Source organism: Lonchura striata, chromosome 1 (assembly GCF_046129695.1).
Source record: "Lonchura striata isolate bLonStr1 chromosome 1, bLonStr1.mat, whole genome shotgun sequence".
Taxonomy (NCBI): Eukaryota; Metazoa; Chordata; class Aves; order Passeriformes; family Estrildidae; genus Lonchura; species Lonchura striata.
In genome coordinates, this window is record NC_134603.1 from 152,356,685 (window position 1) to 152,478,580 (window position 121,896).

General features: G+C 44.4%; 4 protein-coding genes across 6 annotated transcripts in view; 2 read left to right on the forward strand and 2 right to left on the reverse strand.

Annotated features, from left to right (window-relative positions):
- XIRP1 (xin actin binding repeat containing 1) overlaps positions 1 to 77 on the forward strand; it is a 21,013-nt gene extending 20,936 nt beyond the window's left edge. Inside the window, exon 3 of one of the 2 annotated variants that reach the window (XM_021555282.2) lies at positions 1 to 77. This exon is cut by the window's left edge and continues 8,186 nt beyond it. The gene's annotated coding sequence lies outside the window, so the exon portion shown is untranslated. The other variant, XM_021555281.1, reaches the window with a different exon arrangement.
- A 13,352-nt stretch (positions 78 to 13,429) lies between these two features.
- LOC110484544 (solute carrier family 22 member 13) lies at positions 13,430 to 20,431 on the forward strand. Its single transcript, XM_077782969.1, has 12 exons — positions 13,430 to 13,801; positions 15,106 to 15,209; positions 15,649 to 15,803; positions 15,913 to 16,081; positions 16,507 to 16,627; positions 17,199 to 17,293; positions 17,792 to 18,006; positions 18,759 to 18,867; positions 18,987 to 19,197; positions 19,536 to 19,653; positions 19,907 to 19,959; positions 20,378 to 20,431. Exons 1-12 carry the CDS (start codon positions 13,430 to 13,432, stop codon positions 20,429 to 20,431), a joined length of 1,776 nt encoding a protein of 591 aa, XP_077639095.1.
- Positions 20,432 to 26,923: 6,492 nt separating this feature from the next.
- LOC110484537 (solute carrier family 22 member 13) lies at positions 26,924 to 33,019 on the reverse strand. Its single transcript, XM_021555269.1, has 10 exons — positions 32,593 to 33,019; positions 31,525 to 31,628; positions 31,033 to 31,187; positions 30,530 to 30,698; positions 29,985 to 30,105; positions 29,319 to 29,413; positions 28,794 to 29,008; positions 28,219 to 28,327; positions 27,892 to 28,102; positions 26,924 to 27,422 (listed from the first exon to the last, which is right to left on the reverse strand). Exons 1-10 carry the CDS (start codon positions 32,962 to 32,964, stop codon positions 27,327 to 27,329), a joined length of 1,647 nt encoding a protein of 548 aa, XP_021410944.1. The 5' UTR covers positions 32,965 to 33,019; the 3' UTR covers positions 26,924 to 27,326.
- Positions 33,020 to 34,335: 1,316 nt separating this feature from the next.
- Positions 34,336 to 121,661, reverse strand: OXSR1 (oxidative stress responsive kinase 1). Of its 2 annotated transcripts, XM_021555329.3 has the most exons (18): positions 121,392 to 121,661; positions 102,428 to 102,540; positions 93,262 to 93,370; positions 82,505 to 82,646; positions 68,238 to 68,293; positions 59,042 to 59,151; positions 55,606 to 55,707; positions 52,823 to 52,956; positions 50,920 to 50,968; positions 48,262 to 48,327; positions 47,899 to 48,021; positions 43,409 to 43,444; positions 41,644 to 41,817; positions 40,101 to 40,177; positions 39,167 to 39,219; positions 38,780 to 38,848; positions 37,844 to 37,908; positions 34,336 to 37,008 (listed from the first exon to the last, which is right to left on the reverse strand). In XM_021555329.3, the coding sequence occupies exons 1-18, from the start codon at positions 121,459 to 121,461 to the stop codon at positions 36,934 to 36,936; spliced, it is 1,623 nt and encodes a 540-aa protein (XP_021411004.1). In that variant the 5' UTR covers positions 121,462 to 121,661; the 3' UTR covers positions 34,336 to 36,933. The 2 variants fall into 2 exon arrangements, with proteins under 2 accessions (XP_021411004.1, XP_077645647.1); XM_077789521.1 differs by lacking the exon at positions 102,428 to 102,540.
- Positions 121,662 to 121,896: the final 235 nt, after the last annotated feature.

The following is a 121,896-nucleotide window of genomic DNA, read 5'->3' on the forward strand; positions in this document are numbered from 1 at the left end:
TAGGTTTTCTCTTAGCCAGTAAGAAAAGAAAAGGAAAAAAAAAAATCTTGAGTTGTTGTCACTCTTGGACTTGGGGGAGTTATTTATCAGTTTGTTTTTCAGTTCCTAGAAAGTGTTTGATGATACTGGAAATTGTAAAGGCAAGACCTACAGCTACTATCAATGCCATTCCCCCAAAGAAAGAGGCTATAAAAGATTCTCAAGTCAGAATGGTTACTGCTTTCTTTTATTTCTTTCTAGAATTGTAATTTATTACTCAGTATACACAAAACCCTTAGTTTAGATTTTCCATGCTTTCCTACGTGTTTACTGTTTAAATTCATTTGGAGACTTTGTAAAGCAATTTTTCTTATTACGACTTTGTTTTGTACATTCTCAACTCAAGATTTTAGATCTTTTGTGGTTTTTTTTTAACTTCTATTGCTGCGTTCTGATGGTAAACTTTACCTTTAAAAATAATTTGGTTTGGTTGAGTTTCTTTTGTTCAGTGCTTGTTTCCTCTGAAAATACCTAAAAATCATCTCTTGATGGACATCACTGGAGGGACTTGGTCTACATCTGCTTTACACCGTGGGTGGATCATCAGCCCTGCAGCAAAGTGTTCATACTCTTATCTGAAAAATGAGTCCAGGGTGATACAGACCCCCCACTCCAGGACTCTGGGTAGGATCAGGAAAGGTCTGGTCCATGTCCCTAACCCCCATGGGAGAAGGCAGCTAAGGTGTTGGACCCCCACAAGCTTTACAAGGAGGAGCAGCTGATGACCAGCCCTTCCTCACTGCCATGCCTCAACTTACCTCACACTGAGCTCAGAGGTGGGAGGGTGGCAAGGAGTTCACTCCAGGCGTGGGGGAATGTGAGGAGCCCATGGAGAGACTGGACTGTTTCTCACAGAATCACAGCATATTCAGAGTTGGAGGGTATCCTCAAGGACCATTGAGTCCAGTTCCAGGCCCTGCACAAGAAATCCCCAAAAATCCCACCATGTGGCTGACAGCATTGTCCAAACACTTCTTGAGCTCAGGCTGGTGCTGTGACCACTCCCCTGGGCACCTTCTCCAGTGCCCAACCACCCTCTGGGGAAAGAACATTTTCCTGACATCCAACATAAATCTCCCCTGACACAATTTCAGGGCATTCCCTCAGTTCCTGTCACTGGTCACACAGGGGGGAGATCAGTGTCTGCCCCTCCTCCTCACGAGGAAGTTGTAAATGCAATGAATCTCCCTTCAGTCTCCTCTTCTTCAGGCTGAACAGACCAAGTGTCCTCAGCTGTTCCTCCCACAGCTTCTCCTCAAGGCCCTTCACCTTCTTTGCTGCCCTCCCTTGTCCCTCTTGTATTGTGGTGACCAAAACTGCCCACAGGACTCGCAGTCACTGAGTGACTCTGGCTCACACTTAGACTGCCAACCTCTGGGTCTGACTGTACCTCTTCTGATTGACCTACAGGCAGACATCTGATTGCTCAGTCCATAAGTTTATCTGAGAATGGGACAGTAATTTCATTTAAAAAAAATAAGTAAGTTATCACAGTTAATGTTTGCATTTTTTGCTCTGAGGAGAAAGAGCCCACACTAAGGAATTAGGAGCAGGACACTGGAGAGGAAGGGACAGTTCAGAGTCTACCACTCCATGTCCCTAAGCCCATAGTTAGGTTTTAAATAGCAGCTGTCATCTTGCCTTATAAGCACCTTGTTCAAGGTGTTCTAGACCATGCTGGAGTTCTGCTTCCTCCCCAGAAAAGAGGTACATTACCAGAGTGCATTGATTTGTATCTCAAAACCCCATGAATTTGAAAGACATGCCAAAAGAAGAATAGGGACATCATTTTCAATTCCACAGTGAAGGCTGAACTGGAACAGCAGATCATAATAAAGTGAGCAGATCTATTTTCAGGCAATCAGAAAAAAAAAAAAAAACCTACTTAGACCTTCCCAATTCCTTTAGTAGGACCAGTCACAAAAATTAGGGAGACTTAGTTATCTGGAGATCATCTTCAAAATTTTTTCAACACTCCTTTCTTCTCCCTGTCTGTTTCTATCTCAGCTTCCATCACACGTTTGTTTTATTTCTCTTGAAGGACTGTGAAACAATTTTAGTAAGCTGCATCCAGGTTATTTGGGCAATGAAAATTATTCCACATAAACTCAAATAAACCCAAATATCCTGCACTGCCACTGCTTTAAAATGCCAATCTTATTGTTTGTGTTTCTGGTTTTACAGAATTTTTAAATGTCTCAAAGAGCCATTTATGAGGCTACGATCATTTAAGACATGTTTCTTTCATGGTATTACCATCAGCTAGAAACTGAAATATGATGAGGAGACAGATGCTGCATTATTTCAGCACCATACATGGCTCCTTGAGACACCGAAAGAGCTGGAGAGAAAAAACAAATGCAAAAATTTGAAACTCAAACACAAGCTGAAGGATCAGTTCACATTCCCCGCACTTCAGACTTTGCAATAATAAACCAGCAATAATAAAACATACAAACTTTCAGATCCCAAATGAGCTGTCACAGATTTTCTGTGATTTTGGGGTACAAGACATGACATTGTTCACTGTTCTTTGCCCTGGTGGGTCTCTGCATTCTCACACAGCAGATGTTTTCAAAAGTAAGCAGGATGGGAGAGTTATCTGGACCAGGAGGCAGAGGACAGGAGGTTTTGTCAGAACTTTACCTCCTTGAGGGATCAAAGGACAAGTCCAGCTACAGGTTTGGTTCTTTTGCAGCAGTGAACAGGAAACAGGCTTCATTTGAAGTGCCCACAAACAGTACTGCCCTTCCCAGCTCTGTCAGTCCCTGGCCTCCCTGAGGACACAGTCTTCAGTTTGAAAGATTCATGCTCACCACGGAATCACAGAATCATCAAGGTTGGGAAAGCTAAGACCATCAAATCCAGCCATCAACCCAGCACTACCAACATGCAACCAAACCCTGTCCCCAGGTGCCACATCTACACAACTTCTAAATCCCTCCAGGCATGGTGACTCCACCACTGCCCTGGACAGCCTGCTCCAAAGCCTGACAAACCCTTCTGTGAGGAAATATTTTCCAACACCAAATCAAAACCTCCCCTGGCACAACTTGAGGCCATTTCCTTTGGTCCTATAACTTTCTACGTGGGAGAAGAGACAACCCCCACTGGGCTGCACCCTCCTGTCAGGGAGCTGAAGAGAATGAGAAGGTGCCCCTTGAGCCTCCCCAGCTCCCTCAGCTGCTCCTCACAAACCCTGTGCTCCTCACCCTTCCCCAGCTTCTCTGCTTATCAATAACACAGGCATTTTCAGGCTGACCTCCCCTGCTATATAAAGGTTTTCATTCACACAAGGGAAAAAAGGCAGCACCTGATAAGCCATAATCCAGCTGCAGCTTTCAGCACTGCAGTAATCAGCAGTGTGCTGGAAGAGCCTTCCAGGAACACCCTGTAACTGCTTTCCACAGAAGCCTTAGGATAATTTCCTTGCCCACGGTGCCATTCAATTGCTTCTAATCACCTCTCTATCTTCCAGACCATTGACAGCTACACCTCTGAAGAGCAGGAGTGTTTGTCATGTGCCAGACAAGGATCATTGAAAATAAATCCCCTATGAAAGAGACCAATATCACCTATAAAAGGTTACCCCGCACTCCAGGAGTTCAGACATTCATTCCCAGCTCAGAGGAGAGATCCTGCTTGTTTGCTAAACAGCTCTTCTTCCTTCTTTGCTCATGATTAAAGGAAATAATTTTTTTTCTTATATAACACAGACATGTTAAGTTACTCTCTTCTCTGCCAGGACACAGACCTCTGTGCTGGGTGAGAGCTCTTCACCATCAGAGGAAGTTCTGCAGTCACACTGGTGAAACCTTGCAGACAGATTGATTTTGTACAACTACACGGGCCTGTTTCAGAGTAGATGTTTTAGATTCTTTAGAACCTTTAGACTGCCTTAACAGGACCTCCACTGAAAATACTGGGAGTTTAGATACACATTACTGCTGTAGTCACAGACCTATGGTTTGCTCTCTGCAAAGGACTGGAAGAGCAGAGGGGTGCTGGGATCATTTCAGACTGAATGAAAGACAGGGATTTTGCTTACATGCTTCCCTCTAGAAAGAAAGAAAGAAACCTCAAGATGTTAAACTCATCTTCTTGAAAGTCTTCACAGGAAAACAGAGATGACTTGGCCTTAATGGTATGTTCAGAAAAATGGAAGTTAAAAGTTAAAAAGTTAAGAAGTTAAAAATTGGTTCCCCCAGTGTCTGTTGCAAGCAAAAGACAAGGTTTCATTCCCTGTCTTGTTCTTGTTCATGTCCGCTCATCTCTTGAGATACAGAAACATCTTTTCTGTTTCATTGAAACACAGCCAGAGAATGTTTTGGTTTGGAAGGGACCTTAAAGATCATCTAATTTCAAAGCCATGGGCAGGGACACCTTCCACTAGATCAGGTTGCTCAGGCTCCACCCAATCTGGTCTTGAACATTTCCAGGGAAGGGGCATCCACAGCTTCTCTGGATGCCAACTTGTTTACTCTGGTCACAGCTAAAATCTGGCCATCAGCCTCTCCACATAAAAGCAGAAAGTGAACTTGCCTTTTCTTTGAGCTGAAAATGCTGCAAACCAGCGTAGGAACATATGGGGGAAAGCCAGAGGGATCAGAGAGCCCCAGCAAAACTGTGGCAAATAAGCTCCATACAAAGAGGCAGAGTTGCCCTGATGTGAGGGTGAGCACTGATCTGTCAGAGTTGGGCTGGGCCCAGCTGTGCTGGTTCTGGGGCTTTGGAAAGACCTGCATTTCAGCTGAACTCACCAGCTGAGCCCCTGCTTTGCACCACAGGGAGGGGAGCACAGAGACATCCTCGCTGCCACCTGCATGCTCTGGGTCACTTGGCCATGCAGAATACCTGCAGCTATTTCTACAGCTCGGCTGATAGCCAAGATTCTTTCCCCCACTGCTCTCTCCACTACTGTGGCTGGTGCTGGCAATGAGTTCCAGAGAGATTCTCTGGGCTTTCCACACAAAGAGATGTTTGGGGAATCAGGTTGTGGCACACAGCACAATCCAGAGAGTAAAGACAGTGGAGTAAACTACCAGATCCATGAAGCTGTGGAAGCTTTACGCTGATATGAGCTGCCTTTCCAGGGTTTGGACTATATCTGTGTGAGCAGCCATAAGATACCAGTGATTCCAGGAGTTTTTGAGTCAGAGCAACATTTCTCACCTCACTGAATTCAACTGAATGAATCATTTACTCTCAGTCAAATGAACATTATTTTTCTCATCAGAGATCCAAGGGTGTTCTGTCTTTCTATGCTGACTAAAAATTAACACTGACCCATCCAAGATGACAGGCAATTTGAGTCAGACAGGAATCTGAACTCTCCCAATAGATCTGCAAGAGAACAACAAGAAAAAGCAACGCAAGCAGGAGATTCAGTAAACTACCTTGCAGATGTGCTTCCAGGTGGTGATGGTTCAGTTATTTAACCTCAGTCTCTCCTTCTTCAGCCCATGTTGGAAGAAATGTGTGCCTCCTGCCTGAAGCCTGTCTACCCCATGGAGCGTGTGGCCACTGACAAGGTCTGCATGCACCGCTCGTGTTTCTGCTGCCGGGTCTGCGGGAGGAAGCTGAGGTGAGTGGTCAGGCTCAGGTGCATTTATTTTTAAGGGATGCCCAAGTATTTTCCATCAGATTTGTCCAAGGGTAATTCTGACAGAGCAGGACCCAAGAAATGAGAGAAAGGGCAGGCGTTTCCCTGATTTCATCTGCTTCTCCCTCACTGGAGGATGAAGTCTGCCCACCTCAAGCCTGCAGACACCTCTGGATCAGGAATTTGCATGGATGGTGGTGCAGGGTAAGCTGAAGTTACAATAAATATTTGCAGTTTGGGAATACTGATAGGAGACGCTGTTGGAGGAGTCATTTGGGTGCCTCCTATGTTCATAAAATCATTAAGGCTGGAAAAGGCTTCTAAGATCATTGAGTCCGACCATTTACCCAGCACTGTCCAGCACCAAATCATGTTCCCAAGAATCTCATCAAGCCAGGTAGGTTGGAAAACACCTCTGGAAGCCTGCACCCATCCTTCTCAGGCCCAAGGAGGGCAGGAGTTCAGGAACATGTCCAGGAGAGGTGTGAATGGCTTCAAGGCTGCAGGTTACACAATCTCACTTGGGGCCCCCATTTGAACATCTGACCACCAGTGAAAATGGCTTTTCTTGCCTCTCATCACAATTCCCTGTGCCACAGCTTGTTCCCACCATCTCTCGTCCTGTCACTGCCCATCTCCAAGAGCACTCCAGCCCTGTCTTCTCTATAACCTCCCATAAAATAGACACACAGAGCTGTGAGTTTCTAACTCCTAACCTTCTCCTGGCTAACCCAGCTCTCAGCCTCTCCTCAGATGACACAGGTCTCTCACCACTTTAGTGGCTTTTTGCTGAATTCCTTCCAGTACAGAAATGTCTTTTTTGCCATGAAGAGCCCAAAACTGGATTAAGTACTCCGCATGGAATCCTAAAAAAGTCAAACATAGAGGAACATTCACTTCTCTTTGCCATGCAGCTCAGGACATAGTTGGCTTCCCTGTCCCCAGGGCACAATGCTGACTTGTTTTAGTTTGTCAGTGCCAGAGACAGGCACCCCCTGTGAGCCTGCTTGAAATCCTGTTGCCTCCAGCTCTGCAGACACTTCCTCCCATCCTGCAGTTGTTGTATCATGGGAGCCCTGGTCACTTTTACCCATAAGGTTCACGCTGTGCATACAGGGGCAGAGATGAAGTGCTGGTATGCCCTGGCCTGTAAATGAGAAGGGGTTTGCACATAATCTGGGCTACAGCCCCCAGAGGTATTGCAAGGAAATGTTTAATTTTTCAAGTTGTTTTGGTGTTTGAAAGAAAAATCAAACATATTCTGAGAAAGCCAACACTACTTTTGAAAGGTTTCATTCTTCAAACCCCCTCCCTCCCTTCTCCACTGAGAAATGATTTTGCTGAAAGCCTGTGCATCAGTGCCACAGCTCCCCTCCCACACAGCCACTGACAGCCTTGCCAATGTGTGTTTTCCAGCTTGCAAAACTATGCTGCCCTCCACGGGGTGTTTTACTGCCAACTCCACTGCAAGCTGATGGCTGGGGCTGGAAGCAGAAGTGAAATGGAAAGGCTGGAGCACCACCAGGTTCAGCATGGACCACAGCCCTGGGACGAGTGTAACAGGGCCAAAAAGACTGAAACAAGAGAGAAACCCACATCCTACAATGTACAGTGTGATCTGCAGCTGGCGGAGCACAGGAACAACAGGGCTGTCCTCGCAGGGAACAAGCTCAGAACGGTCTGGCCACCTTCAGAACCAGCCTTGGCTGTAGATAGGAAAGCTGGAAATGGAGTGTGCTCCTGGAAAAAGCCTGCACTGAGCCTGCAAACCTACCAGGCTGCAGGCAGCAGGGCAGGCAGGATGGTGCTCAGGGGTCAGGAGGGAGCAGTGGAAAAGGGAAGATTCTTACCTGGAATCCCCTACACCAAGGAAAGAGAGCAGGCGTGTTCCTGGCCCAGGAGCAGAGAGCAGAGAGGCTGTGAAGAGACTGGGGATGTGCCTGAAGGGAAGCAGGGTGGGAAGGTGTCCCAGAGAGTGGCTGCAATCCAGCAGGGCCAAGCCCAGCTGAAGGCTGGACCTGCCTGTGCCTCCCTCCCTCCCGTCCTGGAGCCCGTGAAAGCCCTGCCTCGTGCCTCACTTGCTCCCCAGCCCGCACACCAAAGCTCCAAACCCACCCCCAGGATGTACCCGGGGGGCACAGGGGGCTGCCCTCTCACTGCCACAGAGGTCCCAGTGACACAAAACAAGGTCTGTGGGTCGCTGAGCACACCCAGTGAAGGAGGCACAACCACAGATGACAAGCCTGAGCTGATCGCAGCCACCCCAGATACTGCAGGGGCCAAGCATCACCTTGGACAGGGAATGAACAGCACACAGACCATTCATGTGCCAGGAGAGCCCAAAGCCAGAAACACCACAAATATAGAGTTGAAATGTATAGCTGAGGATGTTGATCTGTCTGAAGATGAAGCTGAACAAACCCATTCGCCCTCTGGAGTGTTGAGGACCTCTTCTGTATCTTCTGGTTCCCTGGAGCCAGGAGGGCCGGGTGTGTCACCTGAGATCACTGAAATGTCAAATGAGAAATCAAAGGCAAACACCAGAGAATTCCCTGGCAAACAAATGCCATTAACTCTGGGGGAAGCTATGCAGCCATCCAGCAGAAGTGATTTGCCTGGAACTGAGAGCGAAGGGGCAGAATTTGAGAAGACAAAAGAAGAGAAACCAGTAACTATGTCAGCTACTCTGGAAGAGCCCAGTTCTGAGCATACATCTCAGGAAAATGAAGCTGAAAAGAGCAGAGTCTCTTCAGCTGGTTGTCCAGACAGGACAGATGGTCACAATGTGTCCTCTTTAGAAGACACAGAACCTCAGGACACAAGTGGCCCACTGAAAAGTAACGCTCATGAGGGTATTTGGAGACACGATACTAAATCATCTGGCAAGGATTTTCTAGTACCAAGAGACACAACTCTGAAAGGAACTTGTGCCCCTTGCCCCTCACATGATGAAGTCAACAACCCCAAGTCAAAGGAATCCAGGGAAGTTCTTAGTGAAAACACCTTGCACATTTCTGAGCAACCAGCCAAGACATCAGAATATTCCAAACCAAATACATCATTGGACAAATGCAGAGGCCATCCAGAAGAAAAAAAAGTGGATCTGAAACTTCCAGGGGAAAGCACTATGCCACAGACTGGGACCCAGAGCAAGGAGGCCAGAAGCAGCCAAGCCTGTAGAGAGATATCAGGTAAAGGTTTCAGGCTTGGGAAAAACCCCTTCATTACCCTTTTTGGCTCTGAAGACAAAGGCAGAACTCCCAGGAAAGAAGCAACAACCCAGAGGAAACCCACAAAACCCCAGTCAGCCCTTGCCACTTTGTTTGGTCACTCCTCAGAGAAGAAGCGGAGTCCAGCAGAAACACCTGCAGGATCCTCGGAACAAGCAAATATTGATGGCAGGACAGAAAAGACCCAGGGCCTCCTCAGCTCCTGCAACCAAGCAAAGCAAAATGCCTCGAAGAACGATCAGCTGCCACAGCCTGGAAAGGTGGAGGTGTTCTCTAAACACATCCAGAACAGCTCTGGAGGAGTCTCAGGCTCTGCTGAGGGCAAGGAGACTGATGTCCTGCTGCCAGCTCCCAGCACAGCCCTGTCACATGATGATAAATATAAGAGAACTGAACTTGACATTCATGACCAAGAGTCTTTAAATAGTCAGATTTGGCAGCAACACGACAGCTGTTGGCCCCCTCTCATGCCAGCACAGAAAAGTCAGAAAGAAACTGCAGGAAGCTCAAATCATGGAACAAACCCTCTACAGCTTCCTCCAGAGCTTGTGCCTGCAGCTGACAACAGCACAAATCTTGCCAAGGAAGGGAATCACCATGATGCTCATCTGCCAGGAACCCAGAACCTGTTGAGCCTGGATGCCCAGGACACAGTGGCACAGGATGGGATACTTTTTTCACCAGGCAATTCAGAAGAGTTACCCAAGGATGCCGAGATTCAGTTCAGCAACATGGATTTTCTGGGGGACAGTAACTTGTTCTTTTCTGGACGACAAGATTTCCCCAGTGTAGCAAATGAAACTCCAAATTCAGATTTGCAAAACTCAGAGGTAGAAACTCCACCTTTCTTTGATCCAAATCCTTCAGCTTTATTCCAGGAAATCTCATCAGAAACAAACATCTCCCTAGAGCTGTGGGACACCTCCAGCCTCTCACTTCTTGATGGGCAGGATGAGATTAATATGAGAGACCTGGAAGGGATTCAGAGCTGTGAACTCCTGCAGCAGGTGGATGCACAAGGCCAGGCTCCAAAGGCAGCAGAAGAAATGTTTGGAATGGGGCTCAGTGCTGAAGGCTCCACAAAAAAGCATCTCCCTACACAGGATGACAATTGTCCCTTAACATACATGTTCAGCAGCTGTGTTTCTGAAACCTCTAATCAGGGTGTCTTTGATCATTTTCATGTTGATTCAAGCAAAATGGGCCAGGAGGCTTCTGAAAAAAGGAACAGGAGCAGAAAAACATCAGGAGAGAAAGAAGATTATGATAGTCTGTCTTCCGAAGACCTGGAGATGTTAAATTATGACCTTTCAGAGAAGGAGTTCTTTATATAGGTTAAAAAAATATATTAAATAAAAACACACAACCCTCCCTTCAGCACAAGTTTGCTGATACAGGATCAAAAGTGATTCTTGAAATCAGCTGTACAATGATAAGCTAAGAAAAGTGAAATGAGATTGCCAAGATCAGAAGGGCAGAGGAGGGAAATGAACCCTGGTGTCTTGAAGTCTTGGGGTGTGGGGACATTGCTAAATCTGCTCTCCCTGTGCCACTGCTCTCTGCTCCTCCCTGAGTGCCCTTTGCATATGTATTACATAAGTTACATAACATAAATGCTATAGGAGTTAACAATTATACTCATGATAAACAAGCTCAAGAGAAAGCCCAGAGGGTGAAAGCATGAACATGTGCACTCTGAAGAGGGTCATAGAGCATATCAATTCACATGTTTTAATCAGCTGCCTGTAAAAAAAAACAAAGATAAAGGTGTTAAAATGATTAAGTTTTGAAATAGAATGAAATGAAATGAAATGAAATGAAATATAAAATGAAATGAAGTATAAAATAAAATAATACAATAATAAATAAAATAAATAATTAAATTAAATTAAATAGTACCCCAACAATCTCTTTGCCTCACCAGTGCCAAAATAACCCTGGCTCTGTCAGATCTGCTGGAGGAATAAAGCTGCTTAATGACTGCATCTACTGCAAAGCAGTATCTGTGCTCTGTGCAGGGAAACTGCTCAATCAGCATAAATCAAGGAAAAAAGGGATACCATTGAAATTTATATGATTCCTCAAATGCTGAAGTCAGTCTCACCTTGGGGTGGGTCAAGGAGCTCAGGGTAAAGGAACTGGTGGCTCAGAGCTGTGCCTGAAACCTGGCCAGGCAGCACTTGGTGGTGGAGAGGAGGCTCAGAGATCAGACACCTCTCCCTGGAGCTGTGGGAAGTGGGTGGCCCTGGCACCTGTGCAAAGGGGCTCAGAGTGGTGGTCCAGATGAGATGTCACTACCAGATGACACCCATAAACCCACACACCACAGTCAGTGGGTAGGAATCCATTTCCCCACCATTCAGCCCAAAACAGAGGTGTCCAAAGGGGTCTCCAGCCACTGCCACTCCTGATGTAAGAAAAGCCAAGTCATGAATGAATGCATCAATGCTCTATTTCCTGCACTAGGCCTCATTCCCAGAATGGTTTCTCTTCCTGAAATTCTCTCTAGGACGCTCCCCCTCCCCTGTCCTTGACATGGATGTACAGGTTTCCAGCTGTCCAGTCCTGGCCTTCCCTGAGGCCTGCTGGTCTCTGATGCCCCTGACAGAGGCTTCTCCATTTTCAGGAGGCTTTGCAAGCCTTCCTGATCCACCTGGGCAGAGCTGCTGGACAGAGAGCATCCCCACAAGTGGGGCTGCAGCAAAGAGCAGTTGCAGGACTGTCCCAGCCTTCCTCCCTGAGAGATCTCCACCATGTGGGATTGCCCCGCTCAGCCCTAGATGATGGAGACAGTTATGAAGACATCTTTCCATGAGAAATGTCATCTGAGGGTGACAAAGGACTGAAGCTTTCCCAGGGCTTCAGAAGAGCCTGTCTGGTCATGGCTGGAAGAAGAGCTTTAAGGAAGGAGTCACATCTGCATTAGCACTCACTCGGGTCTGGGTCATTCTCAAGGAGGTTTTATAGACATAAATTGGACCTCTGCCACAGAAAATTCCTCAGCTGGGGGCTGAGAAATGGCAGGGAAGACCATGAGCCACACACAACAGGGTGAGCCTGAAGACTTGAGCTTGTTGCACGCTGATAGAGAAGGCAGGACAGGGACAAAATGTCTCTGCCAGAGCAGATCTCCTTGGCCAAGTCATCCCACCAAAAGGCCAGAGATGCATTTGGGGTAAAAGGAATCTCAGGAAATCATGTAGCTCAGGCCCCTGTTCAGGGATTTTCTCTGAATAACAGCAAGTCCACTCATCCAAGGATGAGGATGCAGAGCTGAGTGATGTTTGGCTGTGTGGTGTGTGTGCAGGTGATAAATGCACAGCACTGGTGTGAATTTACACAACTCTAAGTAACATTTACTCCTCCCTTCCTTTACTCTGAACAGCACTAACCAGTATCATCTCACTCTCCCACTCCAGCTTAGGGAGGGGTGATGCTTTGAAATAAAATATTCTTCTGCTCTACTGACTTCATAAGCACAACAGTGCTATTCCCACTCATGAAACACCAGACCAGGTTGTGTGACCTAGGAGTGACTTTGTAAGAGGCTTACATATACTATGGGCATTGAGAGTGAAAAACAAAGCATTGGAGAGGAGATTTGAAATGAGCACATCAGTGATGTGCTCATGGCTCTGGTAAAAGCAGCTAGGAGCTCTGGTAAAACCAACTTTTGACAAATTACACACAAAATGTCACACACTGAGGGCAATCCAGCTAGCCAGGAATAAAGACACAAGCCACTCAGGGATTCTACCCAGGAAGCAGCTCAGATGTGCAGCAGAAATCAGGTCAATCTGCTTTTCAAGTGACATCAGAACCTCAGGCAAAGCCAAGCTGGTGTCATTTTCCAAATCCTGTGTGCTCTGAGTGCGTGTAACCTGCTGCTTTCCCTGAGGGTACTCTCTAAACTAGGTCTATTTTAGGATTATCACACAGAAACTGTAGTTTAGATCTAGTTTTATGACTAACCAGGGTTTCTACAAATGAAAACAGAGAGCTTGGGACACAGCTGTCAAGAGCAAGTCTATTAGACTACCAGATATATTTCCAGGTCCAGAGGAGAAGTGCTCTTCTGCTTCTCTCATATACTCTCTTACATATCTCTGTCTCCAGGATGCTCTATATAGTCATTAAACCATTAATGGGAACAGCAAATTTACTCTCTTTGCATCCCCACCCCCAGCAAAATTAACCCTCATTTGTAGAATCCCAACTTCATACCTCAGACAAAATCCTTGTGCTGCAGCACAGATGCCTTCAGGAGGCCTTGTGACACTTGTCAGGCTGGAGAAGGACAAGATGTCACTATACTGTCTCCAAGAGTGGCAGTGCTCTGGCACCTTTGTTCTATTCCCAAGAGCAGGGAGGGAAAGGCTGGTGACAAAGTGCAGCCTGGAGCACTGCACTGTATCATCATAATATGGACTGGTGTGCCAGTCCAGGTGCTCATTTTATCACACTGGATTAGGGCTTTAGTGCTCACACAGTTTAAACATTAATATTTGCCTATTTAAGCCATAGGCACCAGTGCAGCCTGGCCACAGAGGCACTGGCCATGGCTGAGTTTGGGGATCTTTTATGTGCTCTGGGGGAGTGTGGGCTCTATCAGAAACTGCTGATCCTGCTCCTCTCCCTCCCGCTACTTCTCAATCCTTTCCAAATGGTTGGCCAAGTGTTCATGGTTGTGGAAGTGCCTCACCACTGTGACACCAGCTGGATCCGCGCCGTGGGCCCCAACCTGACGGAGGAAGAGCAGCTGAACCTCACCCTGCCCCGCGGCGCGGACGGGGAGTTCCAGCAGTGCTCCATGTTCTCCCCGGTGGACTGGGAGCTCGATGCCATCCTGGCCTACGGACTGAACGACACGCAGAAGTGCAGCAGTGGCTGGGTGTACCCCTCAGAACAGCCACCCTCCCTGCTGACCGAGGTCTGTACTTGCTGCTTGTTGTGCTGGGATGGGATAGGGAGGGGATGGGAATATCCCAGCTTGTGGTTTGGTCAGCCAGGGTCAGCTGTGGTGGGAGGGGGTGGAATATCCTGACTTGTGGCTTGGTCAGTCAATGCCAGCTGTGGTGCAGTCAGGTTGAGATTTACTGCAGGATTTTGCCTACATCACACAGATGGCAGCTGGAATCCCTGGGAGCTTGTCACAGGAAGGCCATGATGAAGTGACCATGGGGCTGTGAGTCCAGCACATGTTCTGTCCACCATCCGTCCCCTTTCCACTATCCAGACCTTTGACTTTATGATGTAATTGCCTGGAGAGACCTTTTGGGCATCCCTGCCACAGTATCCCCTGTTCTTCAGCCTGGTTCTACTCACATCATCTTCTCTGTGAAAGACATTTGCCTTCCAAGTGCTGGTCATTGATATTTTTTGGGCCTCCAGAAACCTTCAATGCTGCAACAAGACATGCCAGGGCCCATGCAGTTGAGCAAAAGCCTTGTTTATCAGCATCCTCAACTTCTCCATTCTGCCTTATCTCCCACCTTCTAGTTTACAGGATAGTGGTCTGTCAAAGTTTGTACTTGATGTTATTGGAGGTATTTTCCATACTAAATTATTCCATTATTCTGTGATTCTCTCTCTGAGGACCTTTGGTCTTTTCTCACTTTCCCTCATGCCTTCTCCCTCCTTTCCTACCTGCCAGCTCCAACACTTTCTCACACATACCTTCCACAGAGCTGGGACAGAGGAGAAAGTCCAGCCTCTGGCATTTTCAAAAGCTCTTTGGTGTCCCTGAAGCACCAAGTCCATTTCAGACAAGGCTTCTCTGGAGGTGTCAGCAGCTGCATCCCTTCCCCTTCCAGTCCTCCTTTATTAGTAAAAAACACTGCTCTCCTCTTTCTGCCCTGCCTTTTCAGCCAGAGAAGAAAGCTGATACAGATCTCACCCCAAGGCCACATTTTAAATAAAACTTGACAGCCAGGTCGCTCCCTCAGGGACCTTTGGGCTGGAGGGGAATCCTGCATATCCCAGTATCCAGTGGATGGGCACCAGCATGCAGAGGTATGCTGAGGACCTCATGTGCCCATCCCATCACTGACTGGTGTCCTAAGTGCTCACCATGAAGGGCTCAAGCCCATGTGAGGGGTTCTCTGCTCCCAGGGGCTGCAGCAAGAGCTCAGGCACCCAAATCCTGGATCCACCATCAACCAGAAAGGCTGCCCAACCCCAGACAGCAGCTGGAGTCTGTCAAAAGCAACAGCATCTGTGTTTTCCTTCCTCCAGTTTGACCTGGTGTGTGACAGGGCAGTCCTGAATGATGTCTCCCAGTCCATCTACATGGCTGGGCTTCTCATTGGAGCCATGATCTTTGGGATGCTAAGTGACAGGTGAGGAAACACAGTTCATTCCCAGAGACACTGCCCAGCACCCAGGGACAGCCCAGATCCGGGTGCAGACTGTAAATGCATTGCTCCCTTCACAGGATGCAATCCCCTTGCCTGAGATAGGGCATCTGGACCCACCTGAGAGGTCTGGAAATGTCTGAGGGTTGAAAAGAGAGGCAGATACAGCCTTGTTGGGGGGGTTCTTCAGGAATCACAAGTTTAGCCCCTGCTGGTGTCTCAGTCTTTGCCAGAACCATGATGGGTCAACACTGGAGACATTGATTTTTCTGCACATTATTTCTTGGGGTGTATAGAAGAGCTATGTTCAACAGGATGTCAAATCTCCTCTGGGTCTCAAATCACTTTGCATCCCTCCTGGGCTCTTTCCTCTCCCCTTGGGGTCTCTCCAGGTACTAACTGGGTCTTCCCTCTTCTTCCACAGGATAGGCAGGCGTCCAGTCTTTCTCATCTCCATCCTCATCCAGGGGGTATTTGGCCTGGGAATTGCCTTTGTGCCCCATTTCTATGTGTTCATGGCCTTCAGGTGTGTCGTGGGAGCTGCATTGTCAGGAATTATGATTACAGTTGTATCCCTGGGTGAGTGGGAGGCCCTTGCCCTGAGGCAGCAGATGTGGCCTCACAAGATACAATAACAAAAGAGAGCCTAAAAAATAAAAAAAGCCTGAACCTTTGTTTTTCCTTTCAGCTACAGAATGGGTTGGTATCTCCTACCGGACAAAGGCACTGTTGATTACTCACACGGCTTTCGCCATCGGGCAGATGTTGGTGGCTGCCTTAAGTTATGGAATTCGCAACTGGAGGCTGCTGGAGATTGCAGGATCTGCTCCTATGTTTGCCCTTGTCTTCTACATCTGGTAAGGAGGGATAGGGCAGAGCTTCACAAGGACAGAACACTGATGTGAGGGGTGTGAGTGAGGAGGAGGCAGCAGCTCAGAACCAAGCTGGGTCTTTCCCCTTGGAGTGCGGGTGCTGGAGGAGCTGCTGCAGAGCTCAGCACATCTCCCTGGGCACTGGGCTGCTGAGAGCAGCAGCTGCTTTCCTTCAGGTCTCCAAATGTGGCCTTGGGAGCCTAAATTTAGGGTGTTTAGACCCATTAATCCCATGGGCCCTTCACTTTAGAGTAGGGCTTGATGATCCTTGTGGGTCCCTTCCATTGCAGACGATTCTGTGGTTCCGGGGTGTGATTGTGTGGTGGCCTTGCTGGACGTGCTCCCAGAGAAAGGGGCTGTGGGCAGCTCAGCAGGACACAGCAGCATGTCCTGGCCTCCTCTCCTGGCAGGGTGCTCCCAGAGTCAGCTCGCTGGCTGGTGACCAAGGGCAGGATCGAGGAAGCCAAGAAGGTGCTGCAGAAGGCGGCCGCCACCAACAAGCGCAGCCTCCCCCCAGAGCTCCTGGAGCAGGTACTGGGGGTTCCTGTGCTCAGACACTGCCCTGGGCCTTGCAGCACCTCTGGAGCTCAGCTCATCCCAGAAACATCTCTCCATTCCCACTGGGGGTGGTCTGGGCATGGCCTGGGGGTGACTCCAGCTTCAGCTGAGCTCCACAGGGATGAGGTCAGGGAAGAGGCCCAGCTTCTGCTGAGGCTCAGCCTGGAGCTTGCCGGGGCACACCTGGGGATGTGGGAGGGACTGAAATGCTTGCCTGGCTTTTCTCCCATAAGGATTCTGGGAGTGTGACTGATGAGCACAGAGTCTGTTTAGTCTGTGGGTTTCCACACAGAAATGTCTGAAGGGGAGTTCCCTCCTTGCTGATCACAAAGTTCCTACACTGGGCAGATGTTCATCCTGAGGAACCTCTCAGTCACCACCCCTGTGCTGGGCACCCAGAGCACAGTGGGGCTGCCCTCCCTCCCAGAGCACTGGGGGTCACAGACCTGCCCCTCCGTGGCTTTCCATGGACTGCGGGTGGAAAAGGAGCTGGACATGGGCTTCCTTTTCCTGCTCTGACTCTTTGATTTTCTGTGTTTGGAAGTTGAAGCCTGAGAAAGAGGTCAAGTCTGGAAGTTTCCTGGATCTCTTTAGGAAGAAGCACATGCGGAACGTGACTTTAATCATGTCGTGTGCCTGGTAAGACATTCCCTGGTCTCCCCTGTCAAAACTTGTAAGTGAAAGAAAATAAGTTGATGGTTGAAAAGAACAGTAAATTAAAGTAATTTTTCTGGTAACATACATGTGTATGTCTTTATCTGCTCTCATTCTACCTCCACAAACTGGACCAGATTTACCATGTTCTGGCATGGGAAGATCATTATCCATGATACTGTGGGTTTTGTTAGAAAAGCTTGAGTAATTCCAGCTTGGGTAATCCCTGGCCCCTGGAGGAGTTTTGCACCTATCTAAAAGCTTTGGGTTCAGTCTAGAATTTTCTGACCATATGGAGATCCATTCTGCTTTTTCTCTGGCAACTATGTCTCACACAACGGTCAAAGGTGCTGACTAGAACCAAAACAGAGATTGTTAGGAATTTAAATAAGTTGCATGTGTTCTAACCTTTCTAATTTTTGGTTACAAACCCCCAGAAAACCATCTGGTGACATATTCTATTCCACTTTCCTTGAATTTCAGGTTTGCAGACAGCATTGTCTACTATGGGCTGAGCCTCAGCGTGACAGATTTTGGTCTGGACATCTACCTGACACAGCTGGCCTTTGGGGCAGTGGAGCTTCCAGCTCGAATTTCCTGCATTTTCCTGCTGGAGTGGTTTGGGAGGAAGAAAGTGCAGGGCATTCTCCTGCTGCTGGCTGGCCTGATATGTCTCATCCTCACTGGCATCCCTGAAGGTGAACCTTCCCAGCCTGTGGGCAGAGCGGGGCAGTGCTCTCCACATCCCTTCCCTTGTTCAGAGCCATCCTCCCATCCTGGCAGACCCACAATCACTCCCACAGGCTCAGCTGCCCCCACTGTCACAGCCCAGGCTGCTTCATCCCCAACATTCTGGCTTGGATTCCTTCTTGGATTCCTTCTCCCTCAGGGCTGTGTCTGGTTCTTCCACAGCTCCTGGTCCTTGGCTGGCAGTGTCCATTAGACAGCACCCACCCACTAGACACCACCACCATCTGGCAGAAAGCTATAGCAGAAGAAGTGCTTTAAAAGCCACCATATCTCCCTTTCTTAGATGAAGAGAAAAAGCAAATGCTCACTCCCTTTCATCTGTTTGCATCTGTTTGTGCCCCAGTCCATACCCCACTCCTGCGACTGTGCCAGGGCTGTGAGTGAGACTGAAGGTAACAGAGGGGCTTCCCAGTACTTTCCAGGTCAGGGACATGGCATTTCCAACCAAGCACTCCCCAGACACCTGTACTGGCTCAGCAGCTCACTTCAGTTGCAGAGCTAGAAAATGCCCAAGGCCTCAGGAGAAATCTGGGTTCCCTTTGCCAGAGGGTATTTTACAGGTAAGGGTATGCTGGGGATCATTTGCAATTAGCAAGTCTATTAGAAAGGGCCATCCCAAGAAATCCCACTGCAGAGAGTTCTGGTCCCAAATGAACCATCCCCTGGAGGTTACAGTGGTGGTTTCTCCTCCTCCCCTCAGACCAGCCCGTGGTAATCACCGTCCTGGCCATCATCGGCAAGTTCACAGCCACGGCCGCTTTCTCCACCTCCTACGTCTACGCCGCTGAGCTCTTCCCCACCATCCTCAGGTGAGATGTCCCCACACATTAGAGCTTCCTTCTGCCATGGCTGGAGGTGGCCATGGGGCCACATCCAGTGCAGGAGTGGATGTGGCCTCCACACCTCCCTCTGCCCCTCTCTCCCCCAGGCAGACGGGCGTGGGGCTGTGCTCCACCATGGCGAGGGTGGCCGGGATCCTGGCCCCGCTGATCATTCCCCTGGACCAGTACCACCGGGCCATCCCCAAAGCCATCTTTGGGAGCATCCCTGTGGTGGTGGCCCTGTTCTGCATCCTGCTGCCCGAGACCCGCGGCATTGACCTGGCAGATGACACAGGGAACGAACAACCTCTAGATGAGGTGGGTACAAGGAACTCTGAACTTCAGGAAAAAAAATATCCAAAACCACAAATTTAAGACAAAAAAAAAAAAAAGTCAGAATCAGGGATGAATACAGTCTCATCTCCTCCTCTTTCCATCTTATCTTCAGGAGCAGGAAACTGAAGTGACTCTCTGAGACACCAGAGATGATGACAGACTTGGAGAAGGACATCTGCAGATGCTCAGAGAGGAAGCAATGATTGGAAAGGCATCTACCAACAGTCTATCTGATTCCATCATTCTTGAAGCAGACCAGGGAGGCATTGCTGCCTGTAAACTGGTCTTTCAGATGCTGAACACAATATCCATGGTCACAGGGAGAGGACATCTATGTCACTCTGCCTTTGGAACAGATGCACTTCCAAGTGTCCCTGAAACCCAGTTTGGTCATGCCTGGCTGGTCTCCCAACATGTTCCCCAGTCCTTTGCAAGCTGGTACCCATGGAACCATCCCTGTCGTGTTTTACAGCAATATAGAATCACTGTTGCAGTAAAGACACATTTCTTCAGCCACCATAGCCAATCTTTATTATTCACAGATCATATTTATATGGTTTCCTAAAGGTATTGTGTTTAATTCTAATTGATTAGTAACTTATTGCAACTCAGTTCACTGGTTTGTAGTTGCTCATGTCCGTGCATGCTAAAGGCTTTCTTCTTTACAAATGTTTACTTTTGTTCTTCACAGATTCTCACGAGTACAGGCTTCTTATTTTCACAGGTGTCGGATGGTTCTCACGGGTAAAGGCTGCCAGGCTGATTCTCACAGATACCTGTCAGGTCAGGTGTTAGCTGTACCCAGCCAAAGCAGAAGGCCTGAACTGTGATTTTAAAGGCCTTTCTTTGTAAGGTGTTACCTGTATGCAACAAACCACCAGTGGTGTGGCTGTGCTGGGCAAAAGCGGGCACTGGGTTTGTCCCTCCTGCACTCAGTCCCTTGGGTCGTCGGGCTGCACGTCAGCCCAAGCCTCGGTGTTTGATCAGGATGTCACTGCACCCCTGTCACACACGTATTTAGCTTTTCTTTCCATGTGCTGTTGATGTTGAGTTTCTACATGAATAATATAAATTATGTTCTGAGTTTTATAAGAGACACTTGTAATGCAATATGTGAATAATAAATAGTGTTGACTCTTTTTTTTTTCCTACTGTTTCACAGTTGGCCTTTGTAGCTGCTCTTGGCTCTGGAGTGTTTTCTACACAGAAGTTGTAAGTCTGTAATTTAACATGCAGATGGAAACGAGCTTTGTTTCCATCAGACACAAACAATACAGAAATAGAGTGTTAAAACAGAGTGGCTGAGTTCAAGAAGGACTTTTTTCTTTTTTCAAAGTCTTCCAATGAACAGTCTGCATTTATTTTCTTTACTGGCAGCTGCAGAAGTTTTCTGAGTTGCATGGGAATGCTGCAATTCAATACCAAACTGTGTGGGCATTTGGACAGTTTTCCTCAGTCACGGTGAGCCTTTTACAGTGACCTTCTGTTGGCTGCTGCCAGCACAGTCGTGACATTTTAGTGTCATCTAGTGTCATGCAAAAGGATGAGAAGGGTGGGCTCTTTTCTGCTAATTTGTTTGCCAGCAGAGGATGTATTTCAGTGCCCTCTGATGAATCTATCTCCTCAAGCACATCAAAGAAGGAGAAGGCTGCTCACTCAGATTTGCTGCACCTTTGGTTTCCAATCTCTTTGTGCTCTAGTAAATGGTGGTTTGAGAGCTGGGGTGTCCCAAGTCCAGGCCAGATGTTCCTGGAGCTGATACTCATTTTGTGCTTTGGCTTTAGTGCACAAAATCACCCCAGTCATGGGGAACTTGGCCATGTCTGGAGATGGGATAGGGAGTTTGCAAGGTCTGGGCTTTGGCACTGGAGGGAACGGAACTGGGAAAGGGGCTGGAGCACCTGGAGCAGCTGAGGGAACTGGGAGAGCTCAGCCTGGAGAAAAGGAGGCTCAGGGGGACCTTCTCACTCTACAAATCTCTGACAGGAGGATGCAGTCAGCTGGGGCTCAGTATCTTCTCCCGAATAACAAATGACAGGACAAGTGGAAATGGTCCCAAGTTGCACCACGGGAAGTTTAAATTGGATAATAGAGAAAATTTCTTCTCCACAGGGTTGTCCAAGACTGGAACAGGCTTCCCAGGCCACTGGTGGAGTCACCATCCTCGGGGGTATGTAAAAGACACAGCTGTGTCATTTAGGGATGTGGTTTCATGGTGGATCTGGCAGTGCTGGGATGATGGCTGGAGCTAGAGGTCTTAGAGATCTTCTCCACCCTAAATGAACCAATATTTCTATAGCTTCTTGCACAGTCAGGAGAGCAACTTTAATGCTCATCTCCTCACCTCCTCAGCAATTCCCTGCTGGGTCCCTTTTTGCAAGCTTTGCTCTTCTCATGGACCTGGGGCTTCCCAGCATGGGCTCAGGTGAAAGGAGAGGGTGATGTCCTCTAGGTAAAGGGGAAGGTCCAGGATCCTGACACCTCTGCCCCACAGCACAGTTTGTTGGTGTCACTGACACTGAAATTGTGCTGATTATCTCAGTGGTCCCTGTGGGGCTCCTCTGACAACAGGAGCTGTTTTGGCCCTGCTTCTGTGTCTTTGGGTTATTTTATGATGATACTCTATTCCTGATAATCTCATTTATGTTCAGAAATGGCTGCTGTACTTCACGGTTGGCCTGGGGGATGGGTGTGAGCCCTGGGGGCTCCTGCACAGGTTTTGTTCAAAGACTCACTCCAGGGTGTGCTGGGTGCAGTACAGACTGGAGGTTACTTTGCTGCTGTCTCGGTTTAGAGATAAATTTAGGAGAAAACAGCCTGGGATTAATGTTTCCTCCGAGAGAAGGGCTGCAGTAATGCCTTTTGACAATGGGAGAAATGAATACTAGTGGGTGAAAGTGGAAAAAAAATCCTGATTATTAACAAAGCAAGGTGCCTGCAAGGCACAGAAAAAGACTGAATAAATGCTAGATATTTATTTTCAGAACCTTACCCCCTACCCAATGAAAAAAACCTCAAAATGCTCAGAGAAGAAATGAACAGGCTGGCTGGCCACATGGTCAGGAAGGCACAAATGGCAGTGACCCCTTTGTCTCAAGGAAGGGGAAAAAGAGTTAATGTAGCAGCCAGATGGGAGCCTGCTGAACCTCTGGCATTGGTCTCCACTGCAGAAGAAGTTGATGGATTTTGGTGTCCTTTGTCTTGTTGGTTCAGCTGTTTTTTCTGAGGCCTCAGGCTTGAAGCGGCTCCCACCAGTCTCCTGCAGGTCCTGGCCCATCTCAGCGACTGTCTGATTTCAGACCAAAAACCAAGCTGAAAGAGTTCAAGAAAAAAAAAAAAAAAAAAAAAAAAAAAGGAGGATCAGTGCTGCAGGTCAGGGAAAAGGGTGGGGAAAGAGAAAAAAAAAAAAAAAAAAAAGCAAAACAACTTCTTGCTTAAGCTACCAAAAAAAAAAGTTAGCTAAGCAACACAGTACCTGCTAATGTCCACCACAGGGCACCGAGTGGGCACACCTGGAACTGGAAGTGAGTCTTAAATTTCAATGCAAGACATGGCTGGGGGTGTATATTCCACTGCCATCTGTTAAAACCAGGTGGGGCAGTTTTCTTTATCTCTCCCACAGCCAATCCTCCCTCCAGGAGATCTCTGCCCTTCATGTCCACTGAGTGTCCCTGCATGGCTGAGAAAATTCCATCATCCCATGGGGAGATGCTCCACCCAGGGGAGGAGCTGAGCATTCCTACCTGGATACAATCTGACCTGGGAACAGCACAGCAGCCTTTGCCCCCTGCATTCCCAGAGGAGCAGCTTCCTTCCCCCTGCATTCCCAGTGGAGCAGCTTCCTTCCCCCTGCATTCCCAGTGGAGCAGCTTTCTTCCCCCTGCATTCCCAGAGGAGCAGCTTTCTTCCCCTGCATTCCCAGAGGAGCAGCTTTCTTCCCCCTGCATTCCCAGAGGAGCAGCTTTCTTCCCCCTGCATTCCCAGAGGAGCCCAGGCCCATCTCCCCCAGCCCTGGAGCTCCAAGGAAAACTCCCCCCTTGTGCAGGATCCTGCTCCAGCAGAAGCACAGCTGGCACTGCAGGAGGGCTGAGCCCCCCTGGGATGGGGCTGCTGCCACCTCCCTGACCCACAGGCTGCCAGGGCCTGCTCTGACTCTGCCAGTGGTGTTCTGCATTACTGCATTTTAATTTTCCTAATAAAGAACTGTTATTCCTACTCCCACATCTTTGCCTGAGAGTCCCCTCATTTCACAATTATAATAATTCAGACAGAAGGGGTTTATTTACATTTGCCATTTCAAGGGAGGCTCCTGCCTTCCTTAGTAGACACCTGTCTTTTCCAACCAAGACAGTCTTTGAACTAAGCCCCCACTGGCGCTCTCAGGCTCCCAGTGCTTTCCCCAGATCCATCTTAAAAGCTACAGCAGCCATTTCTGGGCATAAAACAGACATGGAATAGAGAATAATCAAAAAATCACCTCAAGACAGTTGTTCAGCTGGTGTCATTTCTTGTTAGCTTAAGCAAGAAGGGTTTTTTTCTTCCCTTTTCACGTCCTGAAGAGACTGCAGCAGCAATCCTTTGGTGGCTTTTGGTTTTTTTCTTGAATTGTTTGTCTTGATTTTGGTCCAAGATCAGACAATAGGCAGGAGCCAATCAGTCAGTAGCGATCCACTAAAATCCACGAGCTTCATTTGCTGTGTGGAGGAGACCAGTGCCAGAGGTTCCACAGGTTCCCATATGTTTTGCCTGAACTACTGAACTACTGCATGATTTTTTTTCCCCTACCCTGAGACAAAAAATCTGGTGCCATTTTGTTCCTCCTGCCACACAGCTGGACTGTTTCTTTCCCTGGCATTTTGGGTATTTTTGATCTGCTGTGGGGTGTGTGTTGAGGTTCTGATGGTCCAATATGTAACATTTGTTCAATTTTTTTCCTTTGCCATGTGAGCTCTTTGTCAATAAACAGCTGGGTTTTTTCACTTTCACCCACTGGTATCCATTTTCCATTGACAGGAAAATGGATTACTGAAGCCTTTTTTCTTTAGCAGAAACACTCATTCCAGAGCACTTTCTCCTAAATTTGTCTCTAAAATTAAAAAACCTGCTCTTCCCAGCTAAACCTCTCTACCCCATTTTGTCCTCATCACTTTGTCAAATTTCTGGCTCCCTCCCTTCACTATGGAATCATCCTCTTTGCTTTAGTTACTCCTTAGGTCACATTTTACCCTTTGTCCATGGCCTCACAATCATGAGAGCCCAGAACACCCCACTGTGTGCATGCAAAAGTGTATTTGCATTCCCACAGGTTTATGTTTGCATTCCCACATGCTGTTCCAGCACTCCTGCCTCCACTTTGTGCTGTCACCTCTACTCATTGCAGTGCAAGGCCATGTGTGGGCTGGCTAGGAGTGACATTAAGGCGTTGCAAAAACATTGGACACCCTCCCACTTGTGCTGAGCTGGGCAAAACATGAGTCAAGCTATTCAGGTGCTCTTCAAGTGCACAGTCCAGGGGTATTCAAACTCACAAGATTAAGTGAACCAGAGAAGAGCAGATAAAATATAACACAGAACTGTTGGAGTGAGTCCAGAGGAGGCCAAAAAGATGATTACAGGCATTGAAGAACCTCTTCTCTGAGGAAAGACTGAGAGAGTTTGCATTGTTCTGCCTGAAGAAGAGAAGGTCTCTAAGGGAGACCTTAGAACCCCTTCTATTGCCTAGAGGGGCTCCAAGATAGCTGGAGAGGGACTTGGGACAAGGGCATGGAGTGACAGGATAAGGTGGAATGGCTTAAAACTGACAGAGGGGAGATACAGATTGAATGTTAGGAAGAAATTCTTCCTAACAAATGCGAGGGTGATGATGCCCTGGCACAGGTTGCCCACAGAGAAGCTGCAGTTTCCTGTCCTAGAGTGGCTTTATGTTGTTTGTACCCCAACCATCTCTTCTGTTTATGCTGGATATTAAGTTCTGCACCTTTAGACTGGTTCTGAGAGCAAAGGAGGGAAGAAGAAGCTCTTCTTTTTTTTTTTTTTTTTTTTTTTTGTTTTTTTTTTTTTGGAACTGTTCTGTCTTTCCCTGGACTAAAAACCCAGAAGAACACCAGGAGCTCACACCTATAGCCCACCGGGGCCCGGGATATGGCATTTTCCAGAGCAGGAAGGACTGATAAGAGACTGAGCGAGCCAAGCTACACCCCACAAAAAGTTCTTTCTAAATTTGCCATCTCTTCAGAACAGCAAGAGGTTTTACTGTTTAAAATTATTCACTTTTTATGCTTGAGAATACTTTGTTTGTTAAAAAACCAGGTTTTTTCCCCTTTTCACCAAGGAAATATTTTCCTAAACCAATTGGGGGACAGATCACTTGAATCTGCTTTCTAGAGGGATCCCTTTGGAAGTTTCCTCCCAAATTTGCCACAAACCATGACATTGCCCCATCCCTGGAAGTGTCCAAGGCCAGGCTGGATGTGGCTTGGAGCAACCTGGGATAGTGAAGGGTGTCCCCTGCATGTGGCAGGGAGGAATTGGAACGAGATAATCTTTAAGGTCCCTTCCCACCCAAACCACTCCAAGATTCCATGAAATGGATCTTCAGTCCACCGAAAGCATAAATGAGCTGGAAGAAGTACATCAGCTGTGCTTGGATGCCTTTATTTATGAAATGAGCTAAAACAGAGTCTCAAAGTACAATTTCCAAAGAAGTTCCTTCAGTAACTGTACATTTGGCTCCAAGCTCTTCCCTCAGCCTTTACCTTCAAGGCCTCGTTTTCCATAAAAGCCTGAAGGAAGCACTCCCCAGCTTTTTCCAAGGAAAGGACAAAGGACTGACCTCCCTTGTTCTCAGGGTGCTGAAGATGAGCACCACAGAAAATCCTCTGAAAAGCAGTGCCAGAGAGAAAATGGCCCCACAGCCAGTCCCTCCTGGCAGGACAATGTCACGTGGCACTGGCTTTATCCAAAACTCTGTCTTGATCAAACTGAATATCCAAGAGGTACTTTGGTCCATGGAAAATGGTTCTCTCCATTTAGGCATGACAATGGAGAGAAGAAATACTCTGGTTAAACTTTTCTTGACACTACCAGAAAAAAAAAGCTTTGAGCTATACAGTCAAAGATGAAGAACCACCATGTGCAACTCCCAGGCTTCTTCTGTACCTATCCAGTGGGAAAAGAAAGTTGGACTGAGAGGCATGAGATAATATGAAGGGAAGCACAGGAAAAACACATTTTTTTCTTCACAGTATAAGACAAAAGCAGTCCTAAATCTTCTAAAGACAAAATGAATCCAGCAAAACAGGAATAGATTAGAACAGAGTAGAAAAGATTTAACACTTCCCGGAAAGATTTTAACTTTTTTCTAAGAGACCAACTTCCACAACATCCCTCAGTTTCCTGGAATGGGCAAATCAATTTGGCCCCACACTGCAGCCCAAGAGAACCATTTTCCATGTCCAAACCATCATGACAGGCATCAAATCAAAGCCATTAGCACTGAAGGGAAAATTCTGCTGCCTGTTAAACGTCCGTGCTCTCTGCATTCTGTTTCTTCCATCACTTTTTTTTTTTTTCTCAGCTGAATATCCCAAAAAAAAAAAAAAAAAAAAAAAAAAAAAGGAGTGTTTTTATGAGAGAACGGGATGATCTTGCTAGACAGTCATAATAAATCACTCCTTGCAAGTGTGAGATTATTTTCAATGTTGCATCTGCTTCAGCTCTCCGGTTAGTGAGCCCAGTTCTCTCTTGCAAGTTTAGTCAATGCTCTAGTGTGTGCCTTGCTGGACAAAGTTTAGTCTCACCTTCTTGGAGACATAACAGGAAAAACAAAGAGGAAGTTTCTCCATTCTAATTCTTGATTCCTTCCTTTTTTCCCTCAAGTAAAAAGCAGCTAATTTTCTCTGGCGAGAGCACTGTTGGACAGCAGTAATAGCCTGCAGTGCCTGAGGACAAGCTACAGAGGGAGATACAGGAAGGCAAAAAAGACAAGGAAACCCAAGAATTGGCAGTGATGGCCTAAGCAAAGGTGGTGTCCTGTGGTGGAGAGACCCTGCCTGTCCTCAGTGCCCACACAGCACTAGGCTGCATTTATCCACAGCCACCTGCAGCCCCAGCTAGAAGTATGTGGTCTTCGTGCTCTCATTGTCCTGGCCACCACCTTTTCCTTTCACTTGCCCATTCTGAGAGCCGATGGTGGCATTTTCGCAGACCTGATGGAAGGGAAAAGGGTGTGAAAGCAAGGAAAGGTGTGCGAAGAGCTGATGGCAGCTGTCCCTGAGACAAGCAGCCTTCAGCAACTTTCTGACTGCTCCTGTGGACAACCTTCTCCCAGCAAGACAACAAACTGGGATGCAATTCCACCTGGTCCCACGGGCAATGAGGGCTGGGAGCTATGAGAGGGTGAAAGCCAGAGGATGTGGCTACAAGGCACCGGTGTTTCCCTGAGGAGGGCAGAGGGAGGAAGCACTGGCTGTTCTACCCCATGGACAGAAATGAAGGGATGACCTCCACATGCAGGATTATGGGGTCTCCTCCCCTGCTTCCACAGTGGGACAGCCCCACTCCGTGCCCTCCCACCACTGTAATTCCTACAGAAACCCCCAGCACGTGCAACGCCAAGGGGCTCCCCCAGCGCTGGCTGCCCACACCCCTACCCCACAGGCAGTACCAGGGACCCACCTGAGCCGTGGGGTGGCCGTCCCCTGTGCCATCTGCCAGGTCGGTGCTGCAGGTCTCAGGCAGCAGGACACAGAGCAGCCCCCCCAGCACGGGGCCGCTCCCGAAGATGGCCATGGGGATGGCCCGGTGGTACTGCCCCAGGAGACGGACCAGCGGGGCCAGGATCCCGGCCACCCGCGCCGACATGGAGCACAGCCCCAAGCCCGTCTGCCTGTGGGAGCATGGGCAGGGTCAGCACCCCCGGGCCACCACGGGGATGAGCGTGGCTGTGGGGACAAGCGGGCTCCTGCTCGATCACCACTGCTCTGATTTGTGGGGAGAGCTCACCTGACAACCGTGGGGAAGAGCTCGGCAGCATAGACGTAGGAGGTGGAGAAGGAGGCTGAGGCAGCAAACTTGCCAATGGTGGCCAGCACGGTGGTTGCCACGGGCTGGTCTGAGGGGAGGAGAGACACAGCTGCTATGGGATGGGGGAAGGCTCAGCACCACCCACAGATGGAGGTTGGGGATTGCAGGGACAACTCTTGTCACCTGCAGGGAGCCATCAGCTCTGACAGGGTCTGAGCATGGACCAGGCTGCTCTGGCCTGGTGGCCACTTTCAGTGAACTCTGCATCCATCATCTCACTTCCCCAGGGATTAATTTTCCCAGAGCACAGCTCTGTTGACAGAGAGCCCACTGGACTCGGCTCTGCCCTCTGCTATCACCATCAGCAAGAAAAATTTTGATTTTTTGGAATGGGCCCTGTGGGTTCAACCTGTTAAATGCGGCCACAGTCAGCTCAGGCCTAGAGGGATGTGAACCACCCTGGCTGGGAGGACAGAACCAACAAGGGAAAGGTTGGGGCTCTGTGCCTCCCTGTCCCAGAGGATGTCCTCTCTGTGTGGGATGAGGTCATTCACCTTCAGGGATGCTGGTGATGATCAGACACACCAGGCCACTCAGCACCAGGAGAACAGCCTGCGTTTTCCTCCTCCCGAATCTCTGCAGAATGAAGATACAACCAACACGGGCTGGGATTTCCACTGCTCCAAAGGCCAGCTGAGTCAGGTAGATGTCCAGGCCAAAATTTGTCACGTTCAGACTCAGCCCATAGTAGACAAAGCTGTTCACAAACCTGAAAGCCAGGCAGGATGGCACTGAGCAGGTATCAGTTATGAGGATCAATGCAATATTATTGATCTCCAGTGACATTTTGACCAAGCCACAGCATTTCCAAGGAGATGTAAAACCAGAGGAAGACCACAGGTCTGTCAAAGCTGGAAATGCTATAACCTTTCCCACAAGGCATCTTAAACAGCCAGGAAGAAGAAGCACCCTTCAAATAACACACAAAACCCACAAGATGAATTTCTTGATACTAATTGTCAATCCCTTCTTTTCTTTCACCTAAAAGTTTGGGAAGAATGCACCAGGGAATGTCTTACCAGGCAAACAACATGATTGAAGTCATGTTCCGCATGTGCTTCTTCCTAAAGAGATCCAGGAAACTTCCAGACTTGACCTCTTTCTCAGGCTTCAACTTCCAAACACAGAAAATCAAAGAGTCAGAGCAGGAAAAGGAAGCCCATGTCCAGCTCCTTTTCCACCCGCAGTCCATGGAAAGCCACGGAGGGGCAGGTCTGTGACCCCCAGTGCTCTGGGAGGGAGGGCAGCCCCACTGTGCTCTGGGTGCCCAGCACAGGGGTGGTGACTGAGAGGTTCCTCAGGATGAACATCTGCCCAGTGTAGGAACTTTGTGATCAGCAAGGAGGGAACTCCCCTTCAGGCATTTCTGTGTGGAAACCCACAGACTAAACAGACTCTGTGCTCATCAGTCACACTCCCAGAATCCTTATGGGAGAAAAGCCAGGCAAGCATTTCAGTCCCTCCCACATCCCCAGGTGTGCCCCGGCAAGCTCCAGGCTGAGCCTCAGCAGAAGCTGGGCCTCTTCCCTGACCTCATCCCTGTGGAGCTCAGCTGAAGCTGGAGTCACCCCCAGGCCATGCCCAGACCACCCCCAGTGGGAATGGAGAGATGTTTCTGGGATGAGCTGAGCTCCAGAGGTGCTGCAAGGCCCAGGGCAGTGTCTGAGCACAGGAACCCCCAGTACCTGCTCCAGGAGCTCTGGGGGGAGGCTGCGCTTGTTGGTGGCGGCCGCCTTCTGCAGCACCTTCTTGGCTTCCTCGATCCTGCCCTTGGTCACCAGCCAGCGAGCTGACTCTGGGAGCACCCTGCCAGGAGAGGAGGCCAGGACATGCTGCTGTGTCCTGCTGAGCTCCCCACAGCCCCTTTCTCTGGGAGCACGTCCAGCAAGGCCACCACACAATCACACCCCGGAACCACAGAATCGTCTGCAATGGAAGGGACCCACAAGGATCATCAAGCCCTACTCTAAAGTGAAGGGCCCATGGGATTAATGGGTCTAAACACCCTAAATTTAGGCTCCCAAGGCCACATTTGGAGACCTGAAGGAAAGCAGCTGCTGCTCTCAGCAGCCCAGTGCCCAGGGAGACGTGCTGAGCTCTGCAGTAGCTCCTCCAGCACCCGCACTCCAAGGGGAAAGACCCAGCTTGGTTCTGAGCTGCTGCCTCCTCCTCACTCACACCCCTCACACTGCTGTCATTTCTGCAGGAGCTCTGTCCACATCCTACTTACCCAATGCAGAAGAAAAAAACAAATATAGGAGCAGATCCTGCAATCTCCAGCAGCCTCCAGTTGCGAATCCCGTAACTCAAACCAGCCAAAATCATCTGCCCAATGGCAAAACAGCAGTGAGAAGTGAGCACTGCCTTTGGCCGGGAGGAGACACCGATCCATTCTGTAGCTGAAAGGAAGAAGGAAGGCTCAGAGTCATCGAAATTATTTCCCCTGAGGCAAACTGGTGTTTCCATGGAGAAGAATTATTCTGGAGGTGAGGATTAGACTGACCTCCTGTGCTGGAACACTGTCCCCTTGCCCTCCTCTGAGCACTGGCTGGAGAGAGACGCTCCCCAGAGCTCTGACTGAGGGCTGAGAAGTTGCCAAAGTACCAAAGGACAGTGAAAATCAAAACCTGTCCTCACGGTGGTGTTTTTCTAGCCAAACACTAATATTTTTATTTTTTTGAAGACTTTTGTATTGCATCTTGAGATGCCCCAGGGCAAGGGCATCCTACTCACCTAAGGCCAGTACTGTCATGGTGATTCCTGACACGGAGGCCCCCACAACACACCTGAAGGCCATGTACACATAGAAATGGGGCACAAAGGCAATTCCCAGCCCAAACAAGCCCTGGAGGAAGATGGAGATCAGAATGACTGGGCGGCGGCCGATCCTGGGGAGAAACAGGGAAGACACAATCGATGTCTGGAGAGACCCCATGGAGATGGCAAGGAGCCCAGCAGGTTATACAGTGATTTTTATCATCCTGATAAGGCTCAGAGTAGACTGTGGGATGACAAGCAAAGCACTGTACACACATGCTGTATCTGTCTCCCTTCCCCTCCCTGTGTGGCCATGTCCTCATGGGACCTGAGGACTTTGGTCAGGGTCCAGGTAGTGAGAAGTGGTAACAAAATGCAGAGGGTGCACAGTCCAGGCAGGCTCACACTACCTGGTCAGTGCTGTGCTGGCTTTGCACAGAGCCTAGGAAGAGGGCTGTGGCTCCTCACCTGTCACTCAGAGGCCCAAAGATCATGGATCCCAGGAGCATCCCTGCCATGTAGATGGCCTGGGCAATGTCATTGAGGTCCTTCCTGTCACACACCAGGTCAAACTGGAGAAAGGAGAAACAGATGCTTTGGTATTCTCTCTTCCAAGGATGTGAATCCCCACAGCACTCACAGGGCATGCAAGTCAGAGGTGGGACAAACCCTTGGGGCACTCAGTGAGGTCCCTCTCCCATGCACTGAGACTGCAGGAGTCCCCCTTGTCTAGTCCAGCCAACCCAGGGGAGCCTCCTGGTCAGCAAATTTTGCTTTAGGTGGGCCTGGGGACAGAAGTAGCAGCTTGCTTCCTGCCAGACCCCAGAGGAGAAAGGATGCAGTGCTGATTCCTGGGACAAGCAGTTTCTGTTAAAGAGATGTCCTGCAACTGCCAGCCTCCAGAGGACATCAGTGGAAACAGTGACATAGGAAGGATCATAGAACCATAAAATGGTTTGGCTGGAAGGGACATTAAAGACCATCTAATCTGAACTCTCTTGCCATGGGCAGGGCACCTTACACTAGACCTGGCCTTGGACACTTCCAGGGATGGGACAGTCAGAGCTTCTCTGGGAAACCTGTGCCAGGGCTTTACCACCCTCACAGAGAAGAATTTCTTCCTAATATTAAATCTAAACCTACTCTCCTTTATCTTAATTTAGCATATTTCACAGCTAATGATTGTGATATTGTGGGCTGGACTAGATGACTTTTAAAGGATCCTTCTGAGCCAAACCATTCCATGATATTAAAGTGGAAATCTTAACCCCTGTATGCAGAGGGTGGGGAAACCCAGGAGCAGGAGGAGCAGGAGGTCCCTCCAGGAGTGATTCATCCCCCCACTGGCACCTCTGTCACAGCCCACACCCTCTCCAGGACCACCCCTGGGGCCTGCATGCTGGAGCCAAGGTCCCCAACCCACACCTGCTGTAAATCCCAACTGCACCACGGTCAGGCACCAGCTCTGGGGGAACTGTGGCCATTTGGGTGCCTCGTCCCTTCCCCATCCCATCCCAGCAAGCAGCAAGTACAGACCTCGGTCAGCAGGGAGGGTGGCTGTTCTGAGGGGTACACCCAGCCACTGCTGCACTTCTGCGTGTCGTTCAGTCCGTAGGCCAGGATGGCATCGAGCTCCCAGTCCACCGGGGAGAACATGGAGCACTGCTGGAACTCCCCGTCCGCGCCGCGGGGCAGGGTGAGGTTCAGCTGCTCTTCCTCCGTCAGGTTGGGGCCCACGGCGCGGATCCAGCTGGTGTCACAGTGGTGAGGCACTTCCACAACCATGAAAAGCTGGCAGAACTGGTGGAAAGCCACACTGAGGCAAGGGATCACGGAGAGCAGCACCAGGCATTTCTGGAATCGCCCAAAATCACCAACTGCTTTCAAAATATCCCCGACACCTGACATTGGTGGCTGTGTCTGGGACAGGACAGTGCCGGGACAGACTTCTCAGAGGGCTGGAATTAATGTTTAAACCTCAGATAAGTTCTGCAGTCATAGGCAGTCACTAGAAGTACACCATGTAATATATTAATCATCCCTGTGGCACCCACAAACACCCAGTGCTGGCTGGAGCAGAAAGACCCCTGCTCCAGGGAACCTGGGCCACCTCCTCTGCCAGGGCTAGGTGGCATGGACAGGGAACAGACTCTTCTCCACAGGGACTACAAGAGCTGCAATTGATAAACCACTCAGAAAAGCCAGGTTCAGAGGGGCCAAAATGAGCCCAGCAGTGAGGCAGAGCTGAGAGCAGCCCAGAATAAAGGTAATTATGTTAATACATGGGCAGAACCAGAGATGAGGAAGAGCAGCCAGTTCATTTTAATTCCAGGGGATGGGAGATGCCATCTCTTTCATCTTTTGCAGCTTCCCTGTGCAACACAAGTAAGCCAGGCACAGGATGTCCCTTCCCACCAGCTCTGGGCCACCCTGCAGGCTGCTGGGGGCTAAATACGGGGAGGGCTGGGGAGAGGGTAAAGAAAGGATGGAGAAATTTGACACAGGGCAATGGTACTTGAGGCCAAAATGCCTAAAATGATCACTGAGAATGTTGAGTTCAGCACTGCTCAGCTCATCCCTCATGTAGGTAAAGCATTTGCCTGGGATTCCTTTGAGATGTCCAGGAGGTGCCCAAAAGCCACTTGGATACTCCTGCTGCCCACAGATCCACGAGAAGGGCATTGTAAAGCATGCTGGAAAACAGACCATGGGTTTGTTGCATCATGCCCCACTGGGGTTCACCAGGGCACCCACAAAGAACAATTACTGTGGAGGAGAGCAGGGAGTGCACTTCATGCTTTCACCACTTGTCAGGGTATAAATCCTCTCAGTTTATAAATCCACACCAGCCTGTGTCATCCTAAGGCATTCCTAGACAGGGGAAGCTCATTCCCAGTTGCACAGGGCATGCAGAGCTTGGAGCAAACCTCTCAGCTGCAGACAAGCTCTCAGGGCAGCATCCTGCATGCCTTCCTGGCTCCATTTCTGCACACAACTCCTGCAGAGATGCCCTTGTGGAATGGTTTGGGTCAGAAGACACCTTAAAACTCATCCAGTTCCACCCCTGCCATGGACAGGGACACCTCCCACCAGATCACGTTACTCAGAGCTCCATCCAGCCTGGACTTGATCTCCCTTTCCCCACCGAGTCTTCCTGAGGCTGTCAAACCTCCCACCACCCCAAACAGAAACATCCCAGGGGTTGCAGGCACCACTGACAAACCCCTTCCTGAAGACACACCAACCAACCCAGTGACAAGGAAACCACACATCAAACACTTGGCAATGGACAATTTGTTCTTTATTGATTAAAAATTAGACACATGCAGTAAAATACAAAGTCCAAAAAAGGAAAAAAAGCCTGACTATTTTACATCTTTCATTATAATCTACAATACACCAAAGTTGTGAAGAGGATCCATTTTCATTAACAGAGCATTGTCCTTAAAAGTAGGAACTAACTTAAAATTTCCACCTGCTTCCAGGTGCAGATCAGAAATTTGCACAAAAACCAAATTCTTAATGACACTGGAAAACAATTATGAACAGCATTGGCACTTACTGGAACAACATCAGAAAAGACAGTTGTCTAGCACTGTAATAGCCCAAGTAAATATTCCGGACCCCTACCCAAAAGATCTGGAGATCCATAGAGCAAACCCCAGCAGCTTCTTCCTCACTTATTTTCTCCATTAAAGAACTACGGAACCTTGGGTTAGCGTGAGCTCAAGCTCTCTAAGTCCTGGCTTTGGGAAAATGGGGAATAACAATAAATAGATGCTGCATTGTTCCATTTGAGCAGTTTGAGTCCTAACCTTCCTCAGCACCATACACAAATGAATGAGGAGGTCCCCAGGGCATGCAGGCAGAGGGAAAATAATACTGTACCACAACTACCTTGTCTCTGTATCCTAAAGGCTCCCAACACATCCACACTGAGCACAGGGTGACTGGAAAATCAAGGTGCCAGCCTGCTCTTCCCAAGCCGACAAGCTCAATGGGGGACACTGTAGGGAGTGCTTTGTGTCAGGCAACAGGGAATGGTGCCAACAAACAGTTGCCAACCCAGCCACCACCAACTCCCTGCTATCGGGCACTTGCTTCCTGGGCTGTAGAGAGCATCAGCTCAGCACCCCAGGATGATCTCACTCCCCAGTTCTCATCTTCCTCTCCCTCCCCTTCACACTCGCCAGCCATAGGGCTACAAACAGCCCACGGGGACACACCCAATATCCACCCAGAGGCTACAAGCAACAGGGGCGGTCAAAAAAGAACATGCACAATTCAGGAAGCTTCCACAGCTGTTCATAGAGAACGAAATATAAATACAGATTGTTCATCTGAAGACTTGGACGTTTAAAAAAAAAAAAAAAAGGAAACAGAACAAAAATCCTAATTGAACCTAGTCATTCCGCTCTGTTTCTGCATTGTTTGTGTCTGATGGAAACAAAGCTCGTTTCCATCTGCATGTTAAATTACAGACTTACAACTTCTGTGTAGAAAACACTCCAGAGCCAAGAGCAGTTACAAAGGCCAACTGTGAAACAGTAGGAAAAAAAAAAAAACAAGAGTCAACACCATTTATTATTCACATATTGCATTACAAGTGTCTCTTATCAAACTCAGAACATAATTTATATTATTCATGTAGAAACTCAACATCAACAGCACATGGAAAGAAAAGCTAAATACGTGTGTGACAGGGGTGCAGTGACATCCTGATCAAACACCGAGGCTTGGGCTGACGTGCAGCCCGACGACCCAAGGGACTGAGTGCAGGAGGGACAAACCCAGTGCCCGCTTTTGCCCAGCACAGCCACTCTACTGGTGATTCTTTATTGCTGTAAAACACAACAGGGATGGTTCCACGGGTACCAGCTTGCAAAGGACTGGGGAACATGTTGGGAGACCAGCTAGGCATGACCAAACTGGGTTTCAGGGACACTTGGAAGTGCATCTGTTCAAAAGGCAGAGTGACATAGATGTCCTCTCCCTGTGACCATGGATATTGTGTTCAGCATCTGAAAGACCAGTTTACAGGCAGCAATGCCTCCCTGGTCTGCTTCAAGAACAGACTATGTCTAAGATGCAGAATGAAAGCAGCATGAAGGACTGCTGAATGTAAATTAAAAGGTTCAGCCCTCATGCCATGCCTGGCACTCATGTGGAGAGAACCAAAATGATAAAGAAAAAAGAAAAAAATTAAGGCAGTTTACATAGGGAAGCTGACTTCTAACACCTCAAAGTCAAAGAACTTCTCCAAAACACAAACACAAGGGAAGGAAGTTCTCCCTCCTGTGGGTTAAGACTTTGCTTGCTTTCTCAGGTGCAAGCATTCAAACCAGCAGTTTTAAAACACACAGCCAAAGAGAAGCAGATTTCTCAGCACTCCAGGTGACCCAAACAACATGTACATTGGTGTTTCAGATAGAAGGAGAAGCAGGTAAAGAACAAACAAAAAAAAAATCCGTTCAGTATTAAAACTTGTGCAAAAACAGCAAGTGAAAAAGAATGAAACCACATGTAAGCAAACACTTAGGCAAGATCATCAGAGCAGTGGAACCCCCTGCTTCGTACTCAGTAGTATTTTTCTTTAAAGTAAGGCAATAATAAAATGAACATGCAGGCAATGACGTGTTGGGTCTGCATGTTTGAGATGACAGATACAAAAACATGAGAGTTGTTTACAAAAGGTGTAAACGTCATCGGTAATTTCAGGAAGGTTTGTGATCCTATTAAGGAAAATGTTAAAGCTTCTAGGAAGGGGGCTGGAGTTCAATTCTTTGGCAGTAGTGGTTTTTTTTTTTAGGCTAACAGAAGCATTACGAATATGCACATGTGGGTTCTCTGTTGGGAAACATCTCCTGGATCCAATGTTTAGCTGATGCTGAGCTGTGCAAATCCTATAAGTTTGCCATCATCCGGAATTTCTGAGCCATCGACACCAGATGCCTGAAACAGGGAACAGAGATCCAAATAGCAACACACATGTTCTACCTTCCAGCAGAAACCACAAGCAGGTGTATCAGACATGGTGGGGGGAAGCAGACACAGGACAACTTTGCACTGTATTCAGTAGTTTGCACTACCCAAAGTTAAAATTGAGTGCTTTTGTATTTTTGCCTTTTTCTTTTTTTTAAGATATGAAGGGCTGGGACTGAAGTTTTACCATGTCCACTCCAACTAGACATTATACATACAGTAACTGGGATAAAACCAAGTGAAAACTCCTTACAGGAAGAGTAAAAAATAAGAGCACTTACTCCAAATAACCTGATTAAGCCTTTGCTTTGCCACTGGAACTCCCCCCTGAATTTCACCACCTCAAAGATTTACCTGCTCTGCTTCTAGTTTTGGCTCTCTTCTTTGACCCACCACTCTTCTATTTTCCTTTTTTCTTCTTCATTTCCCCATTTCCTCCAGAGGGACAATGTATCTGGACCCTCCCTCATTCTCTTCCTCCAAGAAAGGAGTCTGTGGCAATTCTTAGCCCATCCACCTGCCTTGAAATATTTCTGCAAGTGCACATCCCAAGCCCCAAAAATACCCCTCTGCAACATTTACATATATTAATTAGCACATCATATCATGCTTATTTATCCCAGGTGCTGCTCAGAGGATACAAGCAGGGAGCCTGCAGTGCCTACAGTTATACAACCAGTAAGAAGCTTTGGAAAAGAAGGGAGGATTTAGAGTGCATACATCAGATGCCTGCAGTAAACATCTACATGCAATGCCTTCTCCTTGCAAGGGACAACTTGATCAATTAGGGAACAGGAATAAATACCAGTCTGAAAGTGATGGATCTGTTTGCCTGGGGCTCTTCCACAATTTTCTGCAAATTAGCTGCAACTGAAATCACACAGACACAAAGAAAATGGGCAGATATTAGGACAGGCTGGAGAAAAACATCCCAAACTCATTAGTCCTCTTTCTATTACTTCACAAACTTTGAATTCTTACACTGATAAGGACAAGTTTAGGTCTCAATTAGACTCAGTGTACTTAAACCTAAAGCTTTGAACTGTGAAAATGCTGTTATTGTTCCTACATTACTCTTTCAGGGGTAGTTATTTTCCCCGGGATGTGATGGGATCAATAGTAATAAATGCTCAAGGCACCTGGCAATCCAGGTAATTTTGCACTAGCAGCTTTCCTGTGTACAAGGAACAGCTTTGCTTGCTGCAGTTGGAATACACAGGCAGTGCTGACAGTTTCAAACTCCCACTTGCTGCACAGGAGGATTCATTTATTTAGCAAACTGACGTTTGAAGCAGCTGTTCCCCCCCATACAACTCATGCTGCTGCCCCAGAGCACATGCAACTCACACTTCCTTCCCCAGCCTTAATTAACCCAAAAAAGTCTGGCTGATTCCCATTCCAGCTCTCCTGCACAGGACCTGTGAGCAGGACAGGCTTGTGCAGCAGTTTGGCGACGCATCTCTGTCAGATGATAGTGATTTGGTTAATGCATCAATTAGACTTCATTCTGCATTACAAGGAACATTCGCCTCACAGTGTTACCAGCTAAATCATCTTCTTGTGAACTGGGGTGACCTACATGTTGGCACTGAACTGTCACCAGAATTGACAGCAGTTGTGCAGGGCCACTGGGGTAGAGACAAGGCCAGAGGAAATTTTCCTATCACTCACTAACCAGGTCATTTTTAACATGCAAAAAATGACTGAAATGGTTAGAGCAGAAAAAATAATTTGTAATTACCTATTACCAGATCTCTGCCATCAACAAGACCTGCTGAAATGAGCTCCTGAGACACACCATCTGCAGTATCTGTTGGGGAAAAACCCAAGAGCCATCACCACTGAGCAGAAATTGGCCAGCTGGTGAAGGCACCACACAGAAACCTAAAGGTGCTTGTACAAACCAAATAGCAGAGGTGCCCTTTACAAAAGACATAGATCAGGGTGCACACCAGGTGCTGTGAGCTCACTAAAGGACTGCACTTTAGCCATATCCATGAGTTTGACAGCAGTGCTCCAAGCCCAACTACAACAAGCCCTTCAGGAAGGCACTGTGGCCAGACACAGAACAGCACAACACCAAATACAAAACCTCCCCTTCACTCACTGGAATTTCCCACCAGCTCACCTTTCCCTGGGGTGAATTCAAAACGAATATCATGGAGCTCTTTATTTGAATTCCTGTGGAAAGAAGAGAATTTTATATAAAAAAGAAACCATTTCACGGCTTAAAAGCTGGCCAAAAGATAGTGTTGTCATTGAATAATCAGCCTGTGAATTCATTGCATTCTACCCCCTCAAAGGCAGAAACTCATCCCCTGGATGTGCATGTGGAAGCAGCACAGTCTGTGTCCCTGCCTGACAGGGCCTGGGCCAGTCCAGGACAGGTGAGTGTCAACTCTCTGCTACAAGGCCATGCTGTTCCACTGTCTCAACAACTCATACCCCTCAGCAAATATCCTTGGAGCACATGTTTCAGAGGAGGGAAGTGCTCACTGCTGCAGATACACACACATTATGGAAGTGATGCTCAGAATCCCCACTCCAATGCCTATCAACAACCAGGATGCCTCCAGAGATAAGAGGCAGGCTGTTTTAATGAGAAACAGCAGTGTGTGTAATGAGTGTAGAAAGATTCTTTTTTCTGCCTGTTTCCAGTGACAGAGCAGAATCCACTCCCTGAACTGAGTAAAAGCTCTTCACCCTCAACTGGCTGAAGTCTGAAGTTGTGCATGAAGATTAATATGGTCCAGCACAAGGCCAGAACCTCTGGATCCCTGAATCCTTTTAGGGAACCCAGCTAGCTCTTCTTTCCCACTCCATGAGAGTTTAGCAATGTTTACACAAATATCAAAACCTCTTTCAATACAGGATTTGCCAAACTGAAGTGGATGTGATAAATTGCTTTTCCAAGTTGCAGTTTCAGAAGAGTGGGTGAAATCCAAGCTGACACACACTTCACCACCACCCTGTTAATTAGCAGGTATTTTAATTAGAAGAGTGCCAGTGGGCCTCTCTACAAAGGCTGATGTTAACAGAATAGGTCAGTTTTGTGCCCTTACCTTAACCTTAATACAAGGTTGATGGGGACTCTCACATCTTCCTGTACCAGAGCTGCAGCAGGGGCTGCAGGTGGGGCCTGCAACAGGATTACATCATTTTAAGGCAGGTTAATAATACCTTGCTCTGGTTTTAAAATTAGAGCTAACCTTGATCAACTACAGATATAAGTAAAAGTTGACTCATCATTGGAATCATGGCACTACATTGAGAAAGATAACAGGCCAATGAACCAGGAAAAGTTCACAATTAAACAGGAGGGTCTCTGCAATTGCCTTGGAAAGAGTAAAAGCTACACAACTTTGAGAAATGCCAAAATGTCAGGAGACTTCAGAAGTGCTAAATGTAAAAAGACTACTTGCTTTGCATTAAAAGTTTTTGGATATTCCTCACAGCTTCAAGACCTCCTGTTTTAATCCCTGCCCCAAACATCTGATCTAAAAACCTGATACAACTGTATCAGGAAAAAATTGAATTGGCAGATCAGCATGTACTCTCAGTTACCATTTTTTCCCATGAAATCAAAGGCTTTAAGAACATCTAGCAGCAATTTCATAGCTGCCTATTTTCAATACTAAATTACTTCTGAATAACTACTGAAACATGTAATCAAATAATTTCATATTGGTTAGTACCAGATTTCCAATAGGGATGATCCAGGAGTTGTCCTGCACTTGTTACAGCACTTGTGATATTTCCAGTACAGAGCCAAGTGTTATTCAATTTCCAGCAAAAAGACCCAAATAAAATGGAGAGGGGTCAGTCACCTGCACTGCCCATGCAAAGGCAAGGGTTTCATACTTGCAGGAACAAGACAGACACAACACCAGGCTGATAATTTAAGCACAGAAGTCTTGACCAAGTGTTTTTTATCTAGATTACTTGCTTTTTCACAAGAGAAAAGGAAAATAACACTTTGTTAAACACTTTGTAAAACTAGCATTTTATTCCAAGGTGCTTTTGGCTAAGCAATGCAGCTCAGGGCTTCTGATCACAACATGGTTTCTGTTGAAACTGAAAACCACCAGGTCACTGAAAACAAACATGGGTTTATGGAGACACCCAGAGCTCTCAAAACAGTCACCACTGAGCAACAAGAGCCAGAGGACAGCCATAAAGAATAACACACTGACACAGAGAGCTGTGAGGAAGAACATATGTAGGGTTATAGAAAAGAGCATATTGACACTAAGAGCTATAGAGAAGAACACACTGACACAAGTTCATGAAGTTCAGCTTATGACAGGCTACCAAAAAATAAGACCTTGGGCAACGGATATGCTGCTAGTGCATATCCCAACTGTCACTGACACCAACACTGCTCCAGCCTTCACTGCTGCTGGTGTTTCAATTGCTGCATAAAATTCAGGGATTAAATACTAGCCTTTTTAAGGAGATTTGAAGGGTGTTGATTTAAGTATCCAATCTATTTTAATGTTGCCAATAATATGTCAAACTTCCACTGTTTCAGATTGTTCTGGCACACCTGGAATGGAACAGCTAAGGCCAAACCTGAAAGCTGGCAGGAAGGGTGTCTGCTCTTACCTGGGCTGCTGCTGCTGCTGGGGCTGCTGCTGGGGCTGCTGGAGGAGCCTGGCTGGGTGGAGGTACAGCAGTTGGAGGTTGTGCAGGTGCTTGTCCTGCAGCCTGAGGTAGTTCAGTAGGTGCCTGTGCTGGAGCATTGAGTGAAGGACCTGGAGGCTCAGCTGATGGAAACAGCTGCAAGCAAAAAGGAGTTCTAGTGAGAAAGGGAACTCAAGAGTTGTGATTCAAGCACCAGCTTTTCCCAGAAGTGCTTGTGTGCCACATAAATCACTTAGAGAAATTCAGTGCCAAGGGCATTCCCGAGCCTCCAGGACATTAATGCTGATCCCAAGTTGGTGTTCAGGGGTTTAAGGTGCCCTTATGTCCAGGGACCCATTCTGTCCTGACATTTGCAAGTTTTAATCACCAGGAAACCAAGACACCAGCACAGCTGTGGATCTTGGACAAAAATTACACTCTGTGGCAAGGCTGCATGTACACAGATATATCCAGCTGGGATGAGAGCACCCTCTCAGTCTCCCTCTTCCCTGGAATCTGAGTGCTACTTGTATTTTGAAGTAGCCATGCCCTCAGAGCAGAGCAGCCCTGCTTTGACTTGTAGTTCCTTTCAGAGAACAAACCCCAGCAAAGCAGTGAGATAACTATTGACAACTGAGCCTTTCACCAAGCAAATGTCAGAGTAATTTGGATATCAATGGAAAGTGAATTCAGAGTTCTTCAAATCATGCTAGAGAAGATCTAGGATTGGACTTTAGTCTCTTGCAAAAAAAAAACAAATCCAACCAATCAAACAAAAAAAAAAATCCATATGAAATTAACTGGAGGGTGGGGAAAAGAGCTAAATGGAAATTTAATCTCTTTTTTACCTCTTGTTATTCAGTACAGAGAAACTAATTTTGGCATGGGAGTCAAGGAACTGTCAGCTTGATGGCACTTCAGTGTGCCCTCCAGCTTACTCTGGCAGGTTGTAGGAAATATAAATCACCTTCAATGCTGGAAACCTGGACAAGAGACTTCCAATGGGAAAATTAATCCCAAAAGGATTCTGGTTTTTAGCTTTTTTTTTTTTTTTAATTTAGCGTTTATGTCAAATTACAGTGCCAGAACTGTAGTCTTTCTCAAAATTCCCGTTTAGAAACACTTATTGAAAACAAATTAAGGAAGAACAGGACAGCCCAACCCAAGACTAATTTCTAGGAGACAGTTCTGTTTATCTTTCAACACAGGTAGGGAAAAGACAGACATAGAACAGTCTCTGGCAGATAAACTGTCCCTATCACTGAAAGATGAGACATACTAATATTCCTAATGTAACAAACAGTTCAGAACTGAAGAAAGACAATAAATTGCAATTGAAGTTGTGTTTGCTATCAAATACTACTACAGAATTCCTTCACAGTTCTGAGCACAGGTTCCGAACCAGAGAATCAGACAATGCAAACTAGACATCCTAAAGTTGTGTTCTGTTGGGTTTGTGTAGTTTGGGTTTTTTTTTTAAGGAGGAAATGAGAACACAGTTGTTTTGCTCAGATTATTCTTGTGACCAATTCATTATCTTGCAACAAACAGACTTTTGCCACAGCAAGCTGACAAGACATACAACAAACTTACCTCAAGAAGAGCTCTTGGCATTGCACAGCCAAGGATTCCTTTTATAGCGAGTTCTTCAAACAGAACTCAGCTAGATACTGGCTTCTACTTCACACATATTGCTTTCAAAGGCTAATAAAGCAAGTTCTTTGAAACATTTGCAATTATAACTTACCTCGGAATTCTGTACAGGTTCTTTCACTCTGGGAGACTAAAAAAAAAGAGAAAAATATGTCATTGCCTAGACCACAATGAAGCTTACTGACTAGGAGGACTTGTCAGAACCATATCTAAACATGATAAACCTATGTAATTGTTTGAAGTTACACATGTGTATTAAGATGCATGATAAAAGGGACACTACTTTGTTGTCACATTGTACCACCCAGAAACACAGCCACGTTTCAGATGCTGCAGTCAGTATTTCCACAGTGGCACACAACACCCTAAGCTGCTATCACTTAGCAAAATCCAGGACTCCTCACACTGGATCAAATTACTTAAGCATCGAGATAGGAAAATCCATTTTAAGCTACTCAAGTCTGGCAGAAAAAGAAACACAGATCTGCCTGGCAGAATTCTGCTAGAAAACAAGTTCCCTTCACTTACTCAGGGTGGTAGTTTCCAAACCAACTTGCTTAAAACATACAGAACTTCTGTAGGGTGGGAGGGAAGAATCAGCCTTGCTTGTGCTGCTTTTTAGAAGGAAATCCCTGGCCTGCTCCCCCTGCCTTGGACCCTGCATTCTGCTGTGCTCTTTGTGAGAGAAAGCAGGGAACTGACAGGTAGGCGCACACTCAGCAGTGAGACAAAGACACCAGTGGAACAATGGGGAAAATGCAGGCAAAGCAACGTGACCAGCTTTTGCTTATCAGTAAAACAAAGATAACAGTCCACTAGCTGTTTCACATGAGCAGGGGGAAATTGCCAAGTACTCCTGGAAAGCCCTGCAATTAAGAGAGCCTGCAACTTTGATTTCCAACAAGTCCAATTAGTGGAGATAGGTGGAATGGTTTGGTCCATGCTGGGAATAAAAAAACCCTGCTCCTTGTCCACATAATGGTCTAACAGGTTGCTGTTTGGACAGTACAAGCTGGACAGCAGAACACTGAAGCTCATCATGCCCTTACTCTGAGAGAGTTTCTCCACTAATAGAGGTTTAATGAGTGCAGATCCGAGCAATTTGTAACATATGACTCAGAAGCTTCTTGTGATAAAAGGTTAAGAAGTCTTACTCTCAGAACAGCAAGTTTCAAAAAGGCCTCTGGACAGGGGGAAAAGGAACAGTTCTCTCAGTATGACTATGTGTAGGCAGTGTCAGGGTAAAACTCACACAGCCAGAAAGGTAAAGCCTGAAATCCATCTCAGTGTGCTCAGCCTTTACTTGACAGTTACCGGTGGGATGAAAAACATGGCATTCCTCCCAGAGAAATAGCCCTGCTCCACATCTGCAGTCCACAGCTGCTGCAGTGCCCTTCCAGGAACAAAGCTCCTACCCAAGAGTACCCAGATGCCCCAAGGAATTACAAAAAAGGAAAGATCAGTGTGCTAAGCACTGTACAGATGAGTATGGAAACACTGGCCCTGCCCCTCAGCTGACAACTGATCCAGATAAATGACCAACAGAAGTGGTGAGAGCCATTTCAGTATGATCCAGCAAGTGCCCAGGTGGCCAAGAAGGCCAATAGCACCTGGCCTGTATCAGGAATAGCGTGGCCAGCAGGACTAGGGCAAGGACTGTCCCTTGTACTCAGCACTGCTGAGGCACCTTGAGTGTTGTGTTCAATTTTGGGCCCCTCACTACCAGAAAGAGCAAGTCCAGAGAAGGGCAACAGAGCTGGGAATGGCTCTGGAACACCAGGAGCAGCTGAGAGAGGTGAGGGGGGCTCAGCCTGGAGGAAAGGAGGCTCAGGGGAGACCTTCTAAGTCTCCACAACTCCCTGACAAGAGGGTGCAGCCAGGTGGGGATCAGGCTCTTCCCAGGTAGCAAGTGAAAAGAAGAAATGACTTCATGTTGCACCAGGAGAGGTTTAGATTGGATATTGGCAAAGATTTCTTTACTGAAAGGGTGCCCAGGGAAGTGGTAGAGTCACCACCTCTGGAGGTGTTCAGAAAATATGAAGAGGTGGCACTTGGGAACAGGGTTAGTGGTGAACACAGTGGCTCTGGGCTAACAGTTGGACTCAACAATCCTGGAGGTCTTTTCCAACCTTAAAAATTCTCTGATTTTATTAAACACATAGACAGAAAGAAAACAGGACAAACATTAAAAAACATTTACCTAAGGCACAAATAGAATGACCATATAAATCACCACTGCACAGATTTATCAGGTAACAGAAAGTACACAATTTAAAAGCCCACAGAGCACAACTGCTTTAATTTTAATTCAAGGTTTTAAATGCAGAGAGGAAGTTCAGAAGGTCTTTATATCCAAAAAGTAATGTTGACCCAGCAAGGCACCATTTTCAGTGAACTGAGGAGGTATTTTTGGCTTTGGGTATAATAAATATTTGCTTGCTTTCAGGTGCAGTCCTAGGAAGAGACTTATAAAATACATGTTTGCACATATTAAATTCACCCTATTTTTTCTGTGAAGTGGAAACAAGTGAAAAATACCAACACTTTCCATTTATGTAGATGATTTTGTGCAGGTTAATACTTCAGTGTTTTGGTACATTAAGTCAACCTGTAGGGCCTCCTTTTACTTTTACTGCAGTAAAATGCAGGTACAGACGGAATCACAGAATCACAAATTGTTTTGGGTTAGAAAGGACCTTTAAAAATCCTCTACTCCACCCCCACTGCAAGGGGCAAGAAAAAGAGGTGCCACCTAGTTATTCTATCCAATAACCTGGTTAAAATTGCAGAGGGATTTACGAACAGGTAGAATTTATGCCAAGTGTTTGAAATATGACCAAAAACACAGGATAAACACTAATTCTCAATAACACCACTGTATTCATGGCAAAATATTGGCAGTTTGTATACAAGTCTTAGGACTGCTTGAAAAGGAATCAAATTCAAGTAGCCAGGCAGACATGTAGAGTGGTCTGAGGCTCCACAGTGCCCTTCCTGACATCCAGGAACATACAGGTGCCCCAGAGTGCTGTGATACACAGGAGTAACACAAAATGATAGTATACATCTACAGGGAGGTGACTGAATTGAGACCTGCTACTCCAACATCCTTCCTAAAGCTTTGCTGAATGGGAGACCTACAAGGGCCAAGCACAGCCCAAATGAGAGCGATCAGGACAGGCAGCAGTACAAGAAAAATATATCAAAGCATCAAGAAAAAGCTGTCTTGAAAAGGAGCTTGTAAACATGCGTGTCAATCTGCTTTTTCCGGTCTAAGAGGAATGAAACAAGTAAGTACTGTTCAAAACACAGTAAACAGTGTTAAGTCATGTTAGCCTGAGCTTTGAGACAAGATACAAGGAGTTCTAGATAATCTCTGGAACAGAATTAAGGTCTTTTACAATACTGCCTCCTAAAATTTGATGGTATTCTAGCCTACAAAAGGAATTTAGAAGAATTCAGCTTACATCTAGTAGCTTATTCATCAAAGAATTTCACTAGTAGCTACCTGGTACCAGGAAATTTTTCTTGATCATGTATAATACAAAGCTGGACACAATAAGCTTTTTAAGAAGTCACAAGAGCTGCTGTCACAAATAATACATTTACTGTATCAAATGGCTTTTAAAAACTCAAGCATTTCAGAAGATGCTGAAAATCTTGCATTTAATACTGAAGTGTCTATTCACAACAGCAACAGATGCCAGACTAATGAAAGAGAAATGAGAGAAGTTGTAAAGGGATAACTACTTCAAACCAATACTCCATTTTTCCCTTTCATACTGAAAAGCTTCCCCTAAACATCCTTCACTGTCTCACTAATTCAATTACAGGATGATTAAAACACAATCCATTTCCAGCCACCTGCTGCAGTGAAAAGAGACCAGTCAAACCCACAGTCAAAACCACAGTCAAAACCCACACGGGTGACTGCTGGGGGAAAACAACCTGAAAATTCATTGTAATCTTTCAGCTGATCATCATACATTACTCCTCTGAGCTGTTGCTGGGGGGGTTTGTATATGTGTTGGGAGAGGGGAAAGTGGTGTTTTCTTGAGGATTTTCAAGCACAAGACTAATCACTCCTGTGACTTCAGGGATGCTGTGAGGTTTTCTACCAGGATTAATCAATTTCAGTCTAACTGGGGGGCAGAACCAAGCCCTGCATGTTTCAGAATCAGCCATAAGAACAGGCCCTATTGATTTCAGCTCCATCCTGGAGAGGGCAGTAGGATAAAACCTCTCCTGACACTTCCAGGAGAAAGCATCTCAAGCAGTCAGCACCCTTAAAGGGAATATCCTAGCTGCAGTGTATTAGTATGCTGAGCTGGGAGCAGGCTGTCTGAATTAACATTTCCAATTATACTGAACATTCCTGAATGAGACCAGCTGTGCCCCACAATGACAGAAAAGATCAATACAATTTCTTCAACCTTCAGTCTGCTTTCTTTGCTTCAGCTTCCAACTCGAGGGAAGGGATTACAGCTTGCTGTGTATCATGCTGAAGGCTATGTGCTTCCGAAATATTTTCAGACCTACCACAATTGGACAACAAAACAGAGACAGTGGAGTTTGAGGACCCACCCTGAGCTGTGAAATTGCTGCTCTGCCTTCCTCACTTTCTTCATCAAGCTCATCATCACTCCATTCCCAGCCACCATCTTCAGTCTTATGAAGACGCCCACTGGAGCCTGGGACTCTCCGGACCTGCCCAGCACAAGAACACAGAATTTACATCTCAAGCAAACAGTTTCTACAGTTGATTTTAGAAGAAATAGCACCAGAACATCTTTGTGCTCCATCACCTGCCATGGTGTCTGATTATTTTATTGAAACTAACAGCTCTACCTAGAAAACTTGTACTGCAGTAGTTATTATTAAAAATGTGACTACAAGCACAAAAAATAGCACAACTGTAACAGCAAGAGCCCAGGAGATTTTCAGTACCTTTTTGGATCTTTCAGTGATTGTTGGTGCTCTCTGCAACATCTTCTCTTGTAAAAACTCTTTATTCTGCAAAGAAAAAAATACCAAACATTTGCATTGCTGAAAATGTCTTTTGATGCCTTCACTGTCTCTGATAAAGTAACTTAAGCTGTTTCTAGCAGAAAGTGGTTTACATGTTTCATCCCTATTACCCAAGGATATTAACCACTCCCCTACTTTGGGCTGCAATATGTGATGTTTCATCCCAAATACCTTTTCAGTTAACAGTGGCACTCTCCTTATGCAAAGTGACATGGAATTAACAACAGAGGAGCTGGATATTATTCTGATTTATTTGGAAATATACATATTATACTGCAGTATCTGGTACTCTGCTGAGGCATTTGGCATTCTTCCACTTGCAGCTACAACACCATCTGGATTCAACCCCTTCGCTTTATCTTACTCCTAATTTATGCCTGTCCAACTGTCAAAGACAAACCTCAGACAGGTTGGGATATGGGAATCCCTCTGTGCTGGAGCAAACAGAAATTGGGACAGCAAGATTTAAAGTGGCTGAAAAAATGTACAGCATTTATGTTTAGAGAGGAAGTAAATACAGTGATCACAACTAATACTGGGGAACTGCTGTGATGTTTTATTGTATTCAATTTCCTCTTCAGCAAGCTGCTCCATACTGGCCAATGTGGGCTCCTGAGAATACAATTTTCTCACTGCTGAACTGTGAGGCCAAACTTGTGGCAGCAGGGGAAGTAGGGCAGTTCAGGCCAGCACTCTGGCATTTGGCTGGGTATTCCACACCACACCAGTGCAACTGGAAAGCTCTGCTGTCTCTGCCCACACAGAGCTCCCAGAACTCCCCCAGGATGGTTGCTTGCAGAGAGGATGGAGAGTCTCAGGACACACTCTGTCATTCCTGATAAGTGGCTCCCAGCATTATCAAACCATACTTTTACATAACCTAGATGGTATTTACTTATATGACTCAATATAGATGTATAGAAGTTGCACTCTTCAGCCCTCAAGTTCCAGCTGTCAGATTGGCAGTGGCTGATGTGTGACAATAATTTAACCCAAAGTGTGAACTGGCTCATGTTTGCACTCCAGATGCCAGGTAAGCAGTGCCTCATTTACAGTAATGTTAATTTTCTATCACCATCCTGCTAATATGTCTCCAGCAGCTTAATGAAAGCATGGACGAGATTTAACACACAATGAAGTGTAACATGAACTAGAACTTGCAGAACCAAATGGAGAAAGGTCAGCAATGTGTAAACTATCTTGTCACTCTGAACATCCAGCATACAGATGCATGAAGTGTGCATCCAGCATACAGACGCAGACTAATCAGCTTGAAATCCCACTACGGACAGTGAAACCCCAGTTAATACTGTCAAGAACCCAGACATCAATTAAATTTGCCCTAAAGCAAACTTCTGCATTTCATCAACTGGATCACCCTCCAGACTTCTCGGCTTCATAGAATTATCAAATCACTCAATACCCTGAGTCAGAAGGGACCCACATGGATTGAGTCTAACTCCTGGCCCTGCACAGGACATCCCAACAATCCCACCTGAGAGTATTGTCCAAATGCTCCTGGAGCTCTGGCAGCCTTCAGGTCGTGACCATGTACTGTTAATACCCCACCACCCTCTGGGAGAAAAACCTTCCCCTAATATCCAAACTAAACATCCCCTGACACAGCTTCAGGCCATTCCCTCAGGTCCTGCCACTGGTCACCAAAGAGATCAGCACCTGTCCCTGTGCTTCTCCTCATGAAGAGGAAGTGCAACTCTCCCTGGGCTGTACCTGTAAAGATTCCTGTCAGCTTTAATAGGGCATCCAGCTCCTACACAGACACATGGCATGGCCAATTCCATTTAAGCATCTTAATCTGGGAGTTGAAAACTACTCTGATTAACTGGTGATGCTGCTGTGCTATCCCAAGTATGCAGTCTCTTTTTGACAGTTTAATCTGTATTCTGCTATAAATCCTGTGCACTTTGATCACAAAAAAAAAAAAAGCAAACAGAAAACATTCCCCATGCTCATGGAAATGCAAATCCTGCCCTGTGCTACTGCTGTCTGTCTCACACAGTAAGACCTTGCACGTTGCATATGCACTAATCTCCAGGCAGTAATTACATAATGCTCGCTGGCAGCTCACTCCAAGGCTACAAATGGGAGTTTCCCACTGTTTTGTATCACAGGATCTTCACTTTCCATAAGGCAACACAGGGTGAAATACCTTTAGGTAGCTCTTGCACAGTGGGCCTCATTCAGCCCCTCACACAAAGACTGGTTAGAGTTTACTAAAATCTAAGTTACACTCACTGCAGCAGAGACCTTTATGATTGGACAGGCAGCCAGAATGGCACCATTACAAAGGAAGAACAAACCCAAAAGGCACTGAGAGACATTTAAATGCCCAAGAATTTCTAGAAAATTTCTGTTAACAACAGCATACACAGGAGATACACAAGGAGGATTTTATTCTGCTCCTTCACAATGACCCATTCAACTCACTCAGCTCTGCTGGCTCCAAGTGAAAGAGCCCACACTCCTGCCAGTAAAGCTGTCACCCACACCTATGGTGCTTCTGAAAAGTCCTTTCCACAGCCTCTGCACAAATCAGTTTAGGAAGTGTTTTCTTACCTTTGCTTTTGTGAAAAATTTGTGTCTTAGGAGTTCTGCTGCTGTTGGTCTGTCAATAAAAACAGATGTAGAAAAGACAATTATAAATGCTCCCTTTCAACCCAATGGTCTTCCAGGCTGCTGCAGCTTGTTGGCATCTTGTGAAGGCATCAGCTTCTCCTGTATAATTCCCCTAAAATTAATGTATTCCAAGTAAATTTTACACCAGCAATCTTTTAAATTAATCAGTGTATTCTGAACAAGGCCTATTCTGTTCAAAAGCAATTAATAACTTGGGACTGGTGGGGAGAATTTGCTCCCATTTTGATGCTGAACTTGAGACTCTTAGATAACAACAGAATCACAGAAAACATTTGCTCAAAATGGAAATCACAGAATCATCACTGGAGTGCAGTACTCACCCTATGCAAGTAACAGTTATTTCAGAGATACATGATTAAATGTGTGCAATTAATTGTATTAAACATAGGCAGAATGATCAATCTTGGTCTAAAAGAACATGAACAAGTATAAACTATCTTCCCCTTTAAGTCAGACTTCAGAATAAATACTGGAAAGTGAGAGACATCCCTTGGTCAGTTTAGGAGGAATTTGCTAAAGACTCAAGCCTGCATGAGAAAGGAGCAGCTTACAGCATTTTCCACACTGCAAACAGTGCTTAAATAGTAACAGAGTTTAATCAGTGACTTGCAAAGGCCATTCATCACAGGATTTATTTCATCACAGGGTTTAATTCATCACAGAGTACTCCAACAAAAGGCATCCACCTCAGAGCAAGGGAGCCCCTAAAATAATGAAAAAGGAATTGCACTAAATTCTTCAACATGCCAACCTCCTGCTTCCACAGTCAAGACAATGCCAGTGGCTGTCAGAAGTGCTTGACTCACTGTGATGAATTCAGTGATTATGTATAACCTGATCAGCACACATCCTAACCTGCAAGGATAGGATATGCTTTAGAAAGGAGAAAAAAATGTCATGCTGGGGAAAAAAACCCCAGCTTTCAACTTTTATCAAGCACTCCACTGGATTCATTATGCATTTCAAGTGTAATGCTTGTTAGAAGAGAGAGACTCATTGCACAGTGCGTGAGAAGCTTGTGTTCCTGGATCTGACACAAGAGGGAACTGGAAAGTGTCTTCATTATTATTATTTTATGAAAGCACATTTTCCTTTCCAAAATTAAGTCTGCTTACTGAGGAGGAAAAAAAAAAACAACCTAAGAGGTATTAAAAAATGGCACAGCACACACAGCATCCCCTTGGTAATATTTCCTACGTCACTGAGTAGTCATGATACTGTTTAAGAAAGACTGAAAGTGTCATCAGGTCACTTAAGCAATCTGTATTGATGAAAACATGTTGGTAAAATTTGTCAGTATTTTCCCTGATTTCCCATCCAAACCAAGTATTACATACAATTAAACAAGTCAAAACTACACTGAAAGCCTTCTCTGCACTGCTAAATTTTTAAAAAGTTTATTTATGTAGTTTTGCAAGTAAACACATATTCCCCAACCTGTAATTTCTGATTTGTAAACACAAAGCAGTTTTGACTGGGAACAAAACATGAACTGAAGTCACCTGCTGGAGGTGGCCAAGGGAGAATGGCCCTACCCAGGCAGTGGACTGGGATGCACTCTCATTAACTCAAATGGAAAATGTGTGCCCTGGCCAGGCACAGTGCCAGACATTTATCCATAAAAATAAAGACAGCCAAGAGAATTTTTTGCCACCCAGCAAGATTGCTGTGTTCCTTGTGACTGAAAGTTTGGAGGGACATAGAGTAAACCAATTTCAAAAAATAGGGAACATAATGATGTTTGTGAGTTAGGGTTTTTTTTGTTGTTGTTGTTGCTGTTTGCTTGTTTGTTTTAATTTATTTTGGTGTGATTGATTCTTACCTTTTTTCAGGGTCTTTTTGTAGGCACAATGAAATCATCTTCCTAAATGATTTCCCATATTTCTTCAGCATCTCCTTATCTTGCACACCAGTTTCCAAAGATGGAGGATCATTTTGTAGTGTCAGCATTAAAACCTGAAATAATTATTGGCAATGAGATTTTCCTTGGGTTTTGTCAGAGACAAATCTTGGAAAAAATGTATTTTAGACAAGCACTTTCATCAAGCATCTGAGTCAACAAGGATGTGTTAACAACAAAGACCCAATTAAGTTATTGCTTTCCATCCCATCTCTTGGCCCACACTGCAGTCTGTGGGCCAAACACAAGGCTGGAATGTGCTTTCAGGTTTGTTTTGTGGGATTAAAACTGCAAGCAGAGAAGAACTTCTACCAGTTTTCCTCATTCGAGATGAGCAGTTCTGCAAAGCTTTTGATTCAATGTGCCTCCCTGAGGTATTTCTTAGCTAGAAATCAAATTAAAGACAGAGAGGCAACATAAAAAAATACGTGAGTTCATTTCCATGTACCAATGTGACAGCAGGTGAAGACACTCCTCACATAAGAAGCTATCAAGCCAAACTGGTTCTTTCCCTCATATCACTTAAATATTCTGAAGGAAAGGAAGAAAAGTACTCATTTCCATTTCCACTTGTCACCTACATACAGATGAATATCTATTTTTAGAAAAGGAAACAGCACATACCACATTTAAATAGCTTTCAACAGCTATATTGCTTAGGGCAGCAAAAGCCCATCAATCTAGCTGAAATTACACAGCCCATGACAGAATTCTCTGCTTTCTTCCCCACACCTTGAAGGGTCACTTAATGCATGAGTAATTTTGCTGCATAACAAAATTAATCTGCCATGCAATAAAATTACATTCAATAAATAAAACAGAGAAGTCTTCTTGCAGGCTGCATGACTGAAACCCAAACCTCACAGAACTGGGGACTCAATTCTGTCTAGCATATGACAGCACTGAGTAGGTGCTATAGATACTAAATAGGTGATGTTGGTATTCAAGGCTTCATCCCATGCATTCAAACCACAATAAACTGAAGTAATATTTGCAGAAGCTGCTGTAAAATGATACCAATAATCACAACCCAGAAGGAAATATCAGTGAAACCAGCAGCATCTAAATCAGCAGCATTTTCCCCTTAACTGCCCTTTGCTCTGGCACAGCCACTGATATTGTAGGAAATTTAATGGCATTTCTGAACTAGTGAGCCTCTCAACAGTCCCTGCACATAGATGACAATTCTTAAAAGTAATTCTGTTCCACAAAAGTTAAACCTGTGCAAAATCCATCCATTTGGTATGGATGTGCCTGTTCTGAGTTAGGAGTAGCTGGATTTCCAAATGCCATTGTGATTGTGGTGTGGAAGGGGAAGCACTCCAGGCCCTGAAGAAGTGATGCCCAACTCCCACAGCACTTCAGCAGATAAGACTGAAAAAATGGGAGTTTCCCCACAGTGTCACTGAATGGTTTGGGTTGGAAGGGGCCTTAAAGCTCATTTAATTCCAATCCCCCTGCCATGCACAGGGACACCTTCCACTAGCTCGGGCTGCTCCAATTCCCACACAGTCTAGACTTGAACACCTCCTGGGATGGTGCATCCACAGCTTCTCTGGGTAACATGTTCCAGTGCCTAACCACCCTCATAGTAAAGAATTCCTTACTCACATCTAATCTAAATCTGTCTTTCAGTTTACAGCTACTCCCCTTTGTCCTATCACTATCTGCCTGTGTAAAACATCACTCTCCCAATGCCAACAATGGAGGGACCTGACATCCACAGGCCTCATACCCCAGGTCACTGCTCTAACCATGAGCCTTGGGGGTAGAACAGGCTCTCCACATGTTTGTGTTTGATCCAAAGGACCAGATGTCCCAGGAGGGGAACCAAAGTGGCCTTCGAGAGCATGGGCCAAAGGGGCTTAAAGTTTTATGATCAAGACAAGGTCTCATCAGATATCACAAAGGAGATAAGGAAAACGATCTCAAAGTTCAGTAGAAGGACAGGATTCTTCAGACCACAGCTGATGGGTGTCAACCCTTAACTTTGAGACGCTTCATCCCCCTGAAAGAGCAGCATGTTAGAAGCAGCTCCTGGTTCAAGAGTCAGGAAACAGAGAGTTAGCCAAACTTATAAGGTGATCTACGGCTCAAGATATTTGAAAAAATAATTTTGGTGTGTCACAGTTTAAATTGGAACATTTCTTTCATTTCAACCTTAATAAAACACTATTGTTGACAATACCACACTTTCATAGTGATGTGGTACTTTGAACTGGATCACTGATTGACAGGATTGTCAGTGTTAAACAAAATTAAACATTCTTTCAGATAACTGATAACAGGAGAGGTATCAAGAGAATGTCTGACAGGCATTATCAGTGCAAGAGAAAGAATGGCTAGCCAAGTGTCACTGGGTGCCCATAAGGCATTCTGGATCATTATTTATAACCCTAAAAACATCTGCTGACTTCAGAGGTTTAAAACACACACCACTATCCTTAAGAATGGTGGTACTGAGGATGTAAATAAAAACTGAAGTTTCAGATAATGCTGATGAAGTGGCGTATTTTTAAAAGGTGACTCGATGCATCCAAGAACATCGTGATCCACAAGTGCAGGTTGAAAGGACAAACTCTTCTATGCAACGTACTTAGTTGAGAGGACAAACTCTTCTGTGCAACATGCTAGCCAAATTCTTGAGAACATCCACAGAACACAGTGATCCCTTATCTTCCACAAATATCTGGAGATGTGCTCACCTTCATGGGCGGGTATTTATGGTAAGGAGCTGCTCCGGTGGCCAGTTCAATAGCAGTGATCCCAAAGCTCCAGATGTCTGCCTTGAAATCATATCCTCTGACCTGAAAAATATGAGAGGATGTTATCATGTGACTCTTGCTGTCCTACACTACCATCCCTTCCCTACAAATTTGGAAAGACCAGCACTACAGAGATGGAAACAACACTTCCTCCATTCTCTCCCCTCAGCTCCTCATACCTTCCAGGAGGTGCTGCAAAAGTCACAGTCTGGTGAAAATCATGGCTGTGCACTGTACAATCAGGACTGCTCTGCCATAAACTCCACTGCAGAACATAAAGGCTCTGACTTCTACACACAGACACAACGAGTCATTGCACAGTGCAATAAAACTCTCACAGTTAATAGATGGTCTGCTACCCCTTGGGACACCCGCCTCACTACACTTTTAATCAACCTGACTGCAAATATGCTTTATCCTGGAACTTCATGACGCACCAGCCCAGTAAAAGCCCCTCATTCCTGCCTGCAGACTAATGTTTCCCTCCACTAATTATCAGTAGCTTCTGCACTTGACATTAAACACAGGCTTGTTCAGGAAAATTTATAGCATTTACTTCCCCTTCTGCACAGGAAAAAATATTTCATATGCCAAAGCAGTTACTTCCTCATTATCATTAGGTAATATTTTGGCACTTGCTTTCTCCGCTGCAGGGGAGAGACATTATGTACTAACTTCAAGAGCAGCTCCAAAAATCAAAGCATTTTGGTTGCTTAGGATGGTTTGTGTTTCTTCTCAGTACACTATGGAAAAATGAAAATTGAATCAGAGCAGAGCTAACAGAGGTACTGTGCTCAGCTAACCTAACAAACTTCAGAAAGACACTCCTTGTGATGCAACCAAAAAGCATTCCCCAAGCTACCTTAAAGATAGTCTTGAATCTTGGCAAACTGACAAAAACCCCTCCTGCGCTATTTGTCATTTAATACTAGAGTTGGACTGAGACTTGTTATAGAGACAGGAATTTATATCCTGCACTGATTTCTTCCACTTTGTGAGCACAATTTTCATGAGCCCTAAAAGTCTGAAATGTTTCTTGAAGTGCCTCAGTTTATGGATGCCATGACTTTGAACAGATTTCAAGTCAGTTAAATAAACAAGAAGATATCTAGTAACACTTAAAAGAGCACAGGACAAGAAGAAATACACTGTAAGGGTGGGTTTTTGTCTTCTCACACTATTTTTAGGTTTTGAGAATAACTTCTGGGCATTTCTTAGCTCCATCTTTCAGTTACTCTTGCAGCACACCATTACACTGCACATCTCTCCATTTCCTGACAAGATTTTAACAGTTTAATGTGAGGGTTTTTTTCATTATTTCACATAATTCTGCCTGCAAGTGAAAGCTACAAAGCTCAAAACTGCAGTAGTTCATCTTGATATCTGTCCAATACATTAGTCACCACCCTGCTGTCAGTTTATATCAACAACATTTATTTTTCTCATCAATTTAATTTTTTTTGCCATAAATTCGTCGAGTGACCGACCATACATTAAAAGATGATGTTGAGCAATCACATATTAACATTCTGAAGGAATTTAATGGTGCTGAAGTAATCCAGATGGAAGTGGTCGATAACATCTACATGTGAAAGGCTAACTTAGAGCAAGCCCTCTGTCCCTCTTCCCCGCCGGATCCAGCGGCTCAGAGTGACACCTGCTGGAAGGCAGCAAGATCATCTAATGGACATTGAAGGATTTCACATCAGCATCATCAGCACCCCAAATACTGCTTTAACTTGATATTTGCAACTGGTTAGATGCGTACAACCTTGGTGGAGGTACTACACTCAGTAAAAATCTTGCCTCCTTTGGAAACACATTTGTGGGGAACCACCCCTTACTTTGTCACTGAAACCTTTCTTTCCCATTTTTAGCTCCCTCCTTAAGGTACTTTTCCTTTTGTCCTGAGACTGCAGCTGCAAAGAGCCTGGAGCAGCACTGGCCAGGCTGCTGAGGCCTGGGCACAACACACAGGACAGAAAAGCAAGGGACAGCACTGATCTAGCTTCAGAAGCACCAAATACTCTGTTTTTATTTACTTTTAACTCAGCCTTATGAGTTGAACATGACAGTGAGGTAGTTCAGAATCAAGTTTGCAAAGACAACCCTGACTTGGGATGTGTGGCATTTTCCTGCCCTGTTAGACCTGCACTCTGAGGAGGCTGCAGCAGTGCTGGAATGCACTGGCCACTCAGTCCCACCACGGGGAGCCACTGAAAAGGCCAAACACTGAACAAGCCTTTCATCAATAATATATTTAAACTACTCCAAAATTATCTCCATTCCTCAGGGAGTTTCAGATATTGGAAAAAATGCACTTGTGTTTAGCTGCATTTGATTTTAGATACAGATATACATGGGGGTCTTATTCAAGATCCTCCCAAGCTTCAAAATATTTTACTGGAAACACCAGCAAGGAGAAGTGTATCAAGATGGATTTACTTCCATAAAACAAATCCTTAAATATTTTTGTTTAAAAATTTTCAAAAGAAATATGGAAACCCATTTATAGTCAGTTACATTTCTGCTTAGCACACCTCTCAGAAACCCAGGCCTCTGTCAAACTGATTTTAAGGGGATGAGGGATAATTTTCAGATTGCTCGTGGCAGTGTACATCAATGCCATCGACAGCTACTGCAAATGCCTTGGTAAGAGTGTGGTGTAATTTTCTCTGTGACTCTTACTCAGAAATGGGCAGCAATTTTACATTAAACAAAGTTTCCAGGTGTCCTTCATCAGAAGTCACAAAGACAAAGCTTTTGTAGTTTAGTCTAGAAGCAGCGGTGGACAGAAAGTGGCATTTCTCCATGCAAGGGGAAGAAGTATGACAACCTTCAGTGAGCCAAAAGAGCAGAGGAAGAAGGGGAAGATGTAAGCATTCCTCAGCATTTAGATACTTCACAAGCCAAGAGAAGTTAAAAACCTGAAGTCAAATGTATGTTATTATACTGAATTAACTCCCCACTCTGACATATCACAACAAACTACCCCAAATCTTATGTTTGCAGATGCAGAGGAGCACATTACTGAGCTGTGTATGCATTTTTACCACATGTAAAACTATTTATATTCTACCTCATCTTCATGCAAAAGGGAGGGGCAAGTTTATCTTCTTTATGCAACAAGTGAGCTGTCTCACCCTCACCTGAGGCAGCAGCCTGGAGAGAAGCAATGGGGCAAAAATGTGCTGAACACCTAACATTCCCCAGCATGAGTCTGGCTGCAATAGGCAAGTCAAAGAAAATCCTGTGTTTAAGAAAACCCTTCAGGATGTCAAATTATCATATTAGCTAGAAATAAATATAGTAATTGCTGATAACAGGGAATTCCAGGTGCAGATCAGCTCAGAGGACACTGGGAAAAACAATTTACCTGTTCCATAACTTCTGGTGCCATCCAGCAAGGTGTGCCCACAAAGGTTTTCCTGACTTTATTCCTGGTAATGTCACCACCAGTGGCCAGGAACGCACTAACACCGAAGTCTGAAAAGAAAACAAAAGCAGAATTTATTAAGAACACATCCTGAGCAAATTAAAGGGCTGTCCCTTCTTTCCCCTCATATTCCCAGGCACTTATTAAGTACCAGACCATGCAGTCATGCATGAGGGGTTTCCTAATAAAGGAGGAATGATCAACAGTTAGCTCAGAGTGCTGGTACATGAACTGCCATTCAGCAGTTCATTCAATTGCTGGGGACAGCAGAGCTTTCAGCCCTGGCTGGCAGAGAGGAAAATTCCACTTTCCATTACAGCCCACTGGTCACATTAGAGCCTGCCCACACTCCTCCAGCAGCCCTGCTGCTGTACAAACCTGCCCTGCCAGCCAGAGCTGTATTTACATTTACATTACACATAACTGCACTGACCCTCAAGCAGCATCCTGTAACATCCACAGCAATCATGCCGGGTGCACAAAAAGTCTCTTGAAAACATTTAACTGTCCTGAGTTACCAGCCCTTTATTCTGGATTTTTTTTTTTTTACCAGAACATGCTTTATTTGATAATTCTCCATGGCTGAAATGCTCAGTGCTTTAACAGGACCTCAGTCTGGTTCCTGATGATTCTGAACGTGCCACAAACCAGCCTGAGCATCCCAGGGAAGCCTCACAGACACTGATTCACACCCTGCACTGCATCACCCACCTGAAACACCTTTCACAAACCAGGATGCTCATGGATGCCCTTTGTGCTCACTGGTAATTGCATTTCCTGGAAAATCACTCTTTTATGTGAAAATTATGCTGTAACCTCATGTTTTATGCAATTAAGAATGGCATAGAAAACAAAATCTGTAACCAGCAGCAGCATAAAGGCATAGCAATAAAGTATGTTTGTTGAGAGAAGAGCATTACCAAAGATCTGGCAACAAAGTTATTCAAGAGAGGATGGCAGTTTGTTTGGAGAAAAAGAAAAAAGCCAAGTGACAGGAACACTGTTAACATAGAACTGCTCCAAACCACACTATTTATGTATTGCTGAATTACAGGCCTGCAATGGGCCTATAAGTCAATATGGAACTCAATTCCTCATAACTTCATTCACACACACTTGTTATTTAAACACAGTACAAGCAATCAAAATCTCAAATGCCATTTTTGAGATTGATGACTTGGAGGGCAAATCTCTGAAATTCCAGGGCTATTTAACATAAAACCAGAACAGTATTGATCACAACTGATTTGAAAATTTTTGAAACTGTTGACAATGCAAAATGTAAAAGCCTTTGCCTCTGTGGCCAGAGGAGCCAGAGTTACTCCATGGCTTAAGGATGTTAAATTGGAGAATTAACTGCAACATAAGATCCCTCCTTACAATGTATAAGGTATCCATATGAGGACTGTCCCAAGTTCCCTCTGCATCACACCAGCAGTGCAATGAGTCACTTCTCATTAGAATTTCAGTATTTGAGAAACACCTCTGAAGTTATCACTCAGAAGATGCTGAAAGCTTCCAGCTCACTTCAGTTAGAGACTTCCAGGAGAGGAACTTAGTGCTCACTGAAGTACTGAATGTGGGTAACTGCAAGGTGACATTAAATAAAGTTGCATAGAAATCACAGGGCTAAAATAAGCACTAACAAAAGCCTATCATTAGGATTCAGCTCTTCCAGATGTGCTGACCTGTTCTTTTCCTGTTCCCAAAGGCATTTTGGCTTCCTGCTATGCTTGAAGTTTTAGCATTCCTAGATGGATCAATGTCCCCATCAGTACTGCAATTTGAAGCTTCTAGAAACCCACTTTTTGCCAAAGTGACTTTTGTTTTGAGATTTTCCATGCGAGTATCCATCATTTCTGCTTTTCTCAGGAACTGCAGGAGCTCCCTAAAAGATTCAGAGTAAAGTTGCCTTTCACTCCTCATTACAGGAAGTCTCCCAAGATCTATTGTTCTAAACACAAGAGCAATCAGAAGTTCTTTTAAATAAGATAATACTAACAGAAACTTGTCCAAGTGCCATCAGCATTTTATTGTGATGTGCTGTATTTGAACTTGCAAATATTATCTTACCTCAAGTTTCCATGCAGTCATTTTGAGGGGAAAGGAAATACCATTCAAAGCAAAAGCATTCCAGCAGTAAAAACACAAGTCCTTCACACAGTATTCACCACATCTCACATCAAACCCGCATTTATAAATTCCAGATGGAAATCAGACCCTTACATCTGAAGAAAGCTTAAATGGAATTAAAGTTTATTTCATTACATGGTTGATTTATTTAATGTTTTCCCAATTAATTCCCCACATTTCCAGTGGGCTAAAACAGGCTCAAACAGCCTGTGCTACTCCCCTGTAAGGAATGACTTTGGGACCATCTTCTCAAATGTCATCTTACTAACTTTATCCAAGCCCCAGCCATTTAGATAAGAATGTGCCTGCTCTCAGGAATTATCTGCAAAGTCATAAAACACAACTACAACCACAAGTTCAGGTTCAGTTCCTACTTCTGAGTAGTTGGGACCATCTGCCTCAGTCTCTCTGCCCCCAGAAAGGTTAAAACAGAACTAGGTTATTGCAAATGAATTGAAATCTAGAAAATGGGGAAATCCATGAAATTCAGGATAGCTCTGAAGTGTTTACACATTTGTACTCTTCCTTGGCAGCTCATAGTTTATATTGGCTCAGTACAGTGATAACTGGCAAGGACTGAATCACCACAGACAGGAAGGAATTGGAAACGCTTGGACCTGGCTTGCAATACCAGTAACCAACCGCCACTGCTGGGGATCCACCGACTGTCAGATATCCTAAAGGAGCCCAAAAACTGCAGACTTCCAGCAATCTGATAGCAAATCACAATCTCCAGGGTGTCTGGATGGAAGTGGTGAGATCTATCTTTTTTTTTTTTTTCCCACTTTTCTGAAGCAACGTAGAAAAGATTCATCTGTTGAAGCTGTTTCAGTCATTTAAACCAAAGATTGCAAAAAAAAAAAAAATCCATAAATATGTATATCTCCAAACTTGCATATCACAGCAAAACCAGCCCAGGATGGGAATTCAATTCTGCTGATGCAGGCTCTGCACAAAATATGGCCAGTTTTGTCTCTTCCAGCAGAAACGTGTTGCAAACCACATATCCGACACTCTACAGAGGCATTGAAGTTCCAGAGTAGTGTTTGAAAAAGCATGCCATGAGGCAACAATTCTTGGTACTATGGTATCCAAATTGTCAAACTTAAAAACCACTCTGGCCACTCAGGAAATGTAGAAGTTGAAAAAGGAGACCCAGTACAAACAACTCAGAAACATAAAAATGCTGTGGCAGGACCACATCACAGCAGGTACCACTGCAGGTGTGTCTCTCAGGAAGATACATTTCTACCACATTCTATATTGTTTTATCCAAATCTAGAAGTCAGCTGTTAAAATCAATCTCTCCTTGGCCCTCTCATATTGTAACATTACCTTAATCCTAAAAAGCCCAAGTACCTGCTACTGCATGTAGTTTCCTACAAGGTAGAAAGGAAAGAAGGAAGAATGTGCGCTGAGAGCCAGGACCAAAACCTGCTGATATCAGAGGGGATCCTACAGAGTTTGATGTGCTTGAATCAGACCCTAAAGTAGTTTGCAACTTCAACAGGGGCAGAAAAGCAGAATAATTCAATCTTGACTTCAAAATCACTTTGTGTTTAAACAAAAAGCATCTCAGAAGACAGCACTAGATGTTATTTTCACTGGTCACCTTCCTTCTTGTTCAGTTGTTCACCATCAGAAAATATCTGCAGTTGTACTCTACTGCTTTGCTGCAAACCTTAAAGCTTTCAGAGCACTGAAGATGAATGAACCTGGCAGCAAGAGGCAGGCAGTGATAAACAGCAATTTTGTGCTGAGAACGCAGCAGGTGGTAGGATACCAGATAAAAGCAAGCTTACTGGAGAACAAGAATCAAAGGCTTCTTTCCTTTTAAAGTCTAGATTGATGCACAGTGGTATTGGATCTGTAAATGCACTTGTCCTCCTACTTCACAAAGTAACTTCAGAATGATAAAGCCCAGGCTGGGTGACGCCACCCACTGCCCTCGGAGACGTTCACAAGTGGTTTCAACAATCAAACAGTGCAACATCTCTTCAGGAAACACAGATAGTTCCACTGACACAAAGAAAAAGCTATTTCACAACTCGCTGCTGCAGGAAAGGCCCTAGAAGTCTTCTACCAATCATAGAGAAAAATACTTTTGGCCCTTTTTTTTGAAAGGCAGAAGAGGCTCCAAGGTGTTCGTGATACAACACAGGCTCCTCCAGCGAGCCCTGCAATCAACACTCCCCTCCCGAGTTAGATTTGTGTCTTGCCCCTTGTTCAGGCAATTTAATCTCCCAAAGTTAGAGTTTCCTAAGGGAAAGTGGGGAATGACACTGCTGCATCATAGCTCTATGTTTATGTAGAGCGCTATTTTAGTGCCATGAATTAAGAGCAGTCAGGAACACAGCGAACCGGTGACAAGCTGGCATGGATTTGTGGAAAGTTACACAAATTCAGTTACACAAGTTTTGCCTGGCCTTAACTATCCCCGTTTTATAAATAGATAAAGAGAGAGGGGTTAGGCAATTTGCCCAGGATCAATTAGCAAGTCCTGAACAACTTAGTGAAATCTCAGTCTACTTCAACTGCTTGGCAACACGGCCTGTCCAGGCCAGCTGACGCTGCAGGCACCTCTCAGGAGTGCCTGTTCAGGATTCTCTAGTTTTAAATCCTGAAGAGATCATGTTATTGTCTCCAGAACCAAAAAATCCACACATGGAGGGATGTGTGCCTCTCAGCCTTCAGCAGACACTTGTATCATCACATTCAATCTCAGAGGGGTGGGTGACAGCATTATTTAATATCTCAATGGATAAAATCAGGGGAAAACAAAGATACAGTCTGAATTCAGTCTCAGTAGGATGCTCACATCATGCCATGGCTGAAGCGTGGCTCATACTGAGCAAGTCTCACGCACCCTGGGAGAGTTTCTCCTCAACCTCTCGCATCCCTTCCCAGTCTATCAAGATGTTCATTTCACAGTAATTTATAGGTCCTACATAATTAAATAAACTGACAAATGCAAAGCCTTGCTTACTGTGAGAAGCCATCTCCTGGTTTATGCATCAATACTGATGCCGATGCAGTTTTATGTTGACAGAGTGTTTTTATCCGTGCACTTTTAGACTCCAGGGAGCTGATAAATGCCAGAGCAAAGAGGTTTTATGGTCTGATTAAAAGAAATGAAGTAATTGCCATGGAGAGGCTGGAACACAAAAGAACTTGGCTATCTCCATTTACATTGCAACCGATGTCAGCACAGCCCAGAACAATGGTATCTGGAAAAGAGTCCTGCTCTCTCCAGAAGACAGATTAATCCAGTGTGAAGGAGAACACTTCAAACTGAGAAAGTGATACTGTGAATTGTAACAGGCTCCAAAAACTTGGTGCCAAACCACAAGGCCCAAGTGCCCTTGGGAGAAAAAAAAGATAAATGTTAAGATAGAAGCAAACTGCCCCACTTTAGGTCTTGCTGGTCAGCTGGATCTGTTAAAGGCAATTTTCTCCAGGTTCAGTGGATGCACTTTTTGAAAGCCAAAGGAGCGACACAGTTAAAAATAGAGTCATGAGTAAAAATAAGACTTGGGGAGGAGTTTCAAGCTGGGAATTTGTGCAAGTCATTAGAGGAATTTTTAGAATTCCCACTTCCAGCAGATGCCCTCAAGCCCACAGATCTCTCCATCTCTTTACCTGCAGCAACCTCAACTCACAGTGCTCCCACAGTGGCTTTCCCCATATGCACAAACACCAACTCAGGGTTACAAACAGAACCTGAGAAATGTCTGAGACACCTTCATCAAGTTGCTTTTTCTGTTCATCTTTAACAGAATTGCACAGCCCAAAATTCACAAAAGAGGCTTTAATTTTCACTGGTCAGAACCGTGTAATACTGCAGCAAAATTACTGCCTTGAATTCCACACAGTGAAAGATTCAAGCAATTAAATTCACTGACACGTTGTGGAGGTGCAGTCCAGCAGTGAGATTTCCACCACTCAATCTCAAATGCAGCTTTGCTTTTTTCTCATCAAAGGATTTCCAGATTGAGATGTACATTCCTCATTTACATTTGAGAATTACATTTCATCTGGGACAAGGAACAGGAATTGTGTCAAGCAGGAGGAAATGCACAGGAACACAAGGTCATAAGGCCAAAGATTGAATGAGACCTTAACAACTGTTCACAGGCAGTTTGGATAGAGGAGTGGCAGAAGGGAAGGAGTCATTATACAAGAATGGAAGTCTTTCTTCCCTGCTACATGATTTAAATTTTTCATGTACACCAAACCAGCTCCTTGCAGGGAGGTGCCCCATTCACTCCAACCCTCAAGGCTACATTCCACAGCTGATCAATCTTTTGTTTTTTATCTTGTGGTGTAACTTTCCAGAGAAACTTAAGAGCGTTTGTTTCATGGGAATAAAGTGATGTCATCCAGCCCATAATTGAAGCATTCAACAATCAACAGAATTATTCAGAATATGCATTAATATTATTGTCAAAGGCAAGTGCTTTGATCTCACTGAAACAAATCTCATTTTATTTGGATTGGTTTGCTTCCAGCATTTTTTTCCTCCTCAAAAAATTCCCCAGAAATTCTGCTACTTCATCCTGGGTCAGAAGGCAAGGAAGCTTAAGTGTCAGAAATTCCCACAGAAACTAAATCTCATGTTATGACCAGGTCAGGCTCTTCTCTATTATTCATTAATTTATTTTCATTTCTTTCAAGTCATCAGCTGCCTCCACAGAAACTAAAGTGCTTCCTGCCATTGCAGTGAACCCTCTGACCTTGGTTTAGTGGCCCTGCTGTGGCTGATGAAAGGTGGCAGGGTTGGTCCTTCTGCATATTCGAAGAAAGAATTTGTAAAAAAGGAACTTTGCACATCTCTAAATGCTGCTTTCACAGGATATGCAGAGAGATGAATTTCATCATTTAGGTGTTGCACATATAAACCACCAGTAGTTCAGTATAGGGAATTGTGTACAGTCACAGACAAATGTAAATCCTCTGAAATGCACAAAGCTAAGACCAGTCTACCTTAAATCTTTTTATCAACGGAAAATTACTCAGCAGAAAAAAATACACAAATACCTATTGCTAGTGAGCCTTAATACAAAAAAGCCAAGCCCTTACAGCCTTGTGGAAGAGACACACAAGCAGCTCTCTCTAGGCTGGCAGAAACACTCAGTTACACCTTTTTGGAGCCTCTCCCAAAACAGCATCAAAAGCTCTGTGCAATTACAAATTCAACATGTTATATCTTGGTCCTATTATGGAAAAAATTGTAGGATTTCACAGTATAAAGTTTGCTTCTTTGAGCATTTTAGAAGCCACTCCCTACCTTCCATCAGCTGCCACATAACTGAATTATTTTCACCTCATTAAAGACACCAAGAGACTTAAAAAAGAAAACAAAGGTATTTCAGATTTTTAAACAGAAATAGGTGTTATGTCCTGTAAAAGGGCTTATTGTCCTCTGCAGAGAGGACAGCTACCTAGAAAAAGCTGCATTGCAACATGTTCTACTTCCAGGTGGAAAATCTATGCCTTTCATTCCAAGATGCAAAGCCAAGCACAGATATTCCAAAGGAATAAACAATGCTACAGGAACTTCTCCCTCACAAAACTGTCACTGCCTCATCCTTAAAACTCCCACCACACTGGCCTGACCACTGCTGTGACTCTACCAGCAGGACAGGGTTAGGGTACTAAAGAGACCTTGTCAGACACAGATATGGCTCTTCCCAATTAAATTAAATATGGGATTGAAAATGTTACATATGTACAGGGATGTTTGCCAAGCTGGCAGGAGGGGACAGAGCTCTGCTCCCCAGCTAGAGCTGGCACTAGGACTGGAAAGGCACTACAAGATCCATGGGAAAGGCACTACAAGATCTACAGGAAGAACACACTACTGAGGAAAGGAGAATTGGAGAAAAACAGTACTCAGGATAGGAAAACATAATGCTGGGAAGAGAAGGAAAAACAAATATCACAGGTTCTAAATGTACTCTCCAAAAATCTTGGCTTACTTAATAGTCTGTAATAATAATAATCAAAAACACAGAATAGTTTGGGTTGGAAGGGACCTTTAATGGTCATCTTGTCCAGGCCCCTGCCATGGGCAGGGACACCTTCAACCAGAACAGGTTGCTCAGCTCTTCAATCTTGAATTCCATTCAATTGAATTCAATCTTGAATGTTTTCAGGAATGGGGCATAATTCTTGATTTCTGAGAAGAAGAGTGAAGTCTGTAGGAACATGTATGAAACCAAATACCAGAAGAGGATCAGGGGGGCAAAACACCCCACACAGTACCCTTTTCCACATGGTCTATCCCCACCCAGGACTGTTTCCAGCACAGCTCTGTTGCTGCAGCTCCTGTCAGCAGTGCCTGCAGCAGACATCTCCAGACACATCTGTGTTAGCTAAAGCAACTGTCTTCACAGTTTTGCTTTGCATGACTGCCTCCAAGACTTCCAGCTCACCCCAGTTTGGGCTGGGCCAGGGCAGCCACTTAAACACCCTCTCTGCCATCCAGCTCAACTGAAGCAGAGCAGGGAGCATTCACAGGAGCAGTTTGACTGGCTGATCTTTCCTTAAATGACTTTTACCATCAGATATGTCCATTTCCTTCTGATGGATCTGTGAACCCTTCACCAGAGACCTGTGGAAAACCACCTCACACGTCAATGATAAATCAGTGAGGTCTCTGCACTCCACTTCCAAGCCTATAAACTTGCTGATGTAACAACCTGACTAGCTTATGCCAAGAACTTTATCTAATCTATTGATTCTGTGGACTTCACAATCAAATGATTTGTATCTGCTGATTGTCATTATTCTGAGTAATAGTATTTTAAGATAACAAGACGTTATAAACTCTGGGTTGGGTTTTTGTTTTGGTTTGTTTTTTGTTGGGTTTTTTTTGTTGTTTTATGAAGTGTGGGGCTTTTGGATGCTAACAATTTTATGCAGGTTTCTCCTCAATCATTAAACTATTTCCTTGGATATTCAGTTATGCCTAAAGTTTACACAAAGCTACCAGGGAAGTTACCTGCAATTTGCACTGAGCCATCTTCTCCAAGAAGAATATTTCCTGCTTTCACATCCCTGCAGAAAGATAAAGAAACAATAAGTCATTAAATCTTTACTTCAACCAAGAAAAATACATTAAAAGGTTATTATTTCTTATATTTTGTTTCTTATATTAGCATTTCTTGCCTCAAATCATGCAGAAATTGTAACTTCAGTAGACAGGCATTAAGTAGTATTTGTATGATTTGTATTTTAGGTACTATACACAGAGAAGGAAAATTAAAACTTTGCAGAAGGTATTCTTAAAAATGCAAGGAAAGTTGTTTGTCACAGGTTCTTAGAGTTAGATAAAAAGGTGAAAAGTGAACCTAGCACTGGTCAGATGCTTATGTACCCCTTTAGGGGGAGTGACTTCAAGACAGTGAGTTGATGTGGTTCTCACCCAGCCCCACATCTCACTGCTCTCCAGTCCTGCAGAAGTTATTGTGCTTCCTCAAAAAATCAGTTTAGCCCCATACACTGGTGAAAATCCAGAGAGCTGAAAAATGTTGTTTGCTTATGGCTTAATGAGCCTGGTCAGTGAAAAAAATCCCCCTGCTATCTTTTTATTTTCTTTTAATGAACAAACACACAAGAACATCCAGCATGTGCTATGAATATTTTGTACTTTCCTTTTCTAGCCAAAAGCTCTGGTTTTCAGGTTAACAGCAACACTTCTCCATTCTTGAGGGGAACACTGCTTTCACTGCAAACACTTTGAAGTTTTCCAGTTTATTTTCACAGGCTGCTCCACATGTCAAGCCAAGAGAAGCACTTCATAGCTGACACCCCTGTTCATCAGCACAGGTTGCTAAGCTTGCACTGCCCAGGAACCCACATGGAATGGGTGCAAAAAGAGGAAAACAACCCCAAAACAAGCAGATTTTCCCTTCACTGCCTTTGGCAAATATTCCAAATCCTTTCACATACAGAAAGAAGTCCAAAGCTATTTTTTTCTCTTCTCCCTAGTGCATCATGAGAACAGAACTGGTGTGGTGGCCTGGCCAAAGAGCCCCAGTCAGGCCCTGGAAATCTCCTCCTTCCTGGCTTTTCTGAAGAGGAGCCTGGGCCACTGCCAGTTACAGGCCAGCCTAATTTTAAATACATCCTCTCCAGCGCTAGCATTTATCAGACTCTTCCCAATGCCCAGTCTAGGACAGTGGCACGGCAAGGGTTTTCCTCAGCACAAGGCAGAAAAAAGACTGTCCATAAGACAGTCCCACTAAAGATGAACAGCAAACTGCAGCTGACAGCACCTTTAGCCTTCAAACTGGTATTTCAAGTCATGCCAAATGTACATGTCTTGCTAGCAGTGCCCATCCTGGAGCCTAACCCCAGTTTGAAGCACTGGTGTGAGAGCAAGTACAGGAAAAATTCTTATTTGTTTTAATAATGAAGATGTGTCACATAACTTCAGAGTTTCATACAGATCTGATAGCCTCAAGAAGCTGACTTTCCCTTCCAGAAGCATGATTTTTGTTTTCTTCCTGCAACCAGCATCTGGTAGCCATTGCAGACAATACAGCACCAATGGATGCTCTTAACTACATGAAGGACCTGAAGGGATTAAATGCAGAATAAAGCAGGTGGCTACACTACCCCGCTTAGCACCCATTGGCCAAACCCAATATAATTGGTGCTGTTGAGCTAATTGCCATGTGAGACACAAACCTGACTGAGCCCTGCACTCCCACAAACTGCTCATGGTCCATAAAAAGGAGGAATGGAAAAGCTCCCTGCTAATAGTTAGGTAGAAGATGCCTTTGGGATCCAGCCCCAGGAGCACAGGGAGCCATGAGAGCACAGTACTGAAGTCTGCTATGTCCTAGGTGAGGAGCTGGCTCACACAGTGTGAAATGTGCTTGGCACAGGCACAGCCACCTCCAGGAATCCCCCTGCACACCAGCACTAATTCAGAGGGAACACAGGGTGTTCAGGAAATTCTCCAATCCTACTGGAAATGTTTACTCACAGCTGATTCTCCTGTGACAGCCAGGATGCACCAGGCCCTGCCAGTTCCAGCTCATGGGGAAAGGAATAGCATGCACAAGGTTACCTGTTGAAGTTATTAATTCTCTTACTGGAGTAAGAGTAATTTCCTCTTCCAACTGTACTCCAAGGCAGCCCAGGATGCTGCAGCATTTCCCCAGTAAGCTGGGCCATGCACTATTGTGCAGCCTTTCCAAACTTCCCCTCTGGCAGAACTGCACATGTGGCTCAGCAAGCCCCCATAACAGACCACACTCAGCCATGAAGGAAGTGCCAGGAAAGATTTTAAGCAAAACTAAGGATGACATCTCAACTATCACACACTTCACAGTCCAAAACAACTCAGGCAGGTTTCATTGCTGTAGCATCAGCAGTCAGAAACCAGCAGGCATTCCCTATCACCAAACCATCCCACCACAGCAGAGAAGCTGGGCAGGTTTGGAATGCAAGAAACTAGCAAAATAAGCACTTAGATCGAATCCCGTAGAAAATTGAGCCAAAGGACTCCAGGCCCTTAACCCCCTCAAATCAAGAGGCTTGCTTTTTAACTTCAGCTTGGATTAATTAAAATTTACATATTTTCTCATTGGAAACAAAAGTCAGCAAACATAATTCTTAAAGCTGGTTTAAGAAATTAAAACAAGTCATGGCCACAATATGAATTCCAGGAGGCCAAAACAACCACTGCCTAATATCCAAGTCAAACTACAGAATTACATCACCACTTCATGTGGCACTTCCTCACAGTGGTCAGCCCTCTGCAAAGGGTCACTCACCCCAGCCTGGCACACTCACTCCCAACCAGAGCAACAAAACTGATAGGGCAGCAAGATGTTTGAAGAGTCACTGTTTCCACTGAGGAGTCACTGCTCCATAGAAGCATTTTCCAGCTTCCCCATTCCCTGCCCCAGTTTAACAGCACTGCAGCAGCATCAGGTGAACACAGAGCAGCCTTAACACTGAGTGAGTACTCACTCACTCCTTCCTTTTAGCATACACTGGTGCAGTAGCAGCATATTTGAAGCAGGCTCTCCTCTAAAATCATATTTAAACTTAAGTGCATTTGAAGCAATGGGGCAGCAGAAAGACGATCAGTGCTTTCCTGTTTATTTTCATCAGGAGATCTTATAAACTTGTGAGCTGAATGGTGAGAAAAGTTTGTTACTCCAGGATATAGCTATTGCCAAGTGTAACAATTTGAAGGCACTTCCCATTAATGTGGTAATGACCATATCCTGGGCTGATACACTGGGAATAAATTGTATGCCTCTGGCATAATTGCTATAGTGGAAACAGGAAGCAGCTTTAGCATAAACAATAATTATATCACATTTTAAATGAAGTTACAGAAGGCTATAGTAAACTTTGTCAATAGTTTAACAAATGCTACAGTACTTCTGGACACTCCTGCTCTACAGCTGTCATCTTCCTCTCTTTTAAAGTCTTCAAGAGCCTTTCCACAAAATAAGAACTATGTTTTTATTTACCTTGTACTTCACAACCAGAGTGGGAAGAGAGGCTTGGACTCACTCCAGTGCAAAGCTGGATTCTCCACGTCAGCCTCGAAAGGTTTCACAGCGAGGCAGAAACCCTTCTTCATCCGCATTCCAAACTGGTTTAACTTCCCAGTTTGACCAGACAAGAGTGTCATCACATTAATGCCTTCAGGATGGGGCTGGGCCCCAGGTATGAGGTGCTATATGAACAAATCTCATCCCAACAACAAAATTACGGCCGAACTCCAGCTACAGGAGATTTGGGAGCACAGGAAGGCAATGAGATGATCCTTCTCAGTTTTAAGTGCCGTGTTCCCACACTCCCCTCAATTAATTTTTCAGTGGGGCACAGGGAAACTACATGAACTATATCCTGGTGGCTTGTTCCCATGACAAAGAGTCCTTAAAATCCTGCTAAATTATCAGATCCACCTTCAATCCTTGGCCTAACTCCACAGTGGTTGTTACAGCCACTGCAACCACAACAGAAGGGACCTGAGCAAAGATTGTCACCCCAGGAGATCTGCAGCCCAGTAGTGAGAAGAAAACTGTCACAGGAGAGGGGAAACAGATAAGCCCTGTTTACTCTGCCTCTGCTTCCAACCTGCTGGCATGTGCCTTTCGAACACAAAGCTGGCTGTAACACAAAGCACAGCCGTGAGTCATTTGCCCATTAGATGCAATTTACATCAACTGCAACAATAAATTTTCATGGACTGAACTCTATAGTGCATAATTTGGCATGAGGAAGGAGTGGTTGGTCCTGCCAAGTTTAATTTAAAAAAAGAGAAGGTGCAATATGCAACAATTACTATTTTCTTTTAATGGTAATGAATAACTCAAAATATTTATGCTGAATGCAACCAATTACTGGAGTTGACATTGTTCTGAATAATTTGTAAAATACTTCCAGGACAATATTGCTACATACAGTTAAATATGAGGCAATCTCTGACATTTTACACCAAATGAGTGCTATTGTCCCTCTACCATCAAACATTTCTCTCCCTTCAATAACATGCTGTTACCTGTGTCACCTCTTCCCTTTGCCTTATAAGCCAAGATATAAAAAGCTGGTGACAGGTAAGAGCTTTACCATTTAGAGCTGAAAATTGTAAACTAGGCTTGCAGTGTGCAGGCAGATCAGTATTTTTACCCCTTCAAATGTCAGCACATTCAACACGGCATAAGGAGAAGGCATTCAAGACAATTGTATTGGAAATGCTATACATGAGCATGCCCCTGTTCCTGCTCAGAAAAGCTGTGTGCCCTAATATTTTCATGCCACAGGGTTGAACCTGAAGTCCCAAACTCTTGGGTGAGGTGCAATTACTGCCTGTTACAGTGCTGTACTCAACTGCAGAGCCAGACTCTCAAACATCTCCCAGAGCTTGAAGGTTTTCCAATGGCAGAGAGCTGGCAAAGCAGCTCCCATGCTCCCTGCTGAGCCCAGCATAAGGGGATGGAAGAGAGGGCCAAGTCCACAGCTTGCTTCATCCCTGCTCATCCACAGCCCTCTCAGCAGGTCCTTGTGGCCACTGGCAGCCGGGCCCAGTGGCAGCAGCCAGGCTGCCATAAATTCCAGCAGGGGACCAGCCCAGTGACATGCTTTATTGCCCAGGATCAGGCAAGCACAGCAACTGCAGCTTCCCTCTTCTCCAAGCTGCTCTGTCAGCTGCTGGGCTGTGGTAAAAGACCACGGCCTCCACACGGGAGCTGAGCCAGCAGCACAAGGCAACTCATAATTAACTCCAAGACTCAAAACAGTGGAAGCATTTTTAAAGCTACACCTTCATGAGGGTTACCTAGGTGGGAATAATTAAAGGCCTTTGAATTATCATTTTAATGGCTGGAGAAAGTTAGATGAATAATCCAATGTTACCAGGAACTTTAAAAGCTTTTCTCTTTTTTTTTTTTTTTTTAAGATGTCTTTGAAAGGCAGAAGTGACTGACAGACTGTGGCTTTGCAAACAGAGCCATGTGAAGACAAAGCCCACTGGAAAAGACTGTCAGCTTCCATCACACAGAGCTTTAAGAGTACAGCAAGTATTTGTTTTCTGCCTACCCTACCCATAAGATCCAGGCAGATTACTTTGAGTGCAGCAAAGACTTCTTGGGAGAGATAACTGCATTCTGTCACTTGGCACAGGCAAACAGAAACCCCAGTCAGAGCTGCATGAGAAATTAATCTCCCATTTCACTTCATTGTAAAAAAATAAAATATCTTTCAGAGGTTCACAATGCACTTACTAGGTACAGTCCCTCTCAATTTTCTGCCCTCCAGTGCTGCAGAAGTGGACTGCTGCTTTAAGTAGAAGGTTGGGGCCCAAGAAACCATGATTCAAATTTGATTTCTTTTAGGTCAAGTCGCTCTGGCAGCTCAGACAAGGGACGACTCACTAAAGAAAGCTGCAGGAGATCTGCCTGAAATTCACTGTCATCTTGGCTGTGTGAATAGCTCCAGGGTTTGGGAAGATGCTGAAGTGGTTCAGAAAGAGTTGCAGACCTTGGGCTAACTCGATGCAAGCCTCTATTATGAAGTGAGACAGGCAGCAGTGTGTCAATCCCTCACTGTGCCCCTGTCTGTCACACAGCCACTGTTATCGCAGCGCCTGCAATTTTCCTTTATCTCAGCAAATTATGTCCAGCTCACACTTCTCACTCCTGTGCCAGCTTCGTCTCTGATGGTTTGGTGCTCTCATTAATTCCTTCTCTCCCCACGTGGTTCAAGCCTAACAGAGGATTAAAGGAAGGTTCAAGGACGGATCCTGCCTGCCTGCCTGCCTTGGTCTCCCACCTCCCATCCATGGCCAAGCCTCCAGCCCAGCAGCAGTGCTCAAGTAACCTCAACTGCACATCAATGTGGGGCAAGTTGCTTCAGCTAAATCCAAACCCTTAAAAAGCAATTTTCAGACACATCAGGTCCTTCAGCCAGGAAACAGTGCTAGACCTAGGCTGCCTCCCAACATGGAGATGATCTAACCATACCAATACTTACAGCCCCATTTCTTCCTCCTGCAAATAAGGCCTTTGCTTCACACATTCACCCCAAAGCACATCACTGCTGTGGCATCAGCTCATGGCAAAGAGGATTTGCCAAACAGCCCACGCTTCTAACAATCTTCAGCAGTTACTGCAAGAGAGAAGCTTCATCTCCAATTTCACGCACCACTTTTAAAGTTTACCCTATTCTGTGAGAAGTTCAGTTTTTTTCTCTTGTATAAGGAAAGGATTCTGCACAGCAGGTTTTAAAATCAAGCTTCCATATGCTGAACAGCAGCTAAAAACAACAATTTCTTCCACAAATGCATTTATTCAGCTCGTCCATTTCCTGATCCTACTTCCTAAGGACTGCAGTGAGGACAAAGCACAACGACCCTTTAAAACCTGCTGCATGAAAAGCAATACACGGAACGAGCTGTGGAGTCACAAGGTCTCTTCCTACCCCTGGAGGCCCAGACATTTTTGGGACACCCTGCCTTAGTCATTGATAACAGAGGGAAATTGTCTAGTTATAACATGATCTTATTTCAGTATTTCATGTCAAATTCTTTCAGGTGGAAGGAGGCGAGTTTGCTTCACGTGGCAACACCAGTGACTCCACCATTCTGCAGTATCTCCTGCATGTCAGAGTATGTTCCTAATGGGCCCAGAAATAGGAATTTCCAAAAAATTACCACTTGTGCATCACCCCAGTTTGAGTACAAGCTGCACCAGGTAGCAGAAGGAACAGGAATGTCAGTGATTCATACAGCTCCCTGCCTGCCATGGTGGAAAGATGAAAGGCATTCAGGCAAATACAGAACCAATTTGGCTCAAATTAGGCCACAAAAAATTGACATAGGTGAGCTCAAAAAGGTCTGAATTTCCCAAAGGCAATAAGCATCCTGTTCTGAAAAAGTAGTAAGTCTCTCTATACACACAAGGCCCAAGGCATTCCCCATGCAGCCAAGAGCTGTCCCTATCTACAAAGCCACCCACAGCTCCTGCTCAGCCATGGCTGCAACATGACACAACAGGGGAAAGTCAAGACAGCCAGAGCTCACAAGAAACCTGTCCAAAAACTTCCTTATCCAAAAATCTGTAAGATGACAGTTTTAAGTATAGGAAGACCAGCATAGGAAGAAAGACCTCTATTTCATCCAGTTATTCCCATAAAATGGAGAAAGTAGTTATAAAATCAGGTATCTGTACAATGGAAAGTGTAGTTTCCATTGTACAAATAGTCCTGAAAATTGTTCTGAAGTCCTCACTGCACTCCCAATCTCACCTGGTGATGCTTTCCAGGGTACCATCAAGGGATAGATTTCTCTGAGGCAGTTCTTTGTTTGTTATCCTAAATGTGTGTGGATTTTGTCTCACTTTTCTTCTTGAAAGTATTCACTTTATGTTGTGAATGTGTTTACTACAACTTTACTTTTTAGTATCAAAATTTTATAAGAACTCTACTAGGCAAGATATAATTCAATTTAGTAAACAATAAAAAATAATTTCTGATGCAGCCTTGCAAACTTTTCAAGTGTGTTTAATATGTTATCACACAAATTTAGCAAGTGACCCTTTTCTTCTACTTTAGCATAAGACATGAATGAAAAGACTGCAGTGGTCTGAATAAATATTTAAAGAACCTCTACCTATGCAGATTTTAGGATCTATAAAGGCCAGAAATTCTGCTGCACCAAAACAGGGAACAATATCTCAAGCCATCTTTTTGAAGTGAGTTATATTCACATCATGCATCACCCCTGTCGAACAGATGAACAAGACAATTTAAACAATTACTTTGCTGCTGGAGAGATGTTGCAAGAGCTTATATTGGGTGACCTGGTCTCAGCAATCTACACCAGATAAAGGCAGTGACATGAGGGAGATGTCACAAACAGTGTTTTACACGTGCGCATGGCACTGGGTTTCTTCAGAGTAAAGCTAAGAGTCTGTTACATTTTCACTTGATACATTTAATGCTGCAGTGAATGATTATTCCCCCTGGAAACACATCAAATTCAAATACTCTTGACAATTTGAGAATTGCTAGAAACCACCATTATTTGAGTGTACAATTCAGTCATGGATCACTGACCAAAACATGTCACTGCTGTAGAACCTTTAGGTGATCACCCAACCTCTATTTTCCCACTCCGAATCATATTTTATCTGCTTCTCATCTCCATGTAGCAAAGCAGAGAGAAAAACCTAAAAACTCCTCTCCCTTCTATAAAAAGCCAGAGTCATTCTACCAAACAGCTGGGCTTTCCTTTGGACTAAACCAAAGTTACTTTGAATAACTGCAGGACACTCAGTGACAAAGTTCAGAGGTAGCTCCTGGGTGTGAGGGACATGACAGGGGCACAAACACCTGACTGCAGCAGCCACACCTTCAGGTATCACCCTGGAGCCCACCTGCACCACAGGACTGCAGGGAGTTCCCAAGAGCTGGGGCATCACCTGGAGCTGCTGCAGAGCCCCCAGTACCCCTGTGATTTCAGCAGCAATGGTATTTTACCATCAGAGGTTGAAATCTCATGTTTTTAGATTTCAGAGCAAAGACTGTCTTTACTCACTTTGAGGAAAACTGTCTCCACAGGAGTCATTGTTTCTGGCTGTCTGCAGATTTGGGATTACATCTGGTTTATATTATCTCTCCCCAACCACAAGGAAGTTTCTTTTTTTTTTTTTTTTTAAACAATGAATTTCTGGATGATGCAGTGGAAGAAACAGCCACCAGGAAAGCGTGCTGGTTTGCCAAACCACCACAATACAGCCCAGTCTGACTGTACAGAGACTGGGGGTTCAGTGGTCCTTGGGCCCTAGACACTGTTTGTTTGGGGAACAAAGTACCCAGTACAATCCAGAGCAGCTTCTTCTCCTTCTTCCTACTGAGACACAGAAGATAACAATTCTATTCTTCTGGCTTCTGAATTGTTTAAAAATTAAAGCTCTAGAATTTCTATTAACTACCAGCTCTAAAGGTTATTTCTACCTATACTATAAGAGACAAGAGACCAAATACACCTCTCTGAATAAAAAATTGCACTTCCCACAGCTAAGCAATAGCCAACTTTCAAATTACTGCTGTCCTGACTGAAAATCAAACTGACAAGTAGAGGTGGAAAGGCTCTGCATCCTGTTATCCATTCCTCAATCCTCCCCTACCAAAGTTCACATCCAAAACAGACTCCCCAAAGCAAGATCTCAGCCCTGCAGAGAGGAGGCCTGAAGTTCTCCCACAGTATTCCTACAGAAACATGAAAGGACACTATTTCAGAGGCATACTGGAATCCAGTTGAACAACAATACCCACCAGCATGGCTATCAATGCATTAATCAGCTACATGAAAATTAAACTTGAATACTGTAGGACAGCCAAGTTCTGCCAAAATACATCCATCAGCTCCTTCATCTTCAATCAAAAACTTGCTACTGGACGTGAGCTCCTGCAAAATCCCACATGCAAGTATTGGTGATGTGTATGTGCAGATAAATAGATGCCCAGTTTTCAGAAGTTATTTACTCTTAGTATGGGTAAAGAGGCAAAGAATTAAACTTTGATTCCCTGTCAAAACCATCCTAAGGTCCCAAAAAAAATTGAAAAGTGAACTTATCTGGCATAAAAGCACAGCAAGGATATTGTTTCTAGGGTCTCTTCAAAGCCACAGTCAAACAGCTGTCCCAGCACCCTGCTGCCCACATTCTGATTTTGAAAAGACACCAAAAATGCCCCAAACATTTTGTATGGCAGCACAGGCTGATCTAATTCAGCATATAAAATGTTGCTGCTCCTCTTACCCTGCAAGAAGTAGAGCTGCAAACAAACTAATAGTTGGATTGCTGTCATGCCAATAGTTCAAGTGCATGCAACTCTAAACCAGGCTTTTTTTGTTTTTACAAAAAAACAGTACAGTATCACATTTATTGTGCTGCAATAGGAGAATCTGGTTATATTTAAGCAGTGTATTATTTCACCTGGACTAACTAAAATATTCAGTTACACAACAGCTAATCATGAACAGAAGATAAGCTCAGAGATAAAAATAGGGAGAAAGACAGAGAGACCTTGTAACAGTTAATCAGCATGATTCATTTGTCAGCCTGCCATACGCAGCACCACCTGAAAAATAAAGCCTTGAAGTTTCCTCCAATAAATCTTTTTAAGCAATAAAATCTCTTGGGTTGGTTTTGCTTTAGTTTTATTTCCAAGTCATTCATCAAACTCCTGCTAATCTCCAAATACACAGAGAAGAATCAGAACCTAAATGGGGAAGAGGTACAACATACCCTGAGTGTCACCCAGCCCAGATTAGCCTGGCAACGACCCCTCAGAGCACGTCAGTCTTGTTTGATTCCCATAAAGAAATGTGCCTGAGCAGATTCCTGCAGGACAGCTTCATCCGAGGGCTTCCGAGTCCGGCCCTCTGTCCCCAGCGCTCTGGCTGGTGCCCAGCTCCTGAACTCACTGAACATGAGCCGGATCACTGGGATTTCAAATCCTCCCTGGGATCACCGTGCTACGCAGGAAACCACAACAGGGACAGTAGCAGCTGGCATGGCACTGGGGGACAGGGACAGGCACAGTGAAGGCAGGGAGCTGCCAACTCCCAGATAAGGCTGGCACTGGTGATTCTGGAGGAAGGTGGGGACCATTTGTAATCAGTTGTTACTGTGGTATAGAGTGTTCATGAAAATAAAACTGATTTTGTCTTCTCCTTTGTCTTTGCCATAAGGCCTCAGACACTTCCCATCAGCCCTTGCAAGATGAAAGCAAAAAAAACATCACTTTGGGCTATGTGGGAGACTTCAGCATTTATTCCTGAACAATGGCATCTATTCAAGTTTCAGACTCACTCTGGCTGTTAATTAGGAAAGTAAACAAGAAAAAAAAATATAATTTAAGCCTTCAATAGATATTTGGCTTTCTAATCTCCTCTAGAGAATACTGTCAAACTCCTCTCCTGTCCAAAGCAGGGATTTGCACTTCCACACCAAGACAGCTCCCTAAACCTCAACTGGAACTGGCATTAAGTTCAAGGCAGGCGTAGGCATAGCAAGATTCAGCAGCAGCAAAATTTCATTAAGCTAGTTTTTCATGTGTTAACTTCATTTACCCATTTAAGATTATGCATAATTTAGAAGTATTGAGTAGCTTCACTGACGGAAATATGTTCTCTGATCTCACCAGTGATTTACAGCCCCACTTCTGGTCTACAGTGCCCACAAAATTACATTTGGGACCCATATTCATCATTTGGGCTGTACCACTGGCCTGCCTGTCCAACTTCAGATGTGCTAATTACAGTCATTCACTCACAATGTGTCTCTAATTTTATCAAGTTGTTTTCTCCAAGGCGTAATATAAGCAGAGTTTGGATATTTAGTGTAACCAGCTGAACATATTTTCTGCTGGATGGCTGCTTGCTTTGGGCTTGCTGTTCCAGGTCTTAAACCCTTCAGTTTTGACCCTTCACAGCTGATCTTGCTCTGGCCTAAAGTTCACCCCAAGTACAGCTGCCCCACACTACAGACAGAATATTTACAGTTCAGCCATCACTTGATGTGCTTTCCTTTAGAGCCAGATACTTTAAGCTGACCCAGGGGACTAAAGTTCAGTTATTTTAAACACTTCCTTTGAGAGCATCTCAGGCATGGCTGCAAGATTTCCACCTGCCTTTCCCATCAGGCATGACCAGTATTATGACCCCTAGCATTAAGCAAAATGGGAAAACCATACAGATATTCCAAGGGATGAGGAAAGGTCTCAGCTGCGCTACAACTTTAAACTGTGTTTTCCTCAGCAGCACACAGACATCTGGATAAAATGGAACACAGTATGATGAACTCCATTAAGGAAACCTGTTTCACCTCTCAAAGTCATGTCACCTTGTCTTCTGCCAACAGCCAAAACAGCTTTGCATCACAGGTAGGAAACCACACAACTTTCCTTCTATATCCTGCTTCTCCAAATTTCCCAGACCACTGTGCCCAGCACAATGAGATAATCCAAATCCTTTTCTATGATAAATTACACAATTTTTGCAGCAGCCTCAAAATTTAGGGATGAAACACATGCAAAGGGACTGCTGCATAACCACAACCTTAAGCTGCAGCAATGACACAACTCTGATTTCTTTGCTGAAAATTTGTGCAAAATGCTTCAATGAGCAGGATGAGAATGGTCACAGCAGGTTTGATCCAGTTCACTTCCAAATGATTCAATATGAATCATATTTTCTTCAGGCCAGCAGTCTGAATTTTGTGAACATGATATTTTTGCTGAGTACATGAAAGAACCCCCACACTGCATTCATATTATCTCTAATCTTTACCACATTTACTAGTTTTGCTTTTCCACTCCAGCCAGCCAAATGGAGAGCCACCTCTCTTCAATACATGAAACATTATGCAATATCTTCCAAGAAACTGAGATTTAACAGGTTTCTGCTGCTTTAACATATATATTTCAATTTCACTAGACCAGAAGATAACTAAATCAGTCAAGCAAACCTACTCCAGGTTACAGATGAACACAGTTCTGTCAATTACTTATGGCAAAGTGAAAACTTACTGCCATGTAATTGGCAAGTAAGTTGGTTTATTACTTTACTCTAAATTCCCAGAGCTGCCTCAAGTCTTATCTCAAAAAACAAACTTAAGCAACAAGCAACCAGCTATGAAATCAAAACTGTCTCAAATGAAGACAATGATTCTTGTTAAATCAGAATTTTAGTTGGGACTGGAAACAGATTTAAGACTTCTTTCAGGGACAAGAATTTCACCTCAATCATTTCCACTGTTTCTTTCCTTTTAATCTAAAATAACTTACAAAAGCCAGTCAGTTTGATTGAACTTATGAATACTTCTTGTATTTTCTAATTAAAATAACATTTTTGCAAAAAAATTACCTCTTCTTGTGCAGCTATAAGAGGACAGAAACTTACTCCAGCATAGCAGCAGCAATGCTTATAATGGCATTGTACCAGAAGAGAGCCAAGCTCACAGAATTCCCAAGAAAGAAGAGGCTGTTCCAGTAGCAGTCTGTGGCTGGGATTGTGTATATTACCCACAAGCAGTATATTCTATTTTCAGCACATATTTAGGATTGCTAACTCAGTCTTTTTAACACAGAACAGACCAGCTTAGCATCTTCTCCTACTGAACTACACCACACCTTGACACCAGGAGAAAGGAAAATGTGATTTAAAAACACATCTCAGACAAACACCAGAAACCCATGAATTTCAGTGATCTGTCAAATCACAGGCCATTAGTTAACTGGGCTTTGCCTACAGAAGAAGTTTTTCCATTATTTTTATTTCCTTTTTATTTGTAAATGAAATTACTCAAATTCAAATTTCATGATGTTGATCTTGCAGCTAACCTCAAAAAAAATCAGAGCTGGAAGGACTTTTTATTAAATTGCTCAACTCTGCCTACGCAGTGCTCTTGGTAATTTGTAGCTCTGCAAGAAACAAAACCAGTGGAAGTTTTCCAGCTTTCCATCAACTACACTTAGCAGCTGAATGTTGACATTTAGAAAGAGATTCCCTGTATTAGAACTTTCAACACCCCAAAATTTACCCAAATTTGGCCTGGTCATTGAATATAGACGTAGCATATAGAATATAAACATTTGAATTCTACATTTTAATAAAGCTCTCACCTTTACTTTCCTCTCTTGATGCCCTCAGCAAGTTATGGGATGAGACTCTGTGCTCAGCTACTCTGCTTCAATAACATTTTATGACAAAGTGAGAAAAACATAAAATACCTGTGGATTTGCCCGTTTTTATGCAGGTAGTCCAGTCCTTCCAGCACCTCCTTAAGGATTGTGGCTATACAGGGTTCATCCAGGACACCAGTCTTGTGCTCTCCTTTGGCCACAATGTGCTTGATAATATCCAAAACAGAGCCTACAGAAGAGTTAAATATCTTAGTTTAAACTAGATATACGGATTCACAGTTAATTTATGTAATTCATCATTGTTTAATAGACAAGAAATTCACTGATGATGGTCAGGATCAGAGTCAGAAGATGAAGCTTTTGCTGCAGGAAAGCAGAAACAACAATGCACCCCTGGGGGCAGAGCCTCAAGGTGGGCTGTAAAACCCCTGTGAATAGAAGCAACTGAGAAGTTATTTGAACAAGACAAAATGTAAAATGAACACACACATGACACTAGGAAGGTTTTTAAGTAGATACTGATGCTACAGCTGGCTAAGTGCTGAGTACTGGAGAAGCTGAAGGGGGAAATGGAAAAAGCAGGGGGCTGCCAGGACTCACAAGCTGAAGGCAACAAGCTTGATAAAATTAGGCACTCTTTTTCAGCTCCTACCAATTCTGTGCAGAGGAATATCAGGAAAAATCTCATCTGTTAAGGGCTGGTACAACCCTAACAGGAAAAAAAAGTGGAAATTGTTAAATAGAGATGAAATTAAGCTGAATTCTGACAGTAGGTCCCTTCTTCACTCTGTACAAAACTGGAATAGCTTAGATCCTTCCCTAGAAGCATGTTTAGTCTCTCTCCCAAGCATGGTGTGAATTACATCATCTTCCATGACAAACCAGGCTTTAGAGAGCAAACCACTTCTTCAAAGTGTACCCAGGAATAAACGGAACCAGTGACTCGCACCAGGACTCTTGTGCAAGGCCCTGCTTTTCGTAGACACTGGGTACTACCCTCTTTGTATTTGCATCTGGACTGAAGAGACTTCTCAGAATTTTTTATTGCTCCAGAACGGGATGGCTAAGCCTCTTTTCCACAGCCTGTGCCATTTAGACCCTTCAAACTTGGGTTTCTATGGTTTAATGGCTGGATAGGGACTAGTAGGGTTTTTACAGCTATGGGCACAGAGCAATGTCAGCAGGGCTGGGAAGTTCTTAAAGAATGAGAAAAGCAGGCACAACTGAAGAGCACAAATTGCTCCTTTGTTTGTCTTAGAACCGGAAATTTACAGGGAAAGAACATCCCAGTACTAAGTCAGCTAGTTTAGAAAAGCTAGGCTCAGATTTAGAAAAGTTTAGAGAAGATAGTTCTTAACTCACAATCAAAAACATAAGAGAAAAGTATTTTTTGATCTGAAGAACAGAAGCTCTCATGAATTTGGCCCATGGGAGAATTAGAAGTTTCACCTTGTAAATTCCTGAAGCAAGTGAAAAATACAAAAGAGGTATTTAGTTTGATTTTCTTTTCACCTTTCAGGTTCAGGTAGGCAGAAAACTCCTTCCTCTTTAACATTTATTTTATTAACTATCCCAATTGAATTTCTAGGCCAAAACAATTGTGTAGATCAGTTTTCACTTAGAATAGTATTTTCCTTTTGGCCTCTTCCTATGAAAGAAGAAGCTGCAAGGTTTGAATACAAACACCATGTGGAAAGGCTCATTTTGCACAATTCAAACTGCACAGGAAACAATTACATGGGTGTACAGTGTCCCTTAGTTGGTGTAAAGCAGTATATGCTGAGCTCATCTAAAAGCTTGCTGCAGCCAGCAGAACTATTATTTCTCACTTTCCATCTTCTCTGGTCCCCTGGCACCAGCTTCACCTAGACACTAAGACAACCAGTAAACCCAGTGGAAATACATTGAGGAATAAACTGGTTGCCCTGAACAGCACCCTCAGCTTCCTCTTACCAAAAAAAATCTTTTGTTAGTTCAAGATATTTGCAGAGGACATGATCTTAACATACATGCCTCTAACAAAAATAGAAAAAAAGCCTAGAGAAAAACAAAAAAAATACGTAAATGAAGTTACATAACATTGTCCAAACATTTTATGCAAGAATACTCAGTTTTCAGCCTTCCTTTACCCCACCCAAGCATAGAAACACACTCATGTTTAGTGAATTTTGACATGGGTCCTACCCAGTGGTTTCACCCAGATGTAACTCAGGTTGTTTTGACATATGTTGGACTTCCTGCATCCCAGCAAGGATATCTTTACTGAAGAAAGGTAGATGTGGGAGGGGACTTGGGAGACAGTCAGAATTTCAGATGTTGGAGATTAACCCCTTCACTGAAATCTCACCTTTATGTTCTGAGAAAAGCATCTTCTGCTGTGTGTCAGAAGGAGTCACTTGGCCTTCAGCCTATCATATTTTCACATTTAAAGAGTACACGCTTACTAACTTTGAGGCTTCTTATCCTGGACAAGAATTTCTGTGACATCAACAAAACCCCACCAAACAAGCCCCTCCACGTCCACTGTTCAGGTTTTTCCTCTGAAATGAGCCTTAATCTGGAGAACAAACTGTCACTTGTTTTAGAAGTCCAGTGAAAATATGTGGTTCTTCACGTACTCATTTTGTCCTCTTTCCACCCACGACTCTCTTAGCAGACTTAGTTCACAAACATTTCCCTTCTCCTGCAAAGGGCTCAGGGAACATGAGGAGGCAGATCATACGGTGCTCAAATTCATTTGGTCAAAAAATCCTCTATTTAGCCAAGTTAGAGGTTGTATTTAACCCTGAAAGAGGGGTGGAGGGTAGTCAGACAAGAGGGCATGCACAGAGCCAGCCCTCGTTGTGAAAAGGCTGATTCACACACAGGCTATATCTGCTCCCAGTCCTGCCTGACACTTTTTAAGCACATTTATTTTAAAACCACTTTGACATTGAGATGTTCATAGAAGTGAGGGAATTTGCCAGTCCTCTACAGAAAGAAGAGCAGCAAAAAGGGATCAGCAAAATGCCCACTGCAGGAAACATCAGAGAAGCAACCCAAGAGCCACCCTTCTGCAGGAAAAAGTGTTCTTAGGACCGTCCCCCTTTGTCTGCTCAGGGTTTGGTCACTGGCACCACAGCACCATGAAACTGATTTTTCCAATTCACAAATCAGTAAGTCTGGGAGTTGGCTCTGACTCACAACTCAACTGCAACTTCATTAAGCACAGCACCAGGGAATACACAGAACAAAGCCAAGCTGCATTTCCCAGCACTGCTCCATGCGGTGTTCCAGTGCTCTGGCTCAGGAAGCCTGGCATGGGGCAACAGAATAACCAACCAAACAGAAACCCACAGCCAAGGTAGGAGCTACTTTGAAAAGTGAAGTCATGGGAATTTCACTGTCCAGGAAAACACCTCCTGCTAGAAGGCCAGGATTGGATTGCAGCATGAGGCTGATAAATTCAATGCAAAGTTGATGCCAGAGGTCTCAGTTACATGTGTGACACACTGACTAGGGTAAGACCTCCAATGCCTCAGGATACAGACAAACTCCCACACCAACTCCATTCTATTGGACCAAGAGATGAGGGAATCAGAATCTAAAAGGGGAAATGACTGTTTTGCACAGTGGCCTGTTCCCAATCCAGCAATACAATAACTGCTAAAATTAACTGGAAACTACTCCAGCTGAAGTGGAACCAGGGCCTAAACCACACCAGAGGATGTGCTTAACAAACTGACCACACTGCTGAGAAACACCAGCACAACTGCAGAGACTGCCAGCTTCTGAGCCAGCTTCAAACCAGTTCAGGAGTAACTGGGAAGAGAGAGCACATCCAAACACAGCTGGAGCTCTGTTTAAATGCAATTTCACTATGGATTTGTACTCCATGTGCAAACTGCTCAATCTCACTTTAAGACAGAACCTAGTGACCAGAGGATGAGGTTCACACTGGAAATAAGGTACTCTGCTCTGTGTTAACACTTACAAGATTTTCAAGGAGAAAACAAATGCACTACAATGTCTCCAGAAAAGAAAAAAATATCTTTGACTTCTCCCTAAAATAAAACCTCTATTTTAGATAATGCTATGAAGCACTCCTGTGTGTATTATACATGGCATTAGGTTTGATTACAATTCCCCCATTATTTTTCTCATTAAAAATTCACAAGTAGCAAGTATGGACTCAAAGTACAGGGAGGTGAACCCTCAGTCAGAGAAAGGGGAAAAAAAAGTAATTAAGTTTGGCTGAGTCCAACTGGAAAGCTCTTCCAAGCCCAGAAGGGCCACATACCAAGAAAAGACAAAACAAGACACAGAGAAAAGGGTCAGAACTGGAGTCTAACCATAAATATAAATAATGCTGTCATTAACAAGGATGTTTAAAGAAAGCTGGTGATGAGCAACTGATCTCGAAGCCCAAAGGAAGACAAAGGAAAGAAGACAACATTTAGTGATTGATATGGAAAAAATGCAGCTAAAACAAATTCCTGCCCATCAAATATACACTGTGCAGCACATCAACAGGAAGCCTACAGAGATACTGTGCAATCTGATAAAGCATTTAGCATGACTTGTCATTCATCATCCAAGTGTCTCAGTGCACTCTGACACCAATGGTCACGGAAATGCACCGACTTAGTGAAGAGCAAGCTCTCAGTGCAAACTATACAGCAGTTGAGAGGAAAGTGGTTTTCTGCTCAAACTCACAAGCTTTCCAGTTTGCTCCAAAAGCTGCTAATGCAGTAGCTCCTAAGGACAGCACGAGTCAGAAGGAACCTGTACACAGACTCACCCTCAGCTGAGAGAGCCCAACCTGTAACTACTCGTAAGAGAAAGATATTCAGGTTTTGAATATTGACACCAGGCAGATCACTTGCAATGGACAGTCCTGGATCCCAGCAAAAGCAGTCCTGACTTGCACCCCACACATATCCAACAAAACTGACTCTTCCAACAACATGAATTATGTGAATTACTAAAGATTATCTATGGTGACAAAATGAGATTGAAGTTCCACAGTTCACCACCTCACTGTTGTGCCCCTGCATCACTTACAAAGCCCTACTATAAAATGGGATCACTGCAGTAACTGGAAATTCAGTTTTCCAGGCAGGGTGGAGACCAAAGAGCCCGGAACTCCTTAAACCAGCTTTGCTGCTGAAGAAAACTGTGTAATCACACCCTCGGGGCAAGAAGTCCTAATTGTTCCACTGCTTCGCTTTCAACAGCAAACCATCACAAACACTGAGGCTTCCTGTTCCAAATCCAGAGCATGATTCCTTGACCTCACCTACACCAGCAAGCCTGTGGAATGGCATTTAGGAAGCCTGTTTCTGACGTTTCTCCTCTGCAGAGGAAGAAAACATCCACAGTCACCAGTGACACTTCTTAGTGCTTCAGCACACTGGGGCTGAAGCAGAGAAGGGCATGAAAACCTGAGCAGAAAGGAAAGCTTGTTTGGAACATGATTATAGATAAATACAGGAATATTCCAGCTGGAATTTTACATGCCCCCAGAGGAACAAAAAAATGTACAACAGAGCTGGTTGCTATGGGAACCATATCTTGCATGTTATAATATAACTTAAGTGACAGAACCAAGATATACTTTAAGTTGAATGCAAAGAAAACTTCTCATTTAACTTTGTTTGGGAAGCAAAACGGGAAAATTTAATTCTCTAACTTGCAAAAAAAAAAAAATAAATAAAAGGCAGGTAACAGTACCTGCATTGATTGGCCATTTAGAGGTGTGGCACAAATAGGCCTGAAAACAGTGCTGAGGAATCACCACACAACTTTGTGAGAACCAAAATCTGCCCCAAACCTGACAAAAGCTAATGCTGAACAGGCTGAACCTTTGAGAAGGGGGAATTGGCAGATTCACTGCTGCTTCTTTCAAGACATCTCAGCATTGGCTAGTGGTTTCAGTGAGCCAGGTTGTCATTAGAGCCAAGAATTAAATCTGCACCTTGTCAGTCTCTGGCAAACAGATGAAGAAAATGCATTAGCAGGAGGAACTGCTTGGATTCAGTACTTCTGGGACTGAGGAATACAGATACAGCTAGAGAGTAGCAAAGTAAAGGAAACAACAAGTTATACAAAACAAAGGAAAAGACGTTAACTCTGGTTAAATATCCTCAGAGGGAAAGCTAAGGAAACATCCACTTTTTGCCTCCTTCCCCCCAGGGCATGTGCATGGATGCAGAAGAAATATGGAAAGATTAAGGCAGAAAACAAGATAATACAATAATGGGAGCAAAACAGCCTATTGCTGTTGTGATCAAGACATTTATAGGAGAAAATCTGAAGACAAGCTTATTTTTCATGCTTTTCTTATTACAGTGAGGAGTGGCAATGTATCTACACAGTTTGCATTCTGCAATCATGTACAGTCCCTGCCATCCCATTTCTGACTTATCCCATCCTGAATTGTTTGAAATTAAATTGTGTTTCTACAAATAAAATCAAAACACCTCCAGATGAATTAAAAATAGTGTTCTCTCTCCTAAGAAAATAATTCAATATAAACATGAAGTTTTCTAAGGACCTGTGGTTTATGCTTTGATCATAACTCTCTGTTGGAATTGGGAGGAGCCAGATCAGAGATTAACACAGCAGAAGCAGGACAAGATGTCCTAACTCTTTGGTAGAGAACTAGGATTTGCCTACCTCTTTTGGTCTGGCATTCTGAGCTTCAGAGCAAAGGCTGAAGTAAGAAGTTGATTAGCTAATCTTAAAAACTTTCAAAAAATAGAAGGTTTAACTATTTCTATACAGCAATCTCCTTAGCAGATTTCATCAGCAGCCTTCAGGAGGGCAGAATATCCAAGAGCCGTATCTGGAAATGTTTCAGTATTTAAAGGATTTGCACAGTTTAAAAATATTTTGGAGGTTTCATCTGCTGCAGGCTAGGACAGGAAAAATGGTTTTGTGATGTAACAAGTCACCAGGGCCAGCTGTTTCATAGGAGCAACTGTTCTATAGAGCTATCTACAGCCATGGGTCACCTGTGAAATGAGAGCTCTTGTTAAAAGCACTGAGAATTTAGAAGAGCAAGCAGGTCACAATCAGTAAAAGCACAAGAACAAAAGCACAGCTGCTCCTCTTCCTACTAAAAAGCCACAGGAGTTTGAGAGCAGGATTTGGCTTCAGCAGGCTTTAAAAAGGCATGAGTAAAATTCATGACAGGAGAATGCCAGGGAGGCAAAGAGCAGGTCAGCAGCTGTCTAGAAATAGCCATTGGATTTTAGTTTGGAGTAACACTGGACTCAAAAGGCTGGGGTGTCAAGTTCACACTGCTAAGCTTAGAACCCTACAGAACTTCCAGCATTAGAGAAAAGGGTCTGTAATGTCTAATGAAGGGAACAGAATCAGCAAACAGTTCACAAACCTGACACAGACAGACATCACCAGAGCTGAAAGAGGCTGTCAGTAATTGGAAACACCAGCACCCCTAGTCTCTACCAGCTGCACCTCATCACTGCCACGTTTCTGCCATCAGCAACTCCACACCTGCTTTGGGCTCAGGGCTGCCAGCTCAGAGGGCTCTGAGCAGTGGCTCTCACCAGCCTGGCTGGGCTCTGATGCACATCAGCTCCCCAACGCTACCTCCTGGCTGCTGACAACTTTCAAATATAGACATCTCCCGTCAACAGAGTACTTGTGGAGACAAATAGTTCTGTTTCAGTGACAATGTCAGTCAGGTAATTAAGGATCTTTGAGTCCACCCTCTGGTTGTCAGAGGAGCAAGGCACTGTTAGACAACAGCAATTTGTAGATTTATAGTATTTTCCCTTAGAGACTTTTCTAAAACATTTGCATGTATGACCAGGTTAGGATTTTAACAAAAGACTGCAGCCAGAAAATAAATTAAATTGTGCTTAAAACAACAACAAAAAAGACCTGCATTACAGATTGGGCTGTTTGTCAAATTAATAAGGTCAGTATTTGTAGGCTGAAATTAAAACTAGTTTCAGCCTGAAATCACACCAGCATACACTAACAGAAAAGAGACAATAAAATTCTGAACTTTACCCAGAATACATGAACATGAACAAAAGCCATGATCAAAACACAGAATGGACATCAGAATGTATTTCATATGTACTTATTGGGATGTACAAATCTTTCTGAACAGCTAAACAAAATTACCTCTGTTGTTTTGTACTCTGTTTTGGGTTTGTTTTGGTGGAGGACTTTTTTTTCCTTGTTTGTTTTTGGTTTTGTTTTGGGGTTTTTTTCTTTGCTTTTGTTTTCTGGTTTAAAAACCAGCTCAAAGGTTTTTCCTGTTGAGAAATCCAGATCATTATTTTTCCCACTGGATGACAGATGACTGCAAAACGAGCCACTTTATTACTGATAAGAACTAAGCTCAAAGGAATGAGAGGCAGTTTTAGAAGTGTCTCTTGTTACATAAATCACTGAGCCCAAGACCAACTGAAAATAGGCTCATTAAATGTGAACGAAAAAGCTCTTCAGTCAGAAAGCTCCAATCACAAGTTTCTTCCCCCATCCTTAAGATTATGCTGTAGAATCTACCTATGAGATCTAATACGAGATTCCTGAAGCACAGATATAAAAAAAGTGTGAAGTAAAAAGTACATGGAAGAAAACAGCTGAAAAATACCTCGCAAGATATTGCCCTGCTTAGAAAGGTCATTCTCAAAGTCTTTCTATTTACTTTAGCAATTCCTTCAGCCTTCAAATGATGCTTTTTAAGTGAGAAAATTTAACACTGAGTCACAGAAATGCTGGGGGGAGGGAGAAATTAGACTCTTACTGGTCTGTCTTCCACTATATGACCCTACTTTTTAACAAATGCAACAGAATAAGAAGCAGGAAGATTTCCTAGCACTCCTTTACTGCAAGTGCCCCACTAAATGCCAGAGCTGCACAAGGGTCAATTATCAGGCTGAAGAACATAAAAGCCCATTCAAAGGGAATATTAAATGAGAAGCAGGTCATCATTCACACCAGCAAGAGGCTGGTTCTGAAGCAATAATTATTTTTTCCAGAAATTTTCCAGTGTAATTGTTACATCTGTGTTGCCCTGATAATGATGGTCTGACTTCTCCCCAGCTTTATTAAAAAACCACCACACAACCAAAAAAACCTCCACACAAAATTGAGAACAAACAGAGACAACACTTGGGGGTTCAAGGATGAGCCTCATCGTGACTCGATTGTGACAGAAACCTGCTGTGAAGTGATGGAGCAGCTGTGCATTTTCTTCAAAAAGAGGTTGTGTACTCTCCTGGAAAAGGCCAAACCCATTGCTGCTGCCTCTCCAGCACCCCTGAAATGCCATTTCCTCGTGTTGTGGAAACTTTCCCATAGATACACTTTCTATACACACAGCAATATTGCTTGCTCTAAGCTGGCAGAGGATTCTTTTCCACTCACAGTCATCACATCTTTAATGACCTGTTACACATCTAAGAAAACAGAGGGTATTGCTTCATGACACATGAGCACGTGAGATATTAAAAACCCGTTAAGACAGACTTAAGGCTGGCATGAAATCTTATTTCTCCCAAGAGAACTGCTAAAATTCTCTAAAGAACACCTTCAAAGAGACATGTTTTATGGTCATTGTTGAGCTCTTGTAAAAAATGCAAACAGGTTTAGCCAGATTTTTCCACATCATCTCCTGGCATTTTACAGTCCACAAAATTAAGCCAAGAATAGAGAAGCCAGGTTGGGTTTTTTTCAAAATAGGGTTTTGGGTTTTTTTTCAGTTTTCAATTCCTGTTTGCTGCAGTGCCAGGAAAATGAAGTCTTCTTAAAGACAGGCCCAAGATTTAGCAACAGCTCTTTGTGTTAACATCCAGAACTTGATTCCATTTTTTGTCTCAGCTGTAACTTAAACAGGGATCCTGGAAAATATTATGACTCAAAGTAAAACATTACTGATACAAAATTTTCAAACTCAACTCTTTCAAAAAAAGTTATTTCTCCAGCCTCTAAGAGAACAAATCCAGAAAAGGGAGGTTTCCCTGGTTCTGTGTTAACCAGGCAGTGATTTTTCAAAAGCCAGTCAGGTGCTACTACTGATAGACATAACATGAGAAGCTACTTCTGAGCTGAATGGGTTGACATCAAATATTATTCATACAGAATGGCTGGAAAGAGGCCTGGTGGGAAGGGACCTGGGGGGTGCTGGTTGACAGTTACTGAACATGAGCCAGAGCGCCCAGGTGGCCAAGAAGGCCACTGGCACCTGGCCTGGGTCAGCAATATGTGGCAGCAGGGCCAGGGCAGGGACTGTCCCCTCTACTCAGCACTGCTGAGGCCACACCTGTAGTCACTTTCAGGCTCCTCATGACAAGAAGGACATTGAGGTGCTGGATTATGTCCAGAGGAGGGAATAGTGCTGGGGATGGGTCTGGAGCACCAGGAGTGTCTGAGGGAGCTGGAAAAGGGTTCAGCCTGGAGAAAAGGAGGCTCTGGCGGGACCTTTAGGCTCTGCACAACTCCCTGACAGGAGGGGGCAGCCAGGTGGAGGTCAAGCTCTGCTCCCAGGGAGTAGGATATTAGGAGACATTTCTTCATGGAAAGGATTGTTCAGCATTGGAACAGGCTGTTTGGGAGGTGGTGGAGTCTCCACCCCCCAAGGTGTTTAAAAGACATGCGGATGTGACACTTGGGGACAGGGTTTAGTGGTGAACTTGAACCCCCAGTGCTGGGGTAATCATTGACTTTCTGATCCTAGAGATCTTTTGCAACCTAAACAACTCTACAATTTATGAAATGTCTTAATTCACAAGTGAGAACCTTAAGAGGTAAAGAAGGGCGAGAGGAAGGAGGGAGGACAGGTTTTTATGCTGCCTTTAGGGTAAAAAAATTGGACCACTCACCTCCACTAAGTAACTTCATCACCAGCCAAAGCTCATCTTTCACCACAAACGATGTGTAGTAAGATACAATGTTAGGGTGATGGCACTGACTCATGGCTTGAATTTCTTTCTGTAGAGAAAAATAAAACATTAGCAGTTGGACACAGTGGTAATTACTCCTCAGGCACAGAAGTTATATTCTTAAGACACAGCAAGGGTGCAAAGAAAAAGGATACCTAGAAGGTAAATGTAGAAAATCCAGAAATACTCTAAACACTCCGGTTGCATTATACTAGAGCCAAAAGGTATTTTAGGGTGTTCTTCCTGCCTGTCTACAGGAAGGAAAAGTTAACCAAAAAAACCCATATTAAGGACATCAAAGTGGTGGCAATCAAAATACCTCCACGCAGCTACAACAGAATATTCCCAAAAACTCCCTCCAGTTTGTGACCTAGGAAGTTCATGCTGACTTCTCCTTTCAGTAAAACACTATGCAGCAGATGTTTAATCTGTTGAAGACTATCATTTGGATGAGAAAGGGAAATATTGGTCTCTGGGGGGAAAAGGCCTCTTATTCCTCATGTTTCTTCCCAGCAGGAAAGCAGATGGCTTAGCTCACTTAGGTTGAAGGCACAAAGGACAGCTGTATACTTTGTCACACTGGAAGAAGAGAGAGATCACTTTGAGATTAGGAAATCAGTAGCTACTACCAGTTGAGGACAATATGAAAATATGTTGAGACATTAAATTGTTTTGAGTTTTGACTGTGCTTAATCTTAATTTTAGTGATGGGTTCAGAGCTGAGGTTTTCCAGGTTATGGAGGGAACAACACCACAGAAAACATTGATTTCATTATGCAAGCACAAATTACCACTTTGGACAGAAAGACTCAGTTTCTTAGCTGTCCATACACAAAAGCCATCCACTAAGCCAAGCCTGGCACTCTGCACTGCACCCAGCTAAGCCTTTGTGCTTCAGCCAAGTCCCCTAACCTGACAAATTGTACCCACCCCAGACACTCATCCTCTCATACCCTGAACTTCTGCTCTCAACTACAGCATTCCTCCATAGGACACAGGGAAGGAGGAGAGCAAGGGCCCTTCACTCCTGATCCTTCTCTCCCTCTAAGCACAAGACTTCCCTGGAACTGAAATACAAGAAAGAGCTCTGAGAAGAATTCACTCGTGCCCAGGACACCCCACAAATGCAGCACATTTTCCTCCTGCTCCTGTACAAAGCTCTGCTTTTGACTGAGTTCAGAGTAAAGCCACTGCTTCCCCTTGGCAAGGCCTGAGCTGGCAATCACAGCTCCAAAGGAACAGGCTCATGTTGATTTATCCACTTAGCACTGCTTTTCAGGGAGTAGGTGCCTTTGAGGAATCCAAAGCAATTGGTTCCTCTTTCTGCTTCCCCAGGAGAGGCACCAACTTTCCAGGAAACTTAACAAGAAGATTAAAGAAGAATCCTTCTAAACAGGAAAGGATATTTGAAGAGGAATAAGCTATTCATCTCCATGTAGCATACTCTGACTAAAAAACACTGTGAAAATAAATACAGCCTAAAACAATATATTTTGCTTACTCCAACAGCTCCAGCTCCCTTCCTTGCAAACTTTCACTTGTGTCAAGTCATTTTTCACAAAGAAAATAAATCAGCAACTTTGGAGTTTTCTTTGGTCCTCTGTAGTTCTCTCTCTGAAAATTAAAATATACTACACAAGATCAATTGGCACCAGAGGAAAGCAGCAAGCAAGGACTGGTAATCCATCCCGTCAGACAGACCCACCCCAAATCCAACACTCTCAGAAAGTATTAGAGTTGGCTTTATATTTTCTCAGCTAGACTGCTCAAAATATTTTGAAGAAGTTTCCTGGGAGTTTGAGAGAGTAATATGAGAAATGTATACAAACATTGCATATTTAATATATATTTGTATATGATACTGTAGTTCAGGAGGTAATGAGACAAAGTCTGGACCAAGTTTACTTAAGATCCTAGACCTAGATCAGATTTTTGCTACTTAAGCAGCCCCATACTACAGAATTTTTCAGGCATTTGGTGGCAGTTAACATTTTATTAATATTTTTTAAGAACTTCCTCTCTCATTCGCTACCACAATCTGCTCCCCAGGCTGGGAAACACAGCTAAAAAAAAATAGCTGAAGTCTGTCATGTGCACCAAAGCATAAAGAAGGAAAATAAATAATCACAAACCTGATCTGTGCAATTAAACACCTCTGTCAGCCAGTGGATGTAAAATACAGGCAGATTAATCCATTTCTCAAACAGTGTAGCACAGCTCTGAATAATTAATTGAATCACAGCCCACGATTTTCAGTGTTTTTACATTATTACCAATCAGAAGGAGCAGCAGCCAGGCAGACTTTCCCTCCCACCCACAAACCCCCATTTCATTTTCAGCAGTTTTCTAGGCTAATCTCACACTGGCTACATCAAAGCTTGGTTTCTCTTTTCCCCCAAAGAGGGTACCAACATCCTGAAAGCTCAACCCATACAACTGTTTAAAGTGATAGTAGCAAATCACAGGGGCTTTGTGGTTAAAATGCTTCCTGGCATAACTGAAACCAAGCCAATTCTGTCATCTATCCACCGCCTGCTCCAGCAGTACAAATGCAGGGGCTGAATGGCTGTAGCTAAAGCAGGGATCCCACTCAAAGATCACTGGGCAGCTCTGCTCAAAAACAGAGTAGGAAGGGATAAAATGCAGCAAAGCAGCTATTTTGTGTGTAGTAAGCTCAGTTTAATACTATTTCCAAAGCTTTTGGGAGAGTTTGCTACTCTTCAAATACAACAAAGTCACAGCAGGTAAAGGCTTCCTCTTCCCAATTCCTCTCCCTAATGAGATTGCCATCCCCAGATAACAGAGTTACAACCGTGCTTCCCGTATTTTCCCCAGAATAAAAACTATATTGGAAGACTGCTAATAAAAATCTCAGTGATTTCCACACCTCTGTAATAATTTATTTGGGCTGCTCTATACAAGGTTGCTTTATTCCCTCTCTGCCAACAGCCATGGGTCACTTGATAGATGCAGTGGGTGATAAGCAGTTCTTCCATCCAATACCCCTGACACTCCATGGCTTCAGTGACAGCCTTTCTGCCAATTCCCATCAATTCCTCTGCTTTCTGCTCAGCTATGGAGAATGAATTCCCGACAAAAACATGTCTAGACACAGGCAATGGTTTGGAAATGGTTACATGCTCACCCTGAGCGAGATATTAAAAATATCTGTATTGTCAAATACCAAAAGCAAATAGACTGGGATTAGCTCTAAATGCCTCCATGGCTTCCATTAAGAGTTCTGACAAATGTTTTCAGTACTTCTACAGGCAATAAAAGAAACATTTCAAGGCTTGCAAAACAGTCATAAAAATGCAGTGAAGTATAATGTAGAATCATAAGCAAACTATTAGTCTCCTGTAAGCCAGACGTACTTCTGGAGATCAGCTATTTCGGAGGAGGGTTTATTTGCCCAGTGACACACAATTGAAGTTTGAATTAATAGGAACAGGTAAGGCTGTGTTTTAGCTACCAGCTCAAGTTTCTTAATGGTATTTTCTTTTTACACCACCTTTTACTCTGTGTTTACCTGTTCCTGAGGCTTGCTTCAGAGGCACTTGCTCTCAAATACCAGGATAAAAATTATGCTTTATTTAGTTTTACTTCCTACATGTTGACATGAACTCCAGAGATACAGCACAGCAGCGGAGTGCTTTCATGTGGCTACCTGCAACTTCAGAGGAGTCCAGAGAGCTGCCAGCATGGCTGTTTGAAGAGAATCACAACCATAAGAGAAGTGGGGAGGGAAAGCATGGCTGGGACAGAAATCAAAGCAGATCAGATGTGATCACCCCTTGAAAACACCAATGCTTCAACTATGGCTGGCAAAGATGTTATACCATGAGATTTCAGCTGAGAGATAAGGCATTAAAGCTGGTCTTCATCCTTTTAAAGCAGGATTTAGAGTTCCAGTCCTACAGGCAGCCATTACAATTCACATTCTGCTCCAAATGAAATTTTAAGTTTAGCTAAAAGCTTGTAAAACTGACAATAATAATCCATTTGCCTTTTGAGGTGGCAGCACAACTAAAAATAAAAAACAAACTCAAATATGTTCTTCTATCAAAATTAACTCGAGAGACATTTTTTAAGAAGGTGGGGGAAAAGCACAAAATCAGATTCTGATTCAACTCTCACTCCTTGGATTATCCAGTTCAACTCCTTGCGTTAAGTTGCTACAAGAGCTAAACTGGCATGAGTAAAGGGGGGTTAGATTTGCCCTAGAACAACAGTGGAAAAGAAACAATTCTGAAAGGGATAAACACAGTTCATCCATTAAGTAATCTTCAGTGACGGGAACAAAATAGTCCCATGGCAAGTCATTCAGCAGTTGTCCATTTCAATGGCTACTCTTCAGCCTCATTCAATGGTCAGTCCCTCTTTCAAAGTTTTCAGCATTAGTGAAAATGTACTGAAGGAAACAGGTGCTTCTAAACTGTTGTGGTGCAGCAATTCCTACACGGCCATTTTTTATTGGTTTCAGCCAAAAAGAAAATGTGTGACTGCCTCCACTCACAGATACAAGCCAGCTTTACCCACATCCCCAGCTAACCTATCATTGATCCTTATAGTTGTTCAGATCAATACCCAGTGCTTACAGCTCAACAATGCTTTCAATGTGCTTAGTGCCCACAGACAGCTGCAAACTCTCTGAATTTCTTTACATGCACCATCTCATGCTTGTCCAGTCCAAGACATTGGATGTTCAGGATCTCACTCACTATTAAGTCTGATGTTCACAGAACAGCAATCTGCTGCTTTGTCCCAACAACCTTATAGTCTGGTTAAACTACTTGTAGGAAGTGCTCCATCAGATCAAAGGCAGTTCAATATCCTGTCCAAGTCTTCAAAAGAAGGTGTAAAAACTCTATAAAAAGCAGTTACACAATTATCTGCCCAGAGGGCAGACTTCTGACTAAGCCTGGGCAGTTAACACTTGGCTTATGATTTAAACCAGGGGAGTTCATAATCCTTTTTTTAAATCCTATCTAATTTAACCTTCTCAACTATAGGTTGATTTATTTAATCTCACACAATGTTTGATCTCCATGCTATTGGCAGCAAGTTCCCTGGGTTATTTCCATGAAATTCTAAAGGACATTTCTGTTTAACTGCAGTTCAGCTTGTTCCCTCAGCCTCCTTAACTGCCCTCTGGCCATAGCACTGAAAGAGTAGTACATTCACCTCTTGTGTGCAACCTGTCAGGCCCAGGGCAATCTGTCTCTGGAGTAGGAAGAATTTGGAATCTTTCTAAGAACAGCAACACCACATCTCCCATGCTCTTTCCTGAGCATGTCTCCTGTTGAATCATCTTAGGGAATAAACAGACAGCACTTCCCCCTAGCTGGGAAAGCCCAATGTGAAATATCCCATAGCTAATGTTTCCCTCTCTGCTGTTCAACATTCCTGGAAACTGCTAAGCTGACAACCCACGTCATCTGCTACTCATGGAGAAAGTCTCCATCTGGATGAAAGAAAACTCAGCTTTAATTGCATGAAAATGAAGTAGAGTTTGTAGAACAGAGGGGGATTTAAGGCCTTTTAGATCTGTAATTCTTTAAAACAAGAAAACACTTTTACAAGAAAAAAGGCTGGAAGCATGGCTATTTTGAGGCAGATGTTCACCACTGTTTCAAGGCTTAGCAGAAGTAGGAAAGCAACCAGCATCCCCCAATGGAAAAGAGTCAGAGCAAAACACAGCTCTGAATGGTGTGCAGCTGTGAAATACAGCACATGAGCAAGCAGACTGTTTGCAAACCCACACCGGTGTGGTTGTTAATTACTGTGGGTTGCAAGACAAATAAGAAGTGGAACTTCAGCAATAAATCAAAAAGTCCAAGAGCATTTGTAGACAACACTGTATTTGACCACCTCTCCCAGCACTCCACTCCCAGTCACACCCCTGAGCAAGAACCTCTCCCTACAAGGTAAATTGTACTTCTCTGTCAGCTGACTCCCAAAGGCAGCCTAGGAATGGTCTGTGAGTACTCAAAAATGTACAGGAAAAAAGATGAAAATGAAGCATGGAAATAAATTCCTGACAAACATCACCTAATTCAGTAGCTGGGTTAGAAAGAGGCACATCTCTGAACACTATTACTCCTGCTGTCTACTTTCTTTACAGCAATTAGCACTTCAGCTGAAGAGCTGAATGTCCTTGACTTGGCCTGCTCATGATTCAACAAAGCTGGCCCTTCCTGCATTTTCCATAGCCCACAGCAGCAATAAATACATTTAGTGCATTAACCTAGAATGTCATACAATATATGCAAAGTGTGCAGTTTATTCCTGACCACCCACACGGCTCAAATGTATATTGAGATAAAAGGATCAAGATCAATACCTTTAATGAGCCAAGTCATAGCACTTACTCTAAGCACAGCATCTCCAAAGCAAGGATGTGATCCCAGACTTCCTGGCCTCTGGACACCTGCTAGGCTTAAACGAAGCTCAAGGCCACTCATCCATCCAGCTGGTGATAGAGCCACTTACTCTGCATTTCCCACTCCAAATTAATCTTTCTCTTCTCCTCCATCCCAAGAACTACAAGTGCAAACCACAAAGCAGCACATACATTGAAGAGGTATACAAGAACCAAATAATCTTTTTAAGAATGGCAGTATGGTTTGCTGGTCTCCCCACCCCCTCCCAAGCAACATGAGACTGCTCTACCCTCATGGCCATGCAGCTTCTGGGAATAAGGAAGCTTGCTTCAACAGAGAAATCTACAAGTGTGAGGCACTGCAGAAAAATAATTATAAATTAATTTAAGCACAATTTTCCATTTGCTATGACACTGCCCAATGAGTGGGCAGTGCTGTAACCCAAGAGCACCCTCCTGACCCCAGGCAGGAAACCAGAGCTCACCAAAAGCTGACTGCTGTGCCCAAATGCCTTAAGTGCAATAGGAGCCCCAGTCTGTGATTTTAACTGCACTGGAGGAGAGGAGAAAGCAAGGCAGGGGCATAACACACCCCAGTGTGAACTAATCATATTTGTCTTTTTATATGTTTCTTAAAACAACTGTAACCTACAAAAATCTCAACCACCTACAGTTAACTTTTTTTTTTTTTTTTTTTTTTGTGGGGAAGGTGCAATCCTGCAATACAAAGCAATTGCTCAGAAAAGTTAAACTAATTGGGAAAACTGTCATGAAGGGAGACTACAAGACTGTAAAACTTGAGAATATTTAACTTAGGATAGAAGCAGATATGGAAACAAGATAAAAATAAGTGAAGCACACAGAGTTGGGAAATCAGGAACTTCCTTTCTTTTGGGTCTTGCACTGAGCAACAACACTGGTGATCCAACAGACGGAGAAATTCAGAACAAACCAAGGAAAACACTTTTTCACACAACACAGCTACCTCAGCAACCCCTGATCCTGGAAGCTGCCACAGCTCAGAACCATCTTCATGCCCTTCAACCCCTCCATGCCTTTTAAATTCAAGAACACTTACAACTGCATACTCAAGCCCAGAGAAGGACCCACACCAGATTGGTCACAAAACTGGAAGCTCTGGAGAGCTGACAACAGCAATACATTGCGGGCCCACCCATAACAGGAAAAGTCATTGTGAGGAACAGGTCAGCCAGAGACCTAAATATGCAATTAGAAGTACTTATCTAAAATTACACATCAAGTCTCTGCAGTGTCCCTTTCTGAACCTAATGTTTTTAGTCAGAAATGGCAATTTCTCAAAGAATCAGTCTCAATTACGACATCTTGATAATGCAATCAGGAATACCACTGAGGCAGGGTAGTATGGGCAAGTCACACAAAAGGCTTGAAAAGGATACCCAGGGTTGGCACAAGGTCAAAAAGACCAACTGTGAGAAGAGATCTTGAACTCCTACATTAACACGAGCCATAAGAGGATTTGAACACAGGCCATCTTGAGTCCTACATGCAATCCTCCACAGGACCACTGGCAGCCTGAATGGGGCCTTTCCTCTTAACCAGGGCTGATTTGCAGATACCCATAATGACAAAAAATACCGTTAGATACTTGATGGGAACTGGAACTGTGGTTCAGGTGATTTGCTGAAGATTGTACAAATGTAGAGGTAGCAGGACTCCCAGGTTCTGTTTCTGTTCTACCATCTAATTGCAAGCACCAAAACAAGTGCCTGAGGTAAACTACAGAAGTTGTTGAGGGGGGACAGAAAGACCAAGGCAGGATTATAAAAATCCTAGAGAGGTGTTTCAGAAGAAAAGATGGTACCAAGCCTCATCTCCATAATGCAAATATTTACTGTGGAAAATTTTGCTCCAAAGAGCTTTCTCATTCTAGTGGAGATGCCTCAATGTTCACAGGAATGTCTGTGTCTGCCTGGCTTAAATTCAGGGACCTTCCAGATGTGAGGTGAATGAGACAACAACTGCACTGCAGAGGCACTAGCTCACACACAGAGAAGAAAACCAAGCCCATCAACACAGGAGCCAGATAAGAAAAGGGAAATTTCAGTTACCACAGCTACTGCAAAATTCTGTATTTCTTTGAGACAACCTTGGGAAAAGAGGCACAGAACAGCAGAAAATTACAGTGCTGCAGCTCCAAAGGACTCTGTCTCCTGTCCTGAACTCAGAATTACGGGGTTTCCATATGGCAGCCTGAAATATGTCAGTGATCCCTTTAGCTGGCATCAGTACCAGAAAGAGATTAGGAACAACAGCTAATTCACTCAGTTTTTCTCTTTACAGGTGAATGGAAAAAACTGCAAAGAACTGCAGGAAAGGAAAAGAAAGCAAAGCCATTCCCTTAAATTTTAAATGTTCTGAAAGCATGTAGCTCTGAATCCCCCTCAAACTTCAGAGCTCTTGTGGATACAGCAGAGCTTCACACTTGCACATTAACTCAGTTCAAAACAAAGGGATTATACAAAGTGCTGAGCTCTAAACAAGCAGTCTGAAGTTTTGCAACAGTTGATCTTTTTAACATTTTAAGTTCCATGCGCCATAGCCAGGACTACTGAGCTGCCTCTAATGAAGTCAGTCGAGTTCCCTCACCTTCACCCTACCTCAAGAAAGGTTTTAAGATGCTTGGCAAATAGATATCTCAGAAATCACTGAAATACAACTTCCCAGACAATTCTGATTGCATACCAGGAGTTCATCCATGCTCGTCTGACACTTCTCAAGATTGATCCGTTTAATCGCCACCTTCTCCTTCTTCGGAGCGCAGAAGGCTGCCTGGACCACCGCAGTCGCTCCGCTCCCTGGGGGAAAAGAGAGAGTTACCAACACCTTACAGACTTCAGCAGGGAGGGAGGGAGGCCAGACAGCAAAATTCCCAGTGCCTGATAGCTCAGACAGCAGAGCCAGGTAAAAACCCAGCAAAAGCGCTCCAGGCACTCCCCACTGTGCTCTCCACGGGCTGGCTCAGCCATCACATCCAAGTGTTGGGCAAACTGAAGGAAAACAAGTGGATCTTTATGATCCCTTCAAGGGATCATTACAGCTCTGCAGACCAAAAACTCTCCAGACTCCAGCTTCCTTATAAAAGAGTGATTCTACTAATGTACTTTAAAAAGATATGTCACTGAGGTCACACAGACTTTTAGGCTGATGTGTTCACCCAAAGTGTCAAAACTACCAACACTAATGAGATTTTTCAAATATTTTTATGCACTAACTGCTGTTCTCATCTCTCCTCATTTTATGCAAAGACACGAGGTAAGTTTCATTCAAGCAGGTTCAGCTCCAGCTCTTACACTGCCTCATTTCTGGGTTGAAAACCACAGCCCCAGAATATTTAAATTCCAATAGGGAAAAAATACCATGTTTTAACATACTGTTTTTCAAACTGCTACAAGTAGGGAGTTCTGGATTTAAAGTACCCAGGACCATCATATCCTCTGACATGCAAGGGAGTTTGCAATAGTGAGACTTAAAATCTATTTGATGTTAAGTTCATTTTTGTTGGCTTCCAGAAGCTATTGCAACATTTACATCTCATCAATAGGACACCTTGTTGTTTTACTTTCTACCTCTATCATGGTTCCCCACATTTACACACTTCACTGGAAAGGAGTAAATCCACAGTAGTAGGATATGTGGAAAATAGTTCAAGTGTTCCTATTGCGAATACCTAAAATGCTAATAACAATAAAGATAAATGAAAACAGCTATTCTGTATTTTGGTGTAACACACCTATTTTAGCAGATTCTTCTATTTTTAACACTATAAAAACTACTTCCAGATTCTGCAACTCAGGTAAAGCACATTTTTGCAAGCTTTGTGATTTTTTTCTAGTACATTCACATGAACAGGGGGCAAAAACTTTCATTTTCAAACAAAGGGTACTCAAGCTTCCTACAATCAAGAGTCTTCTCACCAAGTTCCAGGTAAGGGAAAGAGCTTGAAACACAACCCTGAAAGACAGGAAAACTGTTCTATTCTGAGTCACACTGAAATAAATTGAAAAGCCCTGAACTGTGGGACTCTGCTCCTCTAATCTTCAACCAGCACCTGCTACAGTGGGAACTACAGGACTTTGACTTCACTTTATATGGCATGGCCAGTGCACCCTGGACATCAGCTTGCCAGGACTCCCTGTACTCAGGAGTTTACATTTTAATGGCAGAAGGCATAAGTGTGCAGAACACAGAATGCTAATGCTGCTAAAGCTTTATTATTTCCCAAAGCAAATGGGTTTTTAAGAAGGTCAAGACTTAGGCCACTTATTACTTGCACATATTGTTTTTCAGAGACTATTCATAGCACAAGGCAAAACAAAGTTATTAGGAAAAGGACAGCAATAACAGCAAGACTATTTTAAAAGGGCTTTGAAAACAAAGTTTGAGTGCTGTAAGCAGGTTCTAGAGCAAATAACAGATGATGGAAAGGTCTATGCAGATATTTAATAGAAAGTGCTCAGAAAGAGCAAGGAGGGGAGTTTTGACAGAATTTGGTTAGACTGCCAGGAACATGGCTGAAATACACAATGTTAAGCACAGGACAAACACCCCAAAAGCAAACCTCCATATGCACTCCCAGTAGTCACTCTGCCCAGCAGGTGCAGGAATCCAGCATGGAAGCAGCAGTCCCAGCATAAACGAATTCCCACTCACTGGGAATCCTGGGTGGCCCTGACCTACTCCTCTTCACCCAGTATCTGCTTCTCTTGGTTTGTTTCTGCTGCTTCTTTGATGAGGGGAAAAATGTAAGAACACAAGGGCTCAAGACAAAGAGAGCAGCACACACAGAAGTGGTGACAAAAGGCAGAAGTGAGTTTGCACTTCCTAGCACTGCTGGTCTCCCTACAGCAATAGCCTTTTGGAAGTCAGAACAAAAAACAAACACTGTATCAGTTCTTTGGAAAGGGTTAGATCCCAGAAGAAATGTTGCTACTGACATATTCAAAGAGCCAGTATTACCATTTCTTTCTTTGGATGTCTTAGTGCATAGTAATAGAGGCTGAAAACACAAGCCAGACGCTGGAAGAATATATGACTGCACCTCAGAGGATTGTCTTGTCACACAATCCTTTTCACTCTCCAGTTGATTTCTCAGTGTGTATTTATACCTCTAAAGCTACCTGTCCTCATAAGCACAGGTATCTATGTTCAAAGACTCTTCCTGGATATCTCAGACACTCAGTAGTGTCAGCATATGCCTGCTTCCCCCTACATGACATCCCAGGATTTCCATGCCAGTTAAACCCAGTTTGTGTAAGCACAACTGGCAGAAGTGCTTCTTACAATCCAGATGCAACATCATTACTGTGAACCAAGTCCTACACAAGATGAAGTCCAGGGCTTTAAAGAAGTCACCACACAAAGAATAGCTTTGTGTTTTATTCTTTTAGGATGTTCCTACCAGAAACAATAGATGCAGCCTAATTAAAAGCAGGACCACTCATGCTACAGCTCCTTTCCAGTCCTCGAGTCTGCAGGATCAATGCTCACTAGGACTTCAGGGTAAAAACTGCTTTTCACTAAGTGCTGGACAATGCCCCGGCCTACAGGGACCCGATCTGTGATGAGTGTATGGCATTATTTGAACAGTAATGAAATCCCAAACTAAATCCTTCTGGGCACATGGCAGGCAATCATCTGAACTCGAGACTCCTCCCATTTAATTCCCTGCTGCTCCTACTTTTCTGGCAGCTCTCTTTAGTTCGATCACCACCTGCTCTCCCCACTCCCCCCTCTCCCGCTAATTCGTCATTTCTTTCAGCTCCTCTGTAGCACTAATTATAGAGAAACAATGAAATCTCAAAAGCGTATCAAGCGAGGATTAAGCCAAGCTGCAGCACGATGTGCCACAAGCAAGCTGCTCTTTGGTGGCAGCAGCAGCGTGCCATGCTTCTGGGACCAAACAAAGACTGGTTTCCATGCTTCTTTGGAGAGTTCAGAAAACATGGCAATGTGGGCACTTTAGGCTTTGCAGCCACAGACGTTGTTTATTAAATGCCAGGGTGGCAAGAGAAAGGAGAGAAACTGCAGCAAGGATGCTGAACACATTGCTAAGTGAAACCAAGCATAGAGAGAGATGACACCAACAGAGAGAAAAAGAAAAAGCTCATTGAGGAAGTTATGTAAAGTTTGGGAGCAGGTAACAAATATGTGGGCAACAGCAAGAAGAGAAGAGATTTCCTGGGCTGCTATGAACAACCTTCAATGAGGAAAAACCCCAAGGGCAGTTTGTGCCAGGGTAGCACAACTTGGACAAACCAATTCTCCCAGCAGTCACAGATCTGCTGCAATCAGAGCCCACTGAAGTCCCGATGACATGGGCAGCACAGGGTTAATGCTCCTGTGCTGGGCTCCTGCTCACTCCCCACCTCAAGACACTCTGATCAAGGTCAGTGCTGAAGCTCTTCCCACTGCCTCTCTCAAGATCAGCTTTCGGAGAAAATTTACTCCCTGGTTAATCTCTTCCAACATAAGGGCTTAGCAAAACAATGAAAACCAGGCACAGCCAAATGCTTGCTGCTTTATTCCTGAAAAGCAGGAGATCATTTTGTTGAAGGATGATGGGGAGGAAGGAGACCTTCCTATTGCGTATTAGGATCTGCTTAATGCCCCCTGCTTTTGCCTCTGTAAGGCTCTCAGATATAGTTCCAACTCTTAGGATAGCAGCTGCAAAATTCCTACATAAGAGGGTCATGACCTACTTTAGAAAACACCGCCTTAAGAGGAAAACATACCCTTTCTAACCCCTGCTTCTTTCATGTTTCTACGATTAAATGGCTCTTTCTGAAATAAAACCAACCTCTGAAAGGATTAAAATAACCCAAATAAAAAAGTCCCCAAGCACTCAGTTACTGAAGCCTGATTTTCCAGGTTATCTCCTCTGGATCCCTGGATCCGTGGTCCCTGTACCTTCAGCATCCCCAGCTCCAGCCAGAAACTTCTTAAGTTGAGACAAACTCCCCATGAAAGCCCAGCATCAGCTTTCAAAGGAGGCTGGATACCTTCTATGGTTCCACAATTTACATGAAGCTTCTTTTTTTTAAATAAAGACAAACCTGCTGAGATCTCAGCTGAAGTTAATGGAAACCAATTATTTCAAGGCTAATTGGAAGAGTGGATAGCAGCAGACTGACCAGAGGACACAGCATGTACCTACACACTTTGTCTCCAATTTAACTGAATCTCTGCAGCCACATAAGGCCACTGCAGCTCTCCCAGTAACACTGGGATGAATTGCACCGATGCCTCTTCCCAGGCAAATGCAATGGAGGCCAGAGATCCTCTTGGCAGAGAGATCTGCTTAAGCAATGAACAGTCATGCCAAAGGGTCACAAGACAAGCATCAAATCCTGGCTCCAGGATAGTATTCTCCTACCACATGCAATAGCACTTTGGAGTAGTTACATGGAAGGAAGACTCACAAAACAGTGTTGTCCAAGCTTTACCTGTATTTCAGACACCCTCAGAGATGTGAAAGCTTCCCTTCAATGTAACTTATGTCCCCTGTTGATTGTAACAGCTTTGTGAGAAACTGTTCCATAACAGTCTTGGGGAATCAGTCCTTATCCTACTGCAGTATCAAATCCCCTCTGTAGAGGAAATATTCTTTCCCAGGGTCAAATGAACTTTATGAACCATTTAAGTTTGAAGGTACCTCTAGTCCACCCTCCTGCTGAAAGCAGGATCAAATCCCAGCTTTGATCAGATTCCTCAGCATTGAATACAGTCTAGCTTGGATTTTCTTTAACAAGAGATATTTCTACAATCTTTTTGGCCATTTCTGTGTTTGACCCCCCACATGGTAAACTTTTCCCCTTGCTAACTAATCAGATCTCCCAGTTTTTCTCCCAACCCTGGCCTTTCACCATGCACCTCTGTACAATTCAGCTTCATCTCCTCTAGAACTTCCCACTAGATAGCTGAAGACCGCAACAGCTCTTCTAAGGCTGGGGAAATCCAGCTCTCCACACCTGCCCCGTAAGTCACATTCCCAAGTCTCTTTCAGCATGGGGCAATGCTCAGTCGAACACCTCCGCACAGCCCTGCCCAGCGCTTCCACCCTCCCTGCACACACACGACCTCTCTATTTTTAAGCGAGATCTGGAATCCATCCTCCACTATCTGGAGTGCGGTGCCAGAAAGCCGCTCGTGACGCAGGCTCTGTTTATAATTGTGCCCCTGGGTTTTCCTCTTATGAACAATGCACTCAAAACACTTCCCTGCAAGGCTGCTCTGGACCAAGCAACAATTTTCAAGTTCCAGGTACCCCAAAGCCCAGGAAACCTTTAATGCTTTACAACCCTGGCTTGGTATTCATGTCTCTGCAGGCTCACTCCATCTCTGGATGCTTCAACTCTTTGACAGCCTTATGCCAAAGAGTTGTGGGAGCCCTGCTCTGATTACTCATTCCAAGGACAATACAGCAATAAAACAAGAAGCTATAAGACTGGGAATAGAACTTCTTATGTGTTGTTACAGAGCACAGGGCAAATACACATCTAATTAAATACTGGATTGCAAATTCAGACCCATCTTGTATTGTTTGGTCCATTTCATGTGAAGACAGAATGATGCCTCTATTTTCTGCTCCTCATTTGAGGCTTCTGGTGAGAAGAGTCTTCTTGCAAAGAATGAACTGCTTCTAAAAACAAGCTAGCAAAAAAAAAAAAGCCTACTCTCGAATTTCCAGCCAACTCAGCATGGGGTGGGAATACTCCTTTCCCCAAGCAGGACTTGGTAACAAGAGTCCATTGGATGTCAAAGTCTTGCTGGCACAAGCCCCACGATTCAGGAAGAGTGAAGTAATGCAATGTTAATGGTCTTTGAATATGTTTTTCAAGCCCTCTCCCCACTACACACCAACTTCTCACTACAAAATGGAAGATATCATCTACAATAACAGTTACAGATGGCATTAATAAAACCAAAGGGAATTCATAACAGGACTTGGACATACTCCTAGTATTGCCACAAAAGTCTGCTTACCTGTGGAGAGGAAAAAGCTTTCACAGCAAAGTATCATCTACTCAGCACGGGACTGCAGGAAGAGTGTTAACAATTCTAGAAGTTGAGTTAAAGCCCTATTCAGCAGGAGGATCACTTGGGTGCTTCTAGCACTGGTTAGAGTGAGCTCAAACAGCAAGCTGGCTCTGAGTACTGCTGTTAGAGACACTGGGAACAGCAGCAAAACCAGTAAGGAAGAATTCAGCTGGCTTTGCTCTGTGCCTAGTTGGGAGGCCTGTGATAAACTGAAACAGCAGCAGAGCAATAATCCATGGAGAAGACACAAAAAAGTTACAAAAGACAGAAATGAGCACAGCTCCCCTCCAACAGCAACGTGGGAGTACAGACATGCTCCTACCACCAGGAAGCTCACAGACCTGCACCAACACAACCACACTTACTCCCAAACACCTCTCCACGATTAATTCCCAATACAACTTGACTGTGAATAGTACTGCCTAATTGAGAGAAGAACCAGGGCTTTACATTTCTTTACAAGCTGAAGGATGACACATCCACAGCACAAGCACCTATTTAGAACACTGGCAGAGGTAGTAAGAGGCCAGGTTTAACCTGGTGCACCTTCTCTCAACTCTCTCAACTCAAGTTATGCTGTGTTTGATCAACAGCAGAGATGGAAAATGCTGTGTAGAGAAGAGGGAGAGAAACACTTGCTAATACAGTGCAGGGAAGAAATAAATCAGAGAAGCATAAGCAAAGGCAGAAAGTGAAAGCCCATTTAACTGGAAAGTTGTGAGGGAGCCAAATTTAAAGCCAATATGGGGGGGTAGAGGAAAACCAGCGATCCCCATGGACTACATATCACAGCACAAGCATACACTACATGTGAAGATGCCTGCACTACGTGCATGCTACAATCCTGTAGGCAGCTTAAGAGCTGAACTCTCACATTTACAAGGCAGTGGCTACCCTCGTATTTCTGATGAAAAGGCTTTAGGAACAACAGCTCAACCCTGATTAAAAGAAATAATTTTAAAACGTTGCATTTCCACGTGGTCAATGTCAAAATGTCGCCCTGCCCTTCAGCCCAGCCTAACTCACATCACTGAATGCAGCAGGTTCATTCAGGCTCACCTTGAGCACAGCCCAGCACTGGGAACACTCAGCTGGGTTCAAGCCAAAAGTGGCTGCAGGTACAGTGAGACACAGAGCATGTGCTGGACAACACCCTGAGAAAGGACAAGGATGGGGAGGTAAGAAGTCCAGGAATTAAGACTTAAATACAAGTGGCTTCCATTTCACACCAGCGCATCTAATGACTACAATCTAGACCTTTTACTGAAGAATTGGAAGGAGAAATAGGAAAAAGCAGTTTTCACTCCTGAATTCCTGTTTGTTTCATTTAAATTTCAGGTGTATCTCTTTGCAATGCTCTCTGATCATTTATTGGAGTACATCCAGAGCTCAAGTAGTTTGAGATTCTGTGCAAGTTGTGAGGCCAAAGATTTCAAACAGTACTCACCATACAAGGGATTTCTGTTATTAAGACACCATTATGTGTCTTTCTCAAAACCTGAGAGTCTTTGCTCAATTTATGTCAGCACCTGCAGTGTCAACAGACAACTGATATTCCAGCCTTAATCAAGCATGCTCAAAGAATTTCAGAGAATAAGGAGAAGCATATTCTGAAAGTCTGCTGTCCAATTAGAAATAGAGCCAAAACATTTGAATAGCACAAAAACTTGCTGACAGTGAGTTATTCAACATCTTGACAAGAGCTCTCACAGCTGAGAATACCACTGAAAACCACACAGAATGTCCAGAGCTCAGAGGTTTCTGCCCATGTAAGAAGATGTATTTCTCAAGATTCCTAGTGCTCCATGTACAGTGGAGAAGGATGATAAGCCAGCAAAGATCACACAGTGCTGCCAGCACTTGTTAAAACATGTTTCCCCTCCAGTGGTCCATCAATACAGAAACGCTCGATGCTGCAGACTTGTTGCCCAAGTCTTTAATTCATGTCTCAGACTCAGAGGAAGGAATATAAACCCAAATCAAATTACTTGTAAGAAGTGCAGTATTATTTTCATAGCCATCAGCAACTGATGGGCAATACCCCAAGCTAGGTACATCTCCCTATGGCCCCACTGAACTCTAAATTATAAATAAATAAATAACATTGATTTCTAAGCTGTAGAGGTTAGCTACTGTAATCTAAATGTCTCAATACCAAGGTTTCTGCAGAAAGGAATGGGAGTCTCATGGAAATTTTCAACCCACCCCATACAGCATTGTTCTCTCAAAAATCTTTCAGTATCTCTTAGGCCCTGAACACAGAAAAATGTCATCTGTTTTCCACCTTCGGCAAACATTCAGGTTGAGAAACCTCATAGACTAAGCAGGGAAGTGACAGGCTTGGAGAGAAAATGGTCAGCCTGTCAATATAAAACAGGCTAGGACTGGAATAGAGGGAGAGGAATAGTGCTGGCCATGCAAAGCATGTCAGCAAGATACGTGACAAAGTTGTCACTGGTCACTTTGCTGTTTGATTTCATCTGCAGTCACCAGTCCACACACATGCAGCCAAGGTGAGCTTTCCACTGCCTCTCTATGACAAAGAGCTGCAGCCCCTCAGCATCAGACTCCACACCAGAGCACGATAAGCAAGGAAAACAAGTCCAGACAAAAAGCAACTGGCCACAGAAGGTATCAGCAGAGAGAAAGATTGCCAGAGTGGAGCATCAGCCTATCTGACATTCGTGCAAAATTTCCACTGCAAACACCAAAGCACAAAAGAGAGGGTGGCAGAGGGTGCTGCACTTGGCTGTATGCCTAACTCCCTGCAACCCTCAGGCTATCCCAAGTAAGTCCAGACTAGCAGACATTCCCATCATGCCTTCAATAAAACACCCTCCAGCTGTCCAAGGTAGCCAGGTGATTTGGGGAACACCTCGGAGACCATTTTCCCCAGGGCAGTAACTACAGTAAGCTCCAAGGGCCAGTTACACAAGTCCTGCGTGACCTGCCACATTTACTTAAGATGCTATTAGCATGCCTAAATTAGATTTTTAGTTTGAAACCAATTATATTTATTTGATTTTGTGCCAATATCTCTGGCTAATTTAAAGTGCACTGCAGCTATGCAGTGTTAATTCTACACGATGGAAAGCAGGCTCAAACATCTCATTTCCAAACACAGCAACTTTAGTGGAGAAAGTTCATCTTTCCCTTTTAATCACTGTCAGTTGCCTTTATGGTATATGCAGCAATGTAAATATCATGCTAGCTGTCATCAGGTATTACCAAGTCTCAAAACACAGCACTGGTACAGTAGCCAAGCCAGTGTTCTCCTTTCTTCCCTCCCAATTTTTATCTCTGAACTCTGTCTCAAATGTAATTGTCAGCTGTAGAGGATATTTTATTTGGCCAGGTTTCCACTTCACAGAACAATCTGTCTGCTTACAGTGCAGATGTTTGATAGTACCATGGTTATTTTAGGTAAATAAGCTTTTAAGTATCAGATATATCCTCTCTCAAAGGCTATTATCCTCTCTTTTCAGCAAATATCTTGATCTAGTAAAGATTTTTCTGCGTCTATTAGTCCATTCAGCACAAAAGATTAGCCCACTTGTTAAAAATTACATTCTTTAACCAAGAGTATCAAGAACCATCCTGAGCATTAGGATCTAGACAAATAACTGAGCTGAGGTTGCCAGTTCATCAGGCCTCTCAGCTGTTGAAATAAGATTTGCATTGGGGAATCGTTCAACAGGAAACCTGTTCATGCTCAAGATGCTTTTTCCAGTGAAGTACAGTTTGCTGCAAGTCAATACGAAAGTATTTATTAGCTGTTAATACCAAGCTATTTATTAGACAGCAATTGGCATCCTCAATGACTATTTTTACTTCAGTGCAAGCTGGAACTTATGGCTTCACCTTTCAACTTGTTTGCTGCTCCTGGGGGGACCTTATTGCCCTCTACAACTCCCTGAAAGGAGGCTGTAGCAAGGTGGGAGTCAGTCTCTTCTCCCAGGTAACAAGTGACAGGATGAGAGGAAATAGCCTCAAGTTGCACCATGGGAGGTTCATATCAGATATTAGGAAAACCACCTTCATTGAAAGGGCAGTCAGGCGTTGGAACAGGCTGCCCAGCAAAGTGGTGGAATCACCGTGCCTGGAAGTGCTCAAAAAACACTGGATGCAGTACCTGGGGACAGGGTTTAGCAGTGACCACAGTGGTGCAGGGTAATTGACTGGAGTTGATGATCTAAAAGGTTTTCTCCAATTTTAATGATCCCATGACTCTAAGATTTTATGACTACTTCACATGGTGAGAGACAGAAATGGTCACAAAAAAGTGGCCTAAAAAGTAAAGACATAACACATCAAGTTTCCAAAGAACTCCATTTCCATTGGTAGAGCTTGAGGAATCACAAACTGGAGGCATTTGTATCAACACCTTTAAGGCTTGCAGACAGCACAAACAGCAAGATTCAGCTTCCCTGCACCTTCATAGGGAATTGTCCTTGCAGCCTGAACATAAAGCAAGTAGTGTAAGAAAACCACCAAGCCTCAGCCACATGCTATGAAAGACAAGGCATCGTTACTTCCCACTGTGGTGGGGAATCCATTAAGCAGCTGCTCCATCCAGCAATGACAGGGTCTCAGGGAGGTTTGAGTGTTTAATAGAACGTGTGTCAGTAATTCCCCCATGTGCCATTTCCAGCACAAGCATTCATTAATTTGCTATAGTGATTATACAATTTGGCATCAGCCAGAGCAGGGGACTGAACTCCACGACCCAGGGAGTATTCACTAGCTGTGCCTCAGCAAAGTAAGTGACAGGAGCTTTCTGTTTTTTTTCTGAAAATTGACATCATTAAATCCATCTCTGTAGATTTTGCAGCAAAGCTACTCTACAACAAGAAGCATTGTCTTTAATTGACAAATTTTCAAGACAGCAAGATAACCTAATACTATGTTGCCTGCCTGAAGCTGGAGACAGCCTGAAATTCCCAACTGCAGTTTCAGCTGCCCCACTTACCTCAACAGGTATCAGCTCAGAGCACAGCCAAGCTGATAATTTTGTTAAGAAAAATATTCTGTAAGTGCTCTCATCCCACAGCCATTATTGTGCTCTCTCACTTTTCAAACACCATCGTTTTCCAATACCTTCTGCACTGTTTTCAAGGCTTCCTTTTCAGAAAAGCTGGAATGAACCCCAGAACTTAAGGAAATGGACTTAAAATCCCCTGAAGACTGAAAATGAACAAGAGCTCAGAGAGAATCAAAATTGAAAATGCACAACCTGTCCAACAGTAACTATGGAGCTTTCATCCAATATTTAGTAAGCCAGCAGCTTTACAAAACATGTTGAACTGCCCCAAGTTCAATCTCACACCCTGCCACAAGTACCTCAAGACAATTCCACATTCACAAATAGTTTTTTTCAGACATTTTCCTACCCAACAGCAACCTCCCCTGTAATAAACTGTAAAATTTGACAATTAGCTCTGCTCTAAGACAAAAGTCAACTTCAATTCTTCCACATAACAAGGCAGCAGAGGATACCACTGGACAAGCCATGTGCTCAGTCAGATCTCACCAGAAGCAAGGTGGGTACTCAAGGTCAAATTTTCACTCTGCAGTTTTAACTTAATTCAACTCTGTGGATGGATGAAATGGGAACAGCACCTTCCCACACAGTTTTATTAATAGCAAGGTGCTAGCAATAAGAGTAAAGTTTGTCCTTAAATTACCATTCATGACTATAAAACAGTAAAACTCTGGCAAAACCCAAGGAGGGTTTACTACAGTAAAAGATGATCACTGAACTATTTCAATTCACACTATTTCTTAACAGCTGCTTGTACCTTTTCTTTCCAGAATGAATTTACATAGTCTCATTTCCTGCCTAAAGGAAATATCCATTGGGAGAATGCTATAAAGTCAGTCTAGCATGGAACAGTGAAATGAAAGAAAACACTAATTTTTTCTCTCCCTGCCCAAAACTCTCAAGACAAGGCAGTTGGAGCAGAAAATTGAAATCTGGCAAAAAATTAAAACCTCATTCAGATAAACTTTTTTGTATTCCCTCACAAATGCATTTTAATTTGACTGAGTTATCAGACTTTGAAGGTGTCATTTCACAAGCATGCAGTACAAGCTGTATAAAACTGTAAGGGATGGGAGGTGAAAAGAAGATTTGCCTAATATGGTAATTTGGTGAGAAAGCGAACCAGTGCTCTGAATTTACACTATGGTTTGTTCACAGATGGATCTTGAAGCCTTTAAGGGTGGAAGAGAATAACCCCCTGCAGACTGACCAGTGTGTAGAACCAAGGCGGTCTCAGAAATCCTGGCAAGGTACATTAGGCTCCAGTTTGATGGAGGTTGATACATAACCAAATATTTTTTTCCAGGATGGAATTTGTCTTAATTACAAGAAAATTCACATTAAACAAGAATTCTGTGTGCAGGTGCACACCAGGAAATAACCTGGGAAATAAGAACCAGGTTTAAGAACCTCGGGGAGTGGCGAGAGAAAGGACTTGGGAAAAAAACCTTTGCTGGTTGTTGCAGCTGTTGAGCAGTTGTGAAAAGAAGTACTGGATTTTTCATTTGTGCATTTGTATCACAACAAATCTTCACCTGCTTTTACAGTGTAACAGGACCACCTAATACAGTTAAAACCAAGAAATATGCAGGCTGTGATGATTAACATGAAAACCCCACTCATGAGAGTGTTTCAAGGCAAACACCATGCTCACACAAGTTAAGGGATGAAACTTAGGGCTGACAGAACCCCACATTAAGGTCAATCTCTCAATTTATGTTCATACACATGAGGGACATGAGAAATTCTCACTCAGCACCATGAACCCAGTCAGGCACTTGTATCCCTGCTGCCATTCAGCTGTAGTTACACCATTTGCTAAAGTCATCTTGTCTCACTCAAGCCAGACAAGCTGGATTTTGCCCTTAGTCTGGCTCCCTTCATTAGTATATGCATTGTTTTGCCTACCAGAGGTACCCCATCTCTTCTCACACACCAGGAGCTATGACCTTCTGATTCAGGGCCTGGACTGCCTGTCAGCCAGGGACCTAACCCTGTCTCCAAGACTTTCCCGTGTGGCTGCCAGGAAGAGACGGAGTTCCACGTGTTTTTTAGAAATGTCAAGGCTGAACTCCCTTAGGTGAAGTCACAGGAAACTGCAGAAACTTTGAGAGCCAAGTCCTTCATATCTGCATCTTAGTTGTTTGATTCTAAAGGCAACGCAGGATAATAGGCTGAACTTGTCTGGAAAGCCCCAGCATCCTGATATTTCAAAGATTTTGCAATGCCAAATTCCACTGCTCCAACAGCTATTCTTCTACACCCACAAAGCCCTCAAGTCTGTCTCTTCCTATTAAGAAAGTTTAATAACACCAAGTTTACAAGCACTCCATTAGCATGTCCACAGCTAAATTTATTGCTTCAGGGATTTACGATGGATATTGTCCATTTTTGGGGAAATCTTCCACGAAAATTTGACCAAGACACAGTTTGTTGCAATGCACTAATACAATTAGCAATAAGTGTTATTGCCATCATTTTAAAGAGCTCCATTTTTTATTAAAAGATTACATCTCTACACTCTGGCTTAGTGGGCAAGCTGCTAACACTCAAAGAAAAAAGATGCTGCCAAGTTTAAAAAGACAAATGTTCTGGGATTCTCTTCAAGATTTCATCAGCTGCAGAAGCAAGAAGCCTCCTAGGCATGCATTTGTCAGGCAGCATGTATACCCCTCAGGTGTGCTCAGGAGCACAGCACAGCCACACTCCCCAGAACTAGCCACGATATTTGCATTGAACTGAAACTATTTAAATGGATTCTTGAGAAATTGAAGTGTTAAACATTAATCAGTCCAGGTACCTAACAGTACTGGATGCAACTGCCACATAGAAACCAACCCCAGGAAAGTGTGAACTCTTCCACATTAAACACCCTGCATGCTGTTTTTTTTTTTTTTCCTTAATACCCTGGAGTAGCTGAAAGCAGCAGGATCTGTCTGCTTTCCCCTCCAACCAGCAGGCAAGGCTAACAACCATATATCTTCCCAGCCAGCCTCCATCATTGCTTAGCTTTGTAAGCCCTCGTTTTGCTGCCTTCCCATCAGAACACAGACAACAGAGGCACTAAAAAAAGGCACGTGCACAACCAAACACCTTTTGCTTTCACTTCCCCAGAGGTGAAAAGTGACTTAGCTCAGCTCTAATTCTAGCAGGGCAATGGTATCAAAGGTCTTAAAGAAATTAGATGTTCCAAGTATCCAGAGGAAAGGTAGCTTGGATGCAGGAGCAGCTTGGCTATTCTGTTGCACTCAGGATCACACAAAATATATTTGTGCAGCAGAGAAACCGGTATTGAGCATCTCCCACTTCAATTCTCAAGCAGAACAAGTACTATGAATGACCACTCATTTTTTAACTTATCTACAATTGCCCAAAGTTAATTTAATGTAAGTTTTAACATAATATAAAACAACTAAGGCTTTTCCACCAACTTCATGTGGAAAAAATGAGCACACAAAGGAAGTCTTCAAATGAATTAACCAGCCTGAGTACTGGGAATACAGTATAGGAATCAATTTTGCTCAGCAAAGCTGGGGGGGAGGAGTGGGAATCCATGAGGAAATGCTAAAACAAAACATATGGCACCAAGACTGAATCCTAAACACTTCATTTAGAGCTCAGGCAGTTCTATTTTGTACAGTGTAACATTTTTCTTGAATGGATTTTAAATATCAGGCGTGTGAAACTGGCTGCAGCCAGCACACAGGCACCACAGCTAGCAATGAACACCATGCTCCAAAAAAACCCCAACCCCTAAAGTTATCATTGGACAAGAGCCTCCCATTCCAGCCTGGTTTTTACATCCTAAGACCCCAATTGCTCCTGCTCAGCACCTCCAGGATGCTCCTTTTTAACAGCCATGATTTCTCAGCACAAGTCTCCTACACAAGCACCAGACAGATTACCATGGACATCTTGATAAAATTTGGGAGAGCAGATACCTTAATTCTAAGAAGTTCCTCTCTACCCAAAAAAAAAGTTCTCCCACACAGGGCTGGGATAAACACAGACAGAAATGTAGTTTTCAGCCCCAAAAGACCAACATGATCACATGCAAAACCCAACTCCAAAGCCACTTGAGCCACAGTCATTAAAAAAACTAATCATTCCTAAAATGGTGACTTCAATTTTCAATTTAGCCTTGATTTCTGATGGGATAAGAAACTCCCACCACATCTGTTCATGCAGCCTGCACTGTCCTCATCGCTGCAAAGGAATCTGTCAGGGGAGAGAGGGCACAGGAACAGAGCCTGGGAGCACTCCCACCACTAATTTATCTCCTGTTTCTGGCATGGGCTGTTTGTAGCAAAGGGGATGCTCCTAAATCAAACAGCCACAGTCAGCACAGCTCTAATCTTTCCAAAAAAGTAGCAAAATGAGAATGACCCAGTTCCAAGCAACTTTATTCCTGCTACCAGCATTTCCAAGAGGAATTATGAGATCCAGGGAAACCTGAATGTGTGAGTATCTGATCAGCACAAGCAGCATGAGGTCGAATTTTTTTCAGGCTTCAAAAAGAAGACTGCAGTAATTTATATGCAATCCATGCTCAGAAGATCAACCACCTTCAGAACCACAGCACAGACTATATTCTGCTTTTTAGATAAAAATTGCAGCATCTCCAAAGGCCCTATTCACCTGCAGAACTCTTGCTACTCTGGGGGTACAATTCACTGAAATGCTTTTTAAATTGCTTCTTCTACCCCACCTGCATTTCATCCTTTTTTAAAAATGAAATCAGGTTCTCATCTGATCGAAGTTCCTTGATTCAGTGTACCAAAAGTTATTTAAGCCTAAGGAGGCTACTCAGCAGTTATTAATATTAACCAAGCATAATCAACATGGATTTTAATCCACACCTTTATAATGGCATGAGTCATCCCCAGTGCTGAATAATCCTTTTTTATTTATATATAGTATTAGCCAGAATCAGGGGAGCACTTTTACAGTAGAAGTTCTCTTTGCAGATCGGAAACTTGCTTTTTCTATTCCTGCACTTGAGTGGTATGGAACCATCCACATCCAATAAAAGCCAGACATGGCTATTTTCAAGCAAAAACAAATTCAAGTACAAGTACAAATTAAAGAACTGGACTACAAACAGATTTCCATTATTCCAAAAAACAGCTGAGTTGCTAATCTCAAAATTTACTGTAAATTTTAAGACTAATGTTTTGGTTTGGTTTTTTTTATTTCATCAGGAAGCAAGTTAAATCCTTTAAAACCACTGGTACAAGGTTCATCTCTTTCCACACCAGAACGTCTCTTAGTTCCGTGCTGAAGAACCTTTACAGCTCTTCAGTTATAAAGAGAGCTCAAAAAAAAAAAAAAAACCCAACCAAAAAACCCTTGAGGTTTACAGGAGACATGAAGCAGGAGGCAAGGCAGTCCAGCTCAGTTAACACAGTGACATTTTGTCCCACAAATCATATACGTGCTAGGAAACTTGCGTCACATCTCCATCCAGGCCGCTGGCAGACACACCAGTGTTTGAAAAGAGTAAAGGGGGGGCAGGGGACAGGAAAGTTAAAAAGAGAAACCATATGTTTGCAATATACACATCTCAGTGTACACTCCATCACGTGCCAAAATGCCAACACAACCTTTCAGTGAGCAGGCGACATCCAGAAACTCAGTCTGCAGAGGGACAGGGAAAAGATAAGTAATTAAACACTTTTTCCAGATTTCTTCCCAAGACCTGTCAGTTAACATGAGACAACACATCTCTGTGTGTCTCCCAGTACTCCGAGGCTGTGGGATGTGTGTCTCCAGCAGCAAGTTCTCCCAAGAGCAGAAGTGTATTTACATTCCCTTTTGTTCCATCCCTCCCTGCTCCCCAGCTACAAAGAGGCATTCACTCCTATCCTTGATTACTCAAGTCCAAATCCTTGCTTTTGCCATCAAAACACACCCCTTTGCAGGCTCTCAAAAGAAAAGGAAATATTTCCTCTGAAAAATTCAGTTTTCTTTCCCCAGGAAACTGGTGGCATTTTCTCCCCCTTCCTCCTCACACCTGTATCTCCTGCTCCTTGGGGAGGCTGAACATCCTCCTCCCCGGGGCACATTTTCCAGAGCTTTAAAAGGTTGGTCTGCAGGATTACATCTTCCCTGTCTTTACAGGGAGCTGGTCTTCTTCCTACAGCGCTGCTGGTCTCTCAAGGCAGAGGGAGAGGACAAAGCCTGATCCCACAGAGCAAAAGGGATTTCCAGAAGGATCTCCCCCTCTCCACAGCTTTAGTTCCTTCCTACTTTTAAACAATGGTAAGAATTTAATCTCTTAAAACAGCATTTTCACAAACTCTCCCACCCTCAACAGAAAACAAGCCTCCCCACGAGGCACAGTGGAAAGCCTGGGCATGACAGTGCTACGTCATCCAGAAACTTCAAATAAAAGCACTCCACAAAGATTACCCAAAGAATTAATCTCCTTCCTAAAACCCTTTGGCCTGGAGCCTGCCCTGCCACTCTCCTGCTTCATTCCAAGTCTCCGGAGGGTGAGACGGGAGGCACCGACCTTAGTCACCTGTGGCACCACCTCCGATAATGTCACACACTCACCCTAGAGCAATATATCCCTCAAACACACCCTGACAAAATGGTCGAGACAGCCAATAAATCAGTACAGCGGGAGGCCTTTGGTAACTGGGCAGTTTAACGCCAAGAGAGAGTGAAAAAAAAAAAATAATAATTTAATGGAGAGAGCAAGGACTGGGGCCTCGAGCTGAGGACAATGAATGAAAACGCACGGCAGCAGCAAAATCCCAGGGTAAAAGGTTCATTCGGCGGCTCTACCAAAGCCTCCGCGCAGGGACCAAAGCAGCGCGGGGCTCCGAAGCTGCTGAGAGATGTGATCGCCCCAAAATGAACCGGGCTGCCCTGGAAGGAGAGTCCACGCAAGCTCTGGATTAACTCCCGCTGAGCACCTCAAGCCCAGCACATCCCAGACCACACCGTGATGGGAAGCGAAGCCCCCCAGAGCGGATCCCGTCCCTCTCCCCCCGACACCAGGAGACACAAACCCTGCCCAGGGAGGAGCCCCTGCCAGGGGGGCATCCCCGCGACCACCACAATCCTCTCCTGGGATGGGGCAGCCCCACATCCCCTCCCGTGGGCCACACACACAGATGAGGAGGGGCAGCAGCCTCAGCAGAGGGGTCCCACAGACCCTCAGAGTCCCCCGCAAGGCGGGGGGACAGAACCTCTCACATCCTTCCTACATACGTGGCTGGAGGAGGGGGGTGGTCACACAGCCCCAGTCCGTGACCGGGTGTGTGCGACGGGACCCCTCCAACCGAGAGACACCCCAGACCCTCATACCCCTCAGAGTGGGGAGACAGACATCCCCCTCAGTTGAGGGGTCCCACAGACCTTCACACAGCGTGGAGGAACGGACCCTTCACACCCTCACATGGCTGAGGGAGGGGGAAGCCGCACAGTCCCACTCCTTTGCGCGGTGTGTGACAGGATACCCCTCAGCCGAGGGGATCGGACCCCCGCTTCCCTCAGCGAACCCACACTCCCACATCCGCGGGGCACCCTGCACCGCCCCAAACCCCAGTGACCGCTCACCGATGACCTCCTGCAGCTCGTAGTCATCCTTGTTGATGGACCAGGGCAGCGCGCTGGGCTCCTCGGCCATGGCCGCGCCGCGCCCGCCGCCCTCCGCGCCGCGAGGGGGAGCGTCCCCGAGGGCTGAGGGAGCGGAGAGGAGGCGCTGCGGTGTCCCGGCTGTCCCCGAACCGCGGCCGAGTCCGAGCCCCCTCCTCCTCCGCCTCCTCCTCTCCCGCCGCTACCGCCGGCCCAACTCCGGCCGCCGCCACCTCCTGCACCTGCCCATGCCCGGAGCGCGAACGTCACCCGCGCGCGCCCCGCCCGCCGCGGCGGGGCGCCGCCCGCCGCCATCTTGAGCGTGGCGCGGCGACACCCCGCCCGCCGCCAGAAGGCGACTACGCCACGGTTTTCTCGGTTATCACCACCGGCCTCAGGGGACGGGCCGGTAAAGGAGGACCGCAAAGCGAAGGATAGAGGAGGAGCCCCTAAGGAAAGGGCGGGAGATGCCACACACAAGATGGCG

What these genes read in the sequence shown, in the direction of transcription:
- LOC110484544 (XM_077782969.1), top strand. Translation starts at nt 13,430, where the DNA reads ATGGCTGAGTTTGGGGATCTTTTATGTGCTCTGGGGGAGTGTGGGCTC. An exon ending in CCCCAGAGCTCCTGGAGCAG is followed by an intron (nt 16,628 to 17,198) that starts GTACTGGGGGTT and finishes TGTGTTTGGAAG; the next exon opens with TTGAAGCCTGAGAAAGAGGT. An exon ending in CCTCACTGGCATCCCTGAAG is followed by an intron (nt 18,007 to 18,758) that starts GTGAACCTTCCC and finishes TCCTCCCCTCAG; the next exon opens with ACCAGCCCGTGGTAATCACC.
- OXSR1 (XM_021555329.3), bottom strand. Translation starts at nt 121,461, where the DNA reads ATGGCCGAGGAGCCCAGCGCGCTGCCCTGGTCCATCAACAAGGATGAC. An exon ending in CAAAAAGACCCTGAAAAAAG is followed by an intron (nt 50,969 to 52,822) that starts GTAAGAATCAAT and finishes TTTTATTGACAG; the next exon opens with ACCAACAGCAGCAGAACTCC. An exon ending in TGAATTCACCCCAGGGAAAG is followed by an intron (nt 38,849 to 39,166) that starts GTGAGCTGGTGG and finishes TTTCCCCAACAG; the next exon opens with ATACTGCAGATGGTGTGTCT.
- LOC110484537 (XM_021555269.1), bottom strand. Translation starts at nt 32,964, where the DNA reads ATGTCAGGTGTCGGGGATATTTTGAAAGCAGTTGGTGATTTTGGGCGA. An exon ending in CATCACCAGCATCCCTGAAG is followed by an intron (nt 28,328 to 28,793) that starts GTGAATGACCTC and finishes TCCTCCCCTCAG; the next exon opens with ACCAGCCCGTGGCAACCACC. An exon ending in CTCTTCCCCACGGTTGTCAG is followed by an intron (nt 28,103 to 28,218) that starts GTGAGCTCTCCC and finishes ATGCTCCCACAG; the next exon opens with GCAGACGGGCTTGGGGCTGT.